The sequence below is a fragment of the Antechinus flavipes genome, chromosome 2, assembly GCF_016432865.1.
Source record: "Antechinus flavipes isolate AdamAnt ecotype Samford, QLD, Australia chromosome 2, AdamAnt_v2, whole genome shotgun sequence".
Lineage (NCBI taxonomy): Eukaryota > Metazoa > Chordata > Mammalia > Dasyuromorphia > Dasyuridae > Antechinus > Antechinus flavipes.
The window spans coordinates 51,450,463-51,594,641 of NC_067399.1; the positions used below are offsets into that span (position 1 = coordinate 51,450,463).

Consider the following 144,179-nt stretch of genomic DNA (forward strand, 5'->3'; position numbering starts at 1 on the left):
AAGAAGTGCCATGGTTTTGAAATGTTTGGGAAGTAAAATTTCTAGGCTTGGTTCAAGGCAAGATGGGACCAAAATAAAAGGGCAGAGTCCAAGGTTCTGTTTTTGAGGTGAGAGGGTTCAAAATAGTTGTTCAGGGGCTATGATAAAGTGTAGAGACAGCTGAGAAGTAACTTCCTTTTTAGGAAAGTTTTTTAGAAACTTCCTTTCTAGGAGGCCTTTCCACTTAGGGCAAGCTCTGATTCTTGGGACACTGATCCAAATAATTCTGAATTTCTCTCTTGGTAACCTTTCCACATTTTATGTAGATCTATTCTCTGGGCCCTAAAGAAGCTGAGGACCCTTCAGATTCTTAAAGAGATCGGCCTCTCATTCCCCCCGAGTTGTTCTCTTTTTCGTGCTCAGCTTCTCCAATCCATTTATTTCACATTCAACAAGCATCTAAGTGACCCCCATATACACAAATTATCGGGCTAGGGTCCTTCAATCAGTTCTCACTGGAGATCCTGTTAGACCTAGAATTATGTACAGACCAGGGCTTCTAGAAGAAAAATTCCAAGTGAAAGACAAACTTTATTTCCAAATATGACTTTATTTTCGTAGAAACAGAAATATAAATTCTGGGGATAACAATAATTTAAATAAATTAACTACCCTCTTCTACTCCAAACTCCTTCCCTATTCCTTGCCTTTAGCTTTCAAGTCTTTTAACTTTCCATCTAAAACATGACATATTTGTGCCCAAGAAGAAGCCAAGGCTCCCCTCTGAGGGAACCCATAAAATTCACAGTATAACCTTCTTGAATTACCTCTGAACTTACTCTGCCGAGAACGAGAGCCAACCAACAGAGACTTCGAGCTGACACCTGATTCTTGGGGCCTTCCCTCAGATGCCCAACCTAAGCTGCTGCACGTATGGATAAAAAGCATCTTGCCACTTTTGTTGAATTTCCACAAAGGGCTGACCATATCCTACTGGTCTCTAGGCCCAGAAGCCTGGGTCTAAGGTTCTCCTGGCTTAAAACATACAGCCTGATGAGTATACTCTTACCAACCAGGTCCCAAGACAAACTGTTTTTCTTGGAACCTGAGCTGGGCAAGACAGGTGCAGCTGTGGAATCCATCTACTTGGACTCATCACTGAGAAAGGAGGAAGGACAGGGGAATGAGCCAAGGTGACCATATCATGGGGCTTTAAAATGAAACATATATATATACACACACATATATAGGTATATTTCTAATATTTCTAATACATATATTAGGGGTCTTTTCATTAAATCATATGTAGCCTTGGAGGCTCAAATAAACATTCAGAGCACCCTGGAAGAGGAAACTGTCTCCAAAAAGAGCAGGGAATTCCAATGAAAGGAAGAGCCCTCATGTCTGGGTCAGAACCGTGGCTGTCTGGTTTTCCCGTCCCATACAGGTCTCTCTCTTTGGAACCAGAGTCTGCCAACCTGTGGCTTCATGGGAATGGAAGTTGTTGGAGAGAAATCTTACAAAGGGTTAATTCTTCCCTTACTATTCAACCTGGGATTTTTCAAATAATGGCAACAGAAAATCATAAAGTCTCTGGATACAATGATGAGAAAAACTGATACAGTTTCTCTAGGACAAAACAATTGTATGAGAGATACTCCAACCACAGTGCCATTTGACATAAATAGTTAATAAATATATAGATACAGACATATGCACATAGCTACAATGTTTCCATAAATAAAATCTGTGGTCAGTGGGTTCTCAGAGTGGAATCACAGCCTTCCAGAGCAGATAGAGAACAAGTGCCCTGAGATAGCCCATTTCCCCCCTCTACTTTGCCCAGGCCTCTGCCCTGTGGGACAGTCTCAGGTCTGCCCAAGGAAAGGGACTGAACTCTGGATACAGAAGGCTTTGGAAGAGGAAAGAAAAATAAAAGAAAGAGGGCATCTGGAAGGTTGTATTCCAAAAAGAAATCCACCAAAAAACAGCCCACTGGGCTTGAAGATAACAATGATAATAATAATTATAAAATAAGTTACAAGTTTCAGAGTTCCAAAAGGCTTTCCCTTACAGCAACATGGTGAGGTAGGTTGTGAAAGGATTATTATTCCCAGTTTGCAAATGTTTATGTAACTTTTCCTGGGGATTCTAGTTATCAAATCTGGATTTAAAACCCAGGTTTCATTTAACTCCATCATTAAAAATATAACTTCCCCATGGCATCCCTACCCCCGACATCCATGTCCACCAGAGATTAGAATGAAGGACATCATAGAAAGTGATCCAACAGCGCTGGATCCAGTGGATGCACAAGGAGAGGAGTCTTGGGAAACCTTCAATTCAAAGACTGAAAGTCAGCAAGGATTAGCAATCAGGAACCAATAATAAACCAATAATAAATAATTGTAGGTCAAACAAATCCATCTGTCCAGCACTGCAGAGATATTGGAGAAATCCAAAAGGAAGAAGGAGGTTTCTTGTCTTGGCCAGGGTAGGGACTCCCTTGGGCACTGTCCTTCAACTGGGTTCAGAGGCTCACCGGGTTCAGAACTAGATCAGACCCTCGAGGTCACCTAATTCAATCTTCTTAGGGAAACTGAGGCCCAAAGTAATTCAAAGTCCCACAAGCAGTAGCAGAACCTAGATTCAAACTCAGATCTATTGATTCCAAACACGGGGCTCTTTCCATCCTTCCAGCCTGCTTCATAGGCCAAGTCTCATAACGGAGCTGGGCAAGTGATACAGAATGGAAGGAGCAGTGATTGAATCAAGAAGACTGAGCTCAGAGAGCCTCTCAGCTCCCGCTGACCATTCCTTAGCTGAACCGGGGCAGGACACAGGTACAGCCCACGGGGACACTGATGTATTCTATCTGGAAGGTGAAGGCCCCTGGGGTCACTTGAGCATCTCCCTTCAGAGCACAGGGCTTGCGGCGGAGGACCATCACTCTCTGTTCCAATAGAATTGAGTTTAATGAAGATGTCTCCCGACCCGACTTCATGTCGATACAACCTTTGCACAGGCACTCGGCAAAAGCCAGTTTTTGGGGATACCGGTTCTCATCCATGTCAATTCTGCAAGACAAAAAAAAAATGAATGAGCATTGATTGAGTACCTACGATGTACCAGGCACTAACTACTGCTAATTCCTGGTGATACAAAAAGAAGCCAAAAGCTGTCCCTGCCCTTAAAGACCTCAAAGGATTATAGAAATATAAGTGATCATCAAAAGGCAATTATCCCTGGGGAGCTGGAGCATCCTAAGTCCATATCTACCGTTAATAACTAAGGTAAGGGACAGTGAGCTGGTTCAGTGGATAGAGCACAAGTCCTGGGGTCAAGAGTAACTGAGTTCAAATCCAGTCTTAGACACTTACTACCTGTGAGATACTGAGAAAGTCCTGATTGACTCAAAAAAGGCAAACAAGTAAGGTAATAAAGGGCACAAAGAAAGGGGGTATACCCCTGGAGGATCTCAAAGAGACTTATCCTCTGTTTTGGTATTTTGCCAATTTCTGTTTCCCTCTCTGCTGAATATCCCCAAACCTGTTGTAGGCAATAATTTTCAATTCTTCTTTATCCTTTCCCCAATTAAGATCAATCAAATTATTGACAATTGAGGGGATTGGACAGAGCCTCCTGTACATCGAGAGAAGCAGGTCATTCTAACAGGTACTTAAAAGAAAACTCCATCCAACTAATAAATATATATTCTCCACCTCCAGTACCAAGGCAAAGAGGGAGTGGACCTGCCCCTCCTTTCTTCCATATCTCTTAAGGCTCCTCCCACTCAGGAGAATTCTTTCCCCATTCAAGGTTGCTCTTGATGTCCATTTTGACAGCATGTAATTTTGTGAGAATCTTAGGCTGGATGTTGAAAATTCAGGATTTAGTCCTGATTCTGTTGTCAATGAGATAGCAAATTCCTTTTCCCCTGTGTGTCACAATAAAATGAGAGGAGTGGCCCACGAGATCTCCAATGTCTCTTCCAGTATGAATGCTCCATGTGCCAACAATTGTGTGCTCTAAAGGTTCCTTCAGTTCCGACACTTCCAGCTCAAAGGTCATTTTTATAGTGCTGGGAGCCTGACTGCATCTATGCAAATGTATTCTTATACAAGAATATACAAGGCTGCAAGGGCAGCCTTCTCTGAGCCCCTAGTCTGCAGACTTCTGTGGGGCTTACTGTCTGTGGGGCTTACCGGTATCTCCACGGGGAGAGGGATCGCTGATGGAACTCTGCTTCGTACACATTTTCTAGCTGGAGAGCTGTACATCGGGACTCTTGGAGTTGCCGATGTCTCCGACCTCCAGCCAGGTCACCAGCCTCCAGGCCTGACACCAGTGCAGCAGGCAGAGAGCGGGCCGACCTGGCGGCTTTGCCCATCAGGTGGAGAGGAAGATGGCCGTGGGACAGCTCCTCAGGAGGGTAGCAGCGTGAAGTCTGGTGAAGATTTGGAGCTTCTGAAGGTAGCCAGTGTGGGTGCCAGGAGAAGCAGGCGGGGAAAAAAAGGAGGAGAATCCAGGCAGGGATCTGAGGGAGACAGATTTGGGGGGAAGGGAAGATTAGTGGGGGACTCTTTGTGGGACTGGGGACTTATTGCTCCTTCTGGCAAGCCCTGGGAAAATCTGCCAACTTAGTTAGCTAGGATGTCAGAGCCTCTGGGAGGCAGGACACCTTCATCCACCAGGGGAGAAGTACTTTTTCCACCTGCCCCCAGGACAGAGGGACTCCCTAGTTTCAAAATCATCATGACCTTCTATCCCTTCTTAACCTCTTATGTTATGGACCCCTTTAGCTCCTGGGGAGCCTATTCTGTTCTCAGAATAAGATTCTCAAATGCATAAAATAAAATATACAAGATCAGTTATTTCAATTATATAAAAAATGTTCTGTATTATTTTATCAAAATATATTTGATATTTTTCTCATCTAAGTTCTCAGATCCCTCAAATTATTTCCAAAGGGTCCATGGACCTCAGGTTAAGCTAGCTGGGACGTCAGAGCCTCTGGGAAGCAGGACACCTTCATCCAGCAGGTGAGAGGTACATTTTCCACCTGCTCCCAGGACACAAAGGCTCCCTACTTTCAAAGTCACCACAGCCCCCTATTCCTTCTTAATCTCTTATGTTATGGACCCCTTCAACTCTGGTGGAGCCTATTTCCTTCTCAGAATAAGATTCTCAAATGCATAAAATAAAATATACAGGATCAACTCTGCCAATTATATCAAAAACATTCTCTTGTATTTTATCAAAATATATTCTGTATTTTCCCCATTTAAGTTCACAGATCCCCCAAATTATTTTCAAAGGGGTCCATGGACCTCAGGTTAAGAATCCCTGCTCTGAACTTTTTTCTAATGACTTCAGCCAAAGAAATAAACAAAAGTCTACTTCCCAATCCCCTACCATAAACTCTTTCCTTGTCTATATCCATCCCTTCAATTCCCCCTCACAGGTTCAAATTTTCCCCCCCAATTTTACCTCCCTACCCAACACATTCTAACCACCAAGGGGAGTTGGAAATTATTCTTCCAGTTTTATTCAGGACAAAGCTGGGGCACCCAACTCCATGACCAGAACCCAATGTACTGCAAAAGTAGGAGTAGAAGGGAGGGCAAGAGAGGAAAGAAGATGACTATTTCAGCCCCGGGTTCTTTCTTCCTCCAGATCACGTTGCCAATCCCAGGAGGTCCAGTTTTCATTGTCTCTCTCTACCTCCATCCCTCCCTTCCCATCAATGAGGGCCAGCTCAGCCAGTAACACATCTCCAGCTGGTGAGTGGCCAAGGTGCCTCCCACACTAGGCACTGATGCTCTTACCATGACAGGGGACTCCATTGGTTTCAGGAGGAAGAAGTGGAGGCTTCTTTTTGGTCCTCTCTGGTTCTACAGCAGGCACTGTCAAGGGGTCTATTTGGGCTCTGCTAGCTCTGCTAGCCTCCTTATACTCTGGCAGAGAGGGCGGAACACACCTGCGGAAACTCCAGGGGAAAACATTCCTCTGTTAATGCTCTGCTCTTCCTCCTTTGTAAGGAAGTGCCATAGCTCAGTTTTTTTCTCCTCCCAACAATGATCTGGCCTTTAAACGGGGGGGGGTGTGAGAAGACGCTTCCCAGAGAGTTCAAGTTTCAATGTCACTTTGACCTCCAAGGTTTTTGAAGTACTCCATCCAGTTTTCTTCTTGAAGTTATTGCACAGACCTGATCTGCTGCCTACTTTCCCTCTCCAAATCTGTTTCACTCCTATCCTCTCCACAATCCCATCTTGCCCAGTCTTCACTCTATCTTCTCATTCCCTCTTCCTCATTTCATTTCATGTCCTCCTCTCCACCCAATTCTTTAGCTGTTCTTTACAAGCCCACCAGCCTTGGCCCTCAGTCTAATGAACCCCATTCTCAAACCCCAAATTTTTCTGTCACCAGCTATTTCTTTTTAGAAACCCATTTCCCTGTCTATATTATTTTGAAACACATTTATCCATGACCCTAACCCCAAAGCCATCCTCCCCATCTGTATCTCTCCAAGAATCCTTTTTCTCAACCTCACTTTCACAAGCAATATCCTCTTTCCCCTTTCCCCAAATTTTGCCTCCCCTTCCTTTTCCTATACTAATCCATTTCCCACATAGAAGATAAATAATTTACTATTTCTTTTTTTTTAAAATAATTATCTAACCAGGATTTACTTAGGATTTTCTTTTTTTTTTAGTACCCCAACATTTTATTCCAACTATAACAAAGGAGAGCTTTGTTTCAGGCATGAGTAGGGAATAAAATGAACTGTTTAACAAACAGACCCCTGTTGACACAGGTAAAGGAGGATAGATAGATTCCCTTCAAAGAAGTCTGACCCTTTGAGAGGCAGTATGACTTATTATTTTTAACTCCTCCTTCCTTTCTATAGACAGGCTCCAAGGGTCCATTAGAAGGAGTAACATTGGGCAGGGAAAATTTCAGGGTTTACCTTCTGATTTTCTGAAATCCATTTTCCTTATTATTTTATCTAGAAACACATTTATTCATTCCTCTCATCCCAAATCCATTCCCCCCAACCATACCTCTGCAAGGGTCATTTTTCTCAGTCTCATTTTCCTTCACCTCTTTCCCCCCTCCTCAAACCTGTGCCTCTCCTTACTTCTCCCATACTCATCCATTTCCCTAAATGGCTTGCTATTTTTTAATCCCCACCTTCCTTCCTACAGGCAGGATGCAAGGATCCACGAGGAGGAGAAGCATTGGGCAGGGAATTCTTTGAGCCCTATTTTTCTACTCTGAAAAATGGGTCAGTGACTCCACTCTCTCCCTCCTCTCCACCTTTCCTTATTCCTAGGGCTCCCTTTTTAAGAGGAGAGGAATTCATGGTACAAAAGATGCATGAAAAATGAGCCCCTCAGACTGAACTGCATATACTGTTTTTCCCATTAATTCATATCCCAACCTTTCAACTCTAAGAAGACTGTAAACTTTTTGAAGGCAGGGCTCATTTTGAAACTCCTGTGGAACCTGATGTTGAGCACAATGGCTGACAGGTCCCAGTAAAACATTAATCTGTTCCGAGAGTCATAATATATTAAGATCTGGAAGGGATTATTTAATGCAACCTCTTCATTTCACACAGAAAAAAATGGTCCCAGAGTCCAATTAAGTACACTTCAATCGACATCTAAAAAGATTGTAAATATACAGAGCACTATGCTGCATTCTGGGAGGGATAGAAAATATTGCTAAGACATGGTTCTTGCCCTCATCGAGCTTACGGTCTTATAAAGACATATAAAACTATCACACATATAACTGTCACACAAAATATTACATAGTAGATGAATTAGAGAGGTACAGATAAAGTATTATATGAGGGAAGAGCAGGAGAAGGGGAAGAAGCTATTGCTAGGAAAAGTCAAGGAAAGGTTCATGGAGGTAGTTGCATTTCATGAATGGTTGGGTGGTGCAATGGAAATCGTGTTAGTCCTAAAGTCAGGAAGACTTAAATTTAAATGCAACCTTAACCTGGAGTTACCAGGTGAGTGACCCTGGGCTAATCACAACCTCTCTACCTCAGGATATGAGGATGAAATGAGGATAAAATAGCATCTACTTTGTTTTCATGACGGATCAAATGAGATATGTATAAAGTACTTTGAATACTTTAAAATGTTACACGAATACTAGCTATTATTATTATTTGTTGTTATTATTGTTTGGTCATTATACTTGTATCTGACTCTTTGTGACCCCATGTAGGGTTTTCTTGCAACTGGGAGTGGTTTGCCATTTCCTTCTCCAGTTCATTCTCCAGATGAGGAAACTGAGGCAGAGTGAAATGACTTGCCCAGGGGCACACAGTTAGTGTCTGAACTAGACTTGAACTCAGGAAGATGAGTCTTCTTGACTCCAGGTCCAATATTCTAATCACTGTGCTGAGGGATGAGAAATGTTGAAGGGTGAGAGATACCCTAACAGTGATGGTGTGGGTCCCCAGGCTGATATCACAGGTTTTTGTGAAAGAATTCTCAGTCCCCGTCTTCAAATAAGGAGACTTATTTTTTTTTTCTTTTTTGGCAAAAAGTTTCCTGTGGGAATCAGGTAGCTTTCTCAGAGCTAGGAGATTCAAGTGGGTGGGGATCTTTCTTAGGAATTTCCCCAGGCCGGGTGGCCAACCCTCCACAAAGATCAGGGAGACAGGGTCCTTATTATATCAACTGCACTTCCTAGTTGTCCCATTGTTGTTGTTGTTGTTAAATAGTTAACAGGAGGAGAGAAGACATTCTGGACTTAGGGAATGTCATCATCCATCGTTTGGAGAAAAGCAAGGTTGGAGGTAGTCGGTTACTCAATTTGGTTACAAGGTAAAGGAATCAGTAGTGTTAGATAAGGCAAGAGGGTCATCCTGAATTATGGAGCATCCTGAATGTCACAGAGCTGTGATGGCACTAGTGGCTGAGCCAGGCCCTCTGACTCCCAGGCTGGTGTTGAATTGATCCAAAAAGGTAACTGGATCCTTGGAAGAGGCAGATTAGGAACTTGCCCTTCTCCTTTCCCCCTCCTCCCCATTCTTTTCCACCAACTGACTACCATTAATGCTACCATTACAACTCCATCTTATGTCTGGTCACCGATGACTCCCTTTTACATCCAGGAGCAAGCACAAAAACATGTTTGAATAGTTTCTTGGCCTAAGATTAAGTATAGGAAAAAAAATCCCGTTTGGATTTTCAGCACAACCCAGCTTCCTTCCTACTTTTCCAGTCTTTTCATGCCCTACCCCCCTCTCACTCTTCCATCCAGCGACCATGGCCTCTTTCAATGTGGCTTGAATTCAACCTTCCAGCTGTTCTGGGTTGTTCCATGGCTGAAACAATTCTTCCCCTCCTCATTTCTGACTCTGGCCTTTCCTGGCTTCCTTCAAATCTCACTCAGCCTATTCCAATCACCCTTCATTTTAGTACCTTCTCTCGGAGATTATCTCCAATTTATCTTGTTTATATCTTGCTCCTCCATAGTTGTTTGCATAGTTGATTGCAAAGTCTTGAAGGCAGGGAATGTATTTTCCACCTTTGTTTGTATCTCCTGTTCTTAACACTGGAGTTTAAGAAATGCTTGCTGATTTGACTTTGACTATCTCTTTCATCTAAAGTTTTATTTTCTATTGGCAAGTGATAGCTAGCTGGAAGATAGCAGACTTTGAAATGAGAAAATATAGTTTCAAATCCCAACTCATCTACTTGTACTCTTGGACTTAGTTTCCCCATTTGTAAAAGGAAAGGATTTTGATTACATGACTTTTGAGATTCTTGAGATTTCTGAATCCCATGATCCTCTATTCCATTGCCTTGCCCTGGGAATAAATGGTTAAAGCCTGTTTGAACTTCCATGTGGATGAAGGCTCCCAGGACAGGATTGAGAGAGGTAAGAGGGAGGTAAAGGGAGACCCAGATGCTGAAAGAGGGTAGGAAGGGAAATGATAGGAAAAGAATTAAGAATAGTAGAACAGGTGGAAATCTAGACTTAAAAGGCACGGAGAAGACCTTCCCTCCCCAAATACACTTTTCCCACGGTACCCAGGACTGAATTAAGGTACTGCCAGCTCCACCCATTCTCTTTAAAAAATTAAATGGGCTAAGACATTAAGCAATCCATCACTAGTATCAGGGGATTTCAGAGCTCAGAACAGTATCGTCAGGGGAAGAACAATAGATTGGGACTCAGAGGATGTGAGTTTAAATGTAGTTTTGTGATTTATAACCAGTGTTCTTGGGAAAGTCAGAAATTAATGATCTTACTGAGCTTTGGTTTGGTCATCTGTAAGACAGAAATGGCAATTTCTGACCTCAAGCAATTAACTCCATTTGCCTCATTTTCTTCATCGGGTAAATGAGCCGGAGAGAGAAACGGCAAACTACCCCAGTATCTTTACCAAGGAAACCCTGGACAAGAAGAGTTGGATACGATTGAAAAAGAATGCCTTCAAAATGAAGGCAAAGTGGTAGACAGAGATTTGACATCAGGAAGATAATGAGGAAGAAAAAAACGGGGGAGGGGAAAGCAAGTATAAAAAAGACTTTCCCCTATTACTCTCAAAACCCATTTGGTCCTTTTAGTACCTAGAAGCAAAGACACCGGTTATCTCAAAAGAATGTTAGAGAGTATTTGGACAATGTTGGGAAACTAAACAACTCTGTAACCATTAATTATCCATTGTTAAAATGAGCTTGGATTCAAAATCAATGAACAAATAGTTCTCAAAGGGAAAGTTGCAAATGAAGTCATATGAAAACTCATTCTGAAACACTGAGAGATGCAAATCAGAATAATTTGAGATCTTACTTCACATTCAGAAAATTTCAAAGGATGACAAGCAATGGAAATATTCAATATTGCAGGTGCTTTAGAAGGAATAAGTCTAATGATCATACTATTTTTTTTTCTTTTTTTTTTAAATTTTTTATTTAATAATTACATTATATTGACACTCGTTTCTGTTCCGATTTTTTTTTCCCCTCCCTCCCTTCCTCCACCCCCTCCCCTAGATGGCAAGCAGTCCTTTATATGTTGGATATGTTGCAGTATATCCTAGATACAATATATGTTTGCAGAACCGAACAGTTCTTTTGTTGCGTAGGGAGGATTGGATTCAGAAGGTATAAATAATCCGGGAAGAAAAACAAAAATGCAGATAGTTTACATTCGTTTCCCAGTGTTCTTTTTTTGGGTGTAGCTGCTTTTGTCCGTCATTTATCAATTGAAACTCAGGTCTCTTTGTCAAAGAAATCCACTTCCATCAAAATATGTCCTCATGCAATATCATTGTTGAAGTGTATAATGATCTCCTGGTTCTGCTTAATGATCATACTATTGGTGGTACTGGATTTGGCCAACCATTCTGGATTAATAACATCTTTAAAAAGTGACATAATACCATAATCTTTGCTCCAGAGATCTCCCTTCTGGGTATCTAACCCAAGGAAACCAACATATGCCACAAAATATTCAGAATAGCGCTTTTTGTATGAACTAAGAACCAGAAATTAATAAGATGTCCATTGATTGGGGAATGGCTCAGCGCATCATAGTATATGAAGATATTAGTACAATAGGGACAGCTAGATGATTCAGTGGATAAAGTGCTGGACCTGGAGTTAAGAATACTCACCAAGTGTGTGAGCCCAAATAAGTCACTTAACTTCTTCTATTTGTCTTAATTCATAGGGGAAGACAGTGGCAAACTACTCCAGAGTCTTTGCCAAGAAAATCCCAAATAGGGTCACAAAGAGTTGGACATAACGGAAATGCCTGAACAGTGACAGGCATGAGACACCCGGGTAATAGTGTAAGTGAACCAATGCAGAGTCCATTAAATGGAATTGTAAAGACAATCTACACAATGACTCTGAGGATGTAAATGGAAAGAACAAACAAACCAAAACTTAAATGTGACATAAACGATTATAAAGCTTGTTCCTGTAGAAGAGTTTGTCTCCCTTCTTTTCAGAGGTGGGGAAATATGGGCATTGAATATTGTAAGTCAGCTTATTGGTTGGTACTTTTGAACTGCTTTAAAAAAAATTTTATTAGTAAGAGGTGATCTCCTGAGTAGAGGAACATGGAGGGCTATTTTTGAAAAAGGTAATGTAAAAAAAGATTTCAAAAAAAAATTCAGAACAAAATAAACTCAAGTATTCTTTCTGGAACTCACTTTGCCTGGGACTCATCTATAAAATGGAATTCTGGTATTCGGAGAGTGATAGAAGAAGAGGGAAAGAATAAAGGAGAAAGAGAACAAAAAGATGAGAGGAAAAAGAAAAAGTTAAGAAGACAAGCATTAAGTGTATTTCTCTCTCATCACCCCAAAGTGAGTTCAGTTCTGTAGTGCTTCAAAGAATTCATCTCTGTGCCTCAGTTTCTTCATTTGTCAAATGGGGATACTCATTTCTGCTCTGCCTATATCTCACCTTGTTAGGATCAAAAGAAAGCACCAAAATGAAAATATATTATAGAGAATAAAATATACAACTGCAAGAGATTATTCTCATTGTTTTTATTAATTATTGCATCTCTCCTGTGTCTTTATGAATTGCATGTTCTAGGATTAAATATTTATCAGAATTGGCTGCCTTTGGTCAGAACCAACCTCCCTCTAGTTCAGGGTTCTGCCTTTGACATGGACAGTAGATTGAAGACAGGAGTAGAAGGACAAGATTTCCTTTAGAAACTACAACTCTAAAATTAGGATCTACTTTTGTTTCTTACAACAATTCATTTATTCAGGATAATTGAAGAATTATAAATGATAATCAGCAATTAAAGAAATATTAAGATAACATGATAAAATTAAAATCATACAATAAACCATCAGCTCTAAAATATTTTTGATTTTTAAAGTGAATTTTAACTTTAATAAAAAATGAAGTCAAAAAACACACCTGTTTGTTATAAGCTCCTTTTTCAGTGTATTTTGGGAAAGATTAAATTGTAGTTATCTTGGTTCAAAGGTTCAAACATCTTAGTCGTCTTTCCTTTGTATTGCTTTGTTGTTGGCTCTAAATGGCTACTTTGATTCTTCTTTCAGGGTGCTGCATCTTTTCATATATGTATTCCTATATTTCTTTGTATTCTTCATAGTTGTTATTTCTTATAGTGTAACACTATTTCATTAGTTTCATCTGTCACAATTTTGCCCGCTTATTCCCCATTTGTTGTAAATGCCATTAATTTATGGAAACTTTCTATGGTCTGCGGTGGGTGATTTTGGCCAAGTGATGTCACTTCTATTTTTTTTTTACTAGATTGGGACTTAATAGCTAACTTTTACATAGTGTTTTAAGAGTTGCAAACAAGTTTATTTCATTTTATCCTCACATCAATCCTGGGAGGTAGATGCTTATTACCCCTGTTTTACAAATAAAGGAACCAAGGCAGACAGAAATTAAGTGACTTGACCGAGGTCACATAGCTAGGAAATGTCTGGGGTAGGATTTGAACTAGGACCCTCCAGACTCCAAGCTTAGTATTCCATACTATGGTGACTAAGATCACTAAGTTTCAAATCTTAGGTGACTCTCTTTTGTAAAACAACAAATGAGGAAACTGAGTAGCAGAGTGTTCAAATCCATGAACACAAATATGGGGCTTTTTCCTTCCTGCCTCATGCATGATTAGATTGGAAAAATTTTGGACTAGTTAATTTCTAAGATTCCTTGAAAGTTGGAAACTCTATGAACTATTAATAGTTTTGGTTTATAACAAGTTGCACAAGTTTATAACTCAGGGGATGGTGTACAAGCTTTTCATTTCTACATGACAGAATATTGAGTTAGATCTAAAAAGAGGAAACATTGAGCATCAATGCAAAATTTTAACACTTGGGCTCCAAAAGTCAATTTCACTAGTACAAAATTGGGGAAACATGGCTAGACGATAGTTTGTTGGAAAATAATCTGGGTTTCTTTGAGCGACTACTATACCTGTTGACAGTGCAATAGGACAGCAGAAAGAGATATGAGCTTAGACTGCTTTAAGAGAAGCAGTGTCCCGAATAAGGAAATGTGATAGCCTCATATCCTCTTCCCTGATCAGAGAGATCTTGAATCTTTTGTTTTGGAGGGAGTCTGGAGAAGGTTAGCCAGGATGGTGGCAGGTCTTGAGACGAGGCCATTATTTGTGGGGATTCTCTGGGGATGTTGAGCTTAAAGAGAAGACGTAGGGAGAACATGATAACTAACCTTCAAATATTTGAAGGGCTGCCTTGTGGAAGGATTCACTTTGGGAAGTTTCACAGAGGCAGATTTAGGCTGAGTGTAAGGGTTCTGCCTCTAGAGAGAGAGATGGGTTTTCCATTATTGAAGGATGAAGTAGGGCAGTTGGTCACAGACAGGTTGGACTCCATGAATAGCCTCTCAGATCCCCTCCAGCTCTGAGGTTCTGATGATTTCAAGTTATAAGGGGAAATGGAATATCTGGTGATCCCAGGATTTGTTAGACAAGTTACTTCTTTTCCTTTCTCTTCCTGCTTAATCATTTCCTCTTACGTTCTTTGCAGAAAATCTTTCAATGAAATCTGGGAGGTGATCAGTGCACGTAGAACTTCAGAGCAGCTTGACTCATCCCCAGCTGGACCTCTTTTCCTTTTTTTAAGCCAATAATCATCTCTAAATTCCTGATTTGGACTCCGACTCCACTCAGCCTTAGTTTCCCCGAGAGAGCAAAGTTACTGCTTATCACTTGCTTTGCTATTGGATTCAGGAGGGATCAAGATCAAAATGTCTCACAGGCAAAAGTTTTGACTAAGATCACCCAGTTTCGATTCTTAGGTGACTCTCTTCTGTTTTACAGATGAGGAAACTGAGTAGCAGAGTTCAAATCCATGAACACAGATATGGGGCTTTTCCTGCTTGTTGGATATGGAAGACACCTCAGGACATGGTATCTTAGAACAGGGGATGTTAATGAAAATATTACAATAACCTGGGGTTGGAAAGAGCCATATGAATCCAGAGAGAGAACTATGGAGACTGAATGTGGATTGCAGCATAGTATCTTATCTGTATCCATCTTCATGAGTTCAAATCTAGCCTCAGATACTTCCTAGCTGTAGGACCCTAGGTAAGTCACATAATCCTGTTTGCTTCTAATTCCTTCTCTGTAAAATGAACAGAAGGAAATGGCAAACCACTCCAGTACCTTTACCAAGAAAACACCAAATGGGGTCACAGAGAGTTGGACAGGAGTGAACAACAATGGGTGTGTCTGAGACTGTGGCAACACTGGTGCCGGATTCCTAGGAGGGGCTGTTCCATGTCTAGGGGAATGCTTAGTGGGTCAAGAGTCTGGCTTTTCCTCCCTCCGTTCCCCCTGGCACTTGTACTCTGGCAAAAGCAGACTTGGAGGCACAAACACATATGTAATGTGTAAATGGGGGGCAGAGATTTCCATCCCTTTGCTCTGATGATGTGGCAGAGAAGGGTTTTTTTTGGCTTCAGAAGTCTTGTTTGTTGTGGTTGTTCTTTCTGAAGATTCTCACACAACAGCTCTCTCTGAGTCACTGACAGGCTAAAACAAGTCAGAATCACAAAAAGTTCAAGCCCGATTAGTTCTTAGATGTCCAGTGTCTTCATTTTCTAAAAGGGGAAACAAATCCAGAGGGGAAGGATTTATCCAACGTTATCCGTCAGGGAAGTGACTGAGTCTGGCCTCTTGCACAGAGAATGGGATTCCAAATTCCATGGTCTCTTTTGTGCGCCAACATCTTGGTTCTCTTGCCGGCCAAAATACAAGGTCCAAGGTCCGCCCTCCACTAGTCGGATAGAAAGGAGCTTCGGAGTCTTGCTCCACACTTAACACACGATAAGTCATTTGTCTCTGCGTGCAAGAAGGAAACAATAACATTCTTTCTGACTCACTACCCAACAACCTCTATGAGACTGACGAGGTCATTGGCCAAAATGAATAGCTCCATCCCGTCTCCGGGAGCGCAGGGCTCTCCTCAGGATCCTTACTTTGCTAAATTTAGGGGAAACTGTAGGGGATGGAGCAAAAACTTTCTCAGAATTGGGGAGCGGAAGTTGTGGTTGCTTCCAGGTTCATTTTTTTTCAGCAGCTGGATATCTGTGACCTTTCTCTGATCCATTTCCTCTCAGGTCATTGCCAACTACCTGCCAGGCTCAAGAAGTCTGCTAGCGGTTGGGGAGGGGAAAGGTCCTCGGTTGGTCCGGGCTCCTAGGGGGCTGCAGAAGCGGGTAGGAGGGAAATTCAGTTCCCAGGTCTCTGCATTGCTCTTCTGGGGAAACGGGGCTCCCCTTTGGGGATTAAGGAGGGTCCACAGCGAAGGGAAGGAGAAAGAAGGGTGGGGAATAATTGTAATGGCAATTTTTAGAAGGCTTTAGAAAGGGCTCGCTTTACACTTCCTCCCTCTCCCGGCGTGGGGGGAAGAAAGGGGGGTAAGGAATGGGGGCGGGGAAGAGTAGGACACGTATTAGCTTTATTTTACAGAAGGGGAAACCGGGGTTTGCAGAAAGGAAGACTTGATCACCGCTGGAATTCAGGGAAGGCTCTAAGTTCGGCACCTCGTGGGTGGGGATGGGTGGAGAGGTCACGTAAGCCGGGTGCGGAGCGGGGAGGCCAAGGGACGTGTGACTAGGGGGCTGGGAGGGAGCCGCTGCTGGGCAGCCCCGGGCTGGGGCAAGCGGCAGAAGTCCCAGGTTGGGCAAGATTGGAAAGGGCCCGCGAGCAAAGAGTGGAGGCCGCCGCGACCTCGCGGCCCCGAAGGGAAACCGAAGGGACTTCCTCCGCCGCCCCAGATAGCGAGGGCCCCGAGCCAGGGCCCCGCCCAGCAGCGCGCTCCGCCGCCCCGTCGGCGCAAGGAACCACCGAGGTACCAGTTCCGGGACTGTCGCCGGCTGGGTGGAGAGACGGCTCTGTGAGCTGACATGGAGACGGGAAGGGAGACAGAGAAAGAGACTGAAGGAGACAGAGAAGGGAGAGGCAGAAAGAGGACACGGAGGGAGCGGAGCCACGGAGGCAGGGGAGCCACGGAGGCAGGGGAGGCACGGAGGCAGGGGAGCACGGAGGCAGGGGAGCACGGAGGCAGGGGAGCCGCGGAGGCAGGGGAGCCACGGAGGCAGGGGAGGTACGGAGGCAGGGGAGCCACGGAGGCAGGGGAGCCACGGAGGCAGGGAGGCAGGGGAGCCACGGAGGCAGGGGAGCCACGGAGGCAGGGGAGGTACGGAGGCAGGGGAGCCACGGAGGCAGGGGAGCCACGGAGGCAGGGGAGCCACGGAGGCAGGGGAGCCACGGAGGCAGGGGAACCACGAGGCAGGGGAGCCACGAAGGGAGCGGAGCCACGGAGGGGGAAGCGCAAAAACAGACGCAGAGGAATGGGATTCTCGGAGGAGGAGGAGACGCAAAGAGAGAAAGAAGAGATCATAACACTAATAAATCACCTTAACATGGCACATAGCTTTGCCCATGTTACCGTCTTGAGTCTTAATAGCAGCTTGGTATTTAGCGTCATCTCTATTTTATGGAGGAAAATTTACAGTGGCAGGTGAGGTTTAGGAATCCGTCTTCCGGACTCCCAGGCCAGCCCTCTCTCCACCAAGACAAGACTGGGGCATCTCGGGAAGAGAGCTGACTTGGGATTCCTAAAACATGCGTTAGAATTTGCGCCCTGTCACTCACTCCGTCTGTGACCTCTTTGTAAAACGAGGAGCCCGGGATTAGATAATCTCTGTGACCGATTTTGATCCCGAGATCTAAGATTTCCGAGATCCCGGAAAGAAAGAAGGAAAAGAGGGAGAGGACAAAAGCGGGCGAAGAGAAATAGAAGCAATGCTGCCAGGAGGCATTGCTACAGGTCGGAGCACCTGCAATTATCAGACATGCTTTAAAAAAAAATCTCCCTTTAACCAATGGAAGCTCAAGAGTCTAATAAACTGCAGATTCTATTCTAAAGTCCTCCAAATCCTCTTCCCAACTCCAATCACTAAATGAAGGACATATCCTTCATACTACAGGTAAATCAGGTAGACTAGTGGGAAGCGCAAAGGCCTTTAGCAGACACTTACTAACTGTGTGATTGGGTAATTCACTTGAACGTCTCTAATTTGCTCCAATTTCCTCACTTCTAAAATAGGGATAATAATAATAGCACTTAGCTCCCAGGGATCAAAGACCACGCTTATTTGCAAAATGCCTAGTCCACAGTAGACACTATAAATGTTAGCTATTATTCTTGTGATCCTATTGGTTATTAGGCAAATAACTTTGTGCCTCTATTTCTTATTTGTGAAATGGTAATTTAATTCACTTTAATAAACATTTATTAAGTGCCTACCATGTATTATGCTGTTCTAGGATACAAAGAAGAAAAAAAAGGACCCTCAAAGTACTTACATTATAGAGGAGAGGGAGTTATAGCACAGACAAATATAAATATGAAATATGTACAAAGTAACAAAATTAGAAGAGAGTGGATAATTAGGAAGATTCAGGAAAGCCTTTGTATAGGTATGGCACCCATTCTATGCTTTGAAGTAAGCAAAGTGGAGGTGAGGAAGGGGTTTATTCTAGATGAGCATAATGGAGTGCAAAAGGATGGAGACTGGAAAGGAAATTTTATTATATGAGATTCACTATGAATGAAAAAGTGTAGAAGGGGATTAATAGGAAACGCCTAGAAAATATAAGTGGAAGTCAAGGTGTGAGGTCAGATCTTAGCTTTGACAAACTCACTTGGAAATTATGAGGATTAAATGAAAACTTTAGTTTTAACACTAATATTTTCCCAGTAATGATATGGCAGAAAAAAAAAAAAACAAAAACAGGACTCCTTTTCTGAAAAGTCACAATTGCATGTGCTCCCAGAAGAGGTTACAGAGTATTATAAAAGCTGTAACATCGAAAGGAAAAGTCTTAGATATTTATAGCAGTTACTTGTAACAAGAAATTGGAAACAAGGTGCTCACTGATTTCGAAATGGCTGAACAAATTGTAGCTAATGGTTCAAAAGAAGTTATGAAAATAAGGAATTTAGGAAAGTTGGACAGATGAAGTAATTCAGACCCAAGAGGATAATTTCTAAAATGATCACGATCATTTAGGAAAATACTAAAATCAGATCAATGCAGTGTCCAATCTGGACATTTCTTCAATCACACAACCAAAGCTCTGTACAGTCAGCTTAACCCCTATGGATTCTGGTTCTAATGAAATATTGAATATTCACATTTTGGTTGATAAAGAATAGGACAATGATGAGGGTCCTCTGGTGATCTTCATTGCTATCTCCCCACTGCCTCACTTCTCCATGACATGCTATCCCTGATAGATCAGGTCCCAATTCCTTTTGACTGGCTTTATGAGAACACAGTATTTCTCAATCCCATTCTCCCTTGGGCAGTCCATGAAAATCTTTTGTCTCCTACCACCATCCTTAATGTGTCTTCTCCAGAAATTTCATGCCAAGCTACCCGCCCAGTAATTACTGAATCACATTATCTAAGTATCCTTAAATTCTGTCTTGCCCTAGGGTTAATGATTTTGGAGTTTTGGAGGTGTCGCTCTTCTGAATCACGGTTCTACAATGATGTTCCTTCTCTCTCTGTCTTGTCTTATGAAAATTTATGCATTCCTCAAAAAAAAAAAAAAAGGAGGGGAGAGAATGAAAGTGGATTTTGCTCTGAGAATTTGATAATTTCCTAATATACCTCAAGATAATTGGGTGACCCTTCTAGGATCACCATTCATTCACTGATCAATCATTTATTAAGTGCCTATATAAAGTTTTGTCTTGATGCTGGAGAAGATATAAGATATGGTCTCTGTCCCCAGAGAGCTTACAATTTAGTTGGGGGAAGGGGAGACACAAGGGTGTAATAGTTCAAAGAATTATAACAGAGGAGTCAACAGGGTGGGGGGGCATTCATTGCTTCAGATGGTGCTTACAGAATTACCTTTGGGTCATTAAGATTCTGTACCATGATATATTTGGTCTACAGAATCTTATTGAATCGGCTCATCTCTATTCCCTTCTCATCATATCCCAACAACTGCATCCATATCTTTTTCTAGTGGGTTGACAAGAGACCTCAGTGAAACCTTCGATCCATTTCTTCTATCTAATCTGTTGCCTGTCATACCGACTAGTCATATTTGTTTAGCGCATTTGCCCACATGAACAATTGTAGTTTACTTTTTCTTTTTTGCTGAGGTGATTGGGATTAAGTGACTTGCCCAGGGTCACACAGCCAGGAAGTGTGAAGTGTCTGAGGTCAGATTTGAACTCAGGCCCTCCTGACTCCAGAGACAAAATTCAGGGCTGGTGCTCAATCTACTGCACCACCTAGCTGCCCCTGTACTTTACTTTTGTAGAATTCTTCATGGTTAAAACATTCACATATATACATTTCATTAGTGGGCCAGTACCTGTTATTATCATTTGATAGATAATGACACAGTCTGTGAGCAGCTAAATAATTTGCCAAATAAAAACTCATTCACAAAATGCTTTATGGTTCTCAAAGGAGTTTCACATCTGGCTCTTCCCTGCCTCCTTGTGGAGTCTGGTAGGCCTTGGCATAGTCTAAATTAATAATCAAATAATTAGAACAGGGGACCTTAATCCAGCGTTTAGCACAGAGCTTGGAGCATAGCAGGTGCTTCATAAATGCTTACTGACTGATCTTGGGGTCTAGTCCAATCTTCTTTCACACCCCCATTTTACAGAAGTAATGGGTCTAGAGGGAACCAGCTCAAGGTCACACGAGTAGGGGGTTGGCAGGGCCAGGATTTAAAGCCCGTTTCCCCAGGTCAGAAGCTGTGCACCTTTCCCTATTGCCTGTCTGGGATTCTTCATCATGTCCTCTCCCTTTCCCTGATGGATTTAACCCCTCCAAATAGCCATTAGCATGTTAAACCAGAGCCGGAGTTCCAGCTCGGCCCCTTAACCACAGAGACATGTGACTTTGGACTGGTTCTAAGACTCCTTATCTCAGAAACGAAGGGGGTTTCACCAGATCAACTCTGAGGTTCTTTACAACTATTTGCCACTCTAGGGTTCCTTTCTTCTAGGATTTCCTGTCTTCGCATAAAGCATCCCTGAGTTAACATGACAGGAGGTGGAATGGGTCATCATGGCTACATCATCCCCTTGTTCTTTACCCCAAAATGTAGTTGCCTGTAACACAGATAATATACTTTTGTTATTTACGTGGGAACATGCTCAGTAGTTTTCTATATCCTTTGCATACCCTTCCACATTCACCTACAGAAATAACTTAAATTTATGTAATTTAGTATTTTTAAAAAAATCACTTTTGAATACATCAATTGATCTAATACAATCCTGTGAGGTAGGCAGTCTGAGCTATGATTATGGCCATTTCACAAATGAGGAAACTACATAAAGCTCCGGGAAGTTTTGCCCCAGAGTCAGATCAACAGCAGACTTAGAACTCGGGATCTTAAGGTCAGTCTTCTGGCCGCTGTACATTTTATTTTGCACTGTAAAACAGCAGGGACTATTTGCAGATTGTGAAAAAGTCTATCACTGGCACAAGTGCAATGGAGTACTTTGTGGCAAAGATTACAGGTGATCCTCAAAAGGCCAGGACTGAGGCTTTCTGCTGAAAGTTTCTTTTGAGTGACTTCCAAAGAGCCCCAGTCATGTGTAAAAAATGAAGGAGTTAAGATTGGATGGCCTCTAAGCTACTTTGGCAGCTCTGAATATTAGTTCATAATCCTCCCCAACATACAGAGCTCAGAGCTAGCCTCTGGAGTCCTGTGGTCAATAGCTTCATTATGAGGTGTTAGTTGGATCCTGTGCTAGGAATCAGACAGCATGGGTTCTAGCCATGGCTCTACACTATTTAGCTGAAGCTGCTTGGGAGGTCAATTCCCCTCATCTGTATGATGAAGGTATTCAATCAATTGAGTTCTAAGCTTCTGATTCCACAGCCAGATGATCAGGAAGGGTGGTTCTGGGTCTAAGATGTTAAGATTCTATTTTGTAAGCCTTTCCGCACCATTTTTTATCAGAAGAAAGCAGCTAGTCTCTGTGGATGTCTACAATTAAACTATCAGGCCATATGTTTTCCCAAACCATAGAGGGCTGCGATTATGGAAAGAAGCTTGGTTTTGGAAAGTGAAGAGCTGGACTCAAGTTCCAATGATTATAGACAAAATTCCTCCATTAAGAAGAGAATCAATCTACTTGTACTATCTCCTTCACAGAGTTGCTAGGTCAAATGAGATGCCAGAAAATGTTAATTCTTACTAAATGTCCGGTCCATAATATTAATTCTTTTGGCATTTCTGTTGGAAATAGCACACAATTTCAGAGGCCATCTGAAGAAGCTTTTTCTACTACTTATTGAACTTGTTTGAGATCTCAGCGACAAATAATCTCTTACCTTTAGCAGAAACTAACCAGTTGACTTTTGGATAGTTCTGATTTTTAGGAAGTTTTCCTTCTATTAAATCTAAATTTCTCTTTCTCCAACTTCTACCCCACAAACTGATGCACAGAATAAGCATGTCTGGTTGAAGAGAACTCAGTAAGTACCAGCCTTAAAAGTTATGTCCACACACATAGGCCTTTAAAACAAAGTAAACAGAAATGAGCCACATTTACCCCACATTGGATTGATTATATTTTAAGCCTAGTTCACAAGAGAACAAAGCTGTATATTTATTAGTCACCAAGCTCTAGTGCTGCCAGATGATTTATCTAGGTAATAGCCAAAGCATAAGCCATTTAAAATGAGCTAAGTCAAGCTATTCTCACTAGGTGGAGTAAGAGAAAACTTTTAAGTTAAAATCAGTAACTTGTTCTCTGGAACAAGTATTCTTACTGGGGAAGCGGGGGGAGTAGGGAGAAGAATTTGGGTGGGTCTCATGTGGGAGACATATTTCCAAGCATTACATACATCAAAATATTCCTGGCTCTTGGAAAGGAACCCATGAAAGCAAGAATACGAATTGAGCTAATTGACCAAACATTTGAAAACATTCTACTCATATCACATTCCTTAAATCAGCAATAATGCCTTCCTCCCTTGCCCTATCATTTGAACATTTAATTGTGTAATGGATAAAAGCCTTCAATTGGGAAGCTAGGGATAAATCTGACCCTTCCAACATCTCACAGTGAGGATTTCTCAATTTAGATCTGACTTTCCTCACAAGAAAAGAAACATTAGTTTAAGTAAATAGGTGTAGAGTCTTTCCCTTTCCTGACAAATTAGGATATTTAAATTCAATCTTGTGGAACTAAGAAGGTTCACAAACTATCCAAGATGGGAGGTGTTTCAGTTTGGTTCTTGTGAACTTTCATTTCATCTGGTGAAAAATGTTTCTCATTTTCTAAACACAAGTCCAGTTATGGTCTGGCAGTAAACCGAATAAAATTTCAAGTATCCAAAACAGTTAAGATTTGGTTACTTACAAAATCTGCTTTGGATTGCAATCTTATCTTCATCATCCTAGGCAGTATACCACGGCAGAACAAATTCTGGACTTTGCATTAGGAAATCTAGGTTCAAATTCCAGGTCTGACACTTATTAGGTGTGTGACCATAAGAAAGTAATTTAACCTGAGTTTATTTCCTTATCTGTTAAAATTATGAAAATAAAAAAATATATAATTAACTCAATTCACACCAATATAAACATAGGAAAAGCAAACCAAATCCCAACTTTCATGTTTAATAAGTCTAATGATTTCATCCTGACCTCAGAGTTGTGCAAGAGAATCAAAAAACTGAAGGAGTAAGAAAATAAGCCTTTAGACGGTGTCCCTCTGATGACATGTCTTCTGAGAACTGTGCTTACTGGACAAATTAGCCAAATATTACAGTTTAGCTGATGTCTAATACTACACACTTCTTTTAGAGTCTGGCAAAATCATTGTTCTGAGCTCAGTATCCTTTTCTTTTGAAGGTAAGCATGGATGAGAGTTGACCTCGAACAAACTGAGGTCACTAAACAGCCAAGAGAGCAGGCTTCTTGATTTAAGGCACTTCCACGTAGATGACAGCAGAGCTTTAGCAGATTAATTTTCCTCCTCGGCCCCTAGGTTATTCACACGCGGCACGCTGAAACAAGTCTTCTCTCCTGACCTGCACTCAGGAACTGCAGGGAGGACGGGGCCCCAACACGTGCCGTGTACCACGATGCCCCGGATGAGCCTCCTCGGCTTTCTCCTTTCAGGCCCGCAGAAAAATGCCACCGACAGGTTGTCTCTGCAGAATGTAGTCAATTCAACTTAATTGAGAGTCACCAGCACGACAAGTCAGGGAATATGGCAAAGACACTCACTGCTCTCAAGGGAACCTGCCGAGATGGGAGGCTGGGCCGAGTCACCTAGGAGTCCGGCGCCCCAGGCTTTAGTTTTGAATCTGTACAGTGAGGCTTTGATGTGTATCTCCAATTTCACTGTACCTCATCTGTATTTTCATCAAGATAAGAGGTCAGACCTGGAAGAAAAGTGCTCTGTAAGCTACTGTTAAACTAGGACAAATGGAATCTATGATTTCTACTCCTTAAAGCATCAATTTCTGGTTGCGTGGGTGAGGAGATCCAAAGATTAAGAGTGGGAAATGGGAGAAGAGTCACACTCCAACACACGCAGACATGACTAAAAGGGCAGGAAGAACTGTTTATCAAAATATTTTATTTTAGGAGACCCCCTCAAAAAAAAAAGACCCTCCTCATTAGACAGACGCCCCAACAATACCCTTGCTTTTTTTTTTTTTCTTTTTTAATCAACTAAAACAATCTGATGCTTAAAATAAAAGACAGGAAATATTTCCCAATCAGACTTTAGTCAAGAATATATATATATCTATTTCTATATATATATTTTTGATCCTGGGGATGGGGCAAGAGAGGGGAAGATGTTGCCAGTAGTTCACAGAAGTACTCGGTTTTCTGGTTACACAGGAAAGAGAACGGCATTGCTGAAGACACAACACACAGCAAGGCGAACTAGAATACAACTCGTGGCTAGCAGGGGGTCGGTGGAGGAAGTGGGGAGGAAAAAAGAAAAGAGTGTGTGGGGGGAGGGGTATCCGATGGGGCTGCAAGGAGGAGTCCAGGATTTATAATTTACATTGAGAATGCTGCCGCGTGTGCCTCCGCCTCGGTGCCGACCGGCTCTGCCTCTGGGGGTCCTGCTCTGGGGGAGAAGGGGCTGATCCTTGGTCTCAGCAGCTGGGAATCAGAGTCATCTTCATTACGTGGGCAGCTTCTTCTCCAGCTGAGAAACTTTTTTTTTCTTTTTTTAATTTTAAAAAAGAACCGCAGCCAAAATAAGACATTAACTGCACAATCCAAAATGGCTGCGCTTACACTATTTATAAAAACACGTAAGAGTCTCTATGGGCCCGGCCGGGAGCTATACTTTCCCAGGGATTTTGGCCCGCTTTCGAGCGATGGCATCCTCCACGGCCTTCAGTTGCTTCAAGAGCTCCTCGCGTCTCGACAGCGTGCTTGACTTCCCGGACTTGGCACCAGTTGTGGCCGGGCCCCCGTCCGAAGCTTTGCCGGGGACACTGGTGACTTTGCTCGAACTCTTGGACTGTGGGGACAGCTGGCGTTTCCTGGGAAGGAAGAGAGAGAATGGTAAGAAAGCGGCGGGAGGAGGCTAAAGGGAGCCTCCCGGCCCAGAAGGCAAGAGCCCAGTGGCTTCAGGACTGAGCTCCTCCTTTGCAGGGAGCTGTTTTGGGGAAATGCATGAAGTGATGTCTGAGAAAATGAAGGGTCCAGGGTGTCTCTGAGGCATCAGTGCAGCATTCCCACTTCTCTCAGGGCTCTTGCTACAATCTCATGTTGAGAAACCGACTTCTGGTACCAGGCTCGGGGGGCCCCCGACTTCTGGTACCAGGCTCGGGGGGCCCCCGACTTCTCCCCAACCGCTTCCTTTAGGCAGCGCCTGGCCTGGCAAGACTAGGAGAGGAGGGACCTCCTGGTGCGACTTTAGCCAGGCCCAAAGCACTCAAAGGCCCTGCTGGTGGCTGCACCATTCCATCAGTCTGCAGTCTCTGCTGAAGTCTAATCCAAACTCTCCCTGTGTTATTTTCTGCCCCGAAGATCAGATTCTAAAATATTAAATGGCATCACTTCCTGTGAAAACTAAGTTGGGAACATGCCCAGCTCCCCTCCCCCATTCAGGAAGCGGCAGAGTTCCGCTTCTCCCTGGGATGGGGACTAGAAGAAATAAGGAAGACCACCCATGTAGGAGAATAGGCCCATGTAGGGCCGAGGTCTGTGGCCCTTTGTGCCTCTGCCTCATCTCTCTAGGTCTTTCCTTCCATGCAGTTCCCCTCAGGACTCTAGAATGAGTTTGATAAAGAAATTTTTGGGCAAGTGACACTTGTAGCAAAAGTACTAGAACCTCAGAGAGCCAGTGAAGACCTACTTTCTGGAAGGGATCAGCGGACCCTAATTGTCCTTTAAAATGGAAGCATCATGAAAAGATCAACATTTAATTGACTCATTCAAAGCTCCATTTTACAAATGAGGATACATGATGCTCCAGCTCTTATCACTTCTTGAGGTTCCCTTTTGCTGTTCCATTTTTGTCTTGTTTCTCTCAGTGCTTGTGCACAATGTTTGGTACATGGTAGGCACTCAATAAATTTTCATTGACCAAATGCCACCAAGCCTTTAGTTATTTGCTGCTTACCAGCAACTTTTTTAGCAGAGGAGGCAAAACTCAAGTCAGTCTATTTGTTAACAGGACTTAGGAATTATTTGAACAAAAAGTTAAACTTAATTAAAACAAGGATTTTACAGTATAAATGGATATTATTCATACTCCCTTAGCTTTTTAATAGATTTCTTTGTTGCTTCTATGCTAGGGAGCACAAGCTTAGGTTGGCAAGGCTTTTGGGACTGATTGATGACTGAGGATGAAAGCTAGGATCAGAGATGTTTATCTCCATATTGGTCACAGGCCATTGAGCTTCATGGCTGGAGACTGTTGGGGGGGATCTGCTAAAGCATAAAGAGGTGGTCACCTATGCTAGTGACTAACATCCCTGAAGACCGAGGCATTCTCTAGCCAGGAGTCTTTTCTGTTTAGCCAAGCCTCCTTTGTTCTTTTATGAACTCACAATCAGGAAAGTTCTCTTCTCTTACAGTAATGGAGTCACTGTATGTATCTATCTGCCAAGGAAGACAGAAGAGGGGACTCACCTATCTGGTTGAGTCAGAGGTGGTTTGGGGTTCTGTCCTCTCTGGCGTTCCTGTTTAGGAGAAGAGATTCTCCCACCTGGCTTCCTATCACGAGAACCTGGAATACAAGGTGAAAAACAGTTACTTTTTCCATTTCATGACTTGCCAAGATTCCCTCAATCTCCAATAGTCACATTATATATATTAAAGGTAACCTTTTTTAAATTTAATTTTTTTCCAATTACATGTAAAGATGGTTTGCAACATCCATTTTTGTTATCATTTTGAGTTCCAAATTCTTCTCTTTCCCTCCTTAAAAGAGCAAGCAATCTGATATGTCACACACGTACAATCATGTCAAACATATTTCCACATTAGTCACGGTGAAAAAGAAGAATCAGAATAAAAGGGAAAAGCCATGAAAGTGATCTGCACATAGAGTCCACCGAGTCTTTCTGTGAATATGGATGCCATTTTTCTTCTTAAGTCTTGTGGAACTGCCTTGGATAATTGTATTGCTGAGAAGACCAAAATATATCATAGCTGATCATTACACAATGTTACTGTTATTGTGTACAACATACTGCTCATGTCACTGGGTTTTTTGAAATCTATCTGCTTATTATTGCGTACGCAATAATAGTATTCCAGCACATTTATATGTGTATTACAACTTGTTTAGCCATTCTCCACTTGATGGGCAATCCCTCAATCTCCAATTCTTTGCTACCAGAAAAAGATCTGCTAGAAATATTTTTGTTCATGTGAGTCCTTTCCCCTTTTTATGATCTCTTCTGAATAGAGGAATAGTAGTGACATTGCTGGATCAGAGTATGCAGAATTTTATAGTACAACTGCTTGGGCAGTTTCAGATTGCTCTCTAGAATGGTTGAATGTTCACAACTCCCTCCACCGACAATGCATATCTTCTCCAAGATTTATCATTTTCTTTTTCTGTCATATCAGTCAATATGAGAGGTGTGAAGTGGTACCTCAAAGTTGTTTTAATTTGCATTTATTGAAGATGATCTTAAAGAATATGACAATTTGAGATTACATCATTAACAGGTGAGGTTTAGCTTACTTTTAAGGAAAAGTCTTAATTATAGCCCAGATCACTTAATTTCCTTAAGAAAAATGGCTCCTCACTTAATTTCTAAACCAACCTAGGACCAAGGGAGGACGTTTCTTTTCAAGTCCTGCAAAATGTCATAGAATTTCCAGCAGACACAGTTGGAAGGGGGAAGCATATCATGAATTATGTTTCCCTTCATGTCAAACCTCTTTCTTCTGCACTCTTCCAATGCCCCAGTAGACACTGCATCCCAGCCCATCTTCTCTAGTATTAGCTAAGCTCTCTAATATTTCCTTATGAGGAGCAGCAACAGCCAAAGTCACAGATACTTGCAGAGTTTCCTCCTTTTGCACTGTTATCTTCCTCCTCTTCCCTTTGAAGTCCACTCTGTCCACAGATCCTTTTACTATTGTGGCTGCTGATCTGTCTCCAGGCCTTCAGTCCCTATTTCAGAATTTTCCTTTTCATCCTAATCTCCATTACTAATATTTGAGAGATTTCAAAATACACATTCTGTTTATTTGTCATATTTAAATGTTTCTTTTAGTTGCTAAAGGTGGATTAGAGGATTTGAATAGACATCAACTCTCTCAACTCCCATGGCCTACAACAGCCTTCTACCTCAGCCATACATAGGGATAGTCAAAATCTGGATTTCCCCATCATCCATAAGTATTCTCCCTTTAAACTCTGGAATTGAAAATACTCTGTGCAGGCATAACCTCAATCTCTGCTGCCTCATTCTAATTTTATTTCTTATCATCCCTTCTTTTTTTATGTCATTTTTGTTCTGGTCTTGTGTTCCTTCTTTCACAATCTCAATTTTAATAAATTAGTTCAGCTGTCCTCTTGAATTTCTTACTCTTTTCCCAATTCTACTGTTCATGTCTTGTTAAACCACAACCTTGGGGGTACAGGTGAGGGAAAAACAAGACATCAATTACCACTACAAATATGTCTCTAATCTTAATTGGGTTCTCATTGCATTAAAAAGCAATTCTTCCATTTCCTTAATTCTCTTTCCCATTCATCACAGTGACTGTTCCAAACTTCCTTTCTTTCCTTTCCTTAAACTCTTCCTGAGCACCTTTATTCCTTCCTCTTGACAAAGGCACTCATCTCATCCTTGACTGAGATTTTTTTTTTAAAGCTTCTTTTTCTTTCATCTTACCTTGCAACGACATTATGCTCCACCATTTCATTCAATCTTTGATTAAAGAGAAAGGGCATATGTGTTCCTTCTCCTTACAAAGGCCAACAAACCCAGAGAGCCACAAGATCCTATTTCTTACTGTCTCCTCAAAAAAACTTTCCCCACTATAATATTTTCGATCTCTCTCTCTCTAGCTTCCTTTCCTGTTATCTAAAAACACACCAAGTATTCCCCATTCTTAAAATCTTTTCTCAGGGCTTTCTTCCCTTTTCAAACTTCCTGAATAAATCGTCTACTCTTGATATTTCTATCTTCTCTTTTCTCACTCCAAAACTCTTCATTTTGACTTCATTACTTAAATGAAATTGCTAGCTCCAAAATTACCAATGAGCTCTTAACTGACAAATCTGATGGTATGTTCTCAAACCTGATCTTTCTACAGCCTGTGACAGTGCTGATATAAATGGGAAATGAAGTAACATGTATGTGCAAGAAACAGTAAGTAGGCTGGTATGATTAGATCAGAGAATGTGCAGTGGGAAGTCATCAGTAGGGTAAATAAGAATGTTAGAAAGCCAGGTCTCCTAGATACTCTCTTGTCTCTGGGTTATTGATACTATTTCTTGGTTCTCCTACCTGGTACTTCTCAGCATGCTTTGAGGGATCATATAATCCATGACATGTCCATTAATTCTGTCTTTCATGGCCATTCCTGAATCCTCTTCTCTTTTCTTTCTATATTCTCACTATCACCATCTCCCATGGGGTTCAATTATCTATGCAGATGGTTCTCAGATTTATTTATTCAGGCCTATCTTCTCTCCTGGGCTCCAGTCCTATATCACCAACTGCCTCCCTGAAATTTTGAACTGAATATGCTGCAGGTAGCTCAAATTCACTATGTCTAAAATGGAATTCATTTACCTTTTCCTCAAAATCCACACCTCTTCTAATCTTTTCAATATATGTTAAGTATTGAAAGACTAAGAACTATACCACATCTTTGAATCAGTGCTTTACTGAATTATTTCCACTTTTTTCACATTTCTATTCAGCTTCCAAAGTGATTTTTCTAAAAAACCTTAAAACTCAATAAACTTCAATGAGTTCCAATCTAGGATAAAGCACAAAACCTTAAAACTCAATAAACTTCAATGAGTTCCAATTACCTCTAGGATAAAGCACAATTTTTTACAAAAGCAATTAAGGCTGATCACTATGTGGCTTTCTAGCTCTCCAGTTATTATACAGATTACCTCCCATTACAGAGACTTTGGCCTAGTCTGCTTCACTTCCCATTTATATGCTTTTGTACTGGCTACCCTCCATGACTGGAAGTTACTCCCCATCTCTACTTCTTAAGAGTTCCTGTTTTCCTTCATGATGCAGCTTAAATGGAAGCTTTCTGAAGGAGGTCTCTCTTGATACCTCTGCTGCTGGTGCCCCCCTTTCCAAAACTACCTTGTTATAGTTTTATATATATTCTATATACTGTTGTTGTTGGTCTTCATTCTTAAAAAGGACTAATTTACTTCAGAACGGTGATGTTTTAATTTGCAAATGAAATGAGACAGGACTGTGTGAAGTCACTGGCCTCACTCCCCTCCAGAGCTGCCTGGGTCCACTGGCAAGACATAGATCAAGATGACTGCAATATACATACACACATAAAATATTGTCTTTCTCATTAGGATACAAGCTCCTTGAAAGGAGGGACTTTCACTTTTGTCTTTGTATCTACATTGCTTAATTTTGTCAATCTCCCTAAGCTACTACTTCATTATTATTATTTCTTTCTTCTGAGCAGAGGTTTCTGGGATCTCTGTAGGGAGTTTACTCTATCGCCCCATTCTAAAAATCTATCACCTTCTTTTGCTCAGCTCTCTGAGGAAGACGTTAAAGCTTATCCCTTTACTTGTGTTCTCGATCCTATCTAGCATTGTCTTCTCCGACAACTCATCCTTCTGATTGCCTTTCCTCATTCATGTTCAATCTCTCCATTCTATTTCCTACAAACATAGCCTTCTTTCACACAAAAACCCATCACTTGCCCATGCCACCTCAAGTCATTAGTCGAACCCACAGGGCAGGACAGTGGAAAGAATATTAGATTTGGTTTCAGACAAACCCCTTTTTATCACTTTCCATATCTAGGTTTCAGTTTAATTTTCTCCAAGTAAGGGAACTGAACTAGATGAATTCTAAGGTCTCTTTTTGCTATAAATCTATGACCTTATTTTTATAGTCAAACTTTCAGGAAAAGTTATTTGTGCTAAATTTTCTTTCCTGCTCACTTTTAATTCTAGCTTCTATCTATCTAGCATCTGATACCAACATTCATCTAAACTACTCTCCCCAAAATTTTCAATGATCTTTTAGTTGCCAATACCTCTTAGTCTGTATCTTATGTAAGCTCTCTGAAATTCCCAACATTTTTTTTCCTGGAAACTCTTAAGTCTGTGATATTGTTGCTACTTTTTCCACCTGCCTGAATATTTCTCAGTTTAATTCAATGGATCATTCATTCCTGCCACCTACCAAAAAAGCCTAGACTCTACTCTTAGGTTCTCTATCTTGATACATTCTCTCATGGCAATCTCATTTTTTCCCCATGAATCTATCTCAGATCAAGGGCTAATATGGTCAAAGCAATGAACTCTTAGAGAACACAAGAAATACATCTTCCTTCTCAAAGCTATCTCTGAGAACAATAGCAAAAGGAACTTTTAGGTATGAGACGAGAAGAGGAATCTCACAATGAACACTCTCAATTTTCCCAGAAAAGCAGGTGAAGTTCTCTGCAGAAGAGGAAGAAAGGGGTACCTTAAGGAGAGAAGATGAGATTTGCAAGAACCATTATGGGGAGTATAAGACAGTGATATCAGCCAAAGGAGAAAAAAATATTACAGCAGTGAGGGCCTGTCTGAGATCATGTAACAAATCTGTAGTAGACTCAGTTGGCAAGACTGTGTGACTTTCCAGTGGTGCTTGGTAGTACATAGGTTAAGACTGAGGAGACAAAGAAATGTGGAGGTAATGGCTGAAATTTGGTAAGGTGTGAGTGGCAATTGGCAAATGATTTGAGGAGGGGGAAAGAGGAAAAGGGGTAAGCATTCATGAATACTTTTGTGTCCCAGGCGCAATGCTAAGACAAACAGAGGGCGGCAGCTAAGTGGTGCAGTGGATAGAGCACCAGCCCTGAAGTCAGGAAGACTTGAGTTCAAATCTGGCCTCAGACACTTAATACTGTCGAACTGTGTGATCTTGGGTAAGTCACTTAATCCCAATTGCCTCAGCAAAAACAAAAACAAAACTTTACAAACAAAAGACCAAACGAGAGGCTAAGTCATTTGTACCAGGTCAGAGTGCTGAGACTAGGTCTGATGCTAGATTCAGCCTTCCAGCCCATGTCCCATGTATCCAGACAGGATAACACACCCAGAGGGAGTAAAAGGAAGTCACTGACAGCAGCTGAAGGCTTAGAAAAGGCAACGAAAGGCAAAAATGGGTCTCTTTCTCCTGCTGGGGTAGGGTGCTAGGGCCCAGAAAGAGGTTGCACTTAGGACTGACGGTAGCCGAGGAGTTAAGTAAGGGTAGGAGTGAGTGTCTTGTAGGGGCCAGATTTGCTTGAGAATAATAAAAGTTTGAAAGGAGACTAAGATGAGATGAAGTTTGTGAATGACAGAAGGGGTAAAGACAGAAGGTCCAGAATTCATTTGAGGCAGATGAACCTGAGAAGAAAGAGAGGAGGTTTTTTTCAAGGTAGCCTGGGGTTCTTGATCACAGGGAATTTTGTTATTCAGTCCTATTTCAGTTGTGATTTCTGTATGACTCCATTTGGAGTTTTCTTGGCAATGATACTGGAGAGATTTGCCATTTCCTTCTCCAATTCATTTTACAGATGAGGAAACTGAGGATTATACAGGTAGGAAGAATTTCAGAGCAGATTTGAACCCAGGAAGAGGAGTCTACCTGACTCTATACCCTAGCTGCCTTTCACAGAATATTAGCAGGCACAGCGCTTCCTGAGGACAGGATTGTCTTACTTTTTAATCTGTATCCCCATGGGCCGAGCACAGGGTACACACAAATAAATGTTCATTCATCTCTGAATACAGGCAAAAGCTTGAGGGCAAGAGAGGGAATGGAAGGTGATATGTGTAATTTAATGGAGGAGCTATTCTAGTTGTTATCTTCATAAGTAACTTGCCTGCAGGACCAGGAGGCAGCACCATTTTTGAGGTTTATTAAGTCTGGCTCTTACATTTTTGCAGTGAGAGTAAAAAACTCAAAGTTGTGTCTAGTCTTGGCACTAGACAGTTGGACCCATAAAATAAATTCTCTCTTCACTATTCAGATGACAATGTGGTGATTCTTACCTCTTTCAGGAGATAGGTTAGCTCGTTTTGCTGGGGGAGAAGTTTGTCTGTCCTTGTCTGATGGTTCATATCTTTTCCTGCTTCCTTTATCAGCTGCCTAAAATGAAAAAGAAAATAAAGCCAAAGACTGCAGAGAAACTCTGGGTAAGACTCAATTAAAAAAAAAAAAAAAGAAAGAAACAAGAATCCCAGCAGTATTTAATAATGGAACTGCCTACATTCAGAGCAATATTGCCGACAGAGGCACTGGTCATCTCCAACGGACTCAGTCAATTACTGGACCTCTATGGGTCTTTGTCCCCTATCTTTAAACACCCAGGAAAGAATTACAAAACACTATTTCAAGAGCGTATTTGGAACTGGAACACAAAGTTACTCACTTAATCTAAATAGTATATAAATTACTGATGCATGACAAGATATGAATGGCTTTCAAAGTGTGGACTAGAGCATTTGGTTTTGGATTGGACCTGGGATTTCATTGATGATGGGAGAGCTCAAAATAGGGAACTTGCTCTATCAATTCAGATTTAGCAAGTGCTAAAGTGTTAACAGTTTATACAAAGATGTACAAATTAAACCTGACATATATTAAAGCCTATACATTTTTATATCTTTAAAAATGTCTTATTATGTACTATGGCTTGCTTTTGCAGCAATTCCTTATCCTAAATGATATGGCACTGAATTCACAAGACTTTGGTGTATGTGCTTTAATTCATCAAAAAACAAAACAAAACAAACACCCCAAAACAAACTCAAAACTTTTGTCACATTGGAGATTAAACAGACTTGATGAAGTTTGTTTTTTCCAAGTCTAGATTTGATTCTCAGCCACAAGTTTTCAATAGGGTTTAAATAAGGTGAATTTTTAGGACAGTGAAGGATGTTTATCTCTTATTCTTGGATATTTGTATTAACCCTTTGTGAGGTGGAGCACAGTGCAAGACTATGTTTGATATATCCCATCATTATTTAGAACAGTTTTGCATTTTAGAATCCATCACTCCTTCCAGGCCCACTGGAGATAAAAAAGAACAAAATCCCCAAACATGTTTTGGAGTGGATGTTTTATAATCTATTGAAAATGGCCCAATCTTACCTGCCTGGATTTTTTCTGAAAATAGTTTTGGTACAGTCTTGAATGAAAAAGTGAGTTTCATCAGAAAAGTCTACCTTTTCTCAATATTGAGTACTCCAGCTTTTATGTTGTTTTTACTCATGACAAAAAGTTTCTTCACAGGAATAGTGAGTGGCTATTTATTTTTAAATTATTATTCCTATTTTTCCTCCAAGTTCAGATAGCCTATACTAGTCAACAGAGGAATCAGTAATAAGACTTCCACTTGCCAGGTCCTGCTAAGGTCTTTGCCTTTTAAGTCTAACAGTCTCAGTTCTTGCTGGTGTTTTCCATTTTCAGCCTCATTTTGCTTAAAGCTTCAGGGTGATTGATCTTGGGCTTGAAGATCAATGAAAGGTCTGACTTCTTTAAATCAACAACTATTATGCCATCTCTAATAGTCATTGAAGTATTTATTTTTATTAAAAGCTACAACTTTTTCACATTTCTGTTCTTTAAAATCATAGAAGTAAAAACCACTGAAGAGAACAATGAAATGTGTATATAGCATGACATGTAGGACCCAGTATAAAGAACTAAGTAGAAGTGGAGAATACCAGCTTCATCTGATTCAGTGTAGAGTTTGCCAGAGCAGTACACATATATCACAGCTCTGCTTTTACAAAATGAAAACATCAAAATCATTTCTAGTCCTAAGTAATCTGCATACTACTATTGTCTGAGAGGTTACTCAGCCAGTCTAGGTCAAAGGAGGAACTTGGATCCAGGTCTTTCAAAGGTAGATATCAGACACGAATGGTGGATCCCAGGAGTGGCAGGAGGGGTACCAGGGTATCCACAGGCTTCCCTACAAGATGCTATCCTTGAGAGAGGTTAAAAATTTCTTTATTTTTCATTTTAGGGACTTTTCGGGAGTTTCAGGCTTTCTGATAATTAATAGGGTGATATATGTCCAATTTACAAAGATAATTCATAGCCCTATTTTTATAGAACATTTATTTATTCACTCAATATTTCATGTTTCCCCCTGCAGTCAATACACCTAATTATGGAATCACTGGACAGACCTTTTTCTCCCTGGGAATTTCCAAATCTCATTACTAAGATAAAAGTCACCCTCTTGGCACATTCTCTAATTTCTAAAACTGTCAAGAAACAAAATTGCAGTATGTCTTGGAAGTAGCAGTAGTAAAACCATCAACTCTCAATCATCTGCATGAATCCTAGAGCCCCAAATTCATGGGATTAGAAGCCATTTCTTGCTACTTTGATAGGTTTCCATTCTCTCTCCTAGCATGTAGGAATATGGCTCTAACTATTGGGCGTATTAGTGAAATTTTTTTGTTACTGATATTCCCCCTTCTTCCTTTTCCCTCCCATTAGCAGGTCATCAAAAGGGGTTAATATCCTTGCTCTAAGGGCTTACCTTATTTAATAATGTCAGTTTGATCTCTTTGTGAGCGCTGAACCCTCCTTGCTGAGGTTGTGGCGGGAGCACTTGTTGGGGAGGTGGTGGCTGCTGGGATGATTTACTACTGGCTGCAGGTTTTGTGGATTTGGGAGGCTGTGTGGGAGCCTCCCTTTTCCGCTTCTCTTCTTTAACACTGTCTTCTTTTTTTGACTTTCCTGTTAAATGACAATTTCTCAGAGTCAATCACCTACTGTAATCTCTTCTTTTGGGTTATTTTTGGGATAATGTAGTTAATGGCAGGAAACATATATAATATGTGGTTGCAGACTAATAATATTAAGATGAAAACAGCAACCTTTCTATATGTGCTGAATGGTTTCTATATGGTAGTGGAAGTGGTAAGTATATCTTCACCATGAAATGTCTACTATGGGTGGACTCTAGCAGAGGTAGGATTGGAGGCAGACTACAAAAAAGAACGTGTGCTTATAACTGAGAGACAACTCAGCACAACAGGAGCAGAGTCTTTAGTGCAGCTTCTTGACACACACTGGTGGTGAACTCTCTTGAGACCATGAGCTGCAAAGTAGGTTAGATGGAAACAAAAGTTTCCTCATTAGGTATTCCCTGTATCTCTGAAATTACAGGTCTGAACCAAAAAACCTGAAACAAATCTTCTAAACACATTCATCTTCCTTACAGCCAGTGCAGCGAATTATTCCAGAAGAGGCAGGTCTCTGTTCTCAAGAGGCTTACTATCTAGTATATAGGTTACAAAAAGATCACAGGATAATATATCTACTGCACAGCGTGTGAAAGTCTATGTGAGATCCATATAAAGCACTGTGAGTTTACAGAAAGAAGATTCCATTCTGGCCAAGAGAATGTGTCTGTTCCTCACTGCTCCAGCCCCCAAATATAAGTTCATATTTATAATTATCAAAAATAGGCTGGGGCAGCTAGGTGGTGCAGTGGTTAGAGCAGCAGCACTGATATCAGGAGGACCCGAGTTCAAGTTTGGCCTCAGACACTTAATACCTCCTAGCAGTGTGACCCCTGGGCAAGTCACTTAACCCCAATTGCCTCAGCAAAAAACCAAAACCAAAACAAAAAACAAACAAAAAAATAGGCTATAGTTTTCTATAGTGTTTTTCATTCCAGAATGAGCTAAAGGAAGAAAAACTGGTAAGAAAAAAAGTGATACATCTTTTTATCTCAAAATTTAACTTGAAGGCTTTCCTTTCTACCACTGAGAAGGAAAGCCACTTAACTTTAGTTAAGAGGAAACTTTAGTTTCCGCGACCCTGTATCCATGAGTGAGCCTGAGTCACATTCAATTTCCTGGATACCTCAAAAATAGCAAAGGGACATTCTCTGGGGAGGTCCAATCTTCTCAGAAGAGGAATCAGCACAATAGCACCACATGCATTACCTTTCTCCTTCTTCGGCTGGGCAGGCGTGGGAGACCGGGAACTGGCCGAGGAAACAGGACTGGCCAGATCAGCATACATGTCCTCTGAATCGGCACTGCGAACAGAACTGCTACTTGATGTGGCACTGGAGATGGAGGAGACGCTGCTCACACTCAGGGACCTAAAACAGATACAGAAATCCATGCACCACCAAAGGGACATGGGATTGCAGGAGAGAAGCAGGGGGGGGGAAAGAGAAAGAAGAGAGTGCACAGGTGGAGACTGGCTGCTTCCCTACTGCTGATCAACCTGCCCAGGTCTGCCCCTTCTCACAGGTGCTTGGTGCACTGGCCCCTGCTAGCTGTTGTGCTGTACTTCTCCTCCCTGCTGTGGCTGAAGCCCTATAAAGGCCTTCCCTCCCTTCTTTACTCCCTGAAGCCAGGCTCTGACCTCTTCATTCCACCGACCTTGTTCTCCTCAGAGTAACTATCAATGATCTTTCACCAATCCCTGGTCTTCTTGACCTCTCTGCCACCTGATATCACTGATCACTCTCTTCTCTCTAGGTTTCCAGGACCTGTCTCTCCTGGTTCTCCTACCTCTTTGACCAACCACTTTTCAGTCTCTTTTGGTTGGATCATGGCCTATAATCACAGATGTCTCCTGGGGCTCTGTCCTGAGTCTTTTTTTCTTGTCTATCAGCTGGTGAGTTTATCAGTTACCATGGATTTAATTATCACCTCTCTCTGAAGATCCTCTAGTCCACTTAACTAGTTTCTCACTTTTCTGCTGACACTTCCCTATTAGACATCTGAAATTCGCCCTCTCTACCTAGGAGACATTTCAGTTTCATCACCTACAGGCATCTTAAGCTTAGCATGTCTAAACATAAATTCATTAGCTTCTACCCAAACCTTAACTGTCCCTGTTAGGACTGAGGGTACCATTGCCTTGCTAGTGACAAAGGCTCTCACTACCTACCTCCCACTCCCAATCCAATCTGTTGCCAAAGCCTATCTATTTCACCTTTGAAATATCTCTTCTCCTTGGAGACTGTCACCATCTTGGAGCAGGCCCTCATCACTAAATGTTGCACTACTGCAAAAGCCTGATGATTGCTTTCTCTAGCTTAAGTTTCTTCCCACTTCAATCCTTTCTGTACTCATCAAAATGATCTTAAAGTACATGTCTGACTATGTCACTTCTTTATTCAATAAACTTCAATGGCTCCTTGTTACCTCTACCATCAAATATATAAAATTCCATTTAGCATTCAAAATCTATTACTTGTCTCCCCGCTTCCCCATCTAGTATTATTATATTCTAACCTGCCTCTACATATTCTGTGAGCCAGAGACACTAGCTTCCTTTCTATTCCTTGAACAAAATCCTCTGTCTCCAGGCTGGGCATTTTCAATTGCTGTCTTTCTTCTCATCATCTCTTCTTCCTGACTACCCGTGGCTTCCTTAAAATTCCAGCTCACATGCCTCCTTCTATAGAAAGAAAGTCTTTCCCAATTCTCTTTATTAATGCAGTGGCCTCCCTTTGTTGATGATTTCCAATTTATCTTGTCTGTACACAGCAGTTTACATGTTGTCTCCTTCATTAGATTGTGAGCTCCTTGGGAGCAAGGTCTTTACTTTTTTGATTTAGCACTGTGCCTGGGACAGTTGGCCTTAATGAATATTTACTTATTAAAAATTATAAGTGTTTATTAAGTGCCCACTAGTCAAATGACTACTCAACAACAATCTTAATTCCCATTGTTATTTTCTAAGGGATATATGGGCTCAGAAATGTAGGATTCAGAAATAACACAATCTTCTGTCACTTGACTTAAAAGGGCTGCCTGTCCAAACAACAAAGAAATGACCAAAATCTGGTGTCTTTGCATGTATTACATGCATGAATAAGAGATCCTCCTCTGGCAAACCAAAATGTACAAAACAGGGAAAGACTAACCTACAGAAAAATGAAAAGCCAAATCAGGGATATTTCATTAATATACTAAATTTGAAGTCAGAACTGAGTTCCTATTAACTCTAGGAAAGTTTACCTTGAGTAGTCATTAAGTCTCTAATACAAAAATGTCTCACAAATCAAGTTATTTCCTTATCTCTCTGTCCCCACTTTCCTCATCTGTGAAATGAGTTAGACTAAATAATGTTTTAAGTCCTTCTCGGCTCTAAAATTCCATAAGCTGAGAATCAAACCTGATAGACATTTAATTGAAGGGCACAAAAGGGTATTTTAAAGAAGTATTAAACTATAACAACAGACACAGAAGTTTTTAAAAGTGGTAGTGGTGGTATTAAATATCATGTTTTATATCTTTCCAGAGAAAATACCTACCTGAATTTCCTAAGACCGTCAGTAAATGAGTGTGGGGAAAGGGAAAGAATCATATTTAAAAAAGAAATAGGCTATGTGCCTAGGCCAATAAAGAAAAGTTTAGATAAGATAACATAAACCACCCCACTGCCTGGTACACTGAGAAGTATTTTAATTTTATTGATGGCCAAGTCACTCATACTCATTGTGGTTTGATCTTTTCCCCACAGTGGTATTAAAATTTATTTTGCAGATCTTTCTTCTCTGTCAAGTGTCTCCTTTCAATGCAGAGCTTCCTTAAATAATTCTCAAGGTCTCACATTGCAAACTATCAACTTTCCACCTGGAGAGACTTGAATAAAGAAACTTTCTGGAATTCAATAATGTAGTTTCAGATGGCCTGCCTCTACCCATCTTTCTACTGGCCTTTGCTGGATATAGAGAAGATACCAATTCTTCAAATTCTCTCTAAACTGGAGAGTATGAGATTAGATCTGGCAATTTCATCCAATTGTTTCAGGGAGAAGTACAGGACATCAACTATCAGTCTAAATTTTCTAATTTTACTACATAAATTTAAAGCACTTTCTTTCTATGTTAGACATATATTCACTTAGAATATTATCTCTAAAATGAACAGAATTATGTGTGTGAACTTTCTTTTTAAAAATTAAGACTGAATTTCAGAGCTGTTTTCTAACAGTGTAGCAGCCTTCCAACTGTCCCCAGGATATTTTCAAACTTACAGGTTTTACTAGTAATTGGTCCCAGAATACCTCAGGGAGAAGGAAGCTAACACTTGGCTTAACTTCTTACCGGGACTTCCTGGACCCTGATGGGGAGGGAGAAATAGAGGCAGAAGTTGATCGGGAATGGGACCTAGAGAGAGATCTTGACAATGACCTGGATCGGGAACTAGATCCGCTATAGCTACTGGCACTGCCGCTGATGCTGCCGCTGATGGTCCGCCTGCAACACAATCAGACATCCCATTAGAAAGGATCAAGGCCAATTTATCTCAGCTGTGATGAGGCTACTAACTTATCAGAGACAAACAGCTCCAATCCCTGGCTCACACAAATAAACTTCTTTTGATATGTTAAGGGCCCATTTGGACTCCATTTTCTTTATGGAAAAAAAAGAAAATCTCAGTGACAACTCATGTCAATTCTGAAAAAAACAAAACTGACCATTCTCATGGTCTATCACCACAGTAAACTTGTTTCAATGGAAAGAGACAGAAGTTATTAGATGGAAAGAGACCCTATTGGTCCCTACTATTGGAACACCACATGTTCAATTCCACATGTTGAACCTGTGAACATAGAACACTATTTTTAGTAGTAAAAAGCAAGATGACATGGCTCGTCTAGAGACTAAACCTTCAACCTTCACAGCATTATTCCATGCTTTAAGTAATAATAATGACGACAAATAGCAACAACAATAGTGGTGATAAAGTGCATGTTCCTTAAAAATTTTGTTTTTAAAGTACTTTTACAGATTACACATCCATTATTTCATTAAATCTCTATAACTACCCTGCTATATGGGCAAAATAGCTCTCATCGTCTTACAGAAAGACACTAAGGTGCAGGAAGCTGAGGATTTGAACAAGGTTAAAAAGCTAGTCTGTGGTGTAGTAGGAACCAAAGCCCAAGCCTCTTGCTTCAAAATCTAATGGGTCATTCTACTAAACTGGAATATCAAGTTTTCCAAATTCTTTTTGTTTATGGGAAGACTATCTCTACTTGTTCAGGAATTCTAATTTTAATCCCCTATCTTGCTGCTTCTGGATTCCCAAGTTTACCATTTCCTGGTTTGTGTTGGAATAACCATTGGGACTACTCCTGCATAGCATTCACAAATTTTAGTGTTCACAAAGAAAGCACAATGACCTCACCTCCTGGGTGGGGTTCTGGTTGGGCGGTCCTTCCTTCTGGCTTCTCTGTTATCTCCTGGTTTGGTTGGCTCTGCTGCAGGTGTAATAGTTTTAGTGGACTGTGGGGGCACAGGAGGGGGAACTGGCTTTTTCAGAGACTTCTCTCTAAAAGATAAGAATTAAAATATAGATATTACCAGTACCAAAGAAATTTTACTCTCTGAACAAAATTCCCAAAATGTAGTCACATCCAGAGTTAGGTATGACAAAAAGCATAATCTTAAGAGTTTTATTGCTTCAACTCAATGCAACAATGTGTCAATGAACTTTCCTATCACTTTGAAGATATTCCATCTATAACCCCTCTGTCTGAAAGAACAAAATTATTCTAAGACACTAGGTTGTAAATAATTCTCCTGTGATTAAAAAGTCAAATGAGTAACACTGATTATTTCTTAAAGACTCCAAAGAGAAGGGTTTATTAAAGTAGTTTAAGTAACCTCACTTAGAGCAAGCTGGTAGCAGACTAGGATCAGAGAATGCTGGGGCTGGAAGGGAGTTTAGGATTCACCTGGCCTTAATTTTAAAGCTAACCCCAGGTACAAGGAGGAGTTTTCTAGCTTGCCAAAGGCCATTAAAAAAAAAAAAAAAAAAAAGAAAAACTTGGTTGAAAGGATTCTGGGAAGATGGCAGAAGTCAGAAAACTTTCAGCTCCCCAAATTTCTTGACCAAAAAACAACAACAAACACCCCCCCTACCCCCAAGAACATCACTTCAAAACAGCAAGAAGATCCCAGGAAAGATCTGGTTTCAGAGGCAGAGATTTGGCCTGAGAGAAGTATAAACACCTCCAGACCCACTTTGCTGAATCAACAAATAAGCACTGGGAGCAGCTGGGTAGAGAGGCACCCTCAGCTTTAGAAATTTTGACTTTGCAAAGAGTGTTGGTGTTTGATAGTTGAGTAGTAGACCAAAGGACCATCTAAGGGATACCAAGCACACCTGTGATGACCAGAGGCATCCTGGGCTGTGGTTGCAGGGAGAGGAGCTAGCATACTTGATGAGAGCAGTAATGAAGGGTAGGAACGTGCAGGAGAGTAGAGTCCCTGGTTTTAGTGCCAGGGAAGACAGGACAGCTATAGTTTGTAGGCACTGGAGGGACTACAGGACTAGGGTTTGTAATGTAGGAGTGGCGAACCCAATATTGGGCTCTGGAACAGACCTCAGAAAAAGAAGGATCCTAAGACTTGGGACATTATTTCCTACACCTTGGATCTACAACTTGATTAAACTAATAGCTGCTAAAACAAATGAATACACAAAGGAGACACACCTCAACCATAGATAACTACTATGAGAATAGAGAAAATTCAGGTTCATACCCAGTTCTTAAGCACAAAAAATTCTTGGAAGAACTTTAAAAATCAAATTAAAAGAGGTTAAGGAAAAATTAGGAAGAAAAAGAGAGCAATCCAAGAAAATTATGAAAAGAAAGTCAATCAACTTGAAACAGAGAATTAAAAACTTCAGAAAAAATAATCCTTGAAAACTAGAACTGGGCAAGGGGAAGCTAATGAAATTCTAAGATGCAAGAAATGAAACAAAATCAAAAGAATGAAAAATTAGAAGGGAAAGTAAAATATTTCAACAGAAAAAAAAAGTGATTTGGAGAACACATGGAGGAGAAACAATGTAAGAATAGTCAGATTGCCTGAAAATTATGATAAAAAGAATCTTGATGTAAGATTACAAGAAATTATCAAGACAAACTGCACTAAAGTTCTAGTATGAGAAGAAAAAACAGAAATAGAAAGAAAAAAAAAAACCCATCAATCACTACATGAAAGAGATCCCAGGAGAAAGGCTTATAGAGGTTTCAAAGTTCTCATCTTAAGGAGAAAATATTGGAAGCAAGAAGAAAAAACAATTTAAATATCATGGAGCTACAATAAGGATTACAGAAGACCTAGCAGCTACTGTTTTGAAAGACCATATGTCTTGGAATACTGTATTTCTTTTCTTTTTATAATACTAGCTTTTTATTTTTCAAAATACATATAAAAATAGTTTTCAACATTTACCCCTATAAAACCTTATGTTCAAATTTTCCTCCCTTCCTCCACTAGACAGCAAATAATCCAATATAGGTTAAATATGTGCAATTCTTCTAAACATATTTCCACATTCATCCTGTTGTAAGAAAAATCAAATCAAAAGGGGGAAAAATAAGAAAACAACAATAAAAAAAAAAGTGAAACTACTACGCAGTGATCTACATTCAGTCTCTACAGTCCTCTCTCTGGATGCAGATGGCTTTCTCCATCACAAATCTAGTGAAATTGCCTTGAATCAATTCATTGTTTAAAAGAGCTAAGTCCATCACAATTGATCACCACATAATCTTCTTGTTGCTGTATACAATGTTCTGGTTCTACTCACTTCATTTAGCATCATTTCATGTAGTCTTTGCAGGCTTTTCTGAAATTAACCTGCTCATCATTTATTATAAAACCATAATACTATATTTCATAGTGCAAAAGAGCTGAATTTACAACCAAGAGAAGCTTACCCAGCAAAGTTAAATATAACCCTTAATGAAAAAAAGGGACATTCAGATTTCTGTGACAAAATCCCCAGAACTTCGGGAAAAATTTGACATATAACACCCAAGAAAACTGTAAGATAAACATTAAAGGCCAATTATAAGGATCTCAATAAGGTCATTGTTTACTCTGTGTATATGAAAATGTTAGCAAAACCCTTAGGACTACCATTATTTGGGTAGGTTGACAGAAAGCCTTGGGCTTAGCCGAATATGATAGGGTGACTCCAGAAAAATAAATTGTGTAAGGAGAGATAAGGGGTAAATATCTCATACAAATAAGGCATAAAAGGAAAAATTGACATAGAAGAAGCTAGTAATATGGATAGTGTTGGAGCCTTATTGGGAATGGGTTAAAGAAGGAAACCCAAACACACACACACACCCCACCCCCTCAAATCTTCTAAATTCAGAATGAAATAAGAGGTCAAAGGGATGGAGTAGGGGGGAAGGATAAGAGAGGGACTTTTAGAAAGTTGTGTAGGGTAATAAGAGAGCAAGATAATAGGTTGAAGTAAAACAGTGAAGTAAGGAGAGATATGGTAGGAGGAACTATACAACAAATAATTGTAGCTTAGAATGTGAATGGGACAAATTTACCCATAAAACAGAAATGGAAAATAGGAGTAAAATTTAGTATCTAAAAAAAGCAGGGATAATAATCAAGATTTCAGATAAAGTTAGTTAAAACAGATTTAATCAAAAGTGAAAAGTACAGAAAATACAAATATATGAGCAATATTATTTAATTTTGTTTTAGACCATTTAAAATACTTAGCATAAAACACCCAAGTGTCTATCTGCCAAAACAGAAACAAAACTATATGAACATAAACATAAAAAAGTTTCTTATACAAATAAACTCAACTCTCAATAACTGAATAATAATTATGGATAGGTAAAAGTCAATATAATTTTTAAATGATAATTTTACCTAATTAATCTACTTATTCAATGTCACCTCAATTAAAATTATTTATTTTACTGAGTTAGAAAATATATCAACAAAATTCATTTGGAAAAACAAAAAATCAGGAACTTGAAAGAAACTAGGGGAAAAAAGATGTAAAATATAGCAGCAAGAGATCTTAAACTATATTATGAGAGAGAGCACTTTTGAAGTGTAAAAAGGTCTAATCTTGATCATTTTAAATTAAAACTTTCTTCTACAAATAAAACCCTTGTAGACAAGAATAGACAGAATGGAGAAACTTTGGGGGAAAACTTTCTCAAACAATCTCTCAGATAGGATGTGAATGGGTTGCTGTGGTGTAAGAAATGATGAGCTGGTTGATTTAGAAAAACATGGAAAGCCTTGGACCCATGAAGGGTCCATGAAGGAAGATTGCTATCTGCCTTCAGAGAAACAGTTAACAGGTGAAAATAAGTATAGCACAGTCTTTTTTACACACTTACACACACACACACGTATGTGTATGTTTATAGATATCTATGCATATATTCATGCTTAATAATAAACTTCTTTGGGGTGGGGAGAAAATAAGCTAAAAACTGCACAGCAGTAAACAAAAGAAAATCAAAAAGAAAGCAAAGAAAAGCTGGAAAGCTTTGAAAAAAATTAGTATTCATTATATAGATTTTCTTGAAATGAAAATTGTTTTATATTGAATGTTCTTTTATAATCTCAATATATACATGACATTTTTTTTTCCTTTTCTCATTTTGTATTGAAAAAAAAAAAAAAAAACTTTTTCCACACAAAAAAGCTTGTTGGTATCAGAGTTGGTACTAGAACTTAGTTCTGACTCTTGGACCAGAGCTTTTTCTACTCCACCATGCTGCTTCTCAAAAATCAAGGTGTTTACATATGGTTGGTAGAACTATGAATTTCAACTACTTTGGAAAAAAATAAAAGAATTATATGAAAAAAGCAATCAAGCTGTATTAAACTGACAAAGCAATCCTACTTGTGGTCATAAATTCCCAGGAGATTAAAGACAGAAAGTTTCAATAGATACTATCCTAGCTAGTCATAGAACCACTTATGATGAGGTCTCACAGATAGAGCTAACTCTCAGAGTCAGGAAGACTTGAATTTGCAAGAGCTCTGGGACTAGGTGAGTCATACACCCTCCTCTCAGTAGTGTCCCATAGTAATTATCTAGAAGAGGCAGTGTAATACATATGAGGTGTCCTGAATTTGGAGTCAAGGAGCTTTTGCTATTTAGTAGCCGTGTGACCACAATTTTCTAGGCTTCTCTAGCACTAGTAAGACACAGGGTTTAGACTCTGGGGGTCCCTCCAACTCTAGACGCATGATCCCAAGACTAGGTAGCAGAGCAATGGCAGAACTATACCTGATCTGAGTTAGAGAAGGGAGTTTCCTTATAAGGTCCCTATTTCCATGAAATCACAGATTTCAAGTTCAAAAAATGATTGATCTAAGTAACTCAGAGAAACATGGAAATTATTTGTATAATTAGAGAGTGAAATAAGGAAAATCATAATGACTAATATAACTGCAAGCAATGTAAAAACAAATAACATCCATAAAACTTTAAAGACTGAAGGCCTACAAAGGTAAACCTATCTCACAGCCTCAGTAGTATCTGCATCATCTGCTCCAGCACATACCCAGTCTGGATATACCATTTCTGTTTGGAGAATGGTGCTAAAACTAGTCTGGTATGTATAGAAGCTTTCTCTGTGTAACTTCCTAGGGATTTGTATCTATGAACTAGACTGCTTTGACAAGAGTTTAAGCAGAATTGTCACTTTTTCCAAAAAAACCCTTTATTTTACCAAACACATGTAGCCAGAATGCTAAGAACAATGTGAGGAAAATGAGCTCCCTTTCAGCTGCAGGTGAAGTTAGAGAAACCTATCCCATCAACATGTGTTGTTTTAAATTTAAATCTACCGTAGATGCTATGCCAGGCAATGGGGTTTGTAGACAGATACCAACGTAAATTATTCTCCTAGTTCTGCTCACTTCACTTTGCTTAAGTTCATGTAAATTGTCCCAGATTTACTGAAATTCTCTCCCTTTATCATTTCTTACAACACAATAATATTCTATCATATTCATGTACCATAACTTGTTAAGCCATTCCCCAATGGACGGATATCCCCTCAGTTCCCAATTCTTTGCAATCGGGAAAAGAGCTATAATTTGCAAGTTCTTTTCCTCTTTTGGAGTAAAAATCTAGTAATGGTACTGATGAATTAAAGAGTATACAGAATTCAATAACTTTTGGGGCACAGTTCCAAATTTCTTTCCATAATGATTGTCCTAGTCAACTATACTAATGCATAAAAATAACTTTTCCAATAGCCCTTCTGGAATGTTTCAATTTCACTTTTTTGTCACCTTTGCTAATATAATGGATGTGAACAACTACCTTAAAATTGCTTTAATTTCTATTTCGGGCATTTCTTTTATAATAGCTACTGACAGCACATATTTATTCCTCTGAATAAAGGATATGTCTATATCCTTTGAAAACCATTTTCAATTGGGGAATGGCTCTATCTAGACTCAGTTCATTTAGAAAGAAAAAAATCCTTTATAAGAGAAATTTGCTGCAAAGATTCCCTCGCTCCCAATTTTCTGCTCCCCCCCCCCCACCTTTTGATTTGATTTTTCTCGCATAGCAGGATGAATATGGAAATATGTTTAGAAGAATTGCACATGTTTAACCTATATTGGATTACCTGCTGTCTAGAGGAGGGGATGAGGGGAAGAAAGGGAGAAAAATCTGGAATATAAGGTTTTGCAAAGGTGAATATTGAAAACTATCTTTGCATGTACTTGGAAAAATGAAAAACAATTAAAAAAAAAGAATTAAGATGTCAAAAAATTTTATTTAATTTAGGAGAAATTGAAAAAAAAAGTCTGTTTAACACTGCTTTTGGTTTTTTAGCAGAAGCAACAAGATATTTCTACGACATTTTAGAGTGGATAAGATAACTGAGAACAACCCAACAGGAGTAGGTAATTCATTACAAACTAATTTTTAATAGGAATCTAAGCTGGAGATCAGGAAAACTCTCTGTTAAGAAAAGCCTATTTGCCAATGTTAGAGATACAACAAATTATAGAAACTTGCATAAACACAAAAGATTTAACTTTCCTATTTTCACCTATTAGAACACAGGCACATCTACTCAAAGCATTTTATTATGGAAATTGGTCACTTTACATTCACTTTCTTGCTTATCCTGTCACTTGATGTCCTGCCATCAATCACAAATATTTAATAGAACTTCATTTTATAAGACTTTCCTTCTTTATGAATCTCCTTCCATAATCTCAAACACATAAGAAAAAAGAACAAATTAGTTGGAAAAATAGGGAAACTGATAATTCTTCTAAGAACTTTTTTGAGCAAGTAAGTAAATCTCTCCAAACTCACCCTTTTCCGGCAGGTGGAGCAGGCTCTCCTTTAGTTTTTATAGAAGGTTTGTGTGGGGATGGTGTTGGCGATGGAGAAGGGGAAGATGAAAAAGAACGAGACCTGGGAAGTAAAACAATAGGGAACGGCTGTCAGGGACAAACATGGCATAAATATATACAATTCAAAAGCACAATTGTTAAAATAATTACCATGCTACATGCCTTGCAAAATGTAAGCTCATGTGAAGGGTTAACATTTTGCTGAAGCATTTAGGCTAGACTTATGGAAAAATACTAATTATTTATTAGTAGTTGGAAAACTTCATGAATCTTTTCTCCAACTGCAGGTCACTTTTGTTTTCAGTTTTTTCTTTTTAATATCCCCTAAAATTATAGTAGAAGAACTGCAAGGAATATATCAAAAAATAAAAATAAGTTAATAATATTTGATGGAATGCAAATGAGATTTATGGTAGTAGTTATAGAAACAGTTGTTAAAGATGAGGACCTGTGCTTAGGGGGTTTAAAATCTATTGGCCATATGGAGAGAGAATGTAGAAATATAACACAAACTCCTAAAAGCATTTAATATGGAAGGAGTGAAGAGATACAGAGCAGAAGAGTGAAGCATTAAATATTTTAAAATGGAAGGGCCTGTGGCAGCATCATTATTTGACTGAAATCCCTCTCTTTTTCATGAGTTTAAATGTCTCCAGAATCCTTCTTTTCTTTAACTTCCCACTAACAATGCCTTTGTCTCTGCTAGCCTAATTTACTGTGATAAGATTCTAAGTGGTCTTTGATGCCTTCAGTCCATCTTGTCTTCATTTCATTTCTCATAACACTGTTCTGACATAACACAAAAAATCTTACTGTACTACCTGATAATGTCGCTCTTCAAAAAGATTCAAGGGTTCCACATTATTTACTGAATTAAGAATAAACTTGGCCTTTTAAGGACTGGCACAAGTTAGTTCCAACCTAGCTTCCCAGTCTTATCCCGCAATACCCACATAAACGTACGCTATAATCTAGAATTTAAATCATTCTGCATCCTAGTTTTAAAACACAAATGATAAAGAGATTAAAGTTGATCATGTAGTCTAAAGCTCTCATTACACAGATAAGTTTAATGTTTGTCCACAGAGAGGAGTGATTTGCCCAAAGTCACAAAGGTTTTAAGTGACAGAGCATGGATGTGATTTATAGGGTTCCAAATCGAGTGCTTTCTGTTCTAGCACCAGCCTGCCTCCTGATTCCTCCTCTTCTCTCCTCTATTTTCAAAGGCTCAAGTGTGGTTCCTACCTTTTCATCAAAGGCTTCCCTGACTGAATACCCATGCTCATCTCACTTTCCACAACAATTATTTGCATGATTCCCTTTTAAGGTGGAGACAGGAATGTGTGATAGAGTGGGATTCAAATCCTATGGACTTCTAGGGTGACCATCTTTAGGTCAGTTTTCTCCTCTGTAAATGAGAGGTTTGAATCAGAAAACCTTGATGGTCCTCATGTTTATATTTCTAGTGCTTGATGTGCCCCCACACAACTATTGTTTAAAGGAATGAATGGATATAAGTTCTGTATCAGTTGTGGAAGGATACAAATGACTTGTATGGTGGCAATGGTGGGAAGAAGCTAGTTTTCTGTAGAAAATCATCTGGCTAGCATAATGCAGAACTTGGACCAGTGAAGGAATGAGCAAGGGGAGAGACAGGGTTGGGGTGTGAAAAAGCATCAAAGCTGAGACGAAGTTGAGATATAAAACAAGGAATGGGATGATGGGCAGAACTAAAAGTAGCCTTAAAACTCCATTCCATCTCCCACATTTTATAGATAAGAGTTAACTGAGGCCTCTCTAGAGAAGGAATCACAAAGGTACTAATGGGCAATGATGGACTTTGAATGCAAGTCCTCTCACTCCAATTTTATCACTTTTCCCACCATGCCACAATGCTTTTTCAATGAAGAAAGGACATGAGAAAAAAAGTGTTAAAAAATTATTTTAGCCTATGGAGACAGGGAAAACAGGGAAAATATCTGAAAACTAGCATTTCCACAAAAATGACAAATTCTGTTTTGACAAGATAAATTTAAGATATTAGTGGATTATTTGTCTGGAAATATCCTATAGGCAAATGGGGATATCAGAATAAATAAAGGAGAAATGGGGGGTTAAGCCGAAGATGTACTTAAGGTTTGAGGGTCACTCAAAAGTCATTTCCTGGACTGAGAGCCTCTCAAGCTAGTGAATACTAAAGAGCCTAAACAAGATTATTAAAACAAACCAATCAAAACAGGTAAATGTAAATGTTTTGTGGGACTCATGTCATCAATGAAGCAAATGTCTAATATGCTTGTATTACATTTTTCCTTATTAAAATCTGTCATGCAAATATTTCAACATTTTTTGTTAACTCTGGAAGCCAAACACAAAAAGGATGATTATAAACTAATTACTACTATACATTCTTGTAGAACAGTAAAGTTTTTTTTTTTTTAAAAAGCTTTCAAGAAACTTAATGATCCAATTCCATAACACTATTCACTGAATACTAGTTATATGATAGAAAATATTTATAAAATAATTCACTAGGATATAAATTCATTATTTTTTAATAGAGTGGGAAGGCTCAAATGATAGTAAGTTATAGTATATTATTGCAGTTGAACACAAGAGTATTACTTGTGTCTTTCTTCCAAACCTGTAAGAACTTATTTCATAACAAATTACCTACTTGCAATACACAATCTTTCAAAGAAATCCATCACCCCCATTTTCAAAAATGACAAATTAAGAAGAAAAAAAGAGGAAAGAGGGAGGCAAGAAGTACTCATCATCCTTGAAACTTTCCCTCTTACAATCCAAGTTGTACCAGGATTGTTCAAGTTGTCACTCATCAATTATTTGGGAAACAACTAATAGCATTTTTCTTCAAAAGCATATAACAATTTCATGTAACTGCTAAGATTTTAATGTTTAAATTATGGAACTTATTAGGTTTACGAATAAAATCATTTCTGGCACATAGGTTTCAATATAGTGTTTGAGTTTAATTAAAATTGGATTCAAGAGCTGGGATAAAACTTCCAAATTACATGCTTCCAATTTGTCATCCCATGAAACAACAGAAAAGGGAAGCTCCTCTGTTCTTATGGTTTAAACTGCCACCTGCACAAAATTACATCCAAATGCATTTGTCTGTCATCACCAACAGTATTATTTTCCTTCCAATTCCTCTGTTGGGTCTTCAAGGTTTTCTATTAAGTTAAATTTCTCAAACAAATCTAACAGCACATAGTTTGCTTGTTTCTATCACTGTCTTTCCACATGCCAAGGTGCCACCAATCATCATTCAACAGACTTGCCTGTTACTCCTAACTTACTTTCCTGAGGAAGTTATTTCCTGGGTTAACATTATTTCTTGAGTTAACTATAATTTTAATGCTTCTTCACATTACAGATTATTATGTACTTGTCTATACTCATCGTTTATATTCATTTGTATGAGATTTTGATATGTTTGAAGTTCACCAGTGGGGAGAGTCACTCATAGTTCATAGCTAGCTTCTTCTGGAAGCATTAAATATTAATAACGTGAGATGTGTTAAAGTAAACTACTTTTTTGGAGAAGAGTTTTTTCTTTTGTCAAGTAGGGAGATGGGCACTTGCTGTGTTTATATTGTTAATGTGCTATAAAAATGATAAAACACTATACAAATGTACCAGAGTATTTTAACATTCTAGATGACCTGGAAAAGTCTTTTTGAGTCTTTTTCCACATACAAATGTTGTATATTGTATGAATCTCATTTTCAGATCCATGAGGGCACAAGCAATATTTTCTAATTCCTGGACCAAAATTGTTTATCCAATTGTACCTAGAAGAATGGTCAGGTCATAGTAGGTGTTCAAAAATGTTTGAAATTTTTATTTATACGAATTATTTCTCTGTGCAAAGTTATATGATAATATAACTTTCTTTCAGCAAGGAATCTGTTAGAACTTTGTTATTTCATAGCCTTAGAAATCGTATATCAATCAGAATTGAGAACATTAAAGGCTTTATACAACAATAATATCTAATAATAAAGTTTCACAATGAAACCATGGGGAAAAGGAAGAAAAGCATCATTCCTCCAAAAGCTAATGTTAAATTGTTTTAAATATGCTACTTAATGGACTTTAGCTAAGAGTGGAATATTCTAGTTATTAGTTAATATAAGAATGAGGCAATAATATTTGTTAGGTTTCCTAGCTCATGGCATATTAATAATATGATCTGCTTCCCAATCCAGGATAGAATCTAAAACAGAAGCTGCCTATATGTGGAGCCCAACCCACCCATTCAGTTCAGAAAGAAAAGGGCTGGGTTTAAACGAGTTAGAAGACTGTCTCTGACACTTGCTGCTGTGAAGAACTTTGGGCAAGTTACTTAAATTCTCCAGGCCTTAGGTTCCTCACCTGTGAATGAAGAAACTGAACTAACTGGCTTGTAAGGTACTTTCTAACTCTAAAGTCACTGATCTTAGATGCCTTTCCTACTTTTAGCCTATCTTCTCCAAATCTGTGATTAGTTACATAAATAAAGGAGACAAGGAGAGTTATGCTGAATACAGAAACACTTTGTTAGCAAAGTGTGAGAGTGTCAGAATCTGTTTATTCATAAAAAACACAGTGGAGTTAAGCCTGAGATGATCTGTGAACAGTTGAGGTAATTGTTAAAAGTAAAAAAGTAGAAGTACAAAGGGGGAAGGGCAATTAAAGAAGTATAGAGCTTTAAGCATCTGGCGAATGTAATTCATTTAAATTTCATTCAGTTCCGACTTAAAACCAAATGAAAACAAATGACTAAGTAAAATTTGGAAAGGAATATTAACAATTAAAAAAAAAAGTTCAACAGCAGTTCTAAAAGAGGGAATTGTCTAAATTTTTAGTAATAAATACAGATTACATTTTGGTGGTTGGAGAAGCCCAAAATTGGGATATGTGCAATGGCCAGCTCATATATTATACAGCTCCTAATTTTTTTGAGGGTCTAGCTCAATTCCATCATACTAGGAAAATACACTGAAACTGGTATTTCTAGAAAAACAGTTTATGTTTTCATTTCCATTTCATTTATCAAAACTTACAACAATTATATTCTATTCCATTTAGTCTTAGGACATATTAATAACTTTTAAAACATAGCATTCAACATTTTATAGTTAACACAAATCATTTAAAAGCAATCAAACATTTAGCAGAAGAATATAGCCTACCTACCTGAGACAAGGAGACAGAGACCCTCCATGGAGAGCAAACTACCTTGACCGGAATTTAGGAATTATTAAAGAGGTACCCTGGTTGACTGCCTTTGTTGCGAGGGTACATGGGGAAAGAGGCCCCCAAACTGTAAGTAACCAAGGCCCCAACTGAAAACTGTATAAAAATAAAGTCGTTCAACACAAAGTCCACAGATTGCCTTTGACCCGCTTCCATCTCTTTTTCCAGAAGAGCAGGGAGGCAGTAACGCTGGAGAGCACTGGCCAAAGAAAGTATACCTGGATCTGCTGCCTGAGAATGAGCTGTGTCTAGAAGACCGACTAGAATAGGAGCTGTAGGATGAGGACCTGGACCGGGATCGTGAGGAGCCAGAACCAGAGTATGATGATGAACGAGAAGATGACCTAACAAAAGAAAGGGAGGAAAAGTCATTCTATCAACTTAAGGAAAATTTGGTTACTTAACTTTGTTAACTCTCAATTTTGAGAATTCTCTCTAAAAATTATCCCTTCTTCCATTTAGAGATTTTTATGGACACAATTCAATTCAGCCAAATTCATTTTTATAATTTCTTTTTTTTTTGGCATTGTGAATAGATTGTCAATGTTTTCTCATCTGTCTTACCTGTCCTGTCCCCTTTCCCCCTATCTAGAATCTTAGAATTTCAAATGCTTTCTCATAAAAAGCATTTAATTTCACCATTCTGACACACTGAATTTCCACCAGCTATCAAAGACTGGCCTTAAAGGTACAAGAGATCCATTGGTTTTTTGGTAGTCTTGCAAAAGAGGTTCTATGTGGCTATTACTTTCATTTTATTCCATAAAACACTTCAGATTATTTACAAATTTTGTATATCTGGAAATTAATTCTCACCTTTTCCTATTTTCATTGGGAAACAACTTCATGTAAGTTTCACTCACAATAAAAACTAGTCCAAAACGAAAACACAGCTGTTGTTAATAACAATAAACCAAAATATCTGAAAAATATAATTCAGGAATTTTGCTGCACTGTATCCTAACCTTCACTTTCCCTCAAAGTGCTCTTGTTACCTGGAGGAATTGGATGCAGATGCTGATGAGGCAGATGTTTTTCGACGCCTCCGTGCACGGCTTGGAGAAACTGATACACCAAGTTTCTTTTTAGGGGACTTAGATCGTCGCCAAGGATCCTTCCATTCATCTGCTCTTTTCACCTGTGGGCCAGTTGATGTGGTTTCCTTCTTTGGTGGCTCAGGTTGACGGCTGAAAACATATACATACCAATTTTAATAAAGAACAGAGTTCTCTTGTTACCATATGGAACTGAAGTTCCAAAGCTACAAGAGCATTCTGTCTCATAAATGTCTTCTAATCAATTTATCATCTGGCTTTATGGTAAGAGAACAACTTTGTAAATAAAAGGCAAAGATATCTAGAAGCAAACAGGCACTTTCTCTTGGGGGGGAAATGATCTTTTAAAGGAAGATTCATTCACTCCACTGAGCAAAGTAGTGTAAGACTCCCTTAAATCTTTTAATCCAATGCAATAAAAGTCTGTGTATAACTTAAAAATCCTGCCTTACAAATTTTAAAATACAGAGTATGACCTTTAAAGGATAAATTTTATTACTTCAATAAGCAATAAATATCCTAGTTCAACCATAAAAACAAAGATCCTGAAAAAATTATCAGGAAAAGAACTAGGAAACTAATTCATAAAGTATCATAAACATAGACTAGGAAGTAAGATTCAAAGGTAGTAAGACTGATAAGGAGAAGATATCCCACAAGATCCTAAATATAAACTAATCCATATAATCAAAGTTGACTTGTATATATAATGAACTTAGTGGACAATGGCTTGCCAAACTGACAATAATGAAAAATAATCCGATAAAAGAAAATATCAGAAGTGAGACTACTCTGAGCACTTTGTTTCCTATGGTATGAACGCTCCCCAGGTTTGAACTGTTCTACAAATGATTATGTACAAGTCTAGCTGGCTAAAATGGCTCTTATAATTAAAGATGTAGTCGAGGCATACTATTTGAAGGGTAGATGCCTAGAACATATGACTTTTTTTTTTTTTTTGCTTATATCCCAGTATATATTCTGACAGAACTAGGTAGTACCAGTGTTAAGGATAACAGTTCGAAATCTTGGAAAGTTAATGATTACAGATCCCTAAGGAAAAAGTTCTAAAATAATCAAAATTACTTATAAAATATTATATCACATATCAGATGAAGCTAGTCAGTGAGACAAATGATCAGAACAAAAAACGAATATCAGTGTTTCAATTTTTGCTTTTGAGATTTGCTTAGTTAACAGATATTTTAGTACCCTGGGGACCTAAAATTTTTAAGTATAACACCCGAATTAACCAAAATACATGTTATCACTAAAACCAAGAATAAAAATTCCTCTCATCTCAGCTCAAGTCCCTGATAGCTACATAACCATACCCAATTGTATTAAAGGAAATGAAAAACCAGATGCCATTCTGAGAGGCAATTTAAAAGTTTCCTTCATTTTTTTACTTCTGAGTTATTATCTTAGCCTAAACATTTAAACAGGAAGTTTGTGTTTCATAATCAGGATTTGCCTTAATCATTAGAGTATTTCAGTCCAGCTAAATACTAATAACAAAAGGAAAAGGAAAAAAGACAGGAATTAAAAAAGATAGGATGCTCTTTGCTGTGCCTGTGATTGGTCTTAAAATTTTAAACTTTATGCTATGATAGGAGGAAAGGCAAAAAGAAGTTTGGTTTGTCTCCATGATCACAATCATGCCCAGAGAGAGTATTTTAAATTGTAGACAGACTAGTTAATCTAGGTTGTCTATAATTCTTTAGAGTCAACATTTTCACGTCATTAAGAATTTCCCTTCTATTCTGTGGTTAAAACTATCTGGAATCCAGATGAATTGGCTGCTTCAATAGCAGCAATGTGCAGCCCAGAAAGTATTTGTGTGTAGTCTTCTCACTTAGTTGCATTATAGGAAATTCTGGATATATTCCAAGCACCTTTACCAACACCATAAGCAATGGAAAAAGTTCTTATGAACTGATGAAAAACTATTGGATTTTCTACTGACAGAGATAGCCAAACAGTATCTTTATTCTCAAGAACGGATTACTTTAATTAGCAAATACATAAATAACTAGCAATTAAGTTATCATTCAGGAATTCATCTCTGTAGAATATCCTGCCAGCTGCTGCTATCCAATGCTAACTCCTTTTAAATAATTCCAAAAAACTTCAAAAATGCTCTTAAATCTAGATATCAAACTGAAATTGTACCAATTTTAGTGGCAAATCATATTTTTTTTGAGCAATGGACAATTATACTCTCAAAAACACCTTGAGGACAGGCAATGATTTATTTATCTTTGTTCTATATTCCATTATCTTGTAGATGTATCATCCATGACAGGCACTTAATATATCCACAAAAGAAATGAATACAATACTAGACTCCACTACTTGCTTTGTTCTTTTTTTTTATATTTAGATAGTACAGAGGATTATTTTTATACATTTAAAGGGTTTTATTATAGGAATACTGCTGAATTGTCTATTTTGCCATTATTCTTATTTTTAGGGAAAATGTAATTGACATTTTTTTTTATGAATTAGCCAATGAAATACTTGATGCTTAACTAAATGAAAGAATAAATTTGTGCCAAACACTATGCTAAGGTCTCAGGATATAACTAAAAAAAATAAGACAGTGTGGCTCAAAGAGCTTACACTTCAATAAGGGAAGACAACAAACAGAAAAGACTCCAGCCGCAGGGCAGATGGAAAGGCCTGCAAGAATTAAGGATGCTGGGGCAAGGCAAAGCATAGTGCTGAGGGAATTTTAGCATAAAGAGTCAAGACAGATCGTAAGGTATAGATAGTGGTTCTCCACCTCACTGGAGGGCTTGTAGTTGGTGACCCTAAACTCATCCAAGTGATATGAACAGCTATGCCACTCTTCCTTTTGGTTAGGTGAGCCCTGACTAGAGCTTCCTTTCCTGGGAAAGAAAAGTAAAGGGGAAAAGAAACTTAAGATGATGAAGATGAAAGGAAGAAATGACATAGCATTATATAGTAAGATCAACTGATGTGAGGAAATCTAGGAATCCTAAGGTTGAAAAACACGACTTTAGATATTTTGGGTGAAAGTCAAAAGAGGGAAAAGGAGAAGTGATTTTGCCATAGGAGAAAAATACAGATCATCTAGACAGAAAAGGTAAAGAGATGAGAAGAAGTTTGGGAAACAGAGTCATAACATAATATAGAAAAGAAGATTTTAATTAGCCAGAAATCTGTTCAAGTTCTCTCTTGTAAAAGGCAGAGTAACTAATGACATCTTGATTTACCTTTCTGATGATTTCACCCTCTAAAATTTAGAGGAATCAACAAAATTGTACTCTGGATCTGAATCTCACTAACAAGGAGAAAATGATTTCTGGGATAGAAATGATGGAAAACTTAGGGGGAAATGTCCATTCCATTCCAGAGTTTATGATAAAGGAGAAGAAATTTGGGCATAGTCCAACATGAATCCAAGATTTTAGGAAGGCAGATTTCAAATGGTCCAGAGGAAAGGTAGGATCCTTTGGTCTCACGCTTAGGAGAAGTAAGCCCAGGAACAATGAGAGATACTTAAGAATAAAATTCCAATGTCATTTAGAAAAACAATTCCATTGAGGCGAGGAAAAAAGGATTTGTTGAAATTAGTATAAATTCACATAGAACTAATCAACCAACCGATATTTAAAATAAGAAATGGAAACAAGGTCAGGTAACAGAAGATGGCTTGATCCTGTAAAAATAATTCCAAGAATGTAAAATTTCAAGAGTGAGTTGTTTCAGTCCCTCCTTCTCCTCCTTATTAGGGAAAGGTGGAGGATCAAAGGAGAGGAGTTTTTCTTAGGAAATAACTGAAGAAACCTTTACACTACATTCACAAAACATACTGATAACCAAGTAAGAGATCAGAAGGTAGTATACTTATTTTACTTGATGACTTCATGTCACCTGGCCCAGATGAATTACATCCTTGGGTCTTGAAGGAACTGAGATATATGATCATTGTGCCACTCTCAGTGATCATGGAAAACAGAACAACCATAAAACTGGTGAAGAGAAAATGCTGTTCCCAATTTTCAATAAAGGAAAGAGAATAGAGTAAGAGTATACAAACTGTTGTCGAGTAACTTTGACTTTAATTTCTGGAAAAATTACTCAGGTCATGCCAGACTAATATAATTTCTTTTCTTTTTCTTCTTCTTCTTTTTTTTTTTTTGACAGGATAACTAAACTAGTAGGTGAGGTGAAAACTGACTTTAAAATATAACTCAGGTCAAGCCAGACTAATGTAATTTCTTTTCTTTCTTTCTTTCTTTCTTTTTTTTTTTTGACAGGATAACTAAACTAGTAGGTGAGGTGAAAACTGAAGATACAATTTACCTTGACTTCAGCAAAATTTGTATTAATGTTATCTCATACAATTGTTCTGGAGAATATGGAGAGGTATGGATTAACAATAATATAATCAAATAGATACTAAGATGGATGACTGGAGCCAAAGAGTGGTTGTTAATTGCTCAATATTAATATATATATTAACATCAATATAACATAACAATATAATATAACATAGCAGAAGATCTCTAGCACATCTCCTAAGAAGCTGTGCTTTGTCTTACGCTGTTTAACATTTCGATGTATTGACTAATGACATAAATAAAAAATGGTATATCAAATTTATGAATGACAATATTAGTTGGGATAGCTAACATACTGGATAAAAGACTCAATATCTAAAAGGATCTTGACAGGCTAGAGCCGGTGGGCTAAATCTAATAAGATAAAATTCAATAGGGACATATGTGAAGTCCTTATGCTTGGGTAAATAAAAAAAAATCAACTTCACAGGTTTAAGATGAAGAAGACATAGATGGATAACAGTTGTTTTGAAAAGGATCTAGAGGTTTTAGTGAACTCAACATGCACTGGCTATAGCATATAGTAGTGAGATATAGTAGCATTGGCTAAGATCACATCTGAAGTATTTTGTTTAAATCTATCAGTCAATCAACAGCCCACAAACATTTACTTGTATTTTACCATGTGCTTAGAATTGTGTTAATAATAAAAGCAAAAAGATAGTCCCTGACCTCAAGAAGCTCATATTCTAACAGAGTATCATTGATAGCATGCCAAAAAAAAAAAAAAAAAAAAAAAAGTACATATAAGATTTACACAATGCAAATGGGAGGTGATAGCAGAAGGAAGTCACTAGTGCCAGTTCTGGCACATTTTGGGGCAATGTGGTTTGAGAAAGGCATTGTTAAGTTAGAAAAGCATCCAGAGGGGGATCATGATGGTGAGAGGCTTTGAACCCTGAGACATGAGAATCAACAAGAGCCAGCCATGTTTAACCTACAGAAAAACTCAAGGAGCACATCATAACTATTTTCAGGTTTCTGATGGGTTGTCAGGGTTGCCATATTGGAAGAAAAGATTAGATTTATTTTTTGGCCCAGAGGGTAAGAACTGTAAAGAGGAAAAATTAAACTTGAAGTTAGAAAAGACTTTGTAACAATTAAAAAAAAAACACCCAAGAAGGAATAGGCTGCCTGTACTTTCTATATCTCCAAGCTCATTTCCAATTATTCTAACAAGTTAAATTTAATTTGTTTGCTGTCCAATTGCACCAAGCCCCAATCCTAATTATTTATTTCTTCTTCAGTTCTTTGTTCTTTTCACCTGGAATACTCTCTCTTTCACACCAATCTCTGACCCTCACTGTTTCAAAACCTGGATCTAAAATCACATTTTCTAAACACATTTATTTATATACTACCTTATTTCCTATAACTATTATATACTTAATCTGATAACATATTCTTTGTCTAGGGAGGCCAAGTCATTTGTCCAAGGCTATATAAATAGTGTCACAAATGATAGTTGCACCAAGATTCTCTCACCTTAGAAGTAGAACTTGTGTTTTTTTTCTCTCTCTCTTTCTGTGTGTGTGTGTGTGTGTGTGTGTGTGTGTGTGTGTGTGTGTGTGTCTATTTATCTCATAAGCAATGTGCCAATGATCTAAAAAGAGAATGCAAACAGATTGTGCAAGAACTTAAATTCTTCTAGACAGAAGAATTTACATTTTTATCTGGGTAAGCTTGCCCTTTAAAGTGACCAATTTTGCATTTGTATGGAATTGGATTTGAATGATTTGAGTCTAGAGGCAAAAAGACCAATTAAGGGAGTATACAACAGTCTAAGCAAGAGGTGATATGGGACTGAACTAGGACAGTGATTTTATAGGCAGAGAAAAGATGAGAAAAAAACTGATCAGACTTAGATAACAATGTGAGAGGGATCGCGGTGAGGGAGAATTAAGATTAAAGGATAAAAATATTAAGGATGACTGTGATGTTGTAATTCTATGTAGTAATGCACTCAACAAAGAAGGGAAACAAGAAATGGGGAACATGGGGGGAGAAAACTAATTGGTTTCTGTTCTAAATATTTTGAGCTTAAGATGTTTATGGACATTTAAGTGGTGATGCAGGAATGGGACTCACAAAACTTGAGGACTAGATTTGTCGATCTGGAAGTCATCTGCCTTGAGATGAACTGATTCCAGCTAATCAGAGAAATCAGAGAAAAGAGTCCAGGGTAGAACTCTAAGGAACACCCATAACAAAGAGGGTGGAATTTTAATGATTATCCAGTAAAACAAATTGAGAAAGACTGAGAAACCAGGAGAAATAGTCAAGAAAACCAGGAGCTTACAAAGTGGCAAGAATTTAGGAGCAGAGAACATCTAGGAGAGGGAATGGTCAACAGGATTGACTTGAAGAAAGAAGTAAAACCCAAACCGGCATTCTCCACATATGTCTTCTACAAAAATCTTGGAAACACACCACATCTGATCAGGAAATCAAGGGAAAAAAAACAAAAACAGTTGGTCATTTTCTAGCTCAGGTCAGCAGATTGGGGCAGAGATATATGCAGACACACCTCTAGCTGCTGAAATTCTAGCAGCCATGGACTGGAAAGCAGCAGAGACTATCCATAGCACAAGGGCAGGAAAAGGTCCCAAGGGGTCCCTGAACCAATGCATATGGAAGCTTACTAAAATGTTACGCACTATCCAATTCCAGGTCATAGATGCAGGGTAGTCTGTGGAGGAGACCTGTTCTGAGTAACAGAACCAGAACAGACTGAGAAGACCTGGGTCTAGATATTGTGGTTAGGCACAATCCTGGGCTCAACTGTGTATGAAATAAAGAATAAATTCAGAAGCAGTGCGTATCTGGTCTCAGGTGTTTGGGTCTCAAGGATAGGCTGAATCCTGCAGTAGAATAACCAAGCTAGGCATCCCAGATCCAAGAGGAGCCTACAGCTTTTTCACTTAGAAACTGCAGAACTTCTTGGTGAGTATTAGTCCAGCAGTAGTTTATTGGAAAATTCCAACCAGGGACAAGCTGACAGACATCTTGATCAGACTCAAACCTGGGTCTTCTCATTTAACACAGTTTTTATGTGTTCCCCACATAATGGGGAATAAGTGGACCTGATTTTGCTATACAATATTTCTTGCATTGCATTAAAAACAAAGATATCAGGGGAAGTTTAATTTTAAGCAATCTGTCCTCACTTGGATCATTAAAGAAAAGTGAGTGTAATCAGATGAAATGGAGTGAGAGGGTGGGGGCATTCCATTTATTGCATAGTTCTTAGTGCATTTATAGTATCTAAGGAGTCATATATAATTCTTTTTTACTCTTGACTTGGTATGTTTATGTAATAAATTTAAAAACACCCCAAGAAACAAACACCATGTGACTTCAATTAGAACTACAATTATCTAGTTAGCCTCAGGCTCATTTACTATTCAAGGAGTCCAGGCACAACAAAATTCAAGATCCATTCAATTCCATAAATAAAACATAAGGTAATAAATGGAATAGAATGGAAGCTTTGAAAAAGTTGCAGATAACTGAATATAGCAAAGTTAAAAAAAAAATCATGAAAAGCTTCTTTCCAAAGAATCTAAAGAAAAAGACTGTCAGGATTTGGAAAATAAAAGAGAAATTCAAAAGTGAAATATGACATTTTTGCAGAAAACATGGTAATATCATTAGACTTGGTAACAGGATTCAGTCATTATCTCTATTTTATAGGTGGATTAAAATTCAGGTACAAACACAAGCCTTCCTGACTTTAAATACAGCACTCTACAACTCTTGAAAGTGTGATTGCAGACTATGTCCAAAAGGCCAAAAACCTGTGCATATTTTTTGATTCAGCAGTGTCTCTCCTGAGTCTGTATCCCAAAGAGATCTTAAATATTTGGAAAAATATTTGTAGCAGTCTTTTTTGTAGTGGCAAAGAACTGGAAACTGAGTGGATGCCCATCAGTTAAAAAATAGTTGAATAAGTTATGATACATTATGTTGGAATCTTTACAAACTGCTAACTAATTAGAGTTGATCTAATCTTACAAGAAGATGTTTTGGGCCAGAACCTGAAACAAGGTACTAAGTAGAACTAATTAGTACAATGCTTGTGTTCACACCTTTACTCATTGGAGTTCACAAGTATGGGAGTTTCACAAAGTAAACTTTGTAACTTTATGAGTTCACACCTCCCTTGAAGCTCTTTGGGCCAGAGAGCACTATGGGAGAAAACCCACAATCCCTCTCTAAATAGAGCTTCAATGGGCCAGTCAAAGAAGTTTTTCAGAGTGAAGAAGCTACAAGTCGAGATTTCAGCTGAATTACGCCAGAAGCCCTCTCTCCGAGGCAAGGCAAGAGAGAATATATTCCACTTGGCTGGCTGGTTGCAGAAGAGAGTTCAGCTGCATTGGAGAGGAGCACTCTGGTGCAGACAGAGCACTTTGGGAGATTTCATCGGAATGACATGAAGAGTGGAGCTGGCTGGAGGCTGAAGAAAGCAGAGGCAGAGGCTGAAGGACAAAACCTTTGGATTTGGCGACATTCGGAGGGAGCTCTTGGAACCAAGCAGAGAGATAGACCTCTAAGTTAACCGGGCTATATTGGAGATAATAAAAGATCTGAACTTTTATCACCTGGCTGTGTTTTGAGAAAAAAAAGCTCACCACATTTTGGCGCCCAAACAGGGACCTGACAAAATCCTGATTCCAGGGAAGGCACCCAGAGAAAACTTTTATAATATTTTAAAGAAGAACAAGAACCCAACATTTGAACTCCAACAACATTAATGTAATGGAATATTATTGTTCTATAAGAAATAATCAGTAGGCTGATTTCAGAAAAGCCTGGAAAGATATGAACTGATACTGAATAAAGTGAGCAGAGCCAAGAAAACAATGTATAGGGGTAACAAGATCATGTGATGATCAGCTGTGATGAACTTGGCTCTTCTCAGCAATGCAGTGATCCAAGACAATTCCAAAAGATTGGGGATAGAAAATGCCATCTTCATTCAGAGAGAAAACTATAGAGACTGAATGTGGATTGAAACATATTACTTTCACCTTTTCATCTGTTTGCTTTTTCTTTCTCATGGTTTTTTTTCCCTTTTGGTATTGCTTACAATAAAACCCTACTCTTTAACAAGGGAGCAAAAAATAAAATCAACACATCGCACAAAGTTTTTGTACTCTGTTAAAGATCTGAAATATGGAATAATTTTTGTAGTATTAGATCAGAAGGTCCTGTTCTAAGTTAAGAATGGCACAGATATGGGGATGGGAAAAAGGTCATACAATATATAGAGAAAAGAAAAACACAGATCAAGTTAAAGAGTGAACCATTAATTCCAGCTAGATGACAGTTTTAAATGTAAAATAATAAACTATTAAAATAACATGGGAGAAAATTGAATAACATGTTATATCCACAGGAGAGATGACTGTTTTTTGATTGAGAAGTAAAGGGAATTAATTGGGCCTTGAGCTATGTTTAAAATTTCTGTAAAATACAAACAGACCTCCTTCCTTCCCAAAAATGTTGGAAATAGGACAGAAATCTGAAACCAAAAAGATTATAGCAAAAATGGCAGATTAAAAACTCCTCACCCTAAAATACATGTTGTGGGTTTTTTTTTTTTTTTTTTGTTGTTGTTGTTGTTGTTATTATTATTGTTTTTTAGTCATTCTATTATGTCTGACTCTTCAGGATCCCATTTGGGTTTTCTTGGCAAAGATACTAGAATGGTTTGTCATTTCCTTCTCCAGCTCACTTCAAAGATGAGGAAACTGAGATAAATGGGATTAAAAGCCTTTTATCCAGGATCACACATCTAATTGAGTGTCTGAGGTCAGATTAAACTGACTCTTATCTACTGAGCCACTCAGATGCCTGCCCCAAGATATATGAGGAACTGTTAAAATTGTGGCAACTTTCAATCTACAATGAATAAAAACTCCAAAGGATAAAAGTATAATTTTTAGTGGCTCAGAATGTTTGATCTTGACTAGATAAAACAGAATTAGTGTCACATTTCATGACATACCCACATTTCGTTGATTTCTTTGGTTTGGTTTTTAAGAATGAATATTATAACAGTATCAATTGCTCTGAAGTTCAAAACAAAATGAGGCTGAAAATGAAAAACACCACAGAAGAATTGAAACTGTTAATGCACGAAAGCCTAGTTAAACCTTTGAAATCAGGTAAAGACCTTCAGAGGAACTTGGCAGATGGAATGTTTGTTATTGATTTCTCTGTGGTCTAGTACAGGCCTCCCCTGAAGCTGAAGAAACAAACAAGAATAATTTAAAAACAAATAGTTAATTGTTCCTATGAAGAAAAACCTCATTATATATAAAACAAAAAACTCAAGATTGAGAAAAGTTTTTTTACTGATGAAACTCATCTTTTCACTCAAGATTATGTCAAAACAACTGTCAGAAAAGATTCAGGTGAGTAGTTAAAATTGAAGAATTTTCATTCCACTATTGAAAATCTACTCCAAAACAAAACATGTTTTGGGGACTTTTTTTACTTCCAGTGGGCCTGGAAATCTTGTCCTTACTAAGGGAATATTAAATTATGACACATATTTATCCAAGAAATAGAGAAAAAGATAACTTGGCTGTCTATGAACTTGGAAAAATGAAATGTTTGTTGTAGAAGATATGTTTAATTTATTTCATCTGTATTAATTTAGACATCAATATGTATATTATATGCTAAATAGGCTAATTTGGTCTTAACACCAAGTACACAAATGGAGGGGAATAAGGTGTAATAAAGCTGAAAAGTAGAGCCAGTTATGAAGAACACTGAATATTTAGATTTAAAGATTTAGATTTAGATTTAATACCAGAGGTAATAGGAACCCAGCAGAGATTACTGTGACATGATGACAGTTTCTATGCTTCAAGAAAAACACTCTGGTATGGAAAATGGCTTAGAGTAGGGAAAGGCTTGAGGCAGGGAAACCTTAGGACAATGTTGCAATAGAACAGGATACAGATGATATGGACTTGAACTAGGATAAGAGCTATATCAATGAAGAGAAGGGTATAGATATAATAGATGCTAGGAACAGCAAGATTTAGCTATTTGATATGTGAAGTGAGTAGATAGTAGCATTATATCAAGGTTACATGGACCTCTGTGTCTAAACCTTTTGCCAAATAACAATATCATAAATTATAATTAATACAAAGAAATTAACTTAAGTATCACAAAATGAAAGACAGAATAAGAAGATGGGATCAAGTATTCTGACTGAAACTTAAAGAGATTGAAAAGTTGTAACTTTATGTGTTGTCAAAAATTTTAAATACAAATGATTGTACTGATGTTCAAATATTGTTTTAAAAAAAAATTAAAGAGCAACCTGTAAGTAAATATTGGGCAAAATGAAAAAGTAAGAAATTCTCAAAGTAGAAGTACAAACAATATCAATTTAGCAGCTAACATGCTAGAGCACGGCCATCAGGGGAGTGAAAAAGAACTAGTAAAATTGTGTAGAAGGAAAAAAATGAGAATTGTCCTAAAATAAATATTCCAAGAGGGGCACTTAAATGGAGCAGGTAAGTGATGCAATGGATAGAAAACTGGGTCAGGAATCAGGAAGACTCATCTTCTTGAGTTCAAATTTGGCCTCAGACACTTAATGCATGGTTCTGGGCAAATCACTTAACCCTGTTTGCCTCAGTTTCCTCATCTGTACAATGAACTGGAGAAGGAAATGGCAAATGCTTCAGTCTCTTTGCCAAGGAAACCCTAAATGGGGTCACAAGGAATCAGACACGACTGAAATGAATTAATAACAAAAAACATCCTAAGGAAGGAAGTTATATCAAAAACTAGGAAAAAAAATGAGGGTCAGATATTTTAGAATAAAGCTTTTTTGAGTCATGGACCTTTTCTTTGGCAGTCTGTCAAAACTTCTGAACCTCTTCATAGAATTATCTGGATGAAGAGATTTTTAAATACATAAACTAAAATATAGAAACCAATTAGAATAAAATAGTTATCTATCTATCTATCTATCTATCTATCTATCTATCTATCTATCTATCTATCTATCTATCTAAAAACTCCAATGAGTTCATGAATCCCACCTAAGAAGCTTTGGTTTAGAGGAACACACTGACTTCTTCCTCTCTTAAATTTTACTGATATTTTTGATTTTTTTTCCCTTTAAGGATATGATTCATTGATTTATCAGATTGCTAATAATTCAAAAAGAGATAAGAAAAATTTCACTACCAATCTTGTGATCAATTTTTCCAAGCTAAATTTACGCTGATCCTTGGACAAGGTTCATTATCAGGTTCATACTTTCTTAACCTGCCCTTAACTTGAGAATTAATTCCAATGCTAATAAAGTTAATGTGTGGAGTTAATATTTCAAAAGCAGAGGAATATACAATGTGTTCATATTCTGTGTATGTTTTCCTCACTACATTTCAGGAAGCTTACCTTCTTGGGATTATGAGGCCTAAGTTTTGTGATTTAAAAGGTTCCTACTGATTTAGAGTTTGCATGAAAGACTTAAAAATAAGTAGACTAAGCGAAGATTATTAATAAGTACTTAATTGTGATTCTGAAATTAAAATTTCCAGTAAATATTCTAACATGTTGCCATAATATATCATTAATCTTTTTAATGTCTGGAAACAAATTAGAGCTAAATTCAGGATGGTATTAGCAAATGCTACGATTTTTGGATACTCTTGAAATGCTACAATTTGGATAAAGCAGTGTAACAGATGCTAACTGATATCTGACAAAATTCTTACACTTATTTCAATTTTAACATACATTTGATGGCTATAATTCTCTCCTTTGTAGAAGAGAATGTGAAGAAAATCTCTAATCATAGTCAATCAAAATTCCAAAATGTCTGAAAAATTTGAGACATTTAACTTATCCTAGAAGGGTGATTATAAAGACATAATTGTTACAGAAATGGGATACCCTAATTAAAGTTATTGCTCTAATAGAGACTCAAAATTTCAATCTTTTTTCTCTGGTCTTTTGTACAATGAAATGTTCATAATAAAATATTTCATGATTAAAAAAGATAATTTATTGTCACAAACCTGGATGGTCAAAGGAAATGGCAGTATACCTTTGGAAATTTTGGTCTAGTTGAAGCTTTAGGCCTTTGAGAATAAAGGGTTCAGCTAAATTAGAGTAATAGGTTCTAAGATTAAAAAGCTGCTTAGCACCAATGAGATAGGTATGTGGAACAATCTTATCAATAATCAAAGTTAAGAGAATGGTATGGATAATTACATGAGGATCGGATCCAGCTTTATAGGATTTAGGTCAGAAGCAACATTAATGATCAAACAGTTCTACCTCATCATTTTATAATAAACAAGTTTCACAAAGTTTAAGCAACCTTAATCGGTCCCACAGCACTAATTTGTGGCAGAGCCAGGATGAGAATTTCCAGTCCACGGCATTTCTATTAAGTTTGCATTCTTAATTCTGCAACTTTTGATTCATAAAAAACCCCACAGAAGTCTAATTCAGGAAGGTATGGACACAAAACTGAAAGTAGCTGATCTGAGTCTACTAGCACATTCTATAATTAAGCCATCTGCCTCTCTATCATGCTAATTTCATTAGGACATAATAATGTTAAAATTCATGCCCTTGGTAAGTTCAAAAACAAAGTTGATTCTCTCCATTTTTTACTTAGTTCTATTTCCATTCTACTTCTAATCAAAAGTGATAAATAATTCTTAGTAAAATAATTTTAAATATGAATATCAAGGAACACGTGCTCCAGAAGTTTAAAAAACAAAAATCTTTGTGACTTAAAAAGTCAAATTGAAAATGCCACATGTTTAAGGGAAGGGATACATTTAAAAAAAAGAAAAGAAAAGAAAGAAAGCTTTGAATAAACTAGAAACAGAAACTCCTGGGCCTTTTGAGTTATTTTTTCTTAAGACATGCAAAAGTCAAATTTGATCCAGTTTCAAAGTTATCAAAAATTAATGAAGTGGAAATTTTTTAGTATTTATGAAAATGTTAACAAAAAACTCCTAGAAGGTGATTTTAAAAAATTACAAAAGGTTTTGTCATCTTAGTGTTCTTTTAGTAGCAAGCTCTCCTAAAACATTCTTGACGTGATTTAATTTAGATGCTTATTGTGAAAAGGGAGGTATACAAATACTGGTAAACCTAAAAGTCATAGATTGTGAAAAACACTAACTGATTTTAAGACATCTTCTGTCATAATGTTCAAATGCACAGTGATGACAGAAAACACCTTGAGCATCTATAGAATTCATGTACAATTCAAGAACATTTATTAGACTTTTGCTTGGAACTGAAAAGCAGATTTAGCCATACATCAAATTTACTTTTCTGTCTCTGAGCCCAAAACATTGGCATCATGCCATCTAAAGTAAATTCAGACAAAATACTAGTTGGTGGTCTGCCAACTCACAATGAATTAGTTGAGTTAATTTTTATATCTAGAAGGTGATGAGGAAATTTTGAATAGACAGAGCAAAGGTCACAATCACATGGGGCAAGATTCCTATCTATATCTTACCTGACTACCAGAACCTCTAATTGGCTGTCTCAATAGCTGGCAAGAGAGCCAGTGAATTAAAGGGATTGATCGCACTTTGGCAGAAAAATACTGAAAGAAGATTAAAACAGGATAGACAAGGTTAAGTCATAAATACATGAAAAACTAGAGGTTTACCAATGGGAGTCTATTTTTCAAAGACTCCCTAGCATCAATCAACTCCTGAAAGAAAACCCTAAATGAAAATGTGGAGGAACATTATAGACAAAATCCAGAATGTCAACACCAAAGGGAAAAAAACCCTTAACTTGCCAGAAGAAAAGAGTTCTAAGTCCTAAGGAACTACAGTCAGACTCACACAAGATTTAGTACCTACCATGACAAAGGAACTAGGAATAACAGAAAATAAAGGCAAAGCCTTATAACCCAGAATAACTTACCCAGGAAACAAAATGGAATACTACAGGGAGAAAATGAACCTTTAATGAAAAAGGATTTCTAAGCATTCCTGATAAAAGTTTAGAGTTGAGAAGAAACTTTGAACTACAAACACGAGAGGAAAAAGATTATAAGTTACCCATAAAGATGAAGTATTTGCCTTCTAAAGGGGAGAGAAATGATAAAAGCATCCCAAGAGCTGCAATGCCATCTGGAATCATAGAGGGAGTTCAACATGATAGCTGATCTGGGATTATTTAGTGTTATATTGTGATGATCTTGCAAAACAGGAAAGCGGAGGCAAGAGGAGGGAAGCATACAACAAGGAAGAAAGAAGAGGAACAGGAAGGAAGAACTTATTTTCTCACATAATTAAGGGGCACAAATAGAAGTCATACAAAGAAGATAAGGGTAGGACAGATGCAGAGTGCAATGAGCAGAACGAGAATAGTTTATAATATAATAACATTATAAAAATGTACATTTTAAAAAACTAAGAACTCTAATCAACCATGATGCAGAATGCTGCCTCCCTCCTGAGAGATGATGGACTAGATATACAGAGTAAGACATGCATTTTTTAGACACAGACAATTTGGGGATATGTTCTATTTGAGTGTGTATTTGTTGCAGGGGGTTTTGATTTCCCTCCAAGAGGTAAGGATGGGGACATGGAGGGATAACAAAGTGAGATGAGTAAATGATTATTAATGGAAAAAATTAATTAAAAAAAGAATAGTTGAATAGTACTATCTTTAAATCATGACAAGCAGTATTTATTATTTTACCACTATCTAATTTCACTAACCCCCATTCACTAACCTGTAAAGAAATGGGATGGTCCTCTCTGAGTTAGCAAAGTTCTGGAAATTGATTTTGGAGAAAGATAAATTGTTTTAGACTCAGTGAGTTTGAGACATCTGTAAAATATCTAGTTTGAAAAGTCCAAAAGGATCTGGATATAAGGGATTGGAGAAGAACTATGACTGGGTGTTTAGATTTATGAGTCACTCACTAGCATAGAATTTAGGAGATCATGAAATAAGAGAGTAGAGAAAGGAAAGAGAAGGGGGCCCAAGAAGGCATCATGACATACTCTGAATAAGGGGGCACAATATGGATGGTCATCCAGTCAAGCCAACTGAGAAAGAACAGTCAGGAAGAACTAAGGGAGTAGTCACAAAAGAGACAGTATCCAGGAATAGGAGATAGTCAATAGCATTTAAAGCTTTGGAGAGGTTAAGAAAGATGACAATTGAGAAAAAGTCGTCAGATTTAGCAGTTGAGACATGGTTGGTAACTTTGGAGAGAGCAGCTTCAGCTGTATTAAGATTGAAAACCAGAGTGCAAGAATTTGAAAAAGCACTGAGAGGAGTAGTAGTAGAGTCAGAGAGTAAAGGCAGATTTTTCCTAGAAATTTGGTTGAAAAGGGGAGGGAAAGATATTTGGCACAACTCAGAGAGAACCATTCCATTTCTTTACAGGTTAGTGAATAGGGGGGAAAATAGATAGTGGTAAGCAATAATAATACTTCTAGTCATGATTTAAAGATAGTACTATATCCCATCTTTGCACCGGTTAGTTATCATGACTGGAAGGCATTCTTTCCTCATTTTTGCCTCCAATGATCTTTAGTTTTCATCAAGATTCAGCTCAACAATAACCTGTCACCATAGACCTTTTTAAAAAAATTCTCATAATAGTTCCTCATATCTTTCCCCAACAAAAATTACTTTATATTTGTTTTGTATATACTTATAAGTGTATATGTCATAATGTCATAATTTAATTTCTTTAGGGACACAGTTTCACCTCAGTCTTTGTATTCCAATACCTCTCTCCAATAGTACTTAGCATATACTAGGTGCTTAGTAAATGGTAATTGATTTAAAAAAAAAAAGTTTCCAATAGCTAAGTAAAAGTCACTACAAATTTTTCTATAAAGTGGATCTGATTTAAAGTGCCCTAAGTCAGGAAAAGTAAATTTTTGATATACATCAGAAATTTTAAAAGAAAATATAAATTTTACAACCAAATTTAACTAATTCTTTTCTCAAAAACTTTTAAGACATTGTGCTCAGAGTTTATCATCTTTTTTCTCCTGTTATCTATCTTTGTACCTGTCTATTTCTCCTATTCCTTCCCTAGTTCTATTCCATACCTCAAGGACTATATTTACCTTAGTGAAGAATTTAGTTAGACCTTAAGAAGTTAGACCTCAATTTTGCATAGCTAAGCCTGAGAGATTATAGGGTACATTTAAGCCCATTATTCCTCATTTCTATCACACACAGAGAACTTCTATTTTTGCAGTCCTTTGTTCTTTTAACAATTTTGTGAGGCAGGAAGTATATTTTTCTTATTTTTGCAGAAAAGGAAATTTGGCTGCAGAAGAACTCTGACCATGACCTCACCATTTTGGTTACTGTTTAGTCATTTCAGCAGTCTGACTCTTTGTGATCCCATTTAGGGTTTTCTTGGCAAAGATACTGGAATGGTTTTGCAATTTCCTTCTCCATTCTTTGTAATTCGAGACCCAGAGACTTATCTGCCACACCACCTAGCGGCAAGTTGTTGTTGTTGTTTGTTCTTCCTTCTCCATGAGGACCAAGACACCAGGGGGGTAAAGACATGACATGCAAGTGAATTGGATTGAAGTGAGGGAGAGCTGTGCAAAGTTACCTGACTCACTTTCCCCTCCAGAGCCATCTGGTTTCAACAGTCAGAGATCAAGAAGGTTGCAGATGGCTCTAGATGCAAGGGAACATCTTGGCCTTTTTAAAACTAAGATCTTCAACAGGTGTCCATTTGACTGAAGCCACACCCATTCAGTGATTAAGACTAGGACCACAAGTATCTTAAGCTGCATGTGTGAACTCAAGTCTTCCTCCAAATCTAGCACTCTGATAATCATTTAGAATTTACATGAGGACTTTCCAAACAGTTCCTCATGAACTAATTTTTAAGTCTTCAAAGTTTTGTCATGAGACACAAATGACAATAACAGTTTTAGAAAGGAGAAGGGAAAAAAAGAGAAAAAGAAAGGAGAAGAGAGAACAGCTGACTTGGAGAGGAATCTGAAAAAGCTTCAAGACTGACAAATTTCAATATTAAGGAAATCTATCGTCTGGACTAAGTCCTCAGACATCAGCCCAATCACGTCCTATTATGACATTATTTATAACTTCTCCCACAGGAAGTTACATGAATACTGACTTCAATACTATGTAATTATAAAATATTATATAATTATACCTTTGACTTTTAGCATATCATACAAGTATCTTTATGTAAGATTTTTAGAGTTTAAAGTATTGTAAACTATGCAAAAACCACACTAATGTACTTATTTTAAAAAATCCATTATTTGATAACACATACAGTCTGTTTTCCTACTCAAGTAAATACTATTCAAGTAAGCAATTAAAGCATCATAGGATGGAAGGTTTGTTATAAGTCCTAGTGGACTGGTTGAGAAAATAATCATCAGATTATACCGATCATCATATGTGAAGACACTACTATATCAATTTACAAAACTTAAAGGGGTCTAGAAAAAACAACCTCCTAGATCTCCTGGCTATAAGTATTTTAGTGTTGACAAAAACGAAATAACCAGATTCTCTTAAGTTAAAAACTTTCTAATCTAAAAAACAAAACTGTAAAGGTAATGTCTTTTAATTTCCTTCAGCACCAAAAGAATAAAACAATATTTTGTCCCAGGGAACACAGAACAGAAATGAGTAATTGTCTTAACTGGAACACCAAGTCTACTGGAGGAGATGGCAAATACTCCCAAATCTCACCTGCTCCTACACCCAACATACTTGGGAAATATCCTACCTTGGTGGTTGAGGGGATCTAGGTTTTGGTTTTTCTTTTTCTTTTTCTCGCTCTTTTTCTCTGTCCCGGTCTCTGTGCTGCCTGTCTTTTTCATCTCGCTTGGCTCGTTCTCGTTCCCACTCCTCTTTCCTTCGTTGGCGTTCTTTGTCCCGTTCTCTTTCTCTCTCTCGCTCTCTCTCCCTTTGCCGCCGTTCCCTTTCTCGGTCTCTCTCACGTTCCCGTTCCCGTTCTCTCTGTCTATTTTCTCTCTCTCGTTCCCTTTCCCTCTCCTGAGTTAAAAAATACATACAACACAAAACTATTTAAACACATTTACTTATTTGATTATAAAAGAAACAAAGTTTATAGTTTTGAATAATGACTAATTTCAAAGTTTCACTTGAGAAAATAGGAAACAATGAAGTTGTTACTGGGTACAATGTTAAGGAATGGATCACACACAAAACTAGATTTGCTAAAATAAAGTTTGATTATTAAATTCAGTTCAACAAATACTATCCAGCCCTCTGGTATAGCAACAAAGACCTATTTTGAGATTCTCTTCTATTCTTATTCTGAAATGTTCAAGTCTATCATAGTACAAAAACTAAGTGCTCCTTCATTTTCAACCCCTAATTACTGTATAAAGGAGAGGAACTGGCTTTACATTGTCTTGTGGTGATATGCTGTGCAAGAGCATGGACTGCCTTACCATGGCCATTCACCTTTTCACAAAGGAGAGGAAGCTCTGTGGCTAGTGTTCTAAGGGACTCTTTCTGATTCCTACAACATGGACTTTGTCCCCCTTGCAGAAAAGCAACCAACCCCTAGATTATATAGCTTTAAAATATTAAGAAATGCAGCTTTAAGTACCCAACTTACCCCAAGAAAAAGTGCTCAGAATTCAGATCTATGAACTGACTATAATTAAATGAGAATGAATGATAATCAACATACCAATAATATTTAGTGCTTTGTGGTAACCACAAATTTAGTAAAGGTCTGAATGAAATTTAATTATAAGTAGAAATTTTAATCATTCATTTTAGCTATGATAACCTGGACGGTCTGTCAACAAAATTCAAATAAATTAAAAAAAAAAAAAACCCACAGCATTTAAAAAAAAAAAAAAAAGCAAGTAATTTAGATATGTATATTTGACTCAGACTTACTCGATAATTATGATATGGTTCAGTTTCTGTATATTGCACTCTGAAGTTCTCATATTGTCCACCACGCCAAAATCGTTCTATTTCATAATCATAATAAGGATCTGAATATGGTTCAAGTCTGAAGAAAGAAAAAAAAAGATTGAAAGTAAATTTTACTTGGAGAATGGAAAAAAAAATCTGCATATAACATTATGAATAAACAAGTATTCAGAACTTACTGCCTAATTGTGCTTTATACTAGAGGAGATCTAAATCAAATTATGAATTCTAATCACAAAATGCCTACATCTAACTGGAGAGACAAACAATATATGTATAAAGCAATCAGATGATAAGAAAGTCTATAATGTATTACTCAGTATATAGTATGGATGATAAACACCAGAGCTAGAAAATAGAATCAACATGACTGGAGTAATCAAGGAAGGCTTCCACAAATGGAATCTGAGATGACATAAATTGAGCAGAATCTTCTTAGTACAATATTTTATTTATTTGTTTTTAAAATTTCCAATTCCAATTTTTCTCCCTTCCTCCAAGCCCTCACTCATGATTTGAGAAGGCAAGAAAAATGATAACCATTATACATATGAAGGCATACAAACTTTCTACTTAATTTTAAACTCATTTTATTTTTATTTTTATTTTTATTTAATAATTACTTTATATTGACAGAATCCATGTCAGGGTAATTTTTTTACAACATTATCCCTTGCACTCATTTCTGTTCCAATTTTTCCTCTCCCTCCCTCCACCCCCTCCCCTAGATGGCAAGCAGTCCTATATACGTTGGATATGTTGCAGTATATCCTAGATACAATATATGTTTGCAGAACCAAACAGTTCTCTTGTTGCACAGGGAGAATTGGATTCAGAAGGTATAAATAACCCGGGAAGAAAAACAAAAATGCAGATAGTTCACATTTGTTTCCCAGTGTTCTTTCTTTGGGTGTAGCTGCTTCTTAAACTCATTTTTAAAAAAATTTTCAGTCAATTGACTTAAAGGATGTCTGATCCAGTAATCTCTTTTTCCCTTTTTATAATTTGAGGAAAGGAGATGGGGAGAAGAAAGAGAAGAATCTATCTCCAATTGTCCTTTAGTGTTTTTATTTGTGGCTTTATTATCTTCTCATTTTAGATGACTCAAAAATCTATATTCTATTCTGATATCCTTCCAGAACTTTAGTTCTTTATATCACACATTATAGCATCTTTATTGACTTGGTAACCTAGTCCTGAATACTTAAAAAAAACTTTTGACTCTCCCCTTCTTCCTCATCTTTCTCCTAACACTGCCATCTAATTTACTTCTGTCAATACTGATAATTTTACCTCTTCCATATCTTCCAAATGCAATCCTCTTTTTTTTCCTCCCAAAGCAACCACTGTAATATAAAACCTTATCCAAGAATATAATAGTCTCCTAACTGGATCTTTGGCATCAAGCATTTTTAATCCTCTACCTTGTCCTTTTAATCTTCCTAATGCTCAGACCACAGGCTTTTATTATGTCACTTATCTGCTAAAAACAACCACAATCACTAAACTTTAGTGGTTTTCCATGTGTGTATAGAATAACCCTTGTTCTGACATTTCAAGATCTGATAAAAGCTAGTGCCAACCTAATTTTTCAGAACTCTTTCATTCTATTTCAGCATCCACTGGTAATAAGTCTATGGGAAGGGGATAAGTTTCTTCCTTCTTCAAGACCCAATTAAGAAGACCCTTCTAATTGAAGGATACACTGCAAGACTCAAGTGTTTCATTCAAGTCCTCTATCTTTAGAGTCGATGTTCTTTTCACTTGCCATTGTGCTTCCCATGGTCCGGCACACTGTAACATGCCCTTGACTCCTGTGCCTCCAAATCCTGTATTTGGAGTGACCAAATAAATGTCTCCTCCCCAACCCACTCACAAAAAAAAAAAAAAAAAGATAGAGCACAGGACGTGGAGTCGAGAAGAACTGAATTTAAATCTAGCCTCACATCCTGCCTAGCCCTGGTCAAGTCATTTTACCTCTGACAAAGTGGATCCACTGGATCCACTAGGGAAGATCTGCCAAGAAAAGGCCAAATGGGGACAACAAGGGCTGGACAAGGCTGTCACAACTGAGCAACAACCAGAGAGAAGTTTTCCTGATGCCAGGACCAGCCTTCTAGCCACTGTGCCACCCAAAATGCCCTTATTAATATGCCTATTAGCAACCTTTGTGTTATCTATGTTTATTTTAATATGTGCCTATTAACACTTTTATGTTATATATTATGTGTTAATTTTAATATGTGCCTATTAACAATCTTTGTGTTATATATTAATTTTAATGTGTGCCTATTAAAAAATGGATATAAAAAATAAAATAAAATATTTAATCAAGACAAAAAAATAATAAAGAATTTCTTAAAATATGAAAAAAAAAAAAGAAAAAAAGACCCTTCTATACACTGGGAGATGAATATAAACTGCTTGCATTCTTGTTTTTCTTCCCGGATTATTTATACCTTCTGAATTCAATTCTCCCTGTGCAACAAGAAAACTGTTCGGTTCTGCACACGTATATTGTATCCAGGATATACTGTAACCTATTCAACATGTAAAGGATTGCTTGCCATCTGGGGGAGGGAGTGAGGGGAAAAATTGGAACAGAAATGAATGCAAGGGATAATGTTGTAAAAAATTACCCTGGCATGAGTTCTAGCAATAAAAAGTTATTAAAAAAATAAAAAAAAGAAGTCCTTCTATGAAAGCTTCCCTCGCCTATACTTAGCTGCAAGAAATATCTCCCTCAAGTTTTTCCACAGCACAGAATATCAAGTCCATTCTTCTGATCACATTCTGTCTCCCATTAGTTATTTGTATATGCATCTTCTGATACATTGTCAACTCTTTTAAAAGCAAGAATAATTTTAGATACTTTATCTGAGAAGCAAATAGTACAATACTTAGAATACACCTAGTACTCAAATATTTGATGAAAAGAATCAAATACTGGTGATGAAGCTCAAACATCTAGGAGAAATGAAGGGAAAGATATCAAAGTTTTTCTAAACAAGAAGTAATGCTTGAGTCACATATGCCCTCAAGCACTAGTAAGCAAGAACAGAGGAAATATGACAAGAGGAGATGCAAGAAAAAAGAACAAGTATGGTTTTACAACAACCCAAATGATTCATTCCCTGGCAATAATCTGCTCCCTGTTCAAGACTTAGAAAAACCCAACTAAGTATCGGGAAATCTTTTTACTGGCAATTTCTACTACCCATACAAGCAAATGGAAATGACATCAGGTACCCAATTTAGAGCTGAACTCTTGAACTGAAACCTCAGGGCCTCTAGGTGTTTGTTTACAAATTGGAAATGAATCAATCTAAAACTCCCAGATGGTGTAATTCCTTACAATTTTTTCTCATTTATTTCTCTATAGTAGCAATAGGCAAAGTTAGTAATTAGAAAATAGTCACCCAGCTTAAGTTGAGTGGAACCATAATATATCAGGTAGTAAAATTTTTCTAAAAATTATAAGCTAAAAATTTCTTAGGTAGAGATAACCTACTAAGTCATCTCTGATTAATTTTTTGAAGCTTCCCTCACCAAGTTATCTAAAAGATAAAAAGTCTTCTAAATTTAGATAGAAAGTTTTGCTTTCACTTTCAGGTCCTGTTTAAAACAACAATTATCTCCTCCCCCTAAAACCTCTGATCAATTTTCACCCATTCCAGCAAATATGTTTTTTGTTTATTTATTTATAACAATTTTGCTTGTCTTTTTGCTTTGATGCCTCTACCAATTTTTTCTATACGGTTTTATTTGCGTCAATGGTGCCCTGTTTTTAAATATTATGTGCCTACTGTGCTATTTCTAATTTGTTTCAAAAATCACCCCCTACTATGCTTACAGAGAGTTCTTTATTTAAGAGAGGGTTAGCCCTATGTATATATGTTAAGTTTCTCACTTTAAGATAAAGTTAAACTAAACTTCATTGTGTTCAATTGTGTAACAAGTATAATAGCTATAAATTAGGATTATGACCTTATAGAAAAGAAATTCCTTTACCTAAAATAATTCTCATAGGAATAAACTGTGTTTAATTTCTGTAAAAATTTAATGAAAGAAAAAATCACTTTCCTTTGATGAAGTTGTCTCAGAATGTTATTTTCCATGCAGTTATGAAACAGGCAGTGCTAAAAATTCTCACTCACCTTAATTATTGGAATATATTCCTGAAGGAAGCTGTTCTACTCTTTCATTCCAATCCATCTTTCATAACACTAGCTACAATCAACTTTTTAAGATCAGATCTGGTCAGGTCACTACTTGGCTAATATTTTCAGCTGTTCCTGATTGCCTCTAATCAGGTAAAATTAAAGCACCTCCCCCTGGCATTCAAGGCAACCTTTCTTTCGAGCTCATCTATTACTACTCTCCATATACTTTGCTCTTGCCAAAATGAAATAACTTCTGCTCTGCCAAACAAGCCCTAAGTTGAATGCCTTTGCTCATGCAATACTTAAAATATTCTACAACTTACTGATTCATTTTTTAAAAACCCAAGTAAAATTCCAACTCCTCTATGGAATTGTTCCAGAACATATTCTAATCCAGTAGAAACCCAACAACTTCCTTTTTAGAACTCACATAGCACTTTACTTTGAACCTCTCATTTTTTATCTAACATTTTTATTAAATTTTATCTATAATTTTGCCTTATATTGCATAGACTGCAATCTACACAAAGGCAGGTTACATACCTTTACTTAAAGATACAGTCTATAAAAGCTTAAGCGCTTAATTCAATTAAAAACCATTTATTAGCATTTACTATGCATAAGGTATTATACCAGGGATAAAACACAAAGGGAAAGTTTCTACCTTCAGGGAGCTTACTGTCTAGTGGGAGAAGCAACAGGAAATACCACATTTACTCAGATAAATATAACCATCTGAATAGGGAAAGAACACTAATAAGTAGAAAATCATTAAAGACTCCCCAAAGGAGGTAGGACCTAAATTGAGCTTTGATAAAGTTAGGGATTTTAAGATGTGGAGAAAGTGCATTCCAGGCATAGGGATAGCCTGTAAAAAACATGGAATAAGGAAATGATGAAATGCCAAGTTCAAAGAAGAGCGTATATGTCCGTTTGACTGGTAAAGTATGTGTGAAGGAAAATAATATGAAAGAAATCCAGAAAAGGAGGCTGGATCCAGGCTATGAAAGGCTTTCAATATTTCAATATGAGAGAATGAAAGAATAAGAAGGTCTTTAGGGAGGTGTGAACTAGGCTTATTGGGATAGTGGTGTACTTAAGAGAAATTGCCAAAGTTTGGAGGAGAGGTATAATAATAATAATAATAATAATAATATAATAACAATTTATAATAATATAATAATAATAATAATAAATGGATATTTATATGATATTTTAATATTTGCAAAGCACCTTACAGAAATTAGTTGATTTAAACCACAAGATTTTGAGATTAATATTACATAAAACATTATCACCATTTTAACTAAAGAAGCTAAGACTCATAGAGATTAAGTTACTTATCCAAGATCACAAACCTAGTATTTAAACCAAGAAATCTTTTCTAGAACTAGAGTTTGAAGTGTTGATGGAAGTGGGAAGATTCTGAAATGAAAATGTCCAGCAAATAATGAGTGGTGAGAGAGTGGATTTCAGGTAAGAGATAAAATCAAATATATTGATGTTAGCATAGAGATGATAATGAACACATGGGAGCTTACTAAAAGAGATCTTAAACTTAAAAATGGGCAGGATATCAATATGAATACTTAAGATTATAGCATTTGGGGATTATAGTGTTTTATATTAGAACACTTCTGCTAATGATACTTTCAATCTGACATTCAAGAATCAAGGAATTTGTTATATGAAGACATATAGCTATGATATTACTTTCCAATATTAATTAACTGTCCTTTTCAGACAGGTTGAAAAGCTCAAACGAATAGTATTCTCTCCATTTCCAAAGTGATTTTTTAAATCTTAAATTATTTAAAACACCATCACCACCACTACCACCACCCTGAATTTATTATTTGTACTCTAACACGCTGTGTCAAATGTGCTCCTTTTCCTGTTAAGAGAATACATAAACATACATACACACACTCCCATACACAGTTTCATAATATTTGCAAAGTACTATATAGTCACTGGACACAATATGGTACAGAGCTCTTGGCTTAAAGTCATAGAATCAAGGAATTATGGCTCTGACATTGTGTAGTTTTGGGTAAAATGCTTATCTCTGAATCTTAGTATCTTCAAGCCTAAAACAGGTAATTATGTCAGTACTAATATACCTACTTGAGGTTGTGGGGGGGAAAGCATTTTTGTAACCCTTAACATAGTACATAAATATAAATCATTTCTATTATCATTATCATGAGTTTTAACTGGAAGAGATTTTAGTGTACCTCTGCTCCACCAGGCATGGAGAGCTGATATATCTTTAATAACAGAAAAGACAAAAGGCAAACATTAGGTAAAGAGGCTTTAAATTAATGGCTGCCCTTCATACGACCACTATATTTTCTGTTCTATTAAATTCCTATCCTCCTACCTCTTGTCCAATTTTATAAAACATGTCCAGATTTGTGAACCAGTCTTTGGATATTTACTTCATGGGAAATAATCCAAATAATCCATTCACAATAACCATTGTGAATACCCATTTGCATCCTTCCCCATATTATGCAATAAAAAAAGAAAAATCTACAGCATAAATTTTCTTTGTAGAAGATATAAGATATGATCCAAAAAAATTCCAAGTAATAATTCACTAAGTCCAAATATAACAGTCTCTTCATTAGCAAAATGCTTCATCCACATAGATCTTTAAATTCCTGCCACTTTGACTTAGGGTTTATTCCTTTCTAGCAGTTCTGATTATACTTATTTGGTGAAGCTAACAGATTATCACTCTTCTGAGAGCAAAAAAAGACCTAGTTAACATTTTCTTTTATTCATTTCACAAAGAGTACCTAAGAACCTACTATTTACTAGGCATAAATAAAAGTTTCATTTACATCTTTACCTCAGTCATTACAAGGACAAAGGGGGCAGCTAGTGGTATAGTGGATAGTGCACCAACCCTGAAGTTAGGAGGACCCGAGTTCAAATTTGGTTTCAGACACTTAACACTTCCTACTTATGTGACCCTGGGCAAGTCACTTGATCCCAACTGCCTCAGCAAAAAAAAAAAAAAAAAAAAAAAGACAAAGTTAGGATTGAGCTTTCTTTGAATATAGACTATAAGGGATATTCTGAGGCCATGTCTGCATATATTTTCATTTCAAAATATACTTAAGAAATCAAGGGTCAGTTAAAGTTATATGACTGAATTGTACACAAACATCTATCAGTCCCATTCATCACTGAGTTTTTATTTTCACTTAAATTCGTATCATGTTGATACATGATGAATTTTTCCATGACCAAAGGTTAAAAAAATGACCAACCATAAAATACTGAAAAATCAATCTGAACTGTTAAAAGCATTTTTAGTTTATGCCAAGTAACTAGAATGAACCAAAATGCTTCTCTTTGATAGAAACCGGACTTTAAGGTGTTTTTATGCCCAAAAGGTGATATAAATAATAAACTTATAGAGAAAAGCTGTGACCCCACTAAATTACAAAAATGGCTCTCTGCTGCCAAAAGCATGCTCCCACAGTCAAAGTTTCCAGCAACATGGTGAAGAGAAACAAAGGCAGCAGTGTTGGTTGGCAGAGGGATCCGTAACCCAACTCCCAAGTTAAGGCTTGCAGTATGCCTTCTGTGTTTTTGTGTCGAACTCTACAGATTTCCTGTTTCCTGATGAGAACACGCAGGGCTGAGGGAAGCAGAAAGGAGAACAAGGCTCCTAAAACTATAACATATGCTCCCAAACTCAATGGGAACAGCAAATAGCTTGTTACTAAATAGAATCTGAATAAAAGAAGAGTCAATTACTAATATATAGTCAGAATTTGTTTCAGAGATGCCAAATATATTACACTGGAACAAGTTAATACAGTCTAGGCAATCACAACTTATTACCTACTGCACTGCTGTTTTTCAGATAAGTAGACAGCTTAAAAAAGAAGAGAAGCAATTCCTCTTCTAAATAACTACCAAAGAGTTTGGAGATTAACAGAAAGATATATTGGCATTTCCCTCCCACAAATCATTAAAGAAAAATGGTTTCACTTCTTACGCTGTATCTCTGACATCTCTAGTAATCCGATAATTCCATTCTCTGAAAAATTCATTTTCTTTGTCAAATTCTCGCTCATCTTCTCCAATGGTCACTGTAAACCTTTTTTCTTCAAAATCAGGTTCCTGTTCTTTTCGAATGGTTGCCTTTTTTAAAACCTACCATTGCAAGAATAAAATGATATATAAATCATTTAAAAAGGAAATATTATCACAATTAATTGAGGATGGGAAGGGGTGGGGAAAGGGGAGGGGAAAAATTAGCAGTCACCTGTATTCTGGTTTGGCATCTAGCACTCCCAGAGACTCTAAATGGAAAGGATGCTAAAAATTAATACAGCAGTCAGGCAGAAGCTGCATGATGGTGGAGACACTTTGAAAGAAAAAAAAAATGATGCCTATAGCTTTGTAAAAGAGTCAAAGCACAGAAAAGTTATCAACAAAATGAAAATTCTTTGGGACTCAGCTTCTTCATTTGTAAAATGAGGCCTTTAGATTAGATCTTTAAAGGCCTTTCCAGATCTAGATTCTATGATCCTAAAGGCCATTGGTTTTTTGAGGAAATTAGTAAATCAAAGTCTTCATTAAACCATCAGAGTTGCACCTAGCATTTAAGCCAGGCCCACCAAACACAGCCATGGATTTTACTTATATTCCAATAGGCAAAGATCCTATAATTATCTACAAATAGTTTTGGAGTTGAGCCAAGACTGCAAATAGTAGAACAGGAGACAAAAACCTTATTACAACAAGGCTAAGACTTAAAAAAAAAAAATTGCCAAGTGTTAACATAACTGTTAAGGTCACTCAAGTTTAAAAAAAAAAGTGGTGGAGAAGGAAAGAGAGTGTGGTAATATAAGAGAAAAATTAAAAAAAAAATCTATAGAAGACAGAAAAATGCAGTAACTAATTTGCTTATCATTAAGAGTTTTTCCAGAAATGAAGTTACATCCAAGACAGGGGGTAACACTTTATCTATACAAAGACTATGAAGAATTTTATGGAAGTTAAGGAGAAGGATGATTCCTTACTGTTAAACAAGGCTGTAAGCCACTTTTAGGTCAATTATATTTTGTGAAATTTGCTCTAATAAGAAATTTTATTTAAGAGCAAGTTAAATATATTTTTACCATGTTTAACATATATTGGATTATTTACATCTAGAGGAGGGGGGAAAATTGGAACACAAGGTTTTTCAAGGGTTAATGTTGAAAATCATCCTTGCATGTTTTGAAAATAAAAAATTTAAATTAAAAAAAAAGAATAAGAGCAAATTAAACCTTCTAATAGAGTATACTTGCACAATGCCCCCGATACATTACTAAATTTGGTTTCATTTCAATCAAATATAAAACTAGTAATAACTCATTTATATATTATATATTTGCATATTATAAAGTTCAAATATTTTTCTAACAACCTTATAAGATGTTCTATCACAATTTCCACAGACAGATGAAGTGACTTCTTTATGGTCAGTCACAGCTAATTTTAGAGCTGGGACTCAGACCTTTTGATTTCAAAACCTTTGCTTTTGCTACTACACTATGTTGCTTTTATAATATTAAGTAAATCTAACCTCTTCTTCCATATAGGCAGTCTTGTGCCTGTTCCAGGGAACGAGACCATATAATCTAAGGAAATCTTTAAAATTTAGGAATATATTATTTATCTATGTTTCTTCTTACAAAACAAAACAAAACAAAACAAACAAAAATCAACAGCAAAATAAAATGAAAAATATAATTAGGACTATAGTATTTAGACTGGAAGAAACTTGAAGATCATCCATTCCAACCTTATATTTTACATATGGGTAAACTGAGGCCTAAAGAGGGGAGGGAAGTGACAAACAGGTAGTAAGCAGCAGAAGCAGGATTCGAACCCAGGTCCTCTGACTCCAAATTCGGATAGCATGAGTCCACAGAAGTGTGAAAATAATTTCCAGTGTCTTTACTGTGTTTCATTTCATTCTCTCTGGATCAGATAAATGCTAATAATGAATTTTAGGCAATGAAGAAGACTGTATTTTTCTTTTCAGGTTTTCTGCTGTCCTTTTACCTCCTTTGCATGCCGGAGTCCTCTCTCCCAGGCACTCTCTGTTGGGGGTTCTGGAGGTGGTGGAGGCAGAATTTCATCAACAACTGGTCCACCCTAGTAAAAGAATGACCAAAAATAACCAAACAAATAAATAAACTTTTACTGGATTCCAGAAAGTACAGATGACAAATAGCCATAAGTTATCCAAACTGCATTATAACCACCTTTATAAATGGCTTGTCTAGGACCACTGACAGAAAACATGCATTTGAAAACATTACCTAAAGCTGTAAAAATGCCTTCTTACTACTAGAGAAGTTATTAGATTTAAGTTTAAGAACACTAACAAATCTCAAAATTTCTTACTCAGTTGGTATCAAAACAATATTTTAGGTCTGAAATTTATCCCTATTCTACACCTCACAAGGCTTTAATGAAAAGAGAAGTTCATACCCAAGGATTGGCTGGCATCAATGGATGAGGTCCAACAGGTGGTGCACCATTGGGTGGAAAAGGGTCTGGTTTTGTGATCAAAGAATAATTTCCTTTGTCATTCACTCCAGGATGGATAAACCTACAATTCATCCCCCATGTACAATGACCTATTAAAACATAAAATCAGGTAAGAATTTGTCCACATCTATTTTTAAAAATTCTACTAACAGTTCTGTATAGGATAAAGAAATTCAAGATACTATATAATATTTCATAAATTCCAAAGATACAGACAATAACTATTCCTTCCTTTTTAAAGCAAATCCAGATACTAATATGAACTGCAAATCTAGATACTAATATGAATCTTCAACTGAAAAACAATACAATTAACTCAAACATGTCTTTTTAAAAAATAATTTGTTCTTACAAATTGGCTCTTAATCATATATTCAGTTTTAAAGATAAAAATATTCATAAAATAGATGGTTAAAATTATAAGGAATGAATTCCATGTTTAAGAAATTGAGTATTTGAATAATATGATAGAAGTTATACCTTCAATATGGACAATAAAGTTAACAAATATTTATTAAGAACTAGGCACTGTGTTAAGCTGCTTAGGGCAATGGGGAAAGAAGGGAAAAAAAACCCCTCAAACTACACATGCCCTTGCCAATGGGAAACTTAACAGATAAGGTATGATGATCCACCTATAATAATCTGGAAGAAAGGTACCCCATTTCTCCTGCTTCAGCACAGTGTTATACACATCTGACCTATGACCATCAGCTTAAGCAAACTGTAAAATGCATACAGTGATAACAAAAATAAAGATGGTCCTGAAGCAGGGAGCAAAATGATTTGTTTAAGTGGCTTACAATATCAGAAATCGGCTCAGGAGTATTTAGAATAAAAAAAATGATACTTTATCATTGAGTCAGAAAAAAAAATTCAAGATAGCATAAGGTATGCCTTCACTCTGGTCAAATAGAGCCAAACCCTAAAAACAGAGACTACAGTGAAAGTGGCTAGAGTTGGCCTTAATTTATTCACAATATAGATTTCTTAAATAAAAAGAAATCCTACCTAAAAAAATTACTCAAACTCTACCAGTATTTTAATCAGCTACAATAGCTTGTTATTAAATACTTCCACTGCAATACTTTCTATGATAGAATATTCTTTACCAAACTGCCATTTTCAAAGTGAATACTGCTTAAAGATATAATCTTTAACTAGTTTTTCTTCAATTCTTTGGTGCAACTGCAACTTGTTAGGTTAACTCTTGTCCCCATTTCCCACTTTTCCTCCATTAAGCCTGAATGAGAAAGAGTTGATTTTTTAAAATAAAACATTAATAAAGACAAAAAAAAAGTTGCAGAAGCTGCTAAAATAAAACCATACATTTTCACATACACTGTTGTTCAGCTTCATTTGATAGTAATCCAGGGAAAATGATAAAATTAAATAACTAAATAATTCAAAGCTTTCAACAACCATTTTCTATCCTGTTTCCAATATCTCAATCAATAGGAACTTCTTAATATTCAAAGATTCTGATATCTTTAGGGATGCATACAGTGAAATTAAAGAAAGAAATCAATTCTATGGCTATACTTTTATACAATGTGTATACAATACAAAATGAAGAAAAATTAAGCCAGCAGTGGCGAAAATATAGGAAAGAACCAATACGGTGAATGGAATTGGTCCACATTCTACAAGCAGCATAAATTAAAAGGCCAAAATATGACAATAGAAATTTTTTTAAAATGTGCAATTCACTCATGTCTTAACTTCAAAGAAAACTATACATGTGAAGTGAGTTTAAATATGAAGCATTTTGTAAATATCTACAAATCATTTTACATGATTTACATATCATGGTTATTTTTGTTTAACTTTTACTTAGTCACCTCAAAACTAAATAACTATTTCGCAGAACCACATAATTTAGTGTGACTACAAATTGTAGAATTTTGTTGAGTAATTGGGTAAATGTTATAAGACAATGAGACTTGAATATCTTTGAAGTTCCTCGATGCTTTTTATGTTATGATTCCATACAATTCTTGAGAATGTATCTGAATATGCAGTGATGCCTCACATGCATTTTTAAGGAATGAAGTTTTCCAGATGACTAAAGCTTATCCTTTAAAAAAAAAATCAATTTATTTCAGTAACTTTTGTTTTCAAAACACATTGCAATACCCAGCTTACTTAAACAGAATATGCTGAATATAACAAACTTTTTTCAGTAACTCAGGCCTTCATTATGAACATGAATTACTGTTCTGTGCTGTGCTGTGCTGTTACCTTTAGAATTTACTGAGCTGTATAGGATTATTCTGTGTCTCTACATTATGTAATTCTAGGCTTCTCTATGCTTTTATGTGGGGAATTCTTTGGTCCCTGAAAGCTGATATAGGGACCATTTCTTCCTAAATAAGTTGATATTCATTTATCATCTTATACACAATTTTCTTGCCTGAAACATAAGGATTTCTCAATAATTATTGCCTCCCCATTCAAAGTCTATTTTCCCTTATTTATTTGTATTATAGATAGTTGATCCTTCCAGAAGTTAAGACTTCCATAAAAGCCAGAGGACTAGAAGTTGTACTAGACCAAATATGAACAGATTACAGCACTAATTTTAACTACTTAGCTGCTAACTAGTTAAACTGAACTAGATACTGGATTAACAGAATATATACAGAAGATATACCTTATGGATTAATGTTCTGCATTAAGTTATTTTTAACTAAAAGTAATATGTCATTTCAGAGGAAGGAGTAGAGAATCAAAATTTTAGCACTGGAAAGGAATTTAGATGTTTTTTAATTCTATCTTTCATGATTCCAAAATTTTCTTTTGACTAATTTTTTTATTTAAAATTCTTAAACTATATATAACTTTATTATTACAATCTACTTTAAGTTCTCCCACATGCAAATGAAATTAATCAAGTTTAAATCATGACATGACATTTTGATTTGGGAATAGCAATTAGATAAAGATCAAATCACCATTTGCATTAGGTACATTTGAACTTTGATCTTAAAAACAGGAGGGAGAAAAGAGTTAATTTGGCATTAACAAATGTCAAAAAAGGGAGCAAGAAAGTAGGCTGAAATGAGAAGAAAAAACATTTTTCAACTTTGATTGGGGAAGAATAAGTAAGATCATAGCAAATAAAATGGTCAAAAGAACATGATATAGCATGCGGCCTGCTAAACAAATTAATTTCAAATTCATAATTCACAACTGAAATCACAAATGAAAAAGCCTTTCCATATGAAAAACAAAAAGGAAAAAACAACCAAAAAAAAAGACACAAACCCAAAATTAAAGTGTCTTCCCATAGTATCTTAAAGCAAGTTTCAAAGTAAAAACAGAAGATAAAAGTGAAGAAAACAGGTGTTAGTTCAGATTTTAAAGATAAAAATCTTGTCAAACTTCCACCTGATGTTCCACCTAGAGTCATACTGTTCATTTCATAGAGAAGAAAGATCACCGTTTCTTTCTGAAGGCTGCTCCGCTTTGAAATCCATGCCGAGAATGTTTCTGTTGCATCCTGTTGAAAGGGGGAACCCACCTTATAGAGGTGGGACATGATCAAAGATAATACCTTCAAAATTTGGCCTTGTAAAAGGGGCCTTTCCTTATGAGAAGCAATTTTTTTAAACAAAAGTTTTTTAAATAAGGCCCTGGTACTATAATCATTTCTATATTGCCAACTGTATGGTGGTTATTGTTAATCAATTATTTTATTAATGATCAGATATGGGTACAGTGGGATGTGATATCAAGATACACAAGAATGTAAATAAATGTCACAGCACGGACCCCAGAGAATATCAGATTCCAGCGTACTGAACACTGTTCTGCTCTCAATAATAAGTCACTCTCAATTTTGGGGGATGTAACAGGCTTTTACAAATGATGGTCTCAAGCCACCTGACTACATATACAATTACCTTTCATAAAGAATCGGCAGGTGGGACGAGGCCTCACCTTCCTATCACTAGGATCCTTTACTTCTCCTTCTTCCAGATCATCATCCTGAAACAGAGAATAAGATGAAGTAACAGGAATTCCAATGATAAAAGTTCCTTTCACAACAAGCAGGAGAGAGAAATCTGGACAAAGTGCTACTGTCATGAAGCTAATATATGGAAAAGCCAGAGGCAGTAAACTGTGGCTATTTTCTTTTTCAGTGTCCATAGATAAGATGCAAACTGGCCAGGAATCAGGAAGACCTGTTTCTGACACATACTAGCTGGGTGATTGTGAGCAAATCATTTAATTTTTCAGTGGTTCAAGCTACCCTCTTAAGACAAGGGTGGGGACCTGACAAGGTCCATTTGGATATTTATAACATCATTTGAGGGTCATAGAAAATTATCAATTTAAAGAAGTCAAGCATCGAGAGGTTGTGGTATCAAGCAATCACTTCATCATAGCCTGAGGTTGCCTGAGCAGATGATTTCAAAGTCAAGACATTCTCCACCCCTGCTCAAAGCCTACTTAAGTTACAGACAAGCTGTTGATCTATATTGACAGGTGAGTTTCCTGATATTAACCAGGGAATCTCAGGTTGAGTTTAAAAATCAAACCAACCCCTACTATCTCCCCATGGGTAACTTAAATTTGTAAAAGATGAGAAAATTTGGCCAGTTAGGCAAATGACTAAAGAGTTTTTTGTACTTCACAATTTAATCCATTTAAAGTTTGCACTGTATGTTCCTCACAACTCTGAAGTAGACAGTAGAAATATCATTATTATCATGTGTTTAACTGGTAATGGGACACATTTTAAAAGCATAAATATTTATATGATTTGATTCTTAGGAGTAGGTATTACTAGGCTGTAACAAATTACCATCAAAGACTTGCATATGACAAGTAGAGTAAAAGTCATTATCCATGACATACTTCATGAAAAAAGGGGGTTGGTTCATTATAGAGAGAATGAAATTATTAAATAGACAGGCATAAAACATCCAGAGAAAAGCCTTTTACATGCTGATAGCATGAGATAATATTTGCAAAGCACTTAATGCAGTTTCTGGCACAGAGAAGATGCTTAGTAAATGTTTGTTTGCCCACGTAGGGCAGGTCTTCTTTGGAGGATTTATGAAAAGACTGAAGAAGACAGAAGAATCATACAAGATGAGAGAATGTGGATAAGCAGCGGAAATATCTACACTGATGAAAACACATTTGTCAAAGTACTGAAATAGTAATATCTGTATTTCATATATTCTGAAAATAAGACATTCCCCAAGTCCATTAAGTGAAGAACTCATATCATATCATGTATTATCACATAAATAATACAAAATTGTTTTATTATTATCGTACAAAATATTTTCTACTTGGTAAAATGTTGTGGGCTTGTTAATTTTTTATGTTTTCTGAAAGTAAATCTTAAGTACAAATCAGCTTTGAGATTATGAAAACCTTATTTAAACAATTAAAATGAAAGATTTCTAAAGCTAATCTTTCCCAAGGAAGTTAGTAGATATTTTTATGAAAGCATCAAGTTCATACTGCTTATGGTAATTTAAATCTATTTTCTTCCCATTTTCCATTTAGCTCTTTTTGAAAAAAATTCTCTCATAAAATTATGTGATCATTACCTAATATTACATCTAATATTAAAGTCAATCTAACTGAAAATGGTTAGGCAGCAAGGTTGAATGATACACTGAAAAATTCTCAATGTATTTCATTAAGAAACTGTAACAATCAATTCAGTAAAATTATAAAAAAAGTAACCTCAAAAGACAATTTCTTTTTTCCTTTTTTCATAGTGGAAAATGCTTTTTAGAAAGGTTCATAGCCACTTAACTCTTCCTGTTAATCCTAGAAGGTCAAGCATAGATAATAAAATTATAGATAACTAAGTGACTTAGTTGACAGAGGACCAGGCTTGAGTCAAGAAGACCTGAGTTCAAAGGTGGCTTCAGATTCTACCAGGTGCTCTATTCTTGCCATAGAGCAAGTCATTCTATTTCCTCAACTGTAAAACAGGAGTCACAATAATACCTACCTCATAGGGCTGTTGTAAATATCAGATGAAATAATATCTGTAGAAACACTTAGCACAGTGCCTGGCACATGGCAAGTCCATGTGTGCTGTCGTATGCTTTCTTTCTCTCCCCACATACATTCATACATGTATATGTAAATATAAATTATTAGACAATATATAGGTATCATCATATTATTATATTGGACAATAATTTCCAAAAATGAATTCATGACAAATATTGTTAAGACCATTAAGAAGTGAACTGAAAATTCTAATGTTTCTAATTGTAAATTTCAATTATGAAATTTTAAAATACAACATAACTAGTTGAATTTTCAAATAATTAGTTCAGACTTCTAAGTTGTAGATGATTAAAGCATAGTGTCATTTTACCAATATAAATCTTACAATACACATAAAACACTAGGAAAAGGGACATCTAAATAAAAAAAAAAATCAAAACAACCAATTCTTAAATTACTTAAAGGACAATTTAAACTACATTTAGTTTTGTTGATTATTCAAGTTAAGTCTTTCAAACAGATGCCTGCTTCTCATAATCTGGTAATTATCTACTAGGCATCAGAACCATACAATATGACCAAAATAACCAAAAGGCAGAGAAAAGACAATAGATTCAAACTTATCTAGCGAGGGCAGAGAGTAATACTAATGATCACCTCAGCAAATAATATCACATGCAATTTTTCTCTAAATTTGAGATTGATACAAAACATTCCTTTAAGACGATGGCTCAATGGGGTCCAAAAGAATAGCAAAATGCTGGCATCATCAAGAATAATAGAAACTTGACAATATATTCTCTTCTTTGTATAAAAAATCATAATAGATTCCACCCAGATAAACTGATAACAAAAATGCTGAAAACCTTCAGAAGATCTTAAGAAAGATAATATGAACAGAAGAATGTTTTAACAAGGTATGAGAGATTAAAAAAAAAGACTTCAATTTGGAAAAGCAAAAAACTGAAAAAGAATGTAATTGAATGATACAAAATCACAAATGAAATAGTGAAGGCAAAAATGGGCTTGTTCATGAAATCCTGAAATATTAAAAAGAAAAGATGCCCCTCAGAAATATTTCACAACTGGCCTCATTCACAAGTAGGGAAAAATCTTCCCTGTACAATTTTTCTCTATCTCAGTTTCCCACAAAACAGGGATAAATAATAGCAACTATCTCACCTTAAGGGGTTGTTTTGAAGATCAAATGAGACAATATGTGCAAAGTATCTGCAAATGTTAAAGCGCTACATAAATGTTAGCTATTATTAAATGGCAAGCTTAGGACAAAAAGTTCTAATTTACAATGCAGACTACACATTTATGAAACTTTACTTGACTTGAAAATATGAAATATATTTTAAAAGGTTTAATATAAAAGGATAATTCATTTATAAAGATGATGTGAGCCAGTGGAAATCTAAGAAGATTCTAAAAGAGTTAATGTCAAAGAATTTGACCATGTCATGCCACATTATGCTCTCTAGAATCCCTATCAAAGAAAGAAGGCTGGCCTGGTTGGACCGGGCCTCAAATCCTTCATTAAAATCAGTCTCATTCATGAATTAGTTTCAATGATTTCTTTATTCCTTTACCTTGCAATCAAAATAATTCAAAAGTTTGCCATAAATAGAAAATTTTACCATGGGGAAAAAATGAGTGATACAAAGCGTTAGTAAAAAATGTTGGTTCAAGTAAAACATATTCAAAGAGTTTAATGTACGCTTTGATGCCATAATTAATTAAAGTAAAGACTACAAAAGTGATGGGAGCAGACAAAGGAAACAAGCAGTTTACCTACAATAATAACCTATAATTTAAAAGGACAAATAGCTGGATGTGCGAGTGTGTGTATTATCCTAACAGAGAAGTATTGGTAAATTAGGGAGAAAAAAGACAAATTCAAGTCCCTTTATAGAATTAACACAATTAATAAATACTTGTAGTTCTTCTGGATGCTGAGATAAATAAACAATGAAATTAGACAAGATCTCCTTTGATAATGAAATCTCTATGTTATTCTTAAAAAGATTTAACTGAGATGACTGCTAACCAAATCAACCAAAACCTTCTTGGATGCTATGAATATGCTTAATTTCTTTTTTAAAAAGATAATTCAAATATCAGATTTTTTTCTTAATTTGGAAAATTTCAGACAACTGACATATCACAGCATAAAAATGTTCATTGCTTCATGTAATAAATATGTAAAAGTCATTATGCAATTCAAAGCCAAAAGTATTTTCCAGTTTTTAAATACCGGATCCTGTACCAAACAACTAAAGATTTTGCACCAATTTTCCACTTATTTCCAATCACTAAAGCAGTATAGAGTAGGTAAAATTAAAGAGGAATGAAAAAGTCAATACTGGCATGTTTGAAAAAGAAAATATACAAATAAATATCAATGAAAACTGACCTAAAGTCCCTTGACCTAAAAGGGACCAATACCCTAGCAACTGATAACAGGTTAAATTTATTATGGGATACAAGATTTGAAGGAGGAAAGAAAAATTTAAAAATTGGTCCTTCACACAGTACTATCCCAGGATAATATGTATTTTTTCATCATGGTAAGAATTCACAGTAGACTATCGACACTATCCCATCTATTTATCTTTGAATACATTGTGAATTGGTTAAGACTTAAGAATTATGGCCTGTGTTTGTGGAAGAGGATTTGTTTTGCTCTCTAAAGAAAACTAGTCTTAAATGAGAGTGAAAGGAAACAATACACTGTAATTAGTACTTTGTCCTAACTAATGAAATGGTCAAATAGCAACAAAATACCACTCAGAAAAATAAGTAAATAATTCGAATTAAATCCCAATCTTATACAAGTCCCCATTCATTTCCTACTACAACAGGAAAGAAGACTATTATATTTTAGGAAGGTTTTCAATATGAGTAACAATACAGAGGTTTTGTGGTTAACCAAAGTTTAGTGCACAAGAACATCCCATTTTTGTGACATTATTTCACCTGAGGTTTTACAATATTTAGAATTCATTCAGTAGGGATCACAGAATTAGAGTGAGAACAGACTTCAGAAGTCACCTACATCAACTTTCTTTTACAGATGAGAATATCTAAGGGGTAAGGTCACTGAGTAGCCAAGGTCACATGGGCAGTGTCTTTGTGGAAGGAATTCGAATCAACCAACAAATATGAAGGATCTACTCTATACCAGGCATTGGGAAATACCAAGTAACAACAAAACAGCTTCTTAATGAAGGATGTTTACATTCTATTGGAAAAAGGAACAAGATCACAGATTCACATGCTTAATAAATATATGTTAATCAATGCAAAAATCTGCATGGGAGCTAAAAACAAAAGTGATATTACTTAATGAGAGGAGGTCTTAGCAGCTAGCAGCAGATCAGGAAAGGATCCAGTGTAGAAGGCACTAAAGCTAAATCTTCAAAACAGGCTGGGGTTTCTAAGAGTTGAAGGTAACAAATTTGTGATATGGGAGATAGGGTCAAGGTGTGGAGATGGACAATGGAATGTCACATATGAACAACAGTAAGAACACCAATTGGTTGGGCCTAACATGTAAGTGGGAATGATAGGTCACAAAGGTTTGAAAGGAAAGTTGGACCAATGTAGTTGACCCCAGATGTAATAAGGAGCCATTGGGATTTACTCAATAGGGGGACTAACATAATCAGATCAGCATTTTAGGAAAAACATTTTGGCAGCTATATGGAAGAAGAGAGACATGAGGCAGGGAGAGACCACTGTGATGGTCCAGGTGAGAAGTGGTAAGTGCCAGAGTTACTGTGGCAGGTACTAAGTAGTGAAAAGGAGAGAAATACAAGAGCTATTGTAAAAGTACAAATGGCAAGATTTGACAAATAACTGGTATGTAGTTCGAGTAAATTGAGAACATCACTAAGATGAGAGACTTGGGTAATTGGAGGCACAATGGTATTACATAAAAACAAGCATTTATAAGTCTCTTATTATGTGCCAGGCCTATGGGCTAAGTATTTTACAGATACTGTTTCATCTTATCCTCATTAACAACTCTGGGAGTTTGGTGCTGTTATGATCTCCTTAGAGGTAAGGAAACTGAAGCAGATAATGGTTAAGTGACTTGCCCAGAGTCACACATCTATGGAGTATCTGAGGCCAGATCTGATTTCACGTCTTCCTGACTCCAAGACTCTCGCACTACTTCTAGCTGTCTCTACTATGAATAGAATTAGAGAAATCAGAAGAGAAGAGGTTAAGGGCTGACATCATGTTGGAACTAACGTACAGGGTGTTCAACTATGGCTGATTAGTTGAATATATGCATGGAAGGCTCTAGCATAGGGTGGATATAGATTATCTGTTTAAACATTTGGAACAGAGATGTCTCTAGATTTGCCCTTCTCCCATTTCCTTTGTGCCACTGAGGTACAGCGCCTTCTTTGAGGTAAGCATACCATGCTGGGCAGTTGTGTGCCAGCATCTTCCCATGTCTCACAATTGATATCAAGTTCTTCAGAGAGACCTTGAAAATATTCTTATAGCTTTTTTGACCTCTAAGCATTGGGTTAAGACAGGGGAAAAAATAATGAATTGTGTTGGACTTGTTGAGATTTTTACGGGATATTCGGTCTGAAATGTAGGACTGGGAGAAATTAGAGAGAGAGAACTTGGGAGTCACCTGCATAGAAATAATAATTATAAATAAGGAAGCTGATAAGGTCACTAAGGAAGAGGTTTCAAAGAGAAGAGCACCAAGGACAGAGGCATGATAAGAATGGTAATCCAGCAAGAGTCTAATTAATTAAGAGAGGTAGAAGAACTATATGAAAACCTAGACAGCAGAGTGTCTAGGAGACTTTCTATCTAGAGAGACTATCTATCTAGGAGAATAAATTAATAGTGTAAAATGCTATGGAGAGATCAAAAAGGAGAAAAACTAAGAAAAGGCAATTAAAATTAAAAAACAAAACAAAAAGATTAAGTAATTATTGATAAATGTGGAAGTGATCATCATCAATCCAACAGAGCCAAATGGAAAATGGCTAGAGATAGAGAAAAATGGAAATTAAAGCGCCAACTGTAATAGCTTTTTCTAGAGTTTAGCTGCAAAAAGGAAAGGAAAATATGACAATAGTTTAAAAGAATGATAGGGTCTAATGATGCTGGGGTGGTTTTTGATTTATTTATTTTAAGAATGAGTAATTTATAGGTAGCAGGAAAGAAAACAGAGGAACAAACTGACAATTAGAAAAAGGGAATGAAAGATTATAGAAACAACCTTTGGGGACCACAGGAGGGAATAAAGGCAAAGAATTGGTTTTGGTGACTGAAGGGGACCACATTTCATAAGCGACTAGAATAAATGAGAAAAAATGGGCAGTAATGATGTTAGGAATGTGAGAAAGAAAAGAAAAGGAGCTCTAATGACCTCCATTTTTGAATTTCAACTGTAAGCATTAGGAGACAGAATAGTAGTGAAAGTTTGAAAGAAGAGAGGTTTTGGTACAGATGATACAAGTGACATAAATTCAATTAAAAAGAAGTAAAATGAGACCTCAGTTGAGATTATCTTACAAATTTGTAGCAGACCCAGTGAGGATGATTGAGTGACTTCTTTTAGTTACATTCAGTGCCTAGTGAATAGGAACAAAATGGTACATAGTGGGAGTAATCCAGGATTAATATGTGGGAAGTCATGAGTAGTGGTAAGACAAGGGAACATGGTATTTGAGAGTAGAAGATCAAATAGAATTCTATTGGTTAAGTAAAAGGTTGAGAATGGGAAGGGAGGAAAAGTGTAGCAAATACAGGGGTCATGGCTTAGGAAAGTACAGGCTAGGAGTAAAGCGAAAAGAGACATAGAATGATAGGAACTGTAGAGTTTTTGACTGACTTTGAGAGCAAGAGTGTGTTCCTCTCTATGTGTGGCTGAGGTGGAATGACAGCTAGATTTGAGGAACTTGAGGTCTGAGAGGGTAGAGTAGTTGAAAGAATATCAACATGTACTTCTAAAGTCCTTTAGTATAAGAACAGTAATTCGAGATTGAGAGAAAGTCTGAGGCAGGGATGGAGTTTTTTGAGAAAAAAGAGATTATGACCTGTGATCTAATTGCCACTAAGCTCCAAATTGAGTGACATAATTGGATAGAGTGGACTTCAAAGGAGGAGAATGGGCTAAGTAGAAATGGAAGAAAGAGAATCTGAAAATGGGGAACAAGGAGCATTCTGATTATCCCTGCAGGACCAGCATGTGGTAGATCTTGAAGAAGATAACGGCCCTGGAAAAGAAGGCTGGATCTTCTGCCTCTAGACCCAGTGCTTTCCTAAGGCACCATGCTGCTTCCCAGTTTCCAAAAAACCTCTTTCCCCTAAAACATAGCAGCCTTCTACTCTTTGGAAAATATAATCCATTGCTAGAGGCTTGTGAGAAATGAATATATTAGAACAACTGACTTTCCTTATCCAGGTTAAGGTTAATTTACTATCTGTAATCTAAACAAGCAGGAATAATCAAAATTACTAGATCTTCATTAAAAAACAAAAAAATCTGATAATCCAAAACTGACACTTGAAATAATTAACTTTACTCTTTTTTGTTGACTAGCTTTTAGACAAACCCAGCAGATAGTAAATTAGCTAAATTTGGCTTTCAAGGCATTTTCTTTCCCATTTTTACTGCAGCAATGATCAGTGAAGTTTATTAAGCAAAGCACTATGAACAAAACTGATCCATGGTCATTTATTTTTCAATCCAACAAGCACCACTTCATGCTTATTATGATTAGCCAAGTGACTAGTCCGGGAACATCTTTTATAACATTTCCTGGACCAATATCATTTTGCAATGGCATCCTTAGTACACTATAATTATGACATATTAAACCAAGTCCTATAAAATGATGGAACCCAGCGAATTACTTTTTAATAACATAAACTGTTTCCCCTACATCGTTTTGCCTAATATCACATTTCAGATCATCAATTAATGACATTGGGCAATGCAGCTAATATGTGTTTACAAGCACAAATTTATGCCCAATACACAGAAAATCTTGTTTATTTCTTTAGGAAAGGGCAGGAATGCTAAAAAAAAACTTTAAATTTATATTAGTTTTCAAGGCCTTTACTTACATCAATTTCTCCATCATCTATTTCTCCATCATCTTCCTCTTTTTTTTTCTCCTTAAGAGATTCTGGGTGTTCTTTTTCCTCCCCATTTTTACCACTGGATTTCTCTTCTTCCTCTGGAGTACCTTCTCCTTTCTCATCCTCATCTTCTCCACCAGCCTTCTCAGCCTCATCCTCTTGAGCAGTAGTTGTGGGTTCCTCAGGAACCTCCTCATCATAATCTAATTCATGTTCATCCAGTTCTCTAGTGACTGAAGAGGCTTCATCTCTAAGATCATTTGTCCTGTCTTCTTCCTCCTCCTCCTCTTCCTCCTCCTCCTCCTCCCGACATGGAGAGTTCTTAAGATCTCTGCTCTGATCATTATTATCAGAGTCCTGAGATTTGGTTTCACTTAATCGGTCCTCCTCATCTGAATGATTTTCCTCTTCACCCTGACTCAACGCCCTTGCTGCATCTTCTTCCTCTTCCTCCAAATCAGTGCCCCTCCCACCCTCTCCATCCAAATCGCGATCAGACCCACTTTCTTTTAGAATGTCATCATCTGAGAGCTCTTGCTGTTCTTCCTCTGGAGATCCAGGATCTCGATCAGGGCTCTCACACACATCCATCAGTATCCTCTGGTCTACAAAAGAAAAGAAATATATACATTTACCAAATTCAACACAAACTGGGAAATAAATCTTACTTCTTAGCTCTCCTGGCCTGAAGTGGAGAAAGGGAGTGTATATCTCTCTCTCCTTCAGCTGACTTGTATCCTAAACATTTTCTACAATTTAGACTCATTCTCTAGACTATGGAATCTATGCTCCCTAGGATTATATATTTAGAATTGAAAAGGGACCTCAGCACTCCCTAACTTTAGAGATAAGGGGACTGAGCTCAGCCCAAGCTTAGGTATTAATCGGCAGAGCAAAGTTTTGAACCCAACTCCTTTGGCACCCAATCTAGAACTATCACTATTGTACTATTTGAAAAGAAACCAGGCAATTAATTTTAAAATCATACAGATCTAATTAAGAACTATAAACTAATGTGATATTTATAAATGACTTAGATTTTTAGCAATGACAATTTAAGTGAACTATGTCAAATGGATAAGATCCTTCATATTCTAAGCACGTTACCTCCCTGAACTCTACTTTCCCTTAAATACAAATGCAATTTAAAGCAATAGCTCAATGTTACAATTCTGAAACATGATTTTCCCCCTTTTAATTATAACAATTAATAGGAAAAAAAAGTCAAGATCTTCTGCTGCAGGAGATAACAATATGATTTTATGTGACATGTTGCTTTTGAAATTAAAGATGGCCTCCACATGGTAACCACTGATATTGTACATGGCACCAGATTGTAAGCCATACACATACCTTTTGCTTTAGAGTTAACCTTAGGGGCCTAAAGCAGAATAACTGTAGACAGTTCTTTAGCAATTCTCAGCATGCATTTCAAAGGGTGTCCACGTTGGTACCTGTCACTTTTCATGTATAGATACTGTGTTAACATCCACCCAGATCAGAATACCTATTAAAAATAAGTTAGGATAATAGACAGTGGGCACTATTGGTCCATTTTATGACCCAGGACAACTCTATCCACTGGAAGGGATGGATTTATCTGTATCAACTTATACTGTAAAATTAGAAAAGCACTTAGTTATGCAAAAGATGCCCACAGAAGCAAAGATTTAGAATGCTACAAATTAAAGAATAAATAACCTGGCCTTCAAGGCTAGTAAATAGAGACCATAATTCAGTATAATATTTAAGGCCATTTTGTATTGTCAAGTAATTTAGTGGACACTGTCAATTCTACAATGAAGGACTCCTTCCTTCCCACCAAAATTGTGACTCTGCCAATGGGTATATTCACCTGTAGAGAAGAACTTCTGGTAGAAAATTCTCCATATTACGAGAGCTGTGCTTACATGATGCTGACAGTCTCATTCTGCTCTATTTCAGAAGATATTCAAGTCTATTTTTACTACTCCAGATTTAATTATAAAGTGCACACATGCTGGTATCCCACTCAGATGCTTTAGGAGGGTACTTTGTTCTTCCTTCTCCTGTTTTTAAATGCAGGGCAAGATGGCTGACATTTACTAATTTCATTCTGCATGTTGGTGGCAGAAAAAACACTGAGCAGTTTTCATGCAGTCCTCTGAAATCTACAGGGATGTACACACTGGCTACATTCACAGCATCACAGGATTTAGAGCTGAAAGAGACTTTAGAGATTATCTAGTCCAACCCCCTTAGATGACAGAGGAAGACCAGGGTCAGAGATGGGAAATGCCTTGCCCAAAAGTCACACGGTACATTCAGGGATAGGGTATTTCTCAATTCCACCCCCTCCCCACACGTCCCCCCAATCAGTAGTTACATTTGAACCCAAGTCTTTTTTACTCTAAATTCAACGTGCATTTCAATACAACACAATGCAGCTAACTTTGTGACCTGGTGAGACTTCTACCTCAGTCTTTCCTTAAACAGCATTGTGTGAATATTAGTTTCAGGCTATGCCCTCCATGACATACCACCCCATTCTAACACAGCCTCACACAAATCCTCCCACCTCTGAGGTTTTTTTTCTCTCTACCATAATCTCAGTAATGAAACCAAACAGTAATATCACAAGCACACTATTATCTTGGTGATCTGGAGCAAAAAAGCCTAGCAATAATTCGGTGCTTACTGGTTTGGGCAAAAAGTTTTTAGGGCTCATTCCTTTCAAAGGTAAAACATGCTTAGAAGCATATAAAAGTAGAGCTAAAATTCAGAAATTCGCTCTCAAGTCACAACTCAGAAAACAATTGTTTTAACAAATGAAAAATTTCTCTTTGAGGGGCATGTCATGAAAATTTACTTTAAGATGTGTCTGTTTAGAACCTGGGATTTCACATGTGTAGCAAATTTGGTAGTTCAAACTCCCTCCACCAATGAAGTTAGGCAACTCTGTAACTCAAGAGTCTTAAGACAGTTGCCTGATGGTGATGAGGTTAATGGTCCCACAGTTAGTATGTGTCAGAAACAGTACTTGAACCCAAGTTTTCCTAATTTCAAGGTCGGCCCTCTAACCCCTGACTTGTTTGCAGAAAGTGGCTGGCCAGACAGAAGGAAGGGAAGAAAACAAATAGAAAGAGTAACAGATATGTAATGAGCCATTAACAGAAAATATGGGGCACTATTTTCTGGGGGGTGAGAAAGCAAACTCACCCCCCAGAAATCACTAAAAAGCATACATTTGAGAGTGACCCACATCTTATTCTATAAACTATTCAACACTATCATAAAAAGGAAAAAAAAAATCCTTGAATGGGAATGGGAAGTAGAGAAAACTGAGGATCTTTTCTTTTTGCAAAACTATCCTGTTTGAATTTCATGCTTCATGTTGCTCTAAGCAAAAAAATAAAGATGGAAGGGGGGAAAAAAACTGATCCTCTGCTCCAGAAAGAACAGGAATTCTGATCCTTCTACTGACTTTTCACTTCCTCTCCCTCAGTCAAGAAGGAACAGAGTAGGCACCAATTAACAACAGCTGCCAAAAGATCAGCAGCCTAAACTATAACAAGGTGAAAACCTAATTTTTCAAGGTCTGGTGATGGGATAGTAGCAACATATTATATACTAAAGAGCCACTTTTGTAGAGACTGTTTAGTTACCATTAAAGAGCCTTTGTACTCTATGTAATGAATTTAGGAAATCCTTAAAAGAATGTTTTATCTATGCCACTATCACCTAAGAAATGAGCAGATGCCAGATTTCAGACTGCCTAAAAAAAGCAAATTTATCTACAAAATTAAGTTCTAATTGAAACTATAGCTAAAATTATGCACCTGATGGGCTACAAATATCTCCTGCATATGTCTACTAAACACTAAAATCCACAGCTGGATTTTAAAGATTACTATCTGGTCCAACCCTCATCTAGTCTAATTTTTGGTTACAACATATTCTCTTAGTCAAAGTTCTTACATTCTCCACACTATCACAGTCTCTTGCTAGACCTTTATACATATAGATAATTCATTAAGGCATTCTAATCTGGTTTACATTTAATTAGATAAAGAATCAATTGCATTTTACATTTAGGTAAAATTGAACTTGTAAAACCTTAAATGAGAAATTTAGAAATGACTTTGAATTAGTTTTAACCAATCCAAAAAAAGGGCTTGTAAGTAAACAGAAGAAAATTCATTTTTAAAACCTGTGATGTTTTTTCTATATGGAAAGAATATTATAGACAGTTCCCAATTTGCAAATATTAGACTTCAAATAACTTTTTACAAACAGAAACAGTTATAGCCATCACAGCCTGACTTGCCTTCTGGATGACAGCTTTCATTTCTGCCACCAGGAGTAATATCTCATTTCTATGGATTTCATTCTTTACCCAAACTTCTCCCTCATTCTGTAAGCACCAGTGAAGCTCCAACCTAGAATGTTCCACACCTTCTGTTATAACCCCATTGCCTATTTGCACAAATTTCAGAGATTCAAAAAAATGTAAGAAATCTTACATATTATATAGTTCAATCATGTTATATATTAAAGAGACTTTGGGGGCTACTCTGGTAACCTAAGTTTCCATTTTATTTGATGGTAAAATGGTAAAAGTACCATTTATAAGAACTGTTTCTATGGAAAAAGCTTTTCTTCACAAATTCCAAACAACTGGCTAAAAATGAGAACACAACTCATTCCTAAATTGGGAACTGCCTACAGTAACAATAGTGGGACATTTCCTCTGAATTGTGTTCTTCCAATAGTGGTTGACTCATCAAGAAGCATTTATTAAGTGCCTACTATATGTCAGGATCTATGTTAAACACTAGGGATACCAAGAAAATATCAAACATCTCTTACTCTCAAAGAGTTTACATAGTACCAAAAGAAAAATGTATACAATCAAGTGTTCACTTATGTCTTATTATAGTTCCCGTATGGAATATCTTATTTAAGCCCAAAGAATAGTGATGACCAAAAGAAGCATCATATATGAGGCCTCAGTCTTAGATTACTTAATGGCAAACTTATCTATGATTTGAATCTGGGATTACAAATGGTGCTACACCAGACGGACACAAAGACGTACACATTTTTAAAATTATTAAAAAAAAAAATTAAGGGGCAGCTAGATGGTCTAGTGGATAGAACACCAGCCCTGAAGTCAGGAGGACCTGAATTCAGATCTGGCCTCAGACACTTAACACCTTCTAGCTGTGTGACCCTGGGCAAGTCACTTAACCCCAATTGCCTCAGCAAAAAAATTTTAAAAAAAAATTAAATTAAGCACTTGCTAGGCCTGTGTCCCTTTCTAAATTTGGCTCTTTTAAAGTTCTGCTTTAGCATGTTGGAAGAAATTACTCACAAGAACTCCCCAAATTACATTCCTTATCCTTTTTAAGGCTGAAGATAGTTTTCTTGTACTCATAAGAATGAGCCAGAGTAATAAAAGCATTAAACAAGACTACTACTCTTAGAAGGAAGCCTTCGCTATTTTCTAGACAGCTAGCTTTGCATTCTCTTGTAAGACTAGCAAAATGTCCGTCTGTGGTGTTTTCTAGTTAAATGTCTTTTATAAAAATAAATGGTTTTATTCTCTGAAGTTTTTCTTTTCAACACAACAGTGAGAAATCTGAAAGCCGGTGTAACATAAAAATAATCTTTAGCATAAGGAAAAGAACCTGTGACCCATGACGGCTGCTTCCTACCTTTGTGAACCTTGGGCAAGTCACTTAACTTCCCAGGACCGCTTCCTCATCTGTGAAATGAGGGAGCTGCATCACGGGGTCTCTGAGGTCCCTTCTAGTTCTAATTCTCTAGGTCCATGAATCCACAGGCACCTGAGAGAGGCATGAGACCAATTACAGCAACATGATTTAGTTAGAGAGTCCTGGACTAAGTCAGGAGATCAGGTTCTTCAATTTGTCACTGACTACTTGCACGACTAAATCCCTAAAAAGAATATTGACAACAACCACAACTTTAGAGCTACATGCAATTTTACAATTTTCATGGTGTTTTCACATTGTCTCATAGGATCTCTAATGTTCCTTGCATATTTAACACTCTATACTATAAAAAGGACTAGCTTAAAAAACAAAACAAAAAACTTGGCTTTACTTTAACAAATGAGACATTTTCTTAACAGACTCAGCTGACTTAACAATTTTGGCCAATTTTGTCTTCTTAGAGGATTTAAAACCACCCTATGATCATGAATTCATGTCAAGATTTAGAGTCTAATCTTCAGGTCCCTGTTCAGACATTTAAGGACTGGACTATGATACATGAGATATGATTGAAGTGATGAAATTGATTTTTAAGACACAAGTTTTGAAATTCATGATTTCAACAACGTGAATATTCTCTCCATAGAACATCTATAATAACTGCATACCTACACAGACTATTTTAATGGATTATGGGGGTCCAATAAATTCATCACCCTGTCTAGTGATGAGCTTTCACTGGACTACACTGATCCTCAATCAAGCAATATAGCTAGACCCCTACTCAAAAAGTTGTTAGAAATTGCTCTGCTGATACAATCTTCAAGAATGCAATTATCTATTCTACACCATTATAAAGCAACTAGAAAAATAATTTGGTTTAGTTTTTATACCTAAATTATGTCAGTCATCCTGTAAGGCAACATGTTTATTCCAACAAATACAGCTCATTCATAAGCCAAAAGAAAATTTTAGTTAAAAGTTTTATTTAGTTAATTACAAATTTTATTTATTTTAAAAACTTCTCTTTCAGAGTATATGACAGTACTTTCAAATATGTTCAATAGTGGCATGTCTTTGTTCTTTGAGGAACAATCTGAGTTTATCTCACAAATAATTGAAAGATCAAACTAGGTAATATCATTTTTAGTTAAAAAAACAAGTCCTATAAATACTCACCCTGGTATTCTTTTCTATCTCATAAAGGTTTTGAAAGCAAAGAAGACTCCTTAAAATGTTTTGTCCAATAACAGCATTATTCAAATAATTTTATATAGCTTTCCAAGGTGACTTCTTTGAAGGTCAAAATTCATTTGGCTTATGAGCTCTTATTCGCTTATTTTTATTCTATTTTGTAAAGCATTCTACTTTACAGTCACAATTAGAGACCTCAAAAGACAACTACCCAAAAAGTGAACACTACCAGAAAGAAACAGCATGGTTGGTGACAGAACATTTTTATAATTTCCCTCAAATTTAACAATGAGATTCATTGATCCATGGCTCCTCAATGAAGCCTGGGGCAGTTATTTCTGTTTTATTAAGAATTAGTGAAATGTGGTAAAATCAAAAAACATTTTGATCACAGGGAAGTTTTTATTGTACCTTTTCTGAAATGGCAATATTGTTTCTTTATGGTTACAGATCACCAACCTAAGGCTTGGGACACACTCCCACCTCAGGAAACTGGCTATCAACAACTTAAAGTAAAAAGATTTCCCGGACTTTGGTAAAGATGGCTCAATCAATGGTTAAGGTTTTATCCCTTGATGAAAACATGTCCACAATCCTCCAGAAGTATGGGGACGAGGGATATGGAATAAGAGATCCCAATCCCCTAGCCCCGGAAGGAGTTAATCACTGAAGAACTGCTTGCAGGTCAGAAAGAAAACCAATGTCACAAAATGAAATGCACTCACAGACATACACTAATGGGACTCCATTCTTTTCTTATTAAAAAAAATTATAAAGTTCTCTTAAATTAGCACAGTTCCTGACACATAGTAAGCGCTTAATAAATGCACAACTCAACTTGACTTAGAGTTTAGAGATTTTAATCAACTCTCACAAGTCTCTTTTTCACCTGTAAAATGGAAACAACATTTGCACCAAGACTTGCACTTTTTAAGTATTTTTAAAGGTTTATGTACTAAACTGCATTCTCCACAACAAAGCACAGTTGATATATGCATGTAACAAAGTCTAGGTTCAGTGTTAACTCCGCTACTAAGAGAAAACGTGCACAAGAGCTGAAATCTTCATGCTTTCCCTGCCATTGCTACAGTTACCTCGAACCAATCAATAACCCTCCTAGTCTGTTTCCATCTTCCTAATCAAATGGACAAGGATTTTTCGCGGCGGTTTTTCGCTCCGAGAAGGTGCGAGAGTGGCCCGCAGCGCAGGCAGCACTTTCCCGGTGCTCCCCATCCAAAACTTTCTCTCGCCCCAACTTTCCGCAGGGGAGCCTCCGCAAGGCAGGGCTGCTGCTCTTTGTGATCGGGCAGCATGGGCCATGGCAATCTCGGCCCAGTATTCGTGACAGCTCCGGAAGGGCCAAGCAGTAATCCCCACGGGCGACCCGTCCCAGCTGGCCAGCCCCCTCTACAGCCAAGGTCTTCAAGGGGCCAGCCGGCAGCGACCCCCCCTTAGGACGCAGGAAGGGAACCTGATCGCGCGTGCTTCGGGGCCGCATCCCCTCGCGCGCGCCGCTTCCCCACGGAGCCGGGCGCCGAACCTGGCCCCTCCCCCCCACGCCCCACGCGCGCACGCGCACACACTCTCGCGCGCGCCGGGGGAGCCACGAGCACTGAAGTGCTCGAGCCCCTCCCCCCTCCCCGCCTCCGAGGCCCCGGCGCGCGGCCCGGCCTCTCCTCCAGGGCCGCCGCCCCCCGGCCGGCCCCCGCCGCGGCCTCCAGCCCAGGCCGGGCCTGCGCCGCCGCCGCCGCCCAGCCCCCGGCGCCCGCTCCTCACCTCACCTCAGCGCGAGGGCGGCCGCGGAGGAGAGGAGGGGGACGGGGCGGGGGAGGGGGAGCGGTGGCGCGGAGAGGCGTCTTCCCGGTCCTTCCGCTCCTCACAGACCTTGACTGCTTCGGCTCCGGCTCCGACTCCGGCTCCGGCTCCGGCTTCGGCTTCGGCTTCGGGGCGACGCGGGCGGAACAAACGGGCTCCACTACCCGCGGGGGCCGGCCATTGTGCGACGTCATCAGGCCGCGACCGCCTCTCTCCAGAGAGCGGGCTTCCCTCCTCCCTCCTTCTCTCCCTGGCCCGGGCCGGGCCGCTCCGCCCCCTCCTCTCTCCGCGCCGCGCCCTACCGTGCGTGCCGTGCGTAATGTGCACGCCGTGCGTGCCGCGCTTAAAGCGACAGGCACTGCCTTCAGCATGAGACCTTGTGGAAAAGCGAGGCGGGAGGCGTCGTGGAAGGGGAAGGATGGAGGAACTAAAACGGAGCTATGTCGGTCAGTCAGTCCTTCATATTTATTAAGAATTTATTACGTACCTGCTGGGTTTTGACCATTATGCGACACACTGAAGAGACAAAGGTAAAAACGAAATAACTCCTGCCCTCAAAGAGCTTCACTTCTGACGTGTGCACGTATGTAGGCAGACTCATGAAGAAGATCCAATGGGGACAGTGAGTGGGGTTGGGGGACCGCGAAGAGCCCAAGTCTGATGAAGAAGGCTGCGTTTGAACTGAATCCACCAAGATAGCAGAGGATTCCCCCGAGGAGGAGGAGGAGGAGAGGACGCCGGTGTAAAGGCTTGGCGTGCGGGGCTTGTGCGGGCCTAGGGCTGGGGGAGGGGGCCAGCCTTTTAAACCCCAGAGCGGCCCGTGGATGAAGGGGAAGATCGGGTCAGAGGTCTGCAAAGATACGATGGGGCCGGACTGGAAGAACTTGTTAATTTCTGTTGGAACGTAGTAGATGCTTAGTTAATGTTTATTAACGATTGGGAGGCTTGGAGTCCGCAAGGCTTCTCTTTCAAAGATAAGATCGGGCCTCAGACACAAGCTGTGCCACCCTGGGCAGGTCTCTTGACCCTGTGGGCCTCAGTTTAGTCATCTGTAAAAGCGAGCTGTAGAAATGACACACCCTTCCGATAGTTTGCCCCCCTCCTAGACCCAGAGGAGTTCAGGAAGAGGCTGACACGACCGAAAAATGACTAAACGACAAACAAAAATGTTAATTGAATGAATGGGAGGTATTAAGGCTGGTGTGGAGGTGGCCGGGCTAACGTAGACAAACTTATCCTTTAGGAAAATTTGCTTTGAGAGGCTTAAGGTAAGGAAACCACTTGTGAGATTATTCAGTGGGAGGTGACGAGAGCCAGAACTGCCGCGGTGGGGGTTTCACAGGAGACAAGCAAAGAAATAACCATTTATTAAGCCCCGCTGTGTCCCCGGCACTTTACAAATGGTGTCTCATGTGGCAAACTTCCTGGGGGGTGGTTGCTGTTATTATATCCATTTTACAGATGAGGATTTTGAGGCAGACAACGGTTAAGTGACTTGCCCAGGTCACCTACGGGGTCAAATAGGTAATAAGGGTTGGATGGTACACCTAAACGACTCCAGAATCAGTTCTATTTCCTGGGTCACAGAGCTGCAAAGAAGATCTTGGAAGAGAGACTTTTAAAAAAAGGAAAAAAGAATGAATTCTGTTTTGAGTTTGGTGGCTTCAGGAAATTGGATAGATCTGCAACTTTGGAGAGAGACTAGAGTTGGCTCTATCAATCTGGGAGCCATTTGCACAGAAATCATGGAACTCCTGGGGCTGAAAGCAGTCATCACGTGAGAGAGTGAAGAGAGAAGGCCTAGGACAAAGCCTTGGAGTACACTCATGGCGATCCAGCCAAAGAAAGGGAAAATCCAGAGGTTAGGCAGGTAGGAAAAACACCAAGAGAAAACTGTTAGAAAAGAAAAGGAGTCGTATCTGGAGGAAAGGGTGGTCAGTGGTCCAAAGCTGTTTAATCACCTGTTTTAAACCCTTCCTGAAACACCTCCTAGATAATTCTGTTAACCTTCATTTTGTGCCTAAGGCACACACCACTTCCAGACATCTTGCAATTCCTTCTGTATGTTTACATATTACCCAATTCACCAACTGTCAGCTTTGTCGCCCTCATTTCAGTAGCCTAGCTGACTTGATTTCACATCTCCCTACCATTAAGTTCCCATAGTGTTCCAGCAGCCCAGTGTTTCGGGGGTGGATGTCTCTGATCCTGTACTTAAAATTCAGAGTGTACTGTACCTCATCCATTCTGGCCACAGGCTTCTAGAACAACTCTCCAAAGACCAAAGCAGACTTTTCCTGGAAAAGCGCTCATTCGTGTATTCTCTCTCTCTCTCTCTCTCTCTCTCTCTCTCTCTCTCTCTGTTTATTGATATTATTTATTTTGCATACATATTCATTTAACAATTTATTTCTTCCCCAATTCCCTTCCATCCCTAACAAAATTAAAAATTGAAACACAAAAAGAAATATCAAAACTAAACAGCACAAACAAGAGAACTGTATGGTTCTGCACACATATATTGTATCCAGGATATACCATAATATATTTAACATGTATAAGACTGTCTGCCATCTATTGGAGGGGGTGGAGAGAAGGAAGGGAAAAGTCGGAACAGAATTGAGTGCAAGAGATAATGTAAAAAATTAGCCATGTATATGTTCTGTCAATAAAAAAAAATTTAAAAAAAAAACTAAACAGCACATCAACTTAAACCTGACAGTAAATGCAATATCCCACACTCATAGTCCCTCACTTCTTCAAAAGAAAGGAGGAATGAGCATTTCCTCTCCTCTTGGAGTTAGGGTTAAATTTGGTGTTTATATTTGAATAACATTCAGTTTCCTTTTTAAAAAATCCCATTTAGGTTGCACTATACATTTTATATATTGTTTTCCTGTTTCTGTCTATCAATTATATTGGTTTTCCTGAGCTCTGAATTCATTATTTCTCTGGGAGTATTCCCATTCTTTTCATGTATTGCTATTTATTTAGCTATTTCCAATCCCATGGACTCCCACTCCTTTTTTTTTTTTTTTTTTCTTAAGTTTGCTTTCAATTAAACTGGTTTTAAAACAGTGGAGCAGCAGCTTAAAAGCCTATTATTTGTAAAGAACCACAAAGAACAAAACCTAAATAATCCACTTTCTAGGAACTTAATACTCTCTGCCAGGGGCTTGAGGGTGAGATGATAAAAATATAATAGACTCTGCACATATTATAAACATAAGGTAATTTAATGAGAGAATTCCCCACAAAGTGGGGGAAGTGAGAGGAATCGAGAAAGAATGCTTCATGGAGGAAGTGGGTTTTCTGCTGTGCCTTAAAGGAAATGAAGGACTCAAGAGTCAGAAACTGAGAAGGGAAGATATGCATTCTAGACATAAAAATAATGACTAAGACAGGGAATGGAATATTGTATTCAGGGAATAGCAGATACTCCAATTTGGTTGGAATATGGCATGGTGAGGGAGTAATATGTAGTCTCCTTTGCAAGGGAGTTGCATAATCAGATTGTAGTCTGGACCTTAGGAAGAGTCCTTTGGCAGCCATGCTGAAAATGGATCAGCAAAGGTAGAGTGTAAAAGTAGATTAAGTAGAAGGCTGTTACAAAAGGCCAGGTAAGAGGTAATGAAAGCCTGAACCAGAGGGTGTTTGTGTGGATGAATGGTAAATGGTAAAGAAGGATTTGACAGAGATGTAAAGATATAATAAGGCTTAGAAACTGATTGGATACAGGGGAGAGAATGTTGCCATGTGAGGGGGAGAGAACAATAACTATAAAATTACTATTTTAGTTTTTTAATTTAGTAAATTTTAGTAAAATTCTATTTTAGGTGAGGAGGGAGGGAAGGAAAGGAGGAATGGTGACATTCTTCATAGAAAGAAGAATATTTTTAAAAGGAGTATTGTTAGTCTATCTCAGGGCTTTATGTATAGTAAAGATGATACATTATTGATTAATAAGTGATCTTTACTGTGATAAGTACAACCCAGGCCTTAGAGTTAGTCAGTTGTGGGTCCACAGCTACCTCAGGCACTTACTAGCAGCAAGGCAGTAGGTAAATTATTTAACCTTTCTTGGCATAAGTCCCTCACCTATAAAATGGGGAAGAGTGACTAGAGAGCTCAAAGGTACATGAAGGTAATGGAATATTATTGTTCTATTAAAAAACGTTGAAGCTGATTATAGAAAGACCTGGAAAGATTTACATGAACTGATGCTGGAATGATAAGCAGAACCAGGAATACATTGTACACAATAATGGCAAGAATGTGCAATGATCTATGAAAGACTTGGTGATTCTCAGTAGTTCAGTGATCCAAAAGAATCCCAATAGACTTTGGACAGAAAATGCTAGCTGCAACCAGAGAAAGAACCAAGACTTGACTGAATTGAAATCAACACATGTTGTGTTCACTTCTTTTTTTCTGTTTTGTTTTTTTATCCCATAGTTTTTCCTACTTGCTCTAATTTATCTCAGAGAAAATTCATAATTCATAAAATAATGTGTATTTAAAAAAACCTCTCAAAGGTCCCTTCCAGGTATAAACCTCTCTAAGACTCATCTATAAATTGGAGATAATAATACTTGAGGTGTAGCTTCTTGTGGTAGGTGAAGGAGGACTAAATTGATAAGACCATCAGCAACTACAAGTCAGAACCTCAGTAACTAACAGTTATATGAAGATGTTTTTTTAAACAATAAAACTATACAGAATCGACTTGATAAGAGTTTCTGAGAGTCTATGGTAATTTTTTAATGATGAATTTAAGAAGATCATGGAGAAGCCTGGTATCTGCTCTAGAGTGAAGGAAGAAAGAATGATCTCTAGATTGAAAGCTGTCACACCTACTTCCCTGAGTTCAATTTCTTTACTTATATAATAAGGGCTTTGTACAAGACAATCTTCCTAACTCCTTTCTAGTTCTAAATCTTAAAATGTTAAGATCTTTGTTAATTATCTTTTGATAAGTTTTCCATGTAAGTGAATTTTTCAGATAGTTGAGGATTATCCTTTTAAGTCCTAAAACACTCCTCATCAAGTTATCCATATTTTCAATTAAATTTTGAAAGTGATGAGAGACAATGTGGCTTAATGGAAAGAGAGATGGCTTAAGAGTCAGGAATCTGAAAGGAAAAGCTATATACCAAGATAAGCTTCAAATAGGTACATGATTTAGATGAAAAGGGTGATACCTTAAGCAAATTAGGGCATTGTGGAAAAGATTACCTTTTAAATCTATGAATGAGGGAAAAATTTATGAGCAAACAAGAAAGGATCACAAGAAATGAATAATTTTGATCACATTAAAAAGATTTTACATACAAAAAACCACTGAAGCCAAAATTAGAAGGAAAGCAGGAAACTGATGGGAAATTGTTTAACAAAGTTTCTCTGATAAAGGACTCATTTCAAATATATAGGGAACTGAATTTGTAAAAATAACTTTCCTAATTGATAAATGGTCAAAGGATATGTACATGTAGTTTTCAGAAAGAAAAAAAAAGCTATCAATGGTCATATCAAAATTCTCAATCACTAATCAGAGAAACACAAATCAAAACAATTCTGAGGTATTACCTAATACCTATCAGATTAACTAGAGTGACAGAGAAAAAAAAATGTCAAGTGTTAGAGGAAATGTGAAAAAATAAGATCACTAATGCACAGTTAGTGGAGCTACAAAGTGCTCCAATCTTCTGGAGAACAATTTGAAACTATGCCCAAGTACTACAAAATTATATATATCTTTTGACCCATTAGTCCCACTAATAGATCCGTATCCCAAAGAGAATTAAGAAAGAGGATTTGTACAAAAATATTTATGGCCACTCTTTGTGGTAGCAAAGAATTAGAAACTGAGGAAGGTCCTTAATTGGGAAATGACTGAACAAGTTGTGGTATGTGATTGTAATGAACACTATTGGACTGTAAGAAATGATGAAAAGGATGGTTTCAGAAAAACCTGAGAAGACTCCTATCAGCTATTGCAAAGTGAAATAATCTAAATTAGAACACTATACACAGTATTGTAATGATTCAATTGTGAAATACCTAACTACTCTAAACAAGGATCCACAACAATTCCAAAGCACCCAGAATGAAAACTAGTATTCATCTCCAGAGAGAGAATTGATGGATTCTATGAGAAGACTGAAGCATAATTTTTTTTTAACTCTTTCTTTCTTGCTTTCCCCTTCTGCTTACATGACTAATATGGAAATATATTTTGCATGACTTCATATGTATAATGAGTATTCATATTTCTTGCCTTCTCAATAGGTGGGGGAGGAGCTAGAGGAATGGAAAGAATTTGGAACCGAAAATAAAAAACTAAGAGTCAGGAATCTGAGTTCAAATGCTGCCTCTGGAACAAGTGACTATAGCCGACTCAATTGTTTACTTCCCCAGATAATGCATATTTCACAATTTAAACTAATGTACATTGGTAAAGAAACTTTCCTTATCAGAGTTCCTTACAGCAAATAAATTATGTCTGGATCCCTTTTCCCTCCAAATTTCACTTTTATTTTTCTTTTAGAAGGCAATGAGGGTTAAATGATTTGCCCAGGGTCACATAGCTAGTAAATGTCTAAGGTCAAATTTGAACTCAGAAACTCTTGATTTCAGAGTGGGTGCTCTAACTGCCCCCAGAATTACATATTTAAACAGAATATATTCTAATACTTCAGAGGGCCTGGGGTTTCATTAATAAGGGTTAACATTCTCTTCAACTCAGATCTAAACCCCTTTATGACTTAGTAGAAAGACTTCTTAGGTGACTGGCTCAAAACATTATGCATATTGGGACCAACTTTGTGGTGATGAGGCTGGTGCTCAGAGAAGCAGCCTAATTTTCCATTTTTGATGGATTCAATCAAGAAATCTGGATTTTCTATATAAATAGGATGAAGACTCCCACCTATTACAAACTTGACTGATTCTTTGGAGATGAAATTCCATCCCTAGTCACGCTCTTCCTTTGTTTAGTCAATAAATCAATTGATCAATAAATATTTTTAAGTGCCTACTAAATGCTAAGCATTGGAAATACCAACAAAGTGATATAAGACAATTCCTGCCCTCAAGAAGTTTACAATCTAACGTTTGCACAACATGCAAACAAAAATATACAAAGCAAGCAAATGATATGGGATAAATGAGAAATAATTAACAGAGGGAAGGCACTATAAGAGGGAAGGAGGGAAGACTTCCAGTAAAAGAAGAGATTTTAGTTGGGGCTTACAGGAAGCTAGGAAGGACAGTACTCAGAGGAGAAAGGAGAGAATTACATATATGGGAAACAGAGAAAATACCGAGAACTAAGAGATGAAATGTTTTGTTCTTGGAACAGCCAAGAGGTGAGTAATACTGAATAGAAGAATATGGGGTAAGAAGTAGAAAGACTGGAAAGGTAGGAGAGAACTAAATTATGAAAGCCTCTGAATGCCAAACAGAATATTTTAAATATATTCCTGGAGGCAATAGGAAACCACTGGAGTTTATTGAATAAGGTAGAGGGGTGTGTGTGTGTGTGTGAGAGAGACAGAGACAGAGACAGAGACAGAGACAGAAACAGAGAAACAGAGACAGACAGAGCTTACCAGGCTATAAATATGTGAAATGATCAGGCTTTGGGCTTTAGAAAAATTACTTTTGTGGCTGAATGGAGGATGAATTGGAATGGAGAGTGATGAAGCAGGCATAACAACCAGTAAGCTTGAGGTGTTAAAGTTGGCACTAGGGTTGTAGCAATATTAAAAAGAGAAGGAGGTATATTAGAGAGCTGGTGCAAAGGTAAAATCGACAGACCTTGGCAACAGCTTGGATATGGGGGAAATGGGAAGAGAGAGTGAGGAGTCCAGAATAACTCTTAGGTTGAAAGTCTGAGGGACTGGGAAGATGGTGTTGCCTTCTAAATAACAGGAAGGATAGAGAGGGGAAGATTTAGTGGAAAGAAAATGAGTTGCTAGGTGGCACGGTAGTTAGAGTCTCAGGTCTAAAGACAGGAAAACTCATCTTTCTGAATTTATATCTCTTCTCAGACATAGACAAGAGCTGTATGATGCTGGGCAAATCACTTAACTGTTTGCCTCAGTTTTCACATCTATAAAATGAATTAGAGAAAGAAATAGCAAACACTTCCAGTATCTGACAAGAAAATCCAAATAGATAGGATCATAGAGAGTCAAACATAACTTAAAAATGACTGAATGACATGAGTTTGGTTTTGGACATGTTGCATTTAAGATGACTGCTGAACATTCAGTTAGTTTTGAAAGGCAATTGAGGGGTGAGATTGGAGGTCAGCAGAGAATTTAGGGCAGGATAAGTATATTTGAAAATCATCAGCATCGAGATAGTAATTAAATTCATGGGAACCATTGATATCAAGAGAAGAGGGCCCAGGACAGATACCTAAGGCTAAGGATCTGAATGAAAATCCTGCAAAAGAGACTGAGGAATGGTTGGGTAGGTGGTGTCTCAAAAACCTAAAGAGAAGAGAATATGAAGGAGGAGGGAATGATCACAGTATCAAAAGCTGCAGAAAGGTCATTGGAATTGACAATTAAGAGCTCATTAGTCTTCAGAATGAACAGTGTCAGTAGAATGATAAGGTTAGAAGTGAATAGTAAGAGAGTGAGAGGGCAGAAAGCAGAGATGCCTATTATAAATGGCCTTTTCAGGAGTTTGGCTACAAAAGACAGATGAGATATAGGATAATAGTGGGAATGGAGGAATCAAATGAGATTTTTTTCAGGATGGAAAAAGCAAGGCATGTTTGTATGCAGTTGGGAATGAGATGGTCATTGTCAGAGAGAGAGAGAGAGAGAGAGAGAGAGATTGAGAATAAACAAAGAGTGAGAATGATAAAGAGATCAATCTTTTGGAAAAGATGGGATAAAATGGGATCTTTTGACAAGTTGAGGGTTAAATTTTGGTATGAAGTAAGGCCACTTCATGTGAGATTGGGATAAAGGAAGAAAAAATGGACAAAGCTATGATAGGAGATGAGGAAGAGGAGAGAAGAAGGAGTTAATGATGAATTGACTCAATTTTTTTTTTAAATATGAGGTATTCTTTCAGCTGAGAAAATTGGGAAGAAAAAGTTCAGGGAGGTTGAGGAAATATGAAAAAGGTTTGGAAAAGTCACAGTAGAAAGTGGGAGAGTGAGTGTAAGGGGAGGCATAGCAGGATTGCTAAGAAGCAATGAGTACCAGTGCAATATATAGTATAATATAAATTTGTAGTGAACCATTTAGAATTCATAGCTCCACTGTGCTGACAAATATTTATTTAATTTCATAGAAAGCTGAAAGTTTCTTCCCTGTAGCTTCCATTATTAATTTTAATTCTGTTCTCTGGGACAAGCAGAATAAGCCCAATCCCATTGCCTGCCAGTTCTTTTCTTTTTTTCTATTTTTCCCCCTTAATAGTATTTTATTTTTCTAATTTCATGTAAAGATAATTTTCAAAATTCATTTTTGTAAGATTTTGAGTTCCACATTTTTCTCCACCTCTCCTTTATTTCCCTTCTCTAAGACAGCAAACAATCTGATATAGGTTATATATGTACAATCATTTTAAACATGTTTCTATTTTAGTCATGTGAAAGAAAAATCAGAACAAAACAGAAAAACTGTAAGAAAGAAAAAGCAAACAAAAAAAAAGGTGGAAATAGTATGCATGGCAATTCTTCAAATATGTAAAAGCAGTAATGATGTATCCCCATCTTCTCTAGTCTAGACCTAAACATGTTCAATTCAGTTCCTTTCACAATTCTCATGTATTATGGTTTCAAGCCTTCTTCCTTTCTCTATCTCTCCTCTAGATACATTTTGGCTTGTCAGTACCCTGTGATAAAAAGCTAATTAAATGACTCCTGATGTGATCAGAACAGGCAGAGCACAGTAAGGTATTTCCTGTCTTGTTATTGGCCAAATATAGTCAATTAAAACAACCTAAGGAGGCAGCTAGGTGTTTCAGAGGATACAGTGTTCAAAGTCAAGTCAGGAAGACCTGAGTTCAAATTTGACCTCAAGTTTTTAGTAGCTATGTGACCCTAAACAAGCCATTTTGCCTTTGCTTGTCTTAATCCACTGGAGAAGGAAAATGACAAATCACTCCAAATCGCTTCGCTAAGAAAACTCCATTTATCAGCATGCTAAGGTCCACAAGGTCATGAAGAGTTAGACATTACTTAACAAGATTGTATTAGCTTGGTTCTAGCGGCCACATCACACTTATGGCTCATTTTGAGCTTGTGCATCACAAAAACCTTCTAATTATATGAGTTGCTATTTAGCCAGCTCTCTCAACCCACAACTTATACAGGTTTGTTTTATTTTTTTAAGTCTCAAATATATCTCTGTCAAGTTTCATCATATTAGGTTCAGACCATTTTTTCTCCCATAAAGTTCTTTATAGGTCTCATTTCTGTTATCCAAAAGCAAAATGAGTTTCCCCTTTCACAGATCATTCAAAAAAATCTGACAATTACATCATCTATTCATCTGAAATGATAATTAAAATCTTGGCTGAAACAAGGCCCAGAACAGTATCTTGAATTTTGTTTTTCCTTTTTCTGCAGCTGGTCGGTTAGATAACACTCAATTACAATGTGATTTTGAATCTTTTAAAAGATACAATGTTGTTTTAAAAATATAGTATTAATACAATTCAAATTGGCCTTTTTTTTACCCCTCTCACATCTTTCAAAACCAGCTCTTAGAAACCTCATGTCACCAAGAGCTGTGGTTGACCATCCTGCTCAGCACTGGGATACCTTTCTTGGGGACTTTCTAGAGTAAAGGAAGCAGATGTTTTGGTTTAGTCAAGAGAGTACTAGTTTTGGAGTTCCCTGTTCCTTTTATAGAGAGGAACTAAGTCTAGAGAAATTTACTGACTTACTCAAGACCTAATTAATGACAGAGTTAAGACTCAGGTGTGATGATAAAATAACACAGCTACAGATCTCAATAGAGACATCAGCATAGGTGTATACTCAATTAATAGTACATTCAGCCAAATGTAATTGGAAGCAGGTCTCATTACACCTTGCAACACCCAGGGAATTTCAGATATCTGAAGAGAAGGAAATGTATGAAAAGTTCCCCTAGACCAGTGGTTCTCAAACCTTTGTTCTCAGTATCTTCATGTTGTTAAAAAATTATCGAGGATCTGTTCAAAGAGTTATTGTTCACATGTGTTATATTTATAGCTATTTACTATATTAGAAATAAAAAAATAATTTTGAATTTGTAGACCCTCTGGGTTTCAGAGACTCCAACAGTTCTTTGGATTACAATTTGAGGACCACTGCTCTAGACCATGGAGTGATGAAAACTCCAGGACTCCTGAATTCCCACAGTTCAATGCACTGTGAGGTCAGGGTAAGAGAGTCCAACTTTGTGAACTATTGCAAATCTACCTCAATAGTTAAAATACATATTATAAGTGGTCATGGTTATATAGTATTAATAATAAGAGGTCATGGTTACATAGCACTTTAAAATTTATAAAGCACTTTCAATCCGTCAATCAACAAGCATTTATTAAGCACCTACTATGTACCAGGCGGTATATTGGACATTAGGAATGTAAAGACAAAAATGAAAACCATACTTACCCTCAATAAGCTTATATCAATATCAGTCAGATACATAGGTCAGTAAACATATAAAATACATATAAAAATACATTTAAAAAACATATGAAATACAAGGTGATTTCGTGGGGAAGGCATTAGAAGGTGGAAGAATCAGGAAAGCTTTCCTATAGAAGATGGGGTTTGAGTAGTTTTCTTTTTTTGTGTAATTAATCATTTTATTCATTATGGCCATTGAGTAATTAAGGGATGATGAATTGGCTTTATTTCATAAAATAAAAGCTTTTTTTTTTTTTAAAGGCAATCAGATTTAAATGACTTATCCAAAGTCACACAGCTAGTAAGCTGAGCTGAACTCAAGTCCTTCTGATTCCAGGGTCAGTATTCTACCCATTGTGCCACTTAACTTGTCTCTTAAACAGAGTCTTAAAGGAAATGAGGAATTCTAAGAAATGAATTTCTGGGATGAGGGAAAGTCTGTACAAGTCCCAGTGATGGGGAAAAGAATATTGTGTATGAAAAATGGTAAGAAGGCTAGTTTAGCTGAACAGGCTCAACAGTAGGGAGTGTGAAGGAGAGTGACAGATTGGAAAGGTAAGTGGGAACAAGTGATAAAAGGTTTGAAATTTCAATAAAAAGAATTTATATTTGCTACTAGAAAAGGAGCTACTATAGTGTATTGGCTAGACATATAACATAGTCAGAATTGTGGTAAAGGAAAATCATTCTTGAATCTATGTGGTGGATTGGAGTAGTCTGAGACCTGAAGCATGGAAACCAATTATGAGGCTAGTAATCAGTGTCAGTAAGCCTACTACATGCCAGGTACTCTGCTAAGTGCTATAGAAATTAAGAAAGACAGAAGACAGATTCTGTTCATAGAAGTGATCCATGGAATGGTGCTAAGGGAGTGGATGATATACTTGAGGCAGGGAGAGACTTGAGATAGAGAGACCAATCAGAAATATCTTGCAATAGCTAAGTGTGAGGTGATACAGGTATGTACTAGAGTGGTTGTTGTTTCAGAAGGAAGAAGGGGATATATAGAAAAGATATTGTAAACATAACTGGGTGTGGGGAGTGAGAGATACTGAGGAATCAAGAATGATACTTAAATTCTAAGCCTGGATGATTGGAAGAATGGTGATGTTCTTGAAAATAATAAGAACTTTCAGAAGAGGGAAGGCTTTATGGGAAAAGTAATAAGTTTTGTATATTTTAAGTTTGAGGTTTCTATCAGACATCTAGTTCAAGATATTCAATAGGCAGAGGTGTAAGTTTGGAGGTTAAAACTGAATAATTGCATTTAAAAATCAGCAAAATACAAATAATTGAATATATGGCAACTGAAAAGATCATTAAGTATAATAATATAGAAGGAGAAGAGGACCTAGCACAGAGCTCCAGAAGATATCCAACATTAATAGCGATTGAGGCGTGATCATTATAGGTAAAAGAATCAGGACAGAGACTAATATCCAAAAAACCTAGAGAAAAGAGAGTATGAAGGAAAAGAAGGTGATTGACAGTGACCAAGGCTTCAAAGAGGTCAAGAAGAATGATCATTTGGAAAAAGTCATTATCCAGGTTGTAGAGAATAAAGAAGACAGTGAATAAACAAAGTGGAAGCACCTATTATAGATAGTAGGATATATATGTATGTGTGTGTATGTGTGTGTAATAGAAGATAGCAACAAAACAGAGCAGAGATGTTTGATAACAGCTGGCAGGGCTGAACGGAACAAGTGAGGGATTTGGAGATCATGAAGAAGACATGAGCATGTCTATAGCCAGTGGAGGAATATACAGAAAGAGACTGAAGATTAGTGAGAGTGTGATAAATGGAGAAATCTGCTGGAGAAGATGGAATTGAATGGAATCACCTTACTTGGGGAGGAGTTTGTCTTGGCAAATAGAAGGTTCACTTCATGTGAGACAGGGTGAAGGAGGAGGTATCTGCTGAAGGCATCTGAATAAAAATCCTGATCCTGAGATCAGGAGGATGGGAGAAAAGGGAGTTCTTGGCAAAAAGCCTCTTTTTGTTCGTAAAAGATCACGCAAGATTTTTTATCAAGAGAGTAGGGGAAAGGAGAACTCTAGAAGATTTGAAAAGGTGAAAAGATTTGTAAAAGACTGTGGTGAGTTACTGAGTCTCTTGGGGAAGTGTAAAAGAATTGCCTTTTACAAGGTGAAGGACCAGTCAAGATTACATAACAAATTTATTGTGCACTCAGCACAGTTTTGTGATTTTCATGTAGTTCCGTTCAGCAGAATTTTGAGTAGGAGTCAAGGCAGTGGATGGTGGGAATAATCCAATGGGTAACCCTAGAGAACTTCTAAATTTAGTTCTCTATACCATTAATTTTTAAATCTTTGATAAAGATGCACTGGCTCTAGCAGACAAGTTTTATAACCCACCAGAAGAGCAGTGTCCAGTGCAAGCAGTTCCACTATTTTTAGATAATCACCAGGTGATGTGGAGAGATCCAGAAAGTGGTGAATGGAAGGGACCAGATAGGTTAACTGCTTGACTGTGGGAAATGATACAAATTGTGTCCCCCTTGACTTTGAGGTTGAACTCAAACTCTCTTCTGAGAGAGCTCTCCCTTCAGGGCAGGTAAGGGGTTTCCTTCAGTTACAAATCTTGCAGGGCTACTGCACCCTCTATTGACTAGCAGAAACAGGCTGTTTTCTAAATATTTGTCCCATCTTAGCTGAAATTCTATTTTAACTCTTTTAACAAAATTTCTTTGTTGTACTCACCCTAATTTCTGGGTTGAGGAGTCTTGTCCACTGGATCAGGATCAGAGGCTTTTCCACGGAAATCAGGATCGGAGGTTTTTCCACTGAAATCCACTGAGGGTCTTGTCAGTCCCACGTTCAGGGTGCCAAAATGTGGTGTTCTTGTTCTTTAAAATATATATGGTTCTCTCTGGGAGAGGGAGAGTTAACAGTAATAATCACTCAAAATGTAGCCAGGTGCTAAAAGTTCTGATCTTTTATTGTCTCCAATATAGCCCCTCTAGTTTTCTTAGAGGCCTCTCTCTCTCCTTGGTTTTGAGAGCTCTTGAAGCTTTGTCCTTTGCTTCTGCGTCTGCTTTCTTCAGCTTCCAGCCAGCCAGGTGGAAAATGGAAACTGAATCTGTCTTGCCTCCGAGAGAGAGCTTCTGGCTCTCAATCTCCCAGAGTGCTCTGTGTCTGTCCCAGAGTGCTCCTCTCCAACCCCTGGGAATGTTCCAAAGTAAAACTCTCTAACCCAAAGTAACTCACTAACCCGAAGCTAAGAGCCTCTTTATATGATTTCCCAAAGGTTGACTCCTCCTTCTGGTGGCACACCCAAGGGAGATGTGAATTCACAAAGTTACAAAGTTTACTTTGTGAATTTCCATACTTGTGAACTCCAAGTTCTTTTGCTTATATGAGCTCTCTAAAGGTGTGAACACAAGCATTGTTTCGATTAGTTCTACTTAGTACCTTGTTTCAGGTTCTGGCCCAAAACATCTCCTTGTAAGATCAGATCAATGATACTGAACCATGCTAAATTAGATAATTATTGTCTCTGTCAACTCTAATGACTTAACAGTTTGTAAAGATGCCGAGGTTGGCAAGGTAAGGTCAGTGATAGTATAAAGAGGCAAGGAATGCTAGAGGAAGAATAGAGAGTGTTGAAGAGATTCACTAAGTGTCAAGATAGAAAAATGAAGAGAATATAGCCAGTGCAGGAGTTATGGTCTGGGATTGAACTGAGGGAATAGAAGAATTGATTAGGATAGTGTGGATAAAGAACAGAATTGGGGGTTGCAAGGCAAAATGAGAGGTACCATGATAACAGATTATGATCAGATAAGGGAATTTCAAAATGCATGAACATGGAAATAGAAGTGGAAGAGTTGGTAGTGATGACAGGGTCAAGGATGTGACCATCTCTGGTGAAATTGAGATGGAGTGGAAGAGTCATTCAAAAAAAAATGAGAAATTGGGAGGTCGTGGTGTTTGAATGTGTATCACTATATATGTTGGAGTTCCCCACTATGAGGGCAGGAATTGTGAAGAAGTGAGAGACTGTGAGCAGGTACTGAACTCATTGAGGAAGGAAAAAGAGTGTCCTAAAGGTTGGTAGACAATAGCTCTCAGAACTTTTACTGGGTAAATGTGAGTAAGTAAACTTCAAAGGAGAGACCATTGAATGATGGGGTTGAGGGAGATTTTGGAAGCAATAATGAGAAAAAGATTATTCTAACCCCCCAACTTGGAGCAGTGAATAAGAGAGAATTGAGCTTAAGTACAACCAGTATATAGGAAAGAGAGACAGAGGCAGACAAAGAGATAAAGACAGAGACAGAGACAAAAAGACAGAGATAGACAGACACACACACACACAGAGTCAGAAAGAGAGAGAGAGAGACAAAGGGAAACACACACAGAGAGATCAGACAAGAAGATAGACAGAGACCAGAGACAGAGCGACATAGATACACACACAGAGATTGATTATGGAGTCTCAGATTTGAAAGTAACCTCAGAGTCTATTTAATTTAACTTTAACCTAAGAAAAATCCCCCATGTAAGGATAATTACGACAATTAATATAGTTATGTATTGCTTTAAGATTTGCAAAGCACTTTTAATATATTATTTCATTTTATTCCCAACATACTCGACATATGGTCATACAAGTTTTGTTTGAAGAAATAACCAGTAAATATTTAAGTGCTTATTTTATGTTTGGCCTTGTACTAAGAGATGGGGATATAAATGTAGCCAATGAAAGAGTTCTTTCTTTCAAAAGACACATTCTAATGAGGGTGACAAGAAGAATATACATACATACAAATATAAAGAGAGTAAATATAAATACAAATCCACAATCAAGAGGTAACTTCATGGAAATATTAAAGGAAGATATGTCTGAGTCTATTATAAAGGATATATTGAAGGCTGTAAGTCTTGGAGATATAGAATCATTCTATCAATAAACATTTATTAAGTGCTTACTATATACTTAATATTTCTATGCCAAGCACTGTGCTTAGCTCTGGGGATACAAAGAAAGGCAAAGTTAAGAGGTTATTATAGGAAATCTATCATGAGATGATGGTCTTTAATGTATGTAGTTATTTTTACTAATGAGAACAAATATAAATCCTCTTTGCAGCTCCTTGACCATTTTCCATTCTCATTCTCTGCTCATTATATAGAACCAGCTAAGTTGATGAATTCTCTGGTCCCTGCCTAAATCCAATGTTTCTCTGCTCTTTAAGTTGAATAACTGTTTGTTGAATTGAGTGAAACTGAATTAGAATGACTTATTTATAAGAGATCTGAGGATGACAGGGTCTATCCATATCAACAAAGGGTCATGGTAGCCAAAGAGCTAATTCAGTCCCAGCCTGCATTAATAGAAGTATCATGTTCTGTGTAAGGCTGGTCATAGTCCTGATGTCCTCTGCCTTTTGTCAGCCAGTATCGGGAGTGTTATGTTGTAACTTGACCCTGTATTTTAAGAAAGGCATTAATGAACTTGAACATAGCCAGAAGGATGGTGAAGGAGTATAAAAACATGACATATAAAAACTGTTTGGAGGACTGGAGGTTATTTCATTTAGAGGAGAGAAGACTAGTGGGTTAGAGGAAGGAACAGAGTGAAAAGTAATTTATCTAGAGATGTCTACAGAAGGACTCTCGTGGAAAAGGGATCAGACATGTTTTGCTTGGTCCCAGTGTGTCAGAGAAGCAGATTTTATCTGTTTATATAGAATAGCTTCTTAGGACAAACAGTTGTCCTAACTGCTATTTAGGATCAGGCAGCTTTGGGAAGTGCCTCTATGTTAACGTGAGGTCTTCTAACAGGACTATGGAAAGGGCTCCCTCTTCAGGTAGGAGCTGGTTTAGCTTCCCTTTGATTTCCCTCCCAATTCTGAGATTCCCTCTATCTCAACTGGATTTTGTTATCTCAAGAAACTATAGTGCTTTCAGTATTATTCTCATATTTTCCACAAGGAAGCATGCAAATCCAACCCAAAATTATTTCATAGCCTGCTCCAGGGATGGATTGTTCTCTCCCTTCCTCACGTGGATGCTGGGAACATTTGTCAAATGGAGGAGAGACTTTTTAGGAAAATGGAGTTTTGAGTGAATTACACTGTAATTTGTAATACTCTAGCATTTTTCTTCTTTTCCAGCCTATTAGAATGATCTGAAAGTGTCTTGAAAAAGCCTAGAAACTTGAGAGAGGCAATAAAAAGTTTTATATGTAATCATCTTTTATTGCATTATATTATTAATATGCTTGTTTTATTCCATAAATCAAAAAGAAATAATTAAATTTAAATTAAAAAGGAATATAGCTTCCCCTCTTTGCTTATTAATAAATAGATGCAAAGAAGGTATAATAAAGCAATATCACGGTATCTTACTTGTTTCTCCTGCAACCCTATTCTTATTAGCATTTAAAATGAATAAATACATTTATTTTAAAAGTTTATTTTGAATTTAATAATCACCCATTCAGGAAGATCATGAACTCATAATGTTAGACTATGGTATTTAATCAACTATATAATTTGTGGAGGGTAGCTAGATGTCACAGTGGGTAGAGGACTGGATATAGAGTCAGGAAAAGTGTCAGTTTTACTCTTGACTCAGCTACTTAAATAGCTTTGTGGCCCTCAACAGCTCATTTTTACCTCTCTCAGTCTTTTTCTCATCTACAAAATGGGAATAATTATAACATCCCCTTCATAGGTTGTTTTGAAGAATAGATGAGACAATACATGTAAAGAAATTTTTCACATCTTAAAGCGATAGTGACATGTTTACTATTATTATAGGAGTATGCATATATATGTATGTAAGCACACATATATTTATTAAACTTGTCTTCTTCTTTATATACTACTTATTAATGTTTAAATAAATGTAATAACCACTATACAAATAAATAAACATATAAAAGGGAAAAATTATGAGGTGATTAGGTAAGGTAGAGCTAAGTGAATTAATAAATAAGCAAAACAAAATAAACAAAAATCCTTTTGGTTTCATGTCTCTTCTGTTTGAAGGTTTCATTTCCTTTCTTTCTGTTTTTAAACTATGGTCATAATCAAACATGCACCACTTCCTAAAGTTTTATATCTGAATTTAGATCTCAAGTGTAACCACACTTTGATGTCTACATCTACCTAGTTACAGGTATTCACGGCTAAGCAACACATCTATAGTTAGTTCTGGACATCTCTTCTGGAGTGCAGAATGTTTGAACACAGGAAGCTTAGAGATGACCTAGTCTATTACCCCTCTTTTTATAAATGTGAAAACTGAAGCTAGTAGAGGAGATATGATGTGAAAAAATATCAAGGAGTCAAACTAGATCATTTCTGAAATTTCCTCCAGTCCTAAGTCTGTGACCCTATGACCCATTGGACTAGCTCCCAATTCTATTTCTATTTGCAGATATATATATACACATATATGTATATATATATATATATATCCATGTTCTTTACATGTACTTTACAGTTGTTTATTATACACATATGCTTACCCCTCCCCTGCATTGTTCATATGTATACATGGAATTATTTCCTAATACTCATATGTCACAAAAGTTTTCTCCATATTTATCTATCTTAATATTTCTCCAGCTGATATCCCCAATAAAACCTCCTTCCCTCAAGGGAACAGAAAACACCCCAGGAAAAATAACCTCTTATAATTGAATCTCTCTTTAGGGAAAAAAAATTATTTACCTTTAAAGCCCACAGTATTAGGAGTTAAATGCCGAAATTTTAAGAGATTCTACTATGGTTCACTACTTCTGCAAAATAATGCATTAGTACAGAATAGCCACTTCCTTCTTCTCATCCTGCTTCTATTTTGTCCTTCTCTGGGGAAAAATAAAGTAAAGTGTTACTATAGTATTGCCCTTCTCAAAAGTAAGTGTACATGGAAATCATGCTGTATGAAGGTAAAGAGGGGAGATGTTGTAAATAAAGAGGATAGTAATGGCATCTATATCAAGGTGGTATTGTAAAAAGATTTGAGAACCATTCATCTGTCTTTATAGGAGATAATTATGAAGGTCTTTCAATTTTTTATCTCCATGATCATTATCTCTTCTGTGTAAAGTAAGCCTAGTGGGATTTACTATTAGCTCCAAAACTTACAAGTCAAATCAGTAAATATCTATTAAGTTCCTACCATGTGCCAGTTATTGTGCTAAGTATAGGTATAGAGTACTCTTGTGCCAAGTACTAGGAACACAAAAAAGGCAAAGAGAAAAAAAAAATCCCTGGTTTCACGAAGTTTTTCGTCTAATAGGGAAGACAAATTCAAGCAACTCTATACAAATGATGGTTTGGTATATTGGATATAATCTCAGATGGAAGGCTTCTTGCAGAAGGTGAATTCTTGATCTGAGTTCCTCAGTTTCCTAATCTGAAATTAAATTACTTCTGAAATCTCTTCCACATCTGATGTGTTAAGATTCTATAATGTGATGTTATCTCCCCTAAGCTATCTTATTAAGATCAGCTGGTGTTGTACTTCAGCACTGACACTAGAGGACAGCAGCAGCCAGGGAACTGTCCATAAAACATATTAAATTCCAGGAAACAGATGTTGCGTGCAGACTCAAGTGAAAATCATGACCTGGGATTGGTAGGGATAGTAGCATGGACAAGGGAAGAGGACCAAGGGAGAATATTTGTCAAATCCCACTAAGTCAGAATCTATAGGAGAAAGAAAGAGTGCATTCAGAAATAAAATTGTATTTGTGGTGACAATGTTTGTAGACATCTTGCCAGAAGCTAACAGAAAGTTTTCATGTAAGGATCATTAGTTCCCTTGGATCTGAAAGTGTTTTTCAGAATTTTTGGGAAAAATAACTTATTTGCATTCACTGGAGACTCTTGTTTGCTAAAAGAGCAGCTGTCAGCAATGACTGAAATAACTTTCGCAATTAGGAATTAAAATTCCTAATAATGAATACTTATTATTTGTCAGGTCCTGTGATGAGCATTTTGGAGCATTTCAAAATTGTAAGGGACCTCAGAAGTCAAGCTGTATCTGATCAGGAATTTCTTTCATAATTTTTTCTAAAAATATATTCATTCAACTTCCACTTGAAAACCATAGCAATGAACCATAATATGAAACAGCTTACTCCATTTTGGACAGCTCAGAAAATTTTTAAGGCTCCTCCTAGAATATAGAATGTGAAATTATATGTTTTAATAACTTTTTATGTTTTAAAGACTCTGACAAGTCAATAGATATTTGTTAATAATGTCAAGATGCTATTAGGAGACTCCTGTTTTTCAGAGCTAAGGCCCAGTAAGCAAGCTATGCCCTGAATCTGGTGTAACAGCAACCCTTTGAACTGATGGTCCCTCTCAGGCAATCATTCATAGATCCAGACATGAATCCCTGCTATGAATGGACTTTTTGTCATCAGACAATCTTGCCTTACTGTTGCTGTTATGTCTCACTACTGTTGCTACACTATACTGTTTGACTCTTTGTCTAGCCAGAAGTAAATAAATTAAGATTCAGTCCCACTAAAGTGGGTCCTTCCACTAGGGGCAGGGCCTTGGCACATGTGTCTAATCTGCCTCCTTGCTGGCAAGCTATTTCCCTCATTTTGAAATCAAACTTCTTTTTGATTCCTGTCTCTTATGTCACTAGTCTGCTCTATTTGGCTCCAGTCATCCATAGGTTAGTTATTGATTTGGTCCAATTGACAATAATAACAACAATAATAGCTAAAATAGTGCTTTAAGATTTAGAAAGTGCTTTACAAATATTATCTCATTTTATCCTCATGATAACTGATAGGTAGATACTATTGTTATGCCAATGTGACAGATGGGAAAACAGCTACAAGGCATGTGACTTGCCTAGGGTCATATAATTAGTATCTGAGTCAGGATGTGGTTCATTGCTCTATCCATTGTACCCAGTCGCCTATAGTATATTAAGCTCTTACTACGTGCCAGGTATTGTGCTAAGTGCTGGCGAACAAATATATGAACAAAATATGAACAAATAGCCCCTGCCCTCAAGGACTCTAAACTTTAATGTGTGTGGAAGATTACACACACATATGTGGAAAAATTTTTTAAAAAAAGGAAGGGAAGGTGCACATTACAAGATAAGATGGCAAAGTCTAGTTGGTGAAGTATGAGTGGTCTACAGCCTTCCTCAGAATGGTAGCTCTTGGAAGAATTCTGTGTTCCAAGTACATACTAGCTCTGGCACACAGCGCTCTAAATATTCTATGCTCTAGGAGCCTTTATAGTCTTAGCAGTCTATGTTCTAATGAACTTCCTAACTCTTCCTAACTAACTTCTTCCTAACTGTTAGAAAACAATCTGTTTTCTAAGATTACTTGCATTTCTCGTATTCTCTGTCAATTTTACCTTCTAACATTCTACATTCTGGAAGTGCTGTTCTTTAATTTTAAAACATAGCTCCTTGACTTTGAAAGGCTTACAATCTAGCAGGGAAATTATGGAGAAATCCAGTTTTTTTGGTAAGTCTTTCCCTTAGCTCTTGAATGATTTTTTTCCCTGTTGTGTGGAAAAGAAACCATATGCTCTTAGCTTTTTACATCTCTCCCCTGCACAGAGCCAATAACCAGTAGACTGCATCGATTTGGGTTCATTTATGTTCAATAAATATTTGTTAAGTATTCACTATGAACAAGGTGTTCATAGTGAGAAGCAGTATAAACAGAGGACAGGCCAACCCTAAAACCAGAAAGTCCTGGATTCAAATCCTGCTTCTAACAGGTACTGTTTGATCTTGTTCAAGTTATTTACTCTTCAAGCAATCCCGTCAGGTGAGGGATTCTTAATCTTTTTGGTGTCATGGACTTCATTGGTAGGCTGATGAAACATATAGACCTATTATCAGAAAGTTTTAAGTTGCATTAAAATGAAATACTTGGGATTGCAAAGGAAAGTACTTATCTTTACATAATTATTAATATATATTTTTTTAATTCATGGGTTCCAGATTAGAAGTCCCTGCCTATATATGTTATAGAGAGGGTTTTGACTTGTACTGAAGAGGAAAGTGGTTCACCTAGAAGTTCTCCATGCCAGTAGGATCACAGGTCCTATCCCAGTATTTATGAATAAATCGCTATGGTTTAGGATACACATAGGAAAAAGACAAAAAGATAACAGATCTTGTTCACATGAAGCTTATGTTTTATAGATTATAAACTGGAAGCATAATTCTCTTCTAACCAGGGCAATCTCATTTCTAACCAGGGCAGTTTTGCTAAATGGACTTTGTGGTCATTGAGGAAGGATTAGAGAGCATAGACAACTAGATCTAAAATTGCAAGTAGCTTCAGAGGCTATTGGTTCAACCTCCTTATTTGATGTGGACAGACTAGCTACTCAGTCAGAGAACCTCTTTTCAAATTGAAATCTGTGCCTGAATGGAATCACAAATCTGGCAAAAATTCTAGGGAATGGAAATGGGCATTTGGGTCTCTGTGGTAGCCACAGTCTTTGGATCTCCTGTCTCTGACATGGTGCTGTTGTGCTCCATGGCACACTCAATCCTCAGGTCTGGAATGCTTCTTGCATTGATACCTCTCTCCACCTGCTGAAATCTCATAATTCAAGGTCCAAATCAAATACTACTTCCCCCACAAAGCTTCCCCTGATTCTATTCCCCTTTTGGGGGAAAAAAGTTAAAAGGAAACACTTCCTTGAAAAATACTACTTGGTATCAGCTTTTCTTATAATTCATTGTACATACTTTATCTTGTCCATCTTCCCTCTGAGACCATAAGCTGTAGATGGAAGAGACCATGACTATGGTCCTTCCTAGTGCCTATCATTATGCCTTGTTCAGAGTAGGTACTAGAGATGTATTTGATGATTCGGAGTTTTTGAATAGCCATGTTAGTGTGGAGGAACTCCTGGGACCCCTCTCTCCAGAGCAGTTAAGGTGACCATTTCAGCTCCTTCCCTGAAGGAATATGTGAAGCAGACCCTGGCTGATTGTGTCTCTTTGGAGCAAGGAAACACAAGAGGAGGTAGCCCCCATGGGGGAACTATTGATGGGGCTCCTTGCTCAGAGGGATTGGTGCTTGTTGGTTTTCCTGAGGCAGAGAAAACCAGGTTCTTTTCTTATAGGTTTTTCTGAGAGGAAAGAAGCATCAGCTGATGAAGAGCTGGCTTTATATCAGTCAGCAGGCAGCTGTAGTCCTGCAGAAGAGGGAGAGCGAGGGGCTGTGTGCATACTCACACACTGAGAGGAAAAGCCGAAGTCACAGCAGAGGGTGTGTGTGTCTGTGTGTGTGTGTGCTTCTGCACTCATTTGATCTTTTTATATTTTAAAAAACTACACAATTTATAGTGGGAAAGCTCTTCATTTAGTAATATCTGAGAGGCTGAGGGATCGGCTTGATTATGCTCCTTCCTGAATGAATGAAACAAGACTGAAATGAAGCATTTCTAGGTAAGTTCTACCAGGAAGTTTCAAAGGGGTCTTTGGATGATGAGGATTGCATGATACCTAAGCAGGGCAGAGGGGCAACAAAATTGTCCATGTCGGGATCGGAATGGGAATTGGTCTGCCATTGACAGGAGTGGGGGTGGGAAGAGCACAGGCTACATTTAGGGGAAACCAGCCAAATTTATGCAGGAGAAGGAAGGCCTTTTTTTTTTTTTTTCTTTTTTAAGCTCTCCTGAGCTGTTTAACATCAGGAGATACAATACAGATTGTGACTGGGTGAGCTTCCACAATCCTGCAGATGTTATACATTTGAATGAGTAGTACTCCAACCCCTTGGAGCTCTCAACTGGGATAAAGGGACTACTGGATTGATTCTCTCCAAATCCGTGAAGGAAGAAATATTCTTCTGAAATATGGGGGTTTCCTAAGGATAAAGTCTTTTGACTTTGGAAGTGTTATAGGCAGCAAGTCCCTGTCCAGGCACTGACTAGTTTTTGAAATAAGACAAAATATTTATTCAAAGAAGGGAGAGTGGGTGGTAGACAGAAGAGGCAGCTGGGTTCCTCCTCCCCCTTCCCAGGTACCTAGGAACTTCCTATCCTCTTGTTCCTGGCATTTCTAGAGTCCCTAGTAGTTATATATTGTTGCCAGGCAGGCTGTGTTTCCTTCACTCTGAAGCTTAGGATGGGGATGGGGAACTGCAGCTTAGCCCACTGATGGGGAGGATACGAGGGGTGACTCATGCAAATCAGCCCCCCCCCCCAATCACTTGGTTGAAGTTGTATTTTACGTCTGTATTTCAGGGCAAAGTAGCCATTCAGGGACCAAATGTAATCTTCCTCTGGGTAAAGGAGTTGATCGTTTGGGTTACTAGGTTTTCATTTGCTTGTCTGAACCAAAGCAGGTATGTAGACAGTTGTCTGTCTGTCCTAACTGTCTGTTGGTATGTCCATGGGTATGTGCGTGCCCATTGTCTAACTGCCTGCGTCAGCACAGGTATCATTTCTACCTCTCTGAGTCATCATGTTTCTTTATATTCACCTTTGTCAACCTGCCTTTGTCATATTTGATTGTCTGAAGCATGAGTCTTCTGTCTGTCTATAGGATATATATTTATGGGCTTTTCTCTCCCCTTCTCAATAGAAATAAGCCCCATACTTAATTAATTAATAATTAATGAACTACTGCTCTTATTTTGTTCAAATTATTATTATTTTAAATATATATTTTATTATTTAAATTTTTTTTACAATTTTTATAATTATTTACAAATATTATTTGTAATAGATGTGCCTTAATTAGGTTTTATCATCATACCATTTTATACAAAGTTCCCCAAGGGAGCTTTGTCACAAGTAATTGTTTAAATCTATTGACCCCAAATTTAAAGAACTGAACCATTTTGGTCTTGAAATAGGGGAAAAGGGGAAGCTAATTAGTACAGTGGATAGAGCACCAACCCTGAAGTCAGGAGGATCTGAATTCAAATTTGGTCTCAGACACTTAACATTTCCTAGCTGTGTGACCCTGGGCAAGTCACTTAATCCCAATTGCCTTAGCAAAATAAATAGAGGGGAAAGTCTAAATGAATTACCCTAAATAAGGTTATAGTGTCTTGTTCCAAACTGAGATTCTTCCTCACGAAGATGTCATTGGTAAACCAAGGGTACCAATGTTCATTTCCTATTTTCCTAAAATATTTCCCTGGGCTGCTCAGAGCTGTTGACACATCTGATCATAAACTGCAAAGTTCAAGGAGATGGCTATCTAAGTAAGGTGGGGGTGGGGAAGCACTCAGAACTGGGTACCCAGGGAATCCAGTTCTTCCTGCCCAATAGACTCCAACTGCCTCTTGCCAGAGAACCTTTAACCAATGAATCCTTTGGCAGTTCCTCAAGCAGCATGCTGAAGATGGTCTGGTTGATTTTTTATCCCCCTAACCTTTCTGGACAAAGTTGCTCCCTAACTCTCCTCATTGATTTCTTCAAATTCATCCTACACATTAGCTTGTTTGTACATAGTTGTATCCCTCCTCAAAATGGAGGCTCTTTGATAGCAGGGATCATATTTTTGCTTTTCTTTGTACCCTTCGTGCTTTGCACAGCTCTTGACACAGGAAAAAGTGCTTAACAATTACTTATTGCTGATTGACTCAGAGCACTCTAACCATACAAAGCCCCACCTCCAACACACAGCATCCCAAGAACTAGAGCTGGAAGGACCTCAGAAATTAACCAGTCCAATACTCATTTTAGAGAGAAGAAAAGGGGAGTGATCTGCCCAAAGACCCATAGGTGACATGTATTACCTCTTTCCCTCCTATCAAAACCTGTTCTCTGAAAAGGTTTGTCATGGCCTAGAATCTCCAGGGGAAATTCCTGAGATATGGAGACAATTCTCCCTGACTTATGGAGACAATGTCTGTGATGTAAAGTCAGAGAGCTAGACAATCAATCCCTAACCTTTTATTTAGGAAAAAAAAGAGTGTTGGTGAGGGAGTAAGACTGGGATAGAAGAAGGCTGACTGAGAGAGTTGGGAGATGGGGTGGAGTCAGAACAGGGCTTAGAGTTCCCAACCTTATTTCCAAATTCTTGCATGTTAGTACAAAGTCATGGAAAATTGTGTGTATCATATATAATAAGGGGAGGAAATTATAACAAAGGACAAAATGTCACTTTTCTACTCTAAAATCTTCATAACTTCCCACTGCCTATTGCAAAAAATATATATATATGTTATATATTTTATAGGTAATAAATATTAATTCCATAATTTATATGTAATGAATATTAATCACACAATGCAGATACGTATGTACCTACATATATGTATACACATAAACACACAATACCGCACATGTATGGATGCACACATATATACAGGATACACATATATGCATATTTACATGTGCGTACATACATATACACACATATACAAACACATACATATATGCCTTTAAATTCTAATATTCAAAGCACTCTCCCATATGGTCCTACTTTCCAATCTTTCCTATCCAATCTCCACTTGTTTCTCTTCATGGACTCTTTATCCCAGCCAAATGTTCACCTTCCGTCCTTCTCTCTCTCATATTCTCCATGCTCTTCTATGTTAGCTTCCCTTACTTTGGCTAGAATGGCCTATATCCTCTGTGGTTGTTGAAGTCTTGCTTCAAGCACCACCTCAGACGTTCCCTGATTACCCAAAATCTATCCCTCTAAATTCTGATCTTAACTTCTCTCATTTGTAAAGAAGTGTGTTTATTTAGTAAGCACTTAACCCTAGGCCAGGAACTGTGCAAAACATCTGGGACACAAAAAAAAAGGCAAAAATAGAATGCCTCATCTCAAGAAGCTTCTACTCTAACTGGGGGTACAATTTGTAAACAACTATGTGAGATTTTGTAGGAAAATTTGGCAGGACCTGGGGGTCACCCAAAAGAACGCTTCCATCTAAGTTATAAATCTCGAATTACAAAATCCAATCAGATCAAGTTAAATGGACTTTCTGGGCCACATCTGCAAAGTAAGGGTGCTATTTCATAGCAGAGATCTGGACAAGGTGATTTACCGAGTTCCCTTCTAGCTATAAAATCTATGATTTAATCTTGGAGCCAAACTAGTTCCAAGAAGAGCATACCTTTCATAAAAAGCTATTTTATATTTTGTTTATGCCTAATATACATAATACACACAAAATACACATGTATATTTGTTTTTATACTTACCCATACATATACATGGACATATACATATATGTATATTTATGTCTAATATTTTCCTTGATATGTAAGCTCCTTGTGGGCAGAATCTGTTTCATTTTGCATTTGCATCCCCAATCAATCATTTAGTCAAGAAGATTTTTATCAAGTGCATACCATGCTCTGTGCTAAGCAAAGGAGATTCAAAGAAAGGCAAAAACACAATCCTGGACCCTCGAAGGAGCTCACCTTCTAATGGAGAAGACAATTCCTCCTCTGTAAAATGCGAATAAGGATACTAGGGTTGCACTGGATAGAGCAAATCAGACTGGTCAGGAAGATGAGTTCCAATCTGGCCTTAGACATGTTCTAGCTGTGTGACCCCAAGCAAGTTACTTTAACCCTGTTTGCCTCAGTTTCCTCAACTGTAAAAACACAACATCAATAGCATTCACATTGCAGGGTTATGAAAATAAAATGAAATATCATTTATAAAGCATTTGTCACAGTATCTGGCATATAGTAGGAGATAAATAAATTTTTATTCTCTTTCTTTGTATTAATCTACTTCTCAGGGTTTTAAGTATAAAATGAGATCATGACAGCTGTATTCAATGTTAATAGGAGGCCAGTCCAGAGGAAAGGTAATTGGGGGAGGAAGAAAATCAAATCTACTCCTTGAAGAAAATAGGATTCACCTTTTTTTTCTTTTGGGTGAGGCAGTTGGGCTTAAGTGACTTGTTCAGAGTCACATAGCTAGTAAGTGTCAGGTGTCTGAAATCAGTGAAGCCAAAAGGTGGAAATAAGGGAAGAACATGGCATCACACCTGACATGTATTGGCAATTAATAATTGTTGATTGGTTAATTCAATATGCGGACATTTGATTTACAATGAATTCAGAGGAACCTCTCTGCTGTTAAATGGGGGTCCTAGGCAATCATAAGATCTATTAAAATCTCATTTCAAAGTTAAAAGGAGCATTCTGAATACACTGAATAATTGGTGATTTCATCACCTAAATGAGCTAGGGTGTACAGTGGAGAGAACTATCTAACCTATTAATTCCTATCTAATTCCCTTCTATTAACCATTTTTGGGATTTCTCCTCATCATCTGGTAATTACATTGGAGCTGTTTGCACTGGATACTGCCTTATTGGGTTAAAAAAAATCTATATTCTCCCCAACTGTAATCCTGATTGCTTTTCTGTTGGTTGATGACATCAGAGTCCTGAATTTCTAAAGTCTCTCTGGGTATAATCTCAGCTGCTATCATGCCCCACCTATCTTTTGATTGATACCTTGGGCCTAGGCCCTGCCTCTCATTTCTCTGGATCAGTCTACATTCAGAGTCCCAGTGATAGCCTCCGTTGCATTTTGGATATGGGGTTTTGGGTTTTATCTCACCCTATCTTCTCTATCTCTGTATCTACATTGGGCTCTCAAATGTCCAACTTTTCCACACTGAAAACATTGATGAATTTCTCTAGAAGTCCCTTGCCACGAGGGACCCTGTCTTCCCATATTCATCATAGTTTGGGTATAATAAGCATTTGTGCCCACTGTGCCCATTTGTGCCCATTTGAATCAGGAAGAATTAGCTGGGAGACCCTGGGCAATCCACTTAATCTCTGTCAACTTCTGGATCCTCCTCTGCAAAACAGGATAATAATAGTTCCTACCTCCCAGAATTGTGAGGCGATGAAATAATATTTATAAAAGTATCTTGTAAAACCTTAAAGTTATTATATTTCCATTGATATAGATTTTGACCCTTCTATATTTCAGCAGATAATTTCATGAGTTACTATAGAAATAATAATTGCAATAGCACCTACCTTGCAGGGTTTGTGAAGATCAAATGAAAATAATATTTGTAAAGTGTTAAGCACGCTGCCTGGCAATGGTAGTTGTTATAAGTAGGCAGCCTTCTGATGTCTTAACAGTCTTTCTGTTCTTAACTTGATTGATTAGCTAGTCAATAAGCATTTATTTATTAAGTGTCTACTGTGCCATACATTGTGCTAAAAGCTGGGGATACAAAAAAAGGCAAAAGACAGACCAGACCCTGTTTGAAAGAGCTTGCGATCTGAGAGGGGAGGCAACACATCAATGATTATGCACAAACAAGATATAATCAGGATAAATCAGAGACAATCAACAGATGGAAGACATTAGCAGTAAAGAAAAACCAGGAAGGGTTTCCTGGAGAAAGTGGGATTTTAGCATGGATTTAAAGGAAGCCAGAGAAGCTTTAAAATTAGAGAGAAGGATGGGAACATTCCAGGGAGGAGGGACAACTAGGAAAGATTCCTGGAATCCTGGGATAGTTGGTCTAGCCTGAGGAACAGCAAGGTAGCCAGAGTCACTGGATGATGAGGAAGAGCTAGGCTTCTGCTTGAAGTTTTTCTACCTTAGTGGAATCTACCAGATACCAGACTTAGCATAGTCTGCTCTGCTTGCATGGTCTTTGAAAATCCAGTATCACCTCCACACCGCCATGAGGAACTGGAGGAAAATATCGGCAAATGTGACTATTTGGGCAGCAGATGGAATAGGAAAAGTGTTGAATGTGAAGGCAGGAGACCTGGGTTCCATCCCCAGCTCTGCCATTTATGAGCTCTGTGACCATGTGCAAGTCAGCTGTTGAGAAGTAGGACGAATCACCATGATATGGTAAAGTCTCTATCACATGGAGGCATTCAACTAACGGGGATTTAGTTATTCGTTAGGCCAGAGATAGGAACATGTGATTTATGACGCTTTTTCTAATAAAATTTTGATGTGACGAGGTGCTTGGTGCCATAGTTTGTCCATCTACAAAAATGGGCATGAAATATTCCATTTATCTCACAGGATAACACTTCATGAGATTAAAATGCTGCAGAAATGTGAATAAGGAGCGAGAAATCCTAGATACAAATATTGGTGCTACTATCTATTACCTAGATGGCTATGGGCACATCACTTTATGTCTCTGGGCCTCAGTTTCCTCATTTATAAACTCAAAATGGTTTGACTAGTTGATAGTTAAGATCCCCTCCAGCCCTAGGTACTGTGATCCTATATCTAATGGAGAAGAAACATGAATAATTCTGTTTTTGTATTGCTTTTACAGAAGCCAAAGATACAGGTTTTCTCCTTGGGGTCTTGGTGTTTTATATGGTCAAAAGCTCTCCACAATCTCTAGAAAATGAAATTCAATCATCAATTGTAGTCTCTCTCTCTCTCTCTATCTCTTTCTGTCTGTTTCTTCCCTTTCTCTCTTCTTTCCTCTCTCTGTCCCTCTCTGTTTCTGTTTCTGTCCCTCTCTTTTTCTCTGCTGTCTCTGTCACTGTCTCTGATTATTTCTGTCTCTCTCTGTGTCGCTGTCTGTCTGTCTCTTCCCTTTCTCTCCTTTTCTCTCTCTTTGTCTCTCTCTCTCTCTCTTTCTCTTTGCTCTCTCTCTCTCTCTTTCTCTCTCTCTCTCCCCCCTGCCTCTTTCTCTTTCTTTCTCTCTCTCTCTCTCTCTTTCTCTCTGTCTCTCTCTTTTTTTCTCCCTCTCTCTCTCCCTCTCTCTCTTGTCTTCCTCTCTCTCTTTCTCTCTCTGCTCTGTCTCTCTCTCTCTGTCTCCGGTTGTCTGTCTGTCTCTGTGTCTCTGTGTGTGTCTCTCTGTGTGTGTGTCTCTGTCTCTGTTTCTCCCTCTCCCTCCTATCTCTCCCTTCTTCCTTTCTCTCTCTCTGTCTCTCTCTCTCTCTCTGTCTCTCTCTCTGTCTCTGTCTCTCTCTGTCTCTGTCTCTCTCTCTCTCTCTCTCTCTCACACACACACACACACACACACACACACACACACACACACACACCCTCTCCTTCCTCCTCATCATGGAGAACCGCAGCAGAGTTGACAGCCCCATCAACATGTCACTGGTGGGCAGAGACACTGTCCTGGGCTTGATGGAGTACAAGACTGTCTCTGTCTTCCTGGTGCTGCTGATCTGTGGGGTGGGCATTATCGGCAACATGATGGTGGTCCTCGTCGTGCTGACCACCCGGGACATGCGGACGCCCACCAACTGCTACCTGGTCAGCCTGGCCTTGGCTGACCTCATGGTGCTCCTGGCGGCCGGGCTGCCCAATGTCTCTGACAGCTTGGCTGGGCAGTGGATCTATGGGCACGCCGGCTGCCTTTGTATCACCTACTTCCAGTACCTCGGAATCAATGTCTCTTCTTGTTCCATCATGGCCTTCACTGTGGAGAGGTAAGGACATTTCTTTTATTTGTGTTGCTGTCCTCATTTCGCAAGGCTTCTATGTGAGTCATAAACTATAGGGCAGGTCACAGGTTGTAATAAAAAGAAGCTTGGATAAGGAGACCCTGGGCATACAAAGAAAGGCAAAAACGAGGTTCTCCCACCTCCCATTCTAATGGAAGAGACGCTGGGGAGAACAGTAGTGCCCCCCTCTCGGGCTCCTAAAGACCAAATGAGACAAAACACTGCTCCCAGCTCTGACGCTCATTAGCTGTATAGCCACAGCTGAGTCACTTAACCAATTGAGACATAGTATACTTGACTCTGTCCCTGATTTATTATTTGCTTTGAGCATTTCCTTCCTCTCCACTCCCCTGGGTCTTTCTTTCTGGGTTCTCCACTTTTATGGGTATTATGGACCCCTTTGACAAGCTAGTGAAGTCTAGACACTCTTTTTTCAGAATAATATTTTAAATGATCATGGAATAAAGAGATTATATGGAAATAGTTATCAGAATGTTTTTTATAAAACCACCCATTTTAAAATGGGGGAATTGAAAGAAGTTAAAATCCCAGTGGACCATACTTATATAACTTTTGTGGTTTACAAAGCACTTTTGTATTCACTTCCCTGTGAAATTGGTCATGTCAACATCATTATCCTTTTGCAGATGAGGAAAGCGAAGGTTCAGAGAGATCAAGAGACTTAGCTGGGAACAGTCTGAGCAGGATTCAAACCCAGACCTCCTGTTTCCAAGTTCACTATTTTTCCCTGTAGTGCTCTACTTCTACCTAGATGGTCCCTTCTAGTTCTAGTGATACATTATTTTTAGATGCAAAGCATTGTTCCTATTTCACGGATGAGCCACTGAGGCAGTGATGGAGCCAAGCCATAGTTACAGTTCAGCGGATGGTCTCCACTTGTGCCATCGTCCTCCTTCCCCTCATGTGACTTAAGAACTTCTTTATCCTTGACTTCATCAGCAACAATGAGTATCTAATGAGTGCCTATTGCACTCCCTGCACCATGCTCAGAATTGGAAGGGATTGAGAAATGTCTAAGATAAGCAGGTGAGCCAGAACCAGCTCAACAGGTTTCTAAGAGTCTTAGGGTTCAATTTTCAGCATGAGCACTTGTTATGTAGATAAGGGCTTGTTCTATTGTTTTGTTGATTGTCCTGACTTAAGAAAATGGAGGGATAAAATATTAATAATGCAAATTAAACTTAAATGTGTTGGGCAACACACTTTTTTTTTTTTTTTTGAAGTACTGGTTGTTAAACTTTTACCAGCATGCCCTTGAAGATATGGCTCCCGCCATGATACCATCTCTGTTTAAGTGGTCCGCGCTCTGTTTTGCTTGTTCTCTAGGTACATCGCCATCTGCCATCCCATAAGGGCCCAGACAGTGTGCACAGTATCCCGGGCCAAGCGTATCATCACCGGGGTCTGGGTGGTCACCTCTGTTTACTGCATGCTCTGGTTCTTCCTGGTTGACATCAACATCACCAAAAACCAGAGCCTAGAATGTGGTTACAAGGTTTCCAGGAACCTCTACTTGCCCATCTACCTGCTGGACTTTGCCATTTTCTTCGTTACCCCCTTGGTGGTGGCCACGGTTCTCTATGGGCTGATTGGGAGGATACTCTTCCTGAGCTCTCTCTCCCACCTCCCCAGCTGTGTCGGCCCGGAGGGCTGCCCGGAGGGGAGCGCTCCAGAGAGGGGAGCAGAGCAGGGCAAGGCTGGGGGCCGCCCCCGGACTAAAGGGGCCTTGTCTTCTAGGAAGCAGGTAAGATGGATTTCCCCATTTCTGGAGTGACAGGGAGAGAGAGAGAAGCTTCTGAGGTGGAAATGGGGTGAAGGAGGAAGAGAGAATACACACAGAGAGGCAGGGAGGAGCAGAGAGACAGCAAGCAGTAGGAGATGGGCAAGAATTAGTAAGAGCTCACTGTGTGCCAGAGTGCTGGTGGAGGAAGACCTAAATTCAAACCCAACTTTCGATAATTACTAGCTGTGTGACTGATCTTGGGCAAGTCAGGCTGTTTGCCTCGGTTTCCTCACCCATAAAATAAGTTAGAGAAGAAAATGGCACACCTCTCTGATATCTCTGCCAAGAAAAACCCAAATGGGATTCTGAAGAGGCAGACCAAGCAACAAAATCAAATTCAGGAAAGCTCTGTGCTAGGTGATGAGGAGGCCCCCCAAAAGGCAAAAAACTGTCAGACCAAAGAAAATCAAAATCAGTAAAGTCCATGCTAGGTGATCAGGAGCCCCCTGCAAAATGCAAAAACCTATCAGATCAAACAAAAAAAATCAAATTCAGGAAAGCTCTGTGCTAGGTGATGAGAGGCCCCCCAAAAGGCAAACTGTCAGACCAAAGAAAATCAAAGTCCATGCTAGGTGATCAGGAGCCTCCTGCAAAATGCAAAAATCTATCAGATCAAACAAAAAAAAATCAAATTCAAGAAAGCTCTGTGCTAGGTGATGAGAGGCCCCCCAAAAGGCAAAACTTGTTGGATCAAACAATAAAATCAAAATCTGTAAAATCAATGCTAGGTGATGAGTAGGCCCCCCAAAATGCAAAAAACTGTCGGATCAAACAACAAAATCAAAATTAATAAAGCTCTGTGCTAGATGATGAGGAGACCCTCAAAAAGGCAAAAAACTTGTGTCCCCTGTCCTCAAGGGGCTTACGTTTTGGTTTTTTTTCCAAGGCAATTGGGGTTAAATGATTTGCCCATGAGCACACAGCTAAGAAGTGTTAAGTGTCTAAGGCTGCATTTGAACCCAGATCATTTGAACTCCAGGGCTGGTGCTCTCTTCACTGTGTCCTCCAGTTCCTCTGAGCTCACATTCTAATGGCAAAGACTGTAAGTTATGGAAAAGAAGGGAGATGAGAGATACAAAGAAAAAAAGAGACAGTAATGGGAAAATGGGCACTCAAAAAACAGCAATCGAGGTGGGAAGAGAAAGGGGAAAGGGCTTTTAGGAGACAGGAAGGGCAGGTGGAGGTGGGTAGAGAGAGAGGCAGGAAGGGAGGCAAGAAATGCAGGAGGCAGAATGCAAGCTTGGGTCACATCCACAATAACCCTCCTAGGATTTTGAGGAAGGGAATGTTAACAGAACAAAGCTGAACAGAGGAGGAGAAAAGAATGTGTGATTTTCCAGCTAGTAATTGCTACAGCATCAAATTGGTCCAATTTAATGTTCATGTTTTTGCTGCACTTTCAATACAAGGAATTATAGGGTTTGTTGTCCCCTGAAAAAGCTCAGGGGACACCCACTGGCTGCCCCCAGCCAACCAGCTCCTCATCAGGAGGGTAACATAAAAATCGTCCAAGGATTCATCGGTAGGTGCTGCTGCCAGTCAGACTCATCACCATGTAGAGTCATTTTAAGAACCAGTTTATTAGATGTTGAGCATACAAAATTCAGTGAGCCCCCAGCAGCCATTTTCAGTGATTTTATGTAGGGTTTAGTTACAACTGCAGGACAGATACAATGGAATTTTACAGAGGGCAGAAGTAGAAGGTAAAGATTTACACATCAAAGAACAGAAAACAGAAAGGGATGATCTGCCTCAGGTAAAATGGCAAACTGTCCAGTAAACACTGGGGATAAACCTGGAATCTGCAGACTAACCATTAACAATGGAGTTATGCCTAATTATTAAACACTCAATGTTAAGTAAATAGGGATAATAAGGCTGAGCCAGAAATTCTTCTATCACTAACCAGTTAATCACCAGAGCTAAAGGTTGATGTTCCATTAAAGTCTGCAAGCTCTAGCTAGTTATGTGACTTGTTATCTCAAGCTGGTGGTAGCAATATTTAAATTCTTTATGACAAAGAGGATACTGGGGAGGGCGGGGTGTTTGTGTGTGTGTGTGTGTGTGTGTGTGTGTGTGTGTGTGTGTATGCATAGGCGGGAAGGAGAGAAGGAGAGAAAGACAGAAACAGAGAGGGAGGGAAGGAGGGGAGGAGGGGAAGAGGAAAGGGAAGAAAGAGAAAGGGATAG

General features: G+C 37.7%; 3 protein-coding genes and 1 long non-coding RNA gene across 6 annotated transcripts in view; 2 read left to right on the forward strand and 2 right to left on the reverse strand.

Moving 5' to 3' along the window:
- Positions 1 to 2,797: 2,797 nt before the first annotated feature.
- IL17C (interleukin 17C) lies at positions 2,798 to 17,491 on the reverse strand. Its single transcript, XM_051973536.1, has 4 exons — positions 17,453 to 17,491; positions 16,545 to 16,877; positions 4,185 to 4,516; positions 2,798 to 3,056 (listed from the first exon to the last, which is right to left on the reverse strand). Exons 1-4 carry the CDS (start codon positions 17,489 to 17,491, stop codon positions 2,798 to 2,800), a joined length of 963 nt encoding a protein of 320 aa, XP_051829496.1.
- A 7,138-nt stretch (positions 17,492 to 24,629) lies between these two features.
- Positions 24,630 to 108,388, reverse strand: ZC3H18 (zinc finger CCCH-type containing 18). 3 transcript variants are annotated; one of them, XM_051974799.1, is made up of 18 exons: positions 108,213 to 108,388; positions 99,403 to 100,022; positions 90,207 to 90,291; positions 86,242 to 86,390; positions 85,810 to 85,902; positions 83,750 to 83,907; positions 75,530 to 75,647; positions 74,379 to 74,647; positions 55,161 to 55,352; positions 54,384 to 54,509; positions 48,857 to 48,958; positions 41,900 to 42,043; positions 40,813 to 40,965; positions 37,685 to 37,845; positions 36,268 to 36,467; positions 33,761 to 33,857; positions 27,175 to 27,271; positions 24,630 to 25,577 (listed from the first exon to the last, which is right to left on the reverse strand). In XM_051974799.1, the coding sequence occupies exons 2-18, from the start codon at positions 100,006 to 100,008 to the stop codon at positions 25,373 to 25,375; spliced, it is 2,955 nt and encodes a 984-aa protein (XP_051830759.1). In that variant the 5' UTR covers positions 100,009 to 100,022; positions 108,213 to 108,388; the 3' UTR covers positions 24,630 to 25,372. The 3 variants fall into 3 exon arrangements, with proteins under 3 accessions (XP_051830759.1, XP_051830761.1, XP_051830760.1); XM_051974801.1 differs by having other exon boundaries at positions 40,900 to 40,965; positions 108,213 to 108,386; XM_051974800.1 differs by lacking the exon at positions 108,213 to 108,388 and adding an exon at positions 101,273 to 101,374.
- LOC127547800 (uncharacterized) lies at positions 48,323 to 54,432 on the forward strand. The gene is made up of 3 exons (XR_007950268.1): positions 48,323 to 48,435; positions 53,136 to 53,337; positions 54,334 to 54,432. It is a non-coding gene; the product is annotated as an uncharacterized LOC127547800 (long non-coding RNA).
- A 31,406-nt stretch (positions 108,389 to 139,794) lies between the features above and the next one.
- LOC127547801 (thyrotropin-releasing hormone receptor-like) overlaps positions 139,795 to 144,179 on the forward strand; it is a 14,841-nt gene continuing 10,456 nt past the window's right edge. The window contains exons 1-2 of the mRNA XM_051974802.1: positions 139,795 to 140,171; positions 141,534 to 141,951. Coding sequence (XP_051830762.1) covers positions 139,795 to 140,171; positions 141,534 to 141,951 — 795 coding nt within the window. The remainder of the gene's footprint in view (positions 140,172 to 141,533; positions 141,952 to 144,179) is intronic.

Coding starts and splice junctions, on each gene's coding strand:
- IL17C (XM_051973536.1), bottom strand. CDS start 17,491: ATGACGCTAAATACCAAGCTGCTATTAAGACTCAAGACG. Junction 16,878..17,452: donor TGCTATTAAGACTCAAGACG/GTAACATGGGCA, acceptor CTCTCCACCCAG/CCGGCGACAGTCCCGGAACT. Junction 3,057..4,184: donor CTCTCCCCGTGGAGATACCG/GTAAGCCCCACA, acceptor TTTGTCTTGCAG/AATTGACATGGATGAGAACC.
- ZC3H18 (XM_051974799.1), bottom strand. CDS start 100,008: ATGGATGTGTGTGAGAGCCCTGATCGAGATCCTGGATCTCCAGAGGAA. Junction 83,908..85,809: donor GACTCCGGCATGCAAAGGAG/GTAAAAGGACAG, acceptor TTGCAATGGTAG/GTTTTAAAAAAGGCAACCAT. Junction 48,959..54,383: donor TTCTCAGGCAGCAGATCCAG/GTATACTTTCTT, acceptor TTTACTTCCCAG/GTCTCGTTCTTTTTCATCTT.